Genomic DNA, 125,510 nt, shown 5'->3' with positions numbered 1-125,510 from the left:
GTGTTTAGTCATCGGAGGATAAAGAAGGTGAAAATGCATCAGAGCTCTGAAGGTGACAGGAGTCTGCGAAGTGTCTCAGAGTGCTGATATGCTGACGTGGTGTGATGTGCTGACGTGAAGAAAGATTGTGGGACGCGATGACAAGATGTATGAGAAGGAAGAAAGAAGAGATCGAGATATACTCGAAGTTATTAATAGTATATTTGATCGACTAGGATAAGGAAGGATATTTTCTTAGGGATAAGGAATATTTCCTTTTAGTTAGCATACACAGAGATCTAGGTTAGAGATCGTGTGTGAGGCTATAAAGTGACGAGGGCTAGCCGCAAAAAGAGTTAGCATTCGTGGGGATAAAGTTGTGAGTTTTGTAAATCTTCAAGCAAATACAAAAAGGCTTTGAAGGTGAGTGTGTATACTCTTTTAGATCTACACAAGGTGTTGTGTTTGATATAGAAAAGAGTGAGCTTTGTTTTTCAAGTCTTGTAAGAAACGAGGGTTTTTATAAAATTGATTAAAAGCGCGTTCCAAGTGTAATTTTGTGTGTTCTGTTGTCTCTTTACCTTAACAGAAGGTCATGGTGCTTAATACAGAGAGAAAAATGTGAGAGCTTGAGGCTGAGATGACAAAGCCAGCCATGAAGATAGGTCAAACGTAATTTGGCTGTGTGGTGGTGGAGGGTAAGATTTACATAAGAGATCCAGCGAATAACTTTGTTTAAGGTCTAAAGGTAGAAGATGTGAAATGGATGAGATTCTGAATTCTAAGAAGTGGGAGTATGCATATGTTGTTGATGATATTTTGTATAATACTACTCCATGATTCTTAAGAACAGATTAAAAGCAGATGATACACAAACTTTCACATATGGTTTTTTTGGTGATGCTAGCTGGTATTATTGTTTGATGCACAAACTTTCGCTTTTAAAACATGAGTAGATGCATCATCACATATTAACGGTTTTGTTTATGCAACAGGTTTTTTTTTCCCTCCAATTTTTGTGATGATGCAATGATTTTTTTAGAGAACAACTTTTTTTTTGTTTAGGTATTTGATTAGACAGTAATAACATTTTCAATATATTTAGTTGTTTAAAATCCAATAATTTTAAGTTAGAAAATAATTTCCCGTACGTAGTATGGGTCTATTACTAGTTACAATAATAAATAAAAAGATGTATATGAATTAGTGGGTGCATTTGAAAGTTTGTAAAAATATTGACAGGGGTCAAAACCCCAACTTTAGCAAGCTATATAACCAAATTTAATCAATTTATACTAAAAATATGTAATGTATTTTTTTATAAGAGTCATATAACCTTAATTATGTGAGGAACGTAACTTTATTAAAAAAATATGCTTCATTCAAAAACTAGGTCCCACGTGTGAAAAGTGGAAAAATAATTCTTATAAATAGTAAAAAAAATCGTGAGAAACAAAAAGAAATAGGAAATTTGTTAGAAATATACTTTTTCATATATATTTTTTCAAAAATTCTTATTTTTGGCCATTTTCATTTTTGCTCTCTTTTAATTTTAATAACCATTTTACCCTTACATGAAAATTAATTTAATCACTAAAAAGAAAAACAAAATTTCCCGCCACAAATAAAAAATCCGACATATTTTTCCGCAAAAAAAAAATTTCCTGCCCAAAAAATGTTGTCAAAATTTTTTTGCAAAGTTTTTAAAATGTTTCCAACCTTGTAAAAGCGTTTACAAGGTTTTCAAAATTCAAATTTTTGGCGGGAAAATCAAATTTTGTAGCTTTGGCGGGAAAAAAAGTTTTGGCGGGAATTTTCTTTTATTTTTTATTTTGGCGAGAATTTGTTTTATTTTTTGGCGGGAATTTTTGTCAATTTTGATGATTGTACATTTTTGCTGTCACTCAAAGAAAATGTAGTTTTGTCATTTTATATATAGTGAGGGGTAGTTTTAAAAAGAGGTATTTTTGAGAATGCCCCAAAGAAATAAAACATACTTTAGTGTTCTTTTCCATACAATAGACACTAATCCCCCTTTTAATAAAAGAGAAGTACACAACGTAGTTTTTGTAGACTTTATAATTTTAATAAATGGTTACAAATGGTTACAAATAGGTTATAGACAGGTTATATATTAATCCATATATTAATATTAATGGACACACCTAAATATTATGGATATTCCAAATTGATAATTGATATATTAATGGTAAAAAATAAAATCATGAATATTCCAAACTGTATTTTTGGAAGATTTTAGTCATATATCACGTTGTTTCCAAAGATCTTTAAACACAATATTACAAAATTCTTTTCCACAGATTTTATTGATAGACCACAACGTTAACCAAAGGTAGATTACGAAATTGATAGAATGATTGGTTACAAGTTAAATAGTGGGTTACAAGATAGATTACGAAATAAAATTTAACCAGTGTTATAGCATGGGTAATTATCAAGAATCATTAACAATATAAAACTTACAAAATAGATGTTTTTTCGAGCGTTCATGTTTAGCATATGATTTGATTGCATAATGTTTTATCCAAAAAAACTTTTAAAAACAATAACATAAAATTATATTTTACATAAAAGTACAATATAAATAAAATAAATTTCAACCCATAATCTAGTTAGAGTTATAAGCGCAAAATACTGTGAACCACTATCTTTTAATAGAAATCAACTATTAATATCGTTTGTTTGGATATATATATGATCGTTATTGGAAAAAAAAGTAGTATTCTAATATAACTTTGTGTATACATTATATATGATCGTTATTGGAAAAAGAAGTAGTATTCTAATATAACTTTGTGTATACATTACGAGACACATTTGTTTGATCTGCTACATTTTAAGTAATGAGATCTGCTACAGTGTTCATGTTTTCTTGCGTTATTATGTTATTCGTTTTTGAGTCATTTTCAAGGTAATATATCAGCTTTGTGTTTAATTTTAATTGGTTACTTACTTTTTTTTTTTTGTCAACAATAAAGGAATTAACTCAAGTGAGCCAATTTGGGGGAAAAACGTTTACAAACTTAACATGCTGCGGAGAAGAGCGCGCTCGACGAGCCAACGAATCCGCACGAACATTTGCATTTCGAGGTACCTGAACCAAATCAAAAGAAGAGAACTCCTCCCTATCAGTCTTGATGTCGTCTAGGTATGTTGCGAAGGTGGGCCAATCCTGAGGCGAAGACACCATCTTCACCAAATCGGAACAGTCCGTATAAAACACCACCTCCCGGAAATCGTGTCCAATCATGCACCGCATCGCCCAAATGAAAGCTTCGACTTCTGCATGTAACGGGGACAAACTATGCCGGAAATTGGTGGCGCCGAGAATCGGGGATGATCCTTGTGAGGAAGTACAAACCCAACCTGCACCTGCAAAAATATCAGTTTCTTTCCAAGAACCGTCCAGGAAACACCGATGGCCGGAAACAAACGGCGGGAGAAAAAAAATATGGGGCTGCGGCCTAGCAGACAAAACACTAGGGGAGGACTGAAGCTCAGCCAGATCTGTCTCCACCTGTGCCTGCTGCCAAGTCTGAGCTTCACCTATCGCCACCCGAACAACCTCAATAGGTTGTTCAACCTGGTTCTCGAAAACTCGAGCATTCCGTGCTTTCCAAATATACCACATTATCCAAGGAAACGCGGCGACCTGTGAACCCGGGTTAGTTGAACCCAAGAAATAATCCACATTAGCATAAACTGACTCCGTGGGGAAAAGTTGTGGTCCTACCGGAACATTCGCTAAAGCCCAAACCTGGCGAGCCGGTGGACACACAAAAATAGCGTGATTTATATCTTCCACATCGGCCCCACACCATACACAGTCAACATCACAATCTATCCCTCGACGTTTTAAATTCGCCGATACCGAAATATAACCCGTCAATACTTGCCACATAAAGTGCTGCAATTTGGGTGGACATGGAACCTTCCAAACCTTAGCCAAAAGAGGGGTTAACTCTGGCCCTGCCCCAGTAGGTTGAAAGGTATTCGGGGTCGCATAACGCGCCACCTCATAACCTGATTTTACCGTATACTTGCCATGCTTAGTAAAGTGTCAACCTAAATAATCTGCCCGGGAACAATTACTTAAAGGCAAAGCTTCTATCAAAGCGGCATCTACGGGATCAAAATGCTCGTAGAGCAGATCCCTGTGCCAAGAGTTTGTGTGGCGATTGATCATGTGAGTCAATCGAAGTTCTGGATCCTGACAAGGACCATTACTTAAAGCTGGTCTCGGGAATTGAGCTGGAACCCAGGGATCCTGCGATATAGAAATGGAGTCCCCTGAGCCAACCCTTTTAATAAGCCCTTTGTTTACCAGAGATCTAGCTGAAACAATACTTCTCCAACCATAAGAAGGAGAGTATGACCGTAGGGGTTCCATAGGATTTGAATTTCGGTAATACCTACTCTTAAAAACCCGAGCAAACAGAGAGTCCGTACATTCTATCAATCTCCATAACTGTTTGGCCAACATAGCCGTGTTAAAATCATCCACACTCCTAAATCCCAACCCACCCAACTGCTTGCTACAACAAAGCTTTTCCCAAGCTATCCAATGCATACTCCCAGACTGTCCATTAGAGCTCCACCAGAAGTTCGCCACTGCACTAGTTAATTTGGATGTTATTGTTTTTGGTAGGCGAAAACAAGACATCACAAATGTCGGTACCGCAGTCGCAACCGACTTAATCATCACCTCCTTTCCTCCTTTTGACAACAGTTTCGCTGACCAACCAGTTGTCCGGTTCTGCAACCGATCCCGAACAAAGGAGAAAACCTGTGTTTTCGAACCCCCCAAACTTTCCGGAAGTCCCAAATACGATCCCATGCCCCCTACATTAGTGATACCAAGAACACCCTGCATCTCCGCCTTGGCCTGGTCATCAACCTTATGTCCAAACTGAACTGAAGACTTCTCAAAATTTATCTGCTGACCCGAGGCAGCCCCGTACTGTTTTAGAATATCCAACACAATCCCACATTGAGCTCTATCAACCTTACAGAAAAAAAGACTGTCGTCCGCAAACAGCAAATGCGTAATTGGCGGACACTTATTTGCCACCTTTATACCTGTAATCTTCTTTTCCTCCTCCGCCTTCCGAATATTAGCAATCAGAACCTCCGTACACAAGATAAAAATGTAAGGAGAAAGCGGATCGCCCTGTCTCAAACCCCTTTCTGGGACTATCAGCCCATTGGGTTGACCATTAAGAAGAACCCTGTACTCAACGGAAGAGATACAAAACATAATCCACGAGATCCATTTATCCGCAAATCCCATCTTTCGTAAAAGAGCCTCAACAAAAGCCCACTCCACTCTATCATACGCCTTACTCATATCCGTCTTTATGGCTATAAACTTACTTTTACATGAATTATTAGTACGCAAACCATGAAACATCTCCTGAGCAATCAGGATATTATCCGAAATCAATCGACCTGGAACAAAGGCTGATTGAGTCTCCGAGATGAGACCATGCAACAACCGCTTAAGCCGTTGACATAAAACCTTTGAAATGATTTTATACCCCACGTTGCACAAACTAACCGGCCGCATCTCTGCCATCCGAGTCGGGTTTGTTACCTTGGGAATAAGACAGATATGCGTACGATTTAAAGCCGTATCAAAAACACCCTCAGTTAAAAACTGATTTACCATTGAGACAAGATCCGCTTTAACAATACTCTTAGCCTTTTGAAAAAACAGAGCTGTCATACCATCAGGGCCGGGTGCTTTATCCGGGTGCATCATAAACAAGGCCTTTTTAACCTCGGCCTCCGTGGCTGGGGCCGTTAACCGTAAATTTTCCGTATCCGTAATAACTGTTTCAACCTCCTTTAGAACATCCTCAAAATTACCCGGCGAGATCGTAGTAAATAACTCCTCAAAATACGCCACTGCCGTGGCACAAATATCTTGCTCCTCGGTAGACCAAATACCCTGTTTATCAAACAAACCGAAGATCCTATTCCGGGCCCGGCGTTGCTTAGTTTGTGCCTGGAAATACTTTGTATTCTTGTCCCCCAGTCGCATCCATCGATTCCTACTCTTCTGATACCAATGAATCTCCTCATCCTTACAGGCCTCGCGCAACCGGGCATTGAGATCAGAGATGACCTCCGGACCCGTGGCATCATTAGCCTGCGCTACCTCTAACTGTCTCTTAAGATCCTCAATCAAATCCCTCCCGTAGGGAGCCTGCTGTTTCCTCCATCGGGAAATCGCTCGGCGACAGTTCACAATCTTGTCGGCAAAACTAGTGGAGCCCCTATTCTGCTCCCGCAGCCAACCGGCCGAGATTGCATCCATTAAACCCTCCTTTCCCACCCATCAGCGGTCAAACATGAAACCCCGGCGACCCCTTGGTCGTTTGGCACCCAAAGTAGCAACCAAAGGCGCATGATCCGAGGCTCTCATTGGCAAATATTCTGTAACAGTATCTGGAAAAAGATCATGCCAATCCGCATTGCCCAAAGCCCTATCCAGACGACACCGAATAGGTTTCTTATCTCGCCAACCTCGCCAAGACAAACAATTTCCCAAATAGGGAAATTCCACAAAACCGCAGTCCTGGATCATTCCATTAAAAGAGAGAAAAGAGGAGGCATGTCTGAGTTTTCCCCCACGTTTCTCATGATTACCGGTTAATTCATTTAAATCCCCAATTATAAACCAAGGAGTAGAGCGAGTTGTACTAATCCGCACCAGCCTTTCCCAAACCAAATCCCTCTTTTGAGGCACAGGATCTCCATATACAAAAGATAAATGAATAATACGTCCTTTATAAACTGCTTCGACATCAATTAACTGATTAGACTCATACAAAATTGAAACATCAAAATCATCTTTATTATAAAATAAAGCCAATCCACCACTTGAACCAACAGGTTCTACAGTTTTTAAATTATTATAGCCAAAATGGCCTACAAATTTTTCCAAAAAAGAAAAGGATTTTTTTGTTTCCATAAGAAATTAAAAATCTGGCCTATGCTTATTCCAGAGATCTCTAAGATTCTCTATAGTAGCCTTATTCCCCAACCCCTAACAATTCCAACTCAAAACATTCATGGAATAAACTTTGGTTTTGGTGGCTTAGCCCCACCTATTCCTCCCTTGGGCCCTTCCTAGGCCTTTGGGCCGACACCACTCTCCCCACCAACCGCTCGCTGAGCGGGGCGCTTCCTCGGAGAAAGCAACATCTGAGCAATCCTCTTTTTTGCACTTACCCCTCGTAGCAAAGTTCCCTTACCACGCCTAGTCTTCTGCCCAGTAACTAACGTTGAAGCGACCTCCACCTCCACCCCCTGAACATCATCCGCACCCCCCATCTCCTCCTCCAGATCATCAAACAAGTCTGGGTCGTCCTCCGCATCCCCCACATCCTGCGCTTTTCCACGCGGAACCATTTCAGCATCAAAGTCACCACTCTGTGTGTCCCCATCAACCAATATCTTCTCACTCGAGTGCTCCTGTTGAGCATCTTGAAGACCTAAATCCACATGAGATATCCCATCCCCAGCAGAGTCCATAGCGAGAAGAGCAATACCCGACACCTGCTCATCAACTGTACCCCCCGGGACCTCCCCAAGATCAATTGCTGGCGCATCCACGATCTGTCCCTCTTCCATTGCACCACCATCAGCAACTACGGCCAAAGAGGACCCTATGGGAACCACCGGTGCACTCACATCTTGAAATAAGGCCTTCTTGACCACTTTCTGAACCGGATCCTGGACCAAACCCATACTCTGCACCACCTGTGGGTTTATAGACTCTGTAACCGAAGCTACCACGTTGTCTTGCCGTTGCCGTACCTAACCCCCCTCCGCATCTGGATGCCTCCGATCATGTGAACTCCGTGAAGAGGATGTCCCCTTATGTCGAGAGGTCCTACCCTGAAAAGCCTCTGCTTTAGCCCTCGGACCGCCATACGTTGACCCCTTGTGTCCCCCTTTGATGTAACTTGGACCCCTCCGTGCTTCCACCAGAACCGCTCCCTTGTAGCTCATGAACTCCCCCTGATCCTGAGTAGCCTCAGACCCCACGCGTTCACCACCCGCTGTCACCCGCTTGGTCTTGGGACAAACAGTCTCATCATGACACAAACTGAAGCAGACCTTGCACCAACCATACAAACGCTCATAATCGAGCTTGACAATCGTCACTTCACCATTATAAAACTTGATATCAGTCTCAAAACAAAGAGGCTTGAGGCCGTCGATAGTAACACGCACTCGCCCTCTATCAATATCCACTTCGTCAACAATCCCCAATGCCGAACCAATACCACGAAATGTTGGCACAGCCCAAAACTGAATGGGGACATCTGAGACACGCACCCAAAACCGGAGAGAGGACGGATAAGCTGGATCCACCACTGGTGTCCATCTTACCAACGAGACCATCCATGAATCAAAATGGAATGGTTCCATCTTCAAAACCGCCTCAATGTCCGCTTCTTCCTCAAAATCAAATTGGAATTTCCCTGATCCCAAGTCTGCTCCCGCTACACGCCCCTCCACTTGCCAGATCCTTGGCAACACAATCAACAAGGATTTCATATCCTGCACTTGCGGATTGAAACAGCGACCGATCACCGTTTTTGAGTAACCAGCAATAAGGTCTGAGTTATCAAAATATGGAATCTTTATCCTCCTTCGTGGTTGCACGGCTTCCTCCGACGAAACCACCGAACCCTTCCCCAACAAAATACTCTGTGACATGATAAAACCAAACAGCTTCGAACCAAGAGCAACAGAAACACTGAAACAAGAGCAACATAAACACTGAAACAAGAGGAAAAAGATGACTCAAAATGAAACCGTATACCTCCCGTTTGTGTCTGTGTCCCTTTATACCCCAAGCGATACCAGCTATAAACGCACCACAAATATGTGATATCAATCAGAAGAGATCCGATCCTGACCAGGTGGAAACTAAATCCCAAGGGATCCGACCCTTTCCAAACATCCCCCGATTCGACATAATCTCCATAAAGACCAGATCGCGCCTTCCCAGTATAATTAAAACCAGACATGGAAACTAAAACCCACAGAGAATCCCGTCGACATCCCGTACAGTCTCCAAGCAAACCGACCTTCCCCGAATAAAACTCCCACTCACGAAGATCCCATCCTTTCCCAGATTGGGATCGCCCAGATCCACCAAATCGTAATCCCGTGGGATCCCCTTGTTTCCAAAACCAGAGCAAAAACCCCAAAACCAAAAGAAAAACCCGCCCGTGAAACCATTGCTCTTCCCATACAGAGACCCAAATCGGACCCTTATCCAGCTAAAGAAGAAATCTTATCGGGTCAAACCCCTAGAATCACCATTGTAATCGCCGCTTGAGAGAGTTTTTTTTTTCTTGGTTAATTACTTGTAAAATTTGAATTAATTGCGAAAATTTAGTTGAATTAACGAAAAAAGGAAAGAGGTTTAAATCAACAAAAAAAGGGAAAGAGGTCTAAACCATGGTTTAGTTTCAAAGTTGCTGCGTCTCCAATTGTTTATAAAAATGTCTTTTGGTTTATATAAATTGATAGAGATGGATGCTCGGAAGCCAAAACTGTGCAGGGTGCATTATGCCTGGAAAAATCATACGTGTCCCGTTCGCAGGAACGAACGTAACGATGCATGCGTAGCAGCTTTCAAAGAGAAAAGGCAACATGTTTTTGGATGCTGGTGTAATGTAGCAAGTGAAGGTCTTTCTTGCTTATGTAATACTCATGCTTGCTAAATATTGTTATAGCTAGCTCCATATATGTACTCAAAAATATACTATTTCTTAACCCATAATTAATAGATAATAATAAAAGCTATGGAAGCTTTTGACATGAAACATGTAATGAAAAGAGATTTTATGAATAAAATTAAAATATGTTTAAAATAAAACATGAAAATTATATTCTCAAATGATACGCCATTTTTCAATGTACAAATGATTTTTAATTTCAGTCTGTTTGGCTCATTATTTATATTTATCCCTATTCAGTTTTCAGTGGCATTTCATTGTAATAATGTCTTAATCTGTGTCTACTTATTAAAAATGCTTTCTTTTTAATAGTATAGATGCACTTATGTATATTATGTATTAAGTATTATTTGAATTACCAAATGACTAATGAGTCTTCTTCTTAATTAAGTAACCATATAAATATGTGGACACATTGGTGAAGAGTTGATACAATCAATGTTATCTCCTCTTTATTAATTGGGAAGTACCTTACGAAAACAACCTTAGTAATTATTCTAGTTATGAGATATGGTTTTTTTAAGCAATCACTACAAGAAAACACCAAAAATCGGAAGGTATCGACAACATACAATAAGAGACGGCACTGAAATTAAAAAGGAAAGAAAAAGGCTTTTGGTAGAAGGATCTAAAGAGGAAGCAACGTTTAGAGGAGATATTTAAAGAAAAATGAGGATGGAGGAGTGTGATCTAATATTTATGGCTTTGGCCTAACTGATAAATAAGTGGGAGAACTGGAAGCGTTTGATCTCGAAAGAAGAATATAGAATTGATCTTTGCCATTTGCCAAGTGGCACCTAGAGGAGAGATTTTGAAGACCTTGATGATATGACTTACTCTAAGATGTTTTTAATTTTGATGAGATGGATGGCTTTAGGAGATTCAATAGACTTCTTTTATTAGTAAGTAATATTTCTTTCTTTTAAGTCAGATTCGAGGTAACATATCAATCTCTTAGTAGTTGTGATGTTACCAGCAAAAAAATATGTCAGTGATCAATGAATGCTTTATCAATAAAAAAAGAAGGAATTTTTAATTGGATAGAAAAAAACTGCAACTATAAAAAAGGAAAGCATATTCATACTATAGTTTTATTTTAATTTTGTTGTACACATTTATAGTTTTAAAAAAAAATGTATTGTGGAGATCATGAGAGGACCACCTCATAGAAATGAGGGATGGAGATGGTCTGATAAGTCTACATATATACTCGAGTGGAGTCACTGATGGCTATTGGTTAACATGGTTCTGTTTTTAATTTGCTAATTAAGAATGTTTAACATATATATAAAAAAAACATCTTCGTAACCATATTTTCAACAAACATTTAGTTTTCTTGTTTTTTTTCTTTTCTTCTGGAAACTAAGTTTGGGATATGGCCATAATGTCATATCATTTGCTTAAACAAATATGGTGCAGGGTTACTCTCACTCAAGTTCGGGGTCTTCTACTATTTCGTCTTTTAATGTGTTCTCCTCCGCATCAACAGAGTCATCAGTGGTACGAGGTCCGCTTGTGGAGGCTTCGCTCTGCCAAGTGAATTTCCTTAAAGCCTTCAGCTTCAGGTTCAGTGCTGAGAAGTTTGGGTCCGACAACAGGTTTTTCATTGCGGTCTTTTCCTCGAGGACACTCACGACCAGCGACATTTTTGGCCTTAACGCCGGGGACGTGTTAGTGCACATTAGCGCCACGTTCAAGATCACCATCGCTTCCTCTTTTGAGTAAGCTGAACCTAGCACTGGATCAACCAGGTCTAGTAAGCATCCCATGTCTTGCAAAACGTAAGCCTACACGTGAGAAGGAAGAGAGAAACCAAAGTTACTAGATCTGTGGTTTATTTTTTCACTTAATAACAGTTTTTTTTTAAAGCAGAGGAATAGATGGAAACTGTTTACCCGATCAAGAAGGCACTCCAAGTTTTCGCTTGGTTTCACGCTTGAGTTACTCTTTCCACTGACAATTTCAAGGGCAACAACGCCAAAGCTATAAACATCAGCTTTTTCAGTCAAGTAACCACGCATGGCGTATTCCGGAGCCATATATCCTCTGTAACATGCAAATGTATTAAAAGTATCAAGAAAAGTGATTTACCCATGAGAACTTTAATACTTGGAACTCATTAGTAAAAAAAAAAAAGACAAAGTTTACGGTGTTCCAGCGATACGAGTTCTGATGTGTGTGTTGTCATCATCATTTAGCTTTGCCAAACCAAAGTCAGAAATTTTTGCGTTGAGATCCTCATCGAGCAACACGTTGCTCGCCTTTATATCCCTGTGCACAATCTTGATCACAGAACCTTCATGGAGAAATTTTAGTCCTCTTGCTATGCCTAAGCAAATCTTCTTCCTTGTTGGCCATTCTAATTGCAGTCTCGATCCTGTGAAATAATTTTTTTTTTAGAAAAAAAATTATCATATGGACTTTTAGCTTTCATGCATGGTTTCTATCGAAAAGTTTTGAGGAAACTGACCAAATAGAGCACGAGATAGACAGTTGTTCTCCAGATACTCGTAGACCAATATCAGTTGCTTCTTCTCCACACAACATCCATATAGTTTCACAAGATTTGGATGTTGTAGAGATGAGATTATTCCTAATTCATTCACAAACTCTCGGCTTCCTTGCTTGGACTTTGAAGACAATTTCTTAACTGCAATCATTCTCCCTTCTGACAACTCGCCCTGCACCAAGAGAAAGAGCCACTCTAATGATCTCTTACAAAATGTAGCCATCTTTTAGGTTTTGTCAAAGTAGAAAAAACAGAGAAAGTTGAGGGATAACAACCTTGTTAACAGAGCCAAAGCCACCCTCACCAATCTTGTTGGCTGCATCAAAGTTATTAGTGGCTGCTTTTATATGTCGAAGAGTGAAATTTCCGGTCTGGAGATCTAAACCCTTCAGCTCTGTATGGTTATAGAAAATTTTAAAAAAAATTCAAATTAAAGCGTTAGTAGACACAAAGAAGCAGCCTACACAAAAGTACGTAACCTTTGACCAAAAAAAAAAACTATTAAAAGACCTAGCTAGCTAGTGTCTATCTATATATACCTCTGTCCATGGCATTTTTGTAAGACCTTCTTCTCCAGAAGCAAAACACTACGACAAGTATGATGACCAAAATGAAGATTACTGCTGCAACTACAATTCCTACAATTAGTAGGATATTCTTCTTGCCATCATGCGTCGGAGGTTTGAAATCTGCCACAAGCAAATTAAGTGCCGTACCATCTATCTATCTGCTAATAAGATTCCCCTTTAAGAAGTGAAAGCAGATTTAATTTGAAGTAAGATAACATACTAGGTTCAACTGATATAGCAGAGATCATTGGGCCATAAACTCCTCTAATTGGAAGCGTAGTTGTCCCTTTGCCAGCCCACCTCAAGCTGATCTTCAAATTGTGATTTGTTACATTTACCACAAATGTTTTTATGATTGGCTTGCCCGTACCACCAGCAGCTTCTTCAATGTTGAAGTCTTTGATCATCAACTTCTCCTGTGAGCAGTAGACAGTAGTTATATAAAAATAAAGTAAGAGTTTAGTTGTTATGATTTACATTTGTTGGATTCCACAGAGACGTACCTGAACATAAATATCGAACACTCGTCTGCCAAGACTGTAGAATGTACTGTCGCTGGTAAATATTATCTCTGCGAAGTGGAGACTCACAGTGTACTGCCCATTTCCCAGACAGAGTCCGTAGTAAGTCAACAAGAGAGGAGAAATCCGAGCCGTCTTGTAAAGAACAAAACGTGGAGACGAAGCATTGCCTGATAGTGAACTTTGTTCTTCAAAGAGAAAGGGAACAGTGAACCCACAAAATAAGTTCACCTCTGATAATTTTCTTTCTTTTGCCATGATTTTAGTCAAAGAAGATGAATCAAATTAGAAAGTGAATCAATCTCATGTTTTTTGCCAACCCAAATTTAAGAGAATCAAAAAATCAGGAATCATCCTTGAAGGTTTTTGTGTTCCCTATCTCTTGAAAATCAAAGACAATTTTAAATGTAAATGGCATTATCTGTAATAAAACACACAATTAAGTAATTTGCAAACTTTTATGTGTTATTTGAGTAAGTCGAAAATCTCAACGTGTTAGTCTAGTAATAAACCTACTTTTATGTAATATTCTAGGTAATTTCCCCTAAAACAATGGTAACAAATTTTAAAGAAATAAAAGATTTTTTTTTTTTTATAGTTAGTTATAGATTTCACTATTTTTTAATATGAGTATAAAGCATAAATAACTAATTTCGAATATATTAAGTTTTTCAAATAGTTTTCAAAATTAAATATTAAACATTTATAGTTTTCTAATTATAGTTAGTCGTGTATTATATTTGATTTAAAATATTCCAGTATTTTAGGAAATTATATTAATAATCTAAGAGATTATAATAATAAATTCATGCATTGGCTGTTGTATTATCCAGAAAAAAATCAATTAAATAGAGATAATAAGGAAGTTAAAAATAATAATTTCAATCATCTCTTTTTCCTCACAGCCAAGTAGTCACCCTAATAATTTGTCCACTAAAAACATTAAAAAAATAGCCAAAACAAAAAGTCTAAAACTATTGGATTCAAAATAGATATTATAATTCAATAAATAATCATAAGGATGCTCGCATATTTTTTGCTAAATTAGAAGTTATAATAGTGTATTATTTTTATGCTCCATGATTATATTGTTACATGTTGTCTATTAGGTGAATTGAAAGGAAAGATTTTGAAGTATGTCATACTTGAGAATCGAGTAAACCTATCAAGGAAAAGTGTACAAAGCACTAGACGGAGAAACTATAATCTATTGATTTTTTTTTTTTTTTTCATTTTCAAGAGTCTGAGACACTGTAATTAGTTGAGTTGTATAGGTTTATATTATAGATCTCTATTAATATAGTATTTACATGTTCTTAAACGGAAAAAAGTTTAGAACAAATTTCAAGCGTTAATATATATTTTCTAACAAATTGCTTGCAAACCGGAGGATGATTTCAATCTTGGTTCATGAAATTTCTTGGTATACTTTGAAAGCAAGAGATTTTAGAAGGGTGCAAAATTCTAATTTTAATATTAGAATGATCAAAACTATTTATCTTTTGTGAACTTTGTTTAAATTAGGGGTTTACATGAAAAAAAACATGAAGGACTAACATTGAAATTGGTAAGAGCCATTTGAATTTATTTTAGCTTCGGATTGACATTTCATTTTTTCTTTACTTTACTTAAAATTTGTAATGAATTTTGAGACATCAAAAATGAAATTTGACTTAAATATTCTGCCTTCTCATTATTATTCATTTTTTTCTGTTTTTATGTTATAAAGTTCTCATCTGTTTCTTAAAAACAATATTGAAATAAATTTAAGATTTCATGTCTAAAAATAATATTTGCAAAAACACAAAATTCTCATAAGAAAAACAATCTATCCTTTTTTGTGTGCATAATGTTGATGGTGATTACTGTGTTTGTAAATTAGTTTATTAATTATCTTTTAATAAACTGATCAAATAATTACATCCACTCCCAAAAATTTGTGATCAAGAATTCCCAAAAATGAAAATAACCACAAAGCAACCAAAAGAAACTTTGTGATCCTTACTATTTATAATTAAAAGCAACATAAACAATCACCTATATATATATAATGATATATCTTTAGAATGTATTATAAATAATTATTATTTCTAACCATATTATTTTATTTTTGAATTATATCGACGCTTACAATCTTATATATAACATGTTTTTTTAAAAAGCATTAAAGTGTATTTTACAATATTAAAATTTTAAAAATAAAGAAACGTAATGCAATATAGATGAACCAGACATAAAATAATAAAAATAAAAAGTCAACTAATTTATAATATTGTTTTATTATATGATATATAAATATACTATGAACTATATTTTTGTTTGTCCCAAATGGTATTTTGGTAATCTTTGTATTCGTTCCATCCCGTTTCCAATCGGGAATAATTTTATTGTCTAATATCGGAAATGTCATATATCGAGAATCTTCATTATTGAGAATGCATTCTCCATACAACTAGAATTCAGGTACAAGACGAAACATGAATTACATCCACTCCGAAATATTTGTATCAAACATGTTTTAATTATTTTTATATTTTCTACATACACTCTTATGTCTTTTTTTGTTTTAAAACAAAAGTTATAATTTAAATGCTATATCAAGTCATTATTTTTGGGTACTCGGTGTACTAATCGGTTCTCAAATTTGTAATCCGCACCGATCCGAAGCCGATAGTACCCGAACTACACTGAACCCATGTATTGAAAAATACCTAATAGGTTATATTTTTTTAAACCCGTTTAACCAAACTTGATCAGGTAATATCCCAACATGAACGGGTTAACAGAGGGTCCAACCCTACTAAAAATAGGTTTGCAAAAATAATCCGTATATACATTATATATTACAAACTTGATTACAAATTTAATTTTTGAAATTAACCCCGCACGTACGTGCGGGTCCAAACCTAATGTACATATATAGTAATCTCAAATAAAGGTGTTGACTTAGCTCCACGGCTCCACCTTTATCTTTTAATAGAGTTAACTATCTTTATCATGTGTGGATCTATTTATCATCGGTGTTAAACAATAAATGAAAACATATAGTAGAAGTTTTTAAGAGTATAGATAACCTTATAGTTATAAGATCTGCTACGTTATTCTTGTTTTCTTAAGTTATCATGTTTCTTATTTTGAGTCAGATTCGAGGTACGTTTCATATCAATCTCTTATTAGTTCTGATTGTTTACCAGCAAAAAAATTAGAATTTTGTATTGGATGAAAAAATTCTACAACTATATAAAAAAAGAATTCCTATAAATCTATAATACCATATATAGTAATGTGTTGTACGATTCTAGTTTTAAAAAAAAAATATAATTACAGTGTCTTGTGGTTCATATATTGTATTGTTATGTAACATAAATGGAAGCTCAAAAGACGAAAGTCTGTAAGATACGTGAATCATGGCTAGATCGATTTCACAGGTGTAACGGTGACAAGAAAAAGAAAGAGGCTGAATGTGTAGCAGCTTTTGCGTCTGATAAAAAAAAGCATTCAATGCAGTTGTCAAGAACATTATGAAGAACTTTACTGCACTTGTAATACTCCATGCTAATTTTTACTTTTTTTTTTGGACAAACATTTGCTTTCATTCCATTAAAAAAGAGAACAAATACAGAACAAGAAGGATTCTAAGAATCCATTGTTTAAAACAAACTTGAAATGGGCATTCCCCAATGCCAAAACAACAACGCAGCAAAGATAAACAAGGTAGTTAAGGTTAATTGGCAATTGATTCTTAGAGAGCTTCGAGCCAAAAGCTATGAAGCATATTGGTACATGTGAGGTCAAGGATTATCGATTCTTCTTCCATGGTGGATGAAGAGATTGCCACTGTCGTAATAGTATGACAAAGTAGCAATGAGTAAAGGGTCAAAGCTGTGATTCTCGCCGGCGTGAGAAGAGCTACACAGTGTAGAGCTTTGACAAGGGTTCGAGCAGAGGTAGAGATTCTCTGATGCTTATGGTGGTTTGCTAGTTTCACTGAGGCATGAGAACTGGACTTGGACAAGCCATAGCCATAAACAATGCTCGGACAAATTGGAGTTGGGAACCAAATACCATACAAACTCAAACAATAAGGTTCATAGATCAAAGCCTTAAGGGATACTTTTACCAGGGTTTTCAGAAGATGGAAGCTCTGCCATAGTAACAACGGTGAATTACTTCTACGATGGATTCCATAGGGATCGTAATCTTGACCACACCGTCGACTAGGTTTTGACTTCGACAATTGAGATATGAGACCATACCTGGGATTAAAAGGATTTGGACTTGAGGCACACCTAATGGGCTTAAGAAGTTGGAGCCTTAATGGGCTAAAAGCTAACTTAGGGTCCACCAAGGGAAACCCTAATCGAACTTTGGCTATCCACGGAGAGAGACTAAGGCGGCTGACTGGAAAGGGTTGAAAGGTTTGCCTTGAACACGGGCTCATCGGAAGTAAACGATGCATCAATAGTTTGAGATGAGGTTGGTCTGATGTTGAGGCGAAGAGGCAAGAAGACTTACTCGTTCCAGACTTTTTAGCAGTTGCTCCCAGAAGAAGATCGCCTTGCGCCGTCGACGTCTCCCCTGAGCATGGCGCATCTACTGGTCCAAGAGGGATGCCTCCTGCTAGTAACGAAGCCCATGGTGAGGGTTCTTCAGGGGTGAGGGTTCTTCAGGGGTGATGTGAAGTACATATCAAGAAAATTTCAGATCCGAAAGGAGATTCGATTTTTATAACTCGCTGACTTGCAGATGCTTCTGTTTTGGTGCTGTGGATAAAGGTTGAGAGAGGGAGTTCACCGGAAACTGCCTCTGTCCTTTGATTGATAAACAGCCGTCGGGATATAAAGGGTTTAAAAGAGCTTGAAAAAGGGGGAAAATTGGAGGAAAACTTAAACAAAAAAAGAATAAGAGCAGGATCTGGAAGCAGAAGGGAGTGACGGTTAAGTTTTTCCGACGCTAGTGAGCTGAAGCTCCACCGGCGCCGAAAAAGTTAAATGTGATAGTTTCCTCGATAACCTCGCCTGAGAGAGTTACAATTCTCTAATCTCTTTTTATTTATTTTATCTATAATCCAAAAATTGCTAAGTTTTACTATACCTTCACAATAAAATATATAAGACAATAAGAGAAAACAGTGGGTGGTTATGTTGACAAATAAGAAAAAATAATACATGAGTGAAAATAAATGTCATATCAAATTTTCATACTTTTTACTTTGTTAAAGTCAATGCAATTATGTGTATATTATGTATTAATTTGGTATTATTTGAATTATAAGTATGTGGACACATTGGTGCAGAGTTGATACAATCAATGTTATCCCCTCTTTATTAATTGGGAAGTGCCTTACAAAAACAACCTTAGTAATTATTCTAGTTATGAGATATAGTATTTTTAAACAATATGTAGAGGGATAAAACGATTTGAGTAATTATTGGTAATTTTTAGGAACTGCAACTGTTCAAAAACGCAAACGTAACCAAAAACCAAGGAAGTCCTTAGTGATTCTCTACTACCTTGTACGTACTCGACCTAGATTGCTACTATTAACCAATTGATAAAAGAAACCAAATAATTAACGGTTATACAATTTTTTACCAAAATATTGTTCCTAAGTAGTTGCGATAAAAAAAAAAAAAAAAAGTAGTTGCGATACTCCGTATAAATATTTAAAGTAAGGATTGACAAAATAATAATAAAAATATAATTCTTGTCAGTATCATTACAAATTTTATCTTTTTTACTATTACCTTACAATTCTTTTTGAAAAATGTATTTCACAGGTAACAATGATTTTCGTTAACGACAAAATTTAATCTGATTTCTTTTCTCTTGAATGGTTACTTTTTTTCTTTCTCTAAAAACTTTTCTCTTCTTTCTCTCTAAAACTCGATTTTAGATCTGAATCGGTTGCCTCTCCCGCTTGCCTTTCCGGTGTCGGAGAGCGCTTTTCGTTCCCCTTTTCTTGTTCTTTTGCTCTTTCCGATGTCGGTATCGCCTCTGTAAAGCCATTCTTCGACCTCGGATGGGTGTCTCTAGATGGTGGTTTCTGGTGAGCTGTTCGGCGCGTGAAGCGGAGTCTCGTAGGATGGTGGTCGCTAGTGAAGACTCAATGACGAAGCTTAAGGACGGCATCGTTTTTTGCAGTAAGATCTGGCAGTTCGGGGTTTCGCGACTCCGTGTGTCGATGAGTCTCCTTGGTGGGTTCGCTGGCTTTGTGGAGAAGTGAGGGGCTGGGGTTTGTTCTTTGAGTTCTTCGGTGTGGTTCGATGCTCTTGCATCAGATCTGTCTTCTCTCACTCCATTTGAGGCAGTGCTTTGCGGTTGGTTTGTTGTCGATTGTCAGGTAAGGTTGGGCTGTGCTTCAAGGAAGGACTCGGGTACAAGATGCAATTGGAGGGAGGCAAGCTTTCTTCTCCGTCGCCGGAGTGGTGTGGTTTTTCCGGCATGCGTTGCTGCTGTGGCCATATACGGGCAGTCGAAAGGCTTTGGATCTGGTTCCTCCTGGTTTGAAGACGCCGAAGGAGATGCAGAGAAGTCTTTCACGGTTAACCCGTCAGGATCTTGGCTGCGGCAGCGGCGGAAGGCGCATGCGGATAGGTGAGTTTTCCAGTGAGTGTTGTGGTGGTTAACAGTAGATCCTTTTTAGAATCTTAGATGGCTTTCATGGGATCCGGGTATTGAGAGGTTGGTTTGAACCACCTCCTCTCTCTTGCCTCCATGTTTTGCTTCCACCAAACCGGATCTGAATTCTGTTCTTGCCTCGAGAAAGATTTCCGGTTGAATAGATTCGGAGTCCAAAGGCTTGGGTCTGAGTATGTCGATTTGCTAGGTCAAGGAATCGATGTTCATTGGGTGGCGGAGAGTCGGAGTGTTGACCTATTCCGAAAGCCATGTGGCGGGTTTGAATCGCCGTTGGTGAGGGTTGTGAGACAGGATTCGAAAACTCCGATCAAAGAACCGGATCCGGCGTCGAAATCACAAAGCTGTGGGGCTTGTTTTCGTCGGAGCTAGTAGGTCTGATCCTCTGCCTCCGTTTAACCGCCCGAAACCAACTTTGTTTCTCTATTTCTGTTCACCGGAAATTTTTTTCCGTTTTGTAACTGTTGACAAATTGTAATCTCAGGCCTAAGCCCATTGGGTTGGCCATCAATAAAAATTGTTTTCAGAAAAAAAAAAGTTATTCTTAAACGGAAAGAAAAAAAAACATTTATACAAATGAAAAACCGTGCCATTATATATCATTTGGATATTTTTCTCATAATAAACAATATTATATAAAAAATATGTCATATATATTACAATAATAAATAAAAAGATGTATATGAATTATTGGGTGCATTTGAAAGTTTGTACAAATATTGACAGGGGTCGAAACCCCAATTTTAGCAAGCTATATAACCAAATTTAATCAATTTATACTGAAATTATGTAATGTATTGATTTTATAAGAGTCATATAATCCTAATTGTGTGAGGAATATTATTAAAAAAATATGCTTCATTCAAAAGCTAGGTCCCACGTGTGAAAAGTCGAAAAATAATTCTTATAAATAGTAAAAAAATTGTGAGAAACAAAAAGAAATAGGAAATTTATTAGAAATATACTTTTTCATATATTTTTTTTCAAAAATATTTATTTTTGGCCATTTTCATTTTTGCCTTCTTTTGATTTTTAATGACTATTTTACCCTTACATGAAAATTAATTTAATCACTAAAAAAAAAAAAATCCGCCACAAAAAAATCCACATATTTTCCCGTAAAAAAAATTTCCTGCTAAAAAAATTATGTCAAAAAAAATTTGCAATGCTTTTATAAGGTTTTTAAAAAGTTTCCAACCTTTTTTTTTTTTTTTTGCTAAATCTGTAAATATCATTTAAATGAAGTTAGAGGCTTTACATAGAGTAGCATCTATTACAAAAGTAACCTTGGCAAAAAAAATAAAACAAGGCTACAATAGAGTTACAAAGAAGATATGGGAGTTAACGGATCCAAAGAGGCAATATTGATCGCCACTTACGCCTCAAGTCTCTGGAGGTTAAGATGTTCCTGAGGTCTCGATCAACAAACTTGAAAATGAGCAGCGGGGAGAGCTTGATGGAATTGTGCAATACATTGTTCCTTTGTCTCCAAAGATTGTAGACGACTACCTGGGCAATCAGCTTCCTGAGGAGGGATGGGGCTTCTAAAGAGGAACGACTTGTCCACGATAGCAGCTCCGGCCAAGAGCAAAAAAGTCTCTGTCTCGGGCATAACCTGTTAAAGATTTGGAACCATACCTGGGCTGAGAAATCGCAAATAAGGAATAGGTGATCTCTGGACTCAGAAGATATGGAGCAAAAGCCGCAAGTGTCCGCTTGGATATGACCCCAAGACAACAGTCGATCCTTTGTAGGGAGACGGTTTAGATGGGTTATCCACATGTTGAACGCATATTTAGGGACAGCGCCTTTGAACCTTGTAAAAGCGTTTAGGGAGACGGTTTAGATGGGTGTCCAACCTTGTAAAAACGTTTAAAAAATTTTTAAAAGCATTTACAAAGTTTTTAAAATTCAAATTTTTTAGCGGGAAAAAAATTTTGGCGGGAATTTCTTTTTTTTCTTTTTGCGGGAATTTGTTTTGTTTTTCGGCGGAAAGATTTTTCAATTTTGATGACAGTACATTTTTGCTGTCATTCAAATAAAATGTAATTTGGTCATTTTATATATAAAGAGAGATAATTTTTAAAATGGTCAACATGAAATTAGAGTATGAAAGAAAATATATTTTTGAGAATATTCCAAAAGAATAAGACGTACTTTCACGTTCTTTTCCATACATTAGACACCAAGTGGAGTTATAAGCGCAAAATACTGTGAAACCACTATCTTTTAATAGAATCAACCATTAATATCGTTTGTTTGGATATATATATATGATCGTTATTGGAAAAAGAAGTAGTATTCTAATATAACTTTGTGTATACATTACGAGACATATTTGTTTGACCTGCTACATCCTACTATATTAATTAAGTACAAATATAAAACTAATTTTAAAATGTGTAAAAAATTACATTCAATTGCCATTAGAAAAAAAGTAATTAAGTTTAATTAACTAATTTAAATAAATATAATTAATTAAAAAAAGACTCACAAATCAAATATTAATAAATCTAAAAAAATCTTAAAAAAAATATTTTGTCTCTCTAATTAATTATGGACGAAATTACTAATTATTTTTTAAAAAGTATATAAACCAATCAGAATTTTAAAAACTAAGATTTTATATCCAAGTATAAAATACAATTATTTTTAATAGCAAGCCTCAATTTTTAAATGATGTCTTTTTTTCAATAAATATATTAAAAATTAAAAAAATTGCTAAGATTCTAAACCAAAAATTTCAATGACAAATCATTATAAATAATTTATTAATAAATTATTTTTACAAAAATTTAAAAATAAAATGTTCAGCCGCGGTTTACCGCGGGTTTGTACCTAGTAATTAATGAGATCTGCTACATTGTTCATGTTTTCTTGCGTTATTATGTTATTCGTTTTGAGTCATTTTCAAGGTAATATATCAGCTTTGTGTTTAATTTTAATTGGTTAATTACTTGTAAAATATGAATTAATTGCGAAAATTTAGTTGAATTAAAGAAAAAAGGAAAGAGGTTTAAATCAACAAAAAAAGGAAAGAGGTCTAAACCATGGTTTAGTTTCAAAGTTGTTGCGTCTCCAACTGTTTATATAAATGTCTTTTGGTTTATATAAATTGATAGAGATGGATGCTCGGAAGCAAAAACTGTGCAGGGTGGATTATGCCTCGAAAAATCATTCGTGTCCCGTTCGCAGGAACGAACGTAACGATGCATGCGTAGCAGCTTTCAAAGAGAAAGGGCAACATGTTTTTGGATGCTGGTGTAGTGCAGTAAGTGAAGGTCTAATTTGCGTATGTAATACTCATGCTTGCTAAATATTGTTATAGCTAGCTCCATATATATACTCAAAAATATACTATTTCTTAACCCATTAATAGATAATAATAAAAGCTATGGAAGCTTTTGACATGAAACATGTAATGAAAAGAGTTTTTATGAATAAAACTAAAATATGTTTAAAATAAAACATGAAAATCAAATGATGAGATAATCTGTTGTTGCCAATTAAAATTTACCTATACAACTAGATTAGGACCCGTCCAATGTGTGGGTTTAGAGTTTTTAAAATAAATTAAATTTAACAAAGAATATAAAATAAATATTTTTAGTAAGTAAAAACTATCTATAAAAATAAATTGATACACTAAGTTGTCCAATGTGATTTTGGTGTAAATGGTGCGACTATGCGGTTGACTATTAATCATGTCTTTTTTGAATGTCCTCGCTTGTGTGAAGTTTGAGATTTATCTCCGACTCTGGTCTCGTCAGAGGGTTTTCCATATGAGTCAGTGTACTCGAATTTGGATTTTGTTTTCTAGAAGGTTGCCTCTCAACAGGGTGATTCTGATCAACTTCTTCAATTATCATAGAATTTATGGGCAATCTGGAAGGCCATAACTAAAAAATAAAAATCAAATTTAGAGATCGAGGCGAATGATATAATTGCTCAGGCTTTGGGAAGTTAGCCTAGGAAGAGGCGCTTTCTTTTATGGCGGTCATGTCAGCTCCATCTCTGTCTTCGGAGGTCCAAATTTCTTCACCTGGTTGTCAGATTAATGGTTCTTGGAAAGCAACCAATGTGCATTCAGGATTGGGCTGGTGGTGTTGTGTTGGTGAGGAGCGAACCTTGTTGTTGGAGGCCAAGTGTCTAAGATGGAGCCCTCCCCCTACATTCGGAGTTAGAAGCGTTGTTGTCGGTCATGGAGCGGATACGTGCTGCAAGGATCGCTTGTCAACATTTCGAGACTAATTGTGTGAGTTACTCACTATTGTGCATTCTCTGAAGATTGGCCGTCCTTCTCCAACCTGCTCGATGAGTTTAACTTGTTGGATTTCTTCCCACTATTTTATATCTCTTGGATCCTCCGTGCGTCAAATACAAAGACAGATTGTCTTGCCCGTGCTTTGCGTTCTCTTATCTCTAAAGTTTCTTTTGTAAACCTCTTCCCTCCAGCTTAGACAACTAACCGAGGCGATTCTTTTTAATTTATTGTTTGGTTGAAAAAAAAAGTAAATAGATACACTTTTAGTTAAAGAAAATAGTTGTAGAAATGTTCAAGGTTAATCTTTTAGTTACTTTATTGTTAAATTTAACAAAAAATATATATTTAATTCTTTTCATAAGTAATAACAATGTATAAAAAGTAAAGAGATAAACTTTTAGTTATAGAAAATACTTATTTTTTTTTGTTTTCTGTAATACACTAATGTATATCCATTTACAAATCTAGTATATACATTACCACTAAAAATGTATGTGTACACACAAATATATTTTACTGTTAAAATATACTCTTTAATTTTTACTACTACTAGCCCTGGGCATATTAACCAAACCCGAAACCCGAACCCGACCCAAAGTAGGTGGCTCGGTTCGGGTTCAGGAAGTGTGTAAAACCCAATCGGGTGTAATGTTTCTTAAGTTCGGATACCCGATCGGGTTCGGGTAATACCCGAAACCCGAACTAAAACCCGAATAACCCAAAAATATAACAATTGGTGTCTCGATCCCTAAATCCCTAAATCCATTTTACTTTACTCTTTCTCTTCGCACTCGCAGACAGAAAGTACGGTTTCTCTCTTAAAAAAAAATTTATACACCAAATCCTCAAACTGTATACACCAAATCAAAGGGTTGTCGCCTCTTCTCCTCCTTCTGAAACTTCACGGAGGAAATCAAAGGTTTGTCTTCTTTCTCTTCATCTTCAAAATTGAGATTTTGTAAAACTGAAACTGAAATTGGGCTCTTCATCTTCGTGTCTTGTTGCCATGATTTCTTGTTCTTGGTTTAGAGATTTGCTTCTACAATTCATGTCTTGTTCTTGTTTGAGTCCTTAGTAGAACGATTGATTGAAATTAGGGCTGATTGGCTTCTCATTTCCTTGTTTTAGATATTAACGATTCTAGAGATTGGAATTCTTTTTTGTGCTTCTCATGTTCAAGAGATTGGAATTATTTTTTGTGCTAGAGTTCCTCGTGGGACAAGTCACTACTCTTTTTATGACAATTTCGCTTGTCTGAGATGCTCTTCTCAGTCGAGTCTGTTGATATGCATTGTAGACAATTGGTGTATTGTCTATTGTTCCCCATAGTCTATTGTTCCATTACCATCTATTGTTTTGTGTTTTGTTGATGTGTGTTTTGTCTATTGGCATTAGCCCTCTTCTCTCTTTGTCTATTGGTACTGTGTTTTGTCTATTGAAGTGGTCATTGCCTTGTTTTGTTGAATATTGTTTGTTGTTTTCCCATCATATCACAAAACATCATCAATTCATTGCAACACAACATGTCATAATATCAACGATGGTTACTGTTTGTTGTCCTAATATCAATGATGGTCATTGCAACACAACATGTCATAATATCAACACAATATTGTTTGTTGTTGTCCTATTCGTAGCCCTTACAGTTTAGCTCTCTGTTTGAGTTTTGTTTTAGTTGAACAAGCTATACAAATTAGTTCTTAACTTGTTACTTATGATTTGCAGATGGATTCATCATCTCCAAATTTTGATGATGACGAGAGAGATATACACGAAGAAGAAGAGGTTATAACACCCGAGTCTAGTCGAAGGAGCAAAAAGAAACAAACTCGTAATGACGGATCCGAGTCTGAGCAGCCTGAGTCTAAGACCCAAAAGACTCTCAACCCAAGATCAAGTGTATGGCAACATTTCACAAGAATGAAGGACAATCGTGACAAATGCAACTGCAACTATTATGGGAAGGATTTCAGCTGTCCAACAAAGTCAGGGACAAAAACCTTGTGGAATCATCTAAAAATATGCAAGGCATATTTGGCATGGGAAGACTGTCAAAATCCATCCGAAGGTCAACAGGTCATTAGTAAAGATGGGAGTTTACAATCTGGAAAAGTGCCTGAGCATATTTTTAGAGAAGCATTGAGTGAAATGGTGGTGATTGGAGAGTTACCATTGTCGTTTGTAGAATGTGCGGCAATGAAACATTTTTGCAACAAGGCGTCACTTCTATCCTACTTCTATCACTTTTTTTCTTATGTTTTTAATACATGATTCTAATCAATGTTTTTCTTATGTAATCCACTTAGGTGAACCTGTACAAGCCGCATTCAAAAAGGACAGCAGGAAGAGACATAGTAATGATTTTTGTTGAGAGGAAAGCTACTCTTAAAAAATGGTTTCTCACAGCCAAGCAAAGAGTCTCACTCACAACTGATATATGGGTTTCCTCTGTAACTGGTACGGTTTTTTAAAATCAAATTGCAATATATTATGATTAATGTTTCTACTCAATTAGTGAAGATTCTTATCAATGTTTTTTTTTTAATTCACAGGTTCAAGTTATATGGTCATAACTGCCCACTACATTGATAAGAATTGGCGTCTAAAGAAGCTAATTTTAGGATTCAAGCATGTCGAAGATCACAGAGGTAAAACAATCGCCAATACACTGCTGAAATGTCTAGCTGAATGGGGGATAGAAAGGTTGTTTACTATTACTGTTGATAATGCAACAGCTAATACTAGTGCTTTGAGTCAGTTTCAGTCTGCTTTCTCTTTAGTTAGTGAGGATTCTCTGGTTTTGGGTGGAGATTTTATGCATATGAGATGCGCTGGACATATCATTAACTTGATAGTGAAGGATGGACTGACTGAGATTGATTCAAGTGTGACTGCAATCCGCAATAGAATCTCATATGTTAGAGGAGGACCAAATAGCAGGAAGTCATTTCAGCTGAGAGTAGAGTCTGGTAAGTTTTCAAAAGGAAGTTTACAACTAGATGTCTGCACTAGATGGAATTCGACATATTTGATGTTGAATAGGGCGTTAAAGTTCAAAGGAGCATTTGATAGGATGGAGTTTGAAGATAAGCTGTATTATGATCATTTCTTAGAGATTGATAATGGAGTGAAAAGGATTGGACCTCCTCAGAGAGATGATTGGCGTAAGGTTGAAAGGTTAGTGAAGTTTCTCCAAGTTTTCTATCATGCGACATTGGTTGTATCTGCATCTACGACTATGAATGCATACAAGTGTTATGGTGAGATAGTTAACATAACATTCAAGCTTCAGTTGCTTTGTCATAGTCCTGATAACGACGTGAAAGTAAATGCAGAAAAGATGTTTGACAAATTCGACAAGTACTGGGATGGCATGCAGAACATCAACAAGATGTTGGTACTTGTTAGTGTTTTCGATCCGAGAAAGAAGATGCAATATGCAAATTTGTGTTTTGAGGAGCTATATGGGGAAAAGAGTGTAACAGCTACGGCATTGGAAGATTCAGTTTTGAGCATCCTTCGTGGAATGTATACAGAATATACTACAAGATACGATGCAGGAGCAAATGAAAAACTTTCTCATTCTCAGTCTTCAACTCAGAGTACTCAAGATAGACAAACAGATCGAGTATTTGACTCCATGGAGGATGAGTTTGATGGATACAACCCAGTGGACCATAAGTATGATACATTGCTTAGAAAGATTGGAGTTAGAAACACAAATGAGTTGGGGACTTATCTCAAGGAAGAAGTTGAGAATCCTGAATTGATGATGGGAATTGAGTATGATGTACTCTCTTGGTGGAAAGTCAACAGTGGCAAGTATCCAATTTTATCTCAAATGGCTAGGGATTTATTTGCTATGCAAGTGTCTTCAGTTGCTTCTGAAAATGCTTTTAGCACTAGTGGAAGGATTATAAACCCATATAGAAGTTGTCTCACACACTATATAGTGGAGATTTTTATGTGTACAGAACAGTGGCTCAAGCAAGACCTTAAGTTTGAAGATACTGTGCACACAAATGCACAAATACTTGCTGAGTTTGAGTTTGAGGATGGGCTTGAAAGAGGTTTGTTTCTAATCTTGTTTAATGCTTACTATCTTAAGTTTTTTGTGTTAATATAAACTTATCTCTCAATGCTTGTAATTGTTTTTTTCAGAGTTTGAAAGTGATTCAGAAGGACCTTAAGTTATTCACATGCCAAAGGGAAGATGCAAAAGAGAAGTGAACCAAAGAATAAAAGATGCAAGTTGATTTTATCTTTAACCGTTTGTAGAATGTTTTGGAAGACTTGAATTCCTTTTTCTTTTGCTTTGAACATTTGACATTGCATTTAAGACTTTAAGTCACCTTTGTATACATTTGACATTGCATTGGTTTGAACATTTGAGATTGCATTGCTTTGAACATGATCAAGTTTTGATTGGGTTTTGGACAATCCGATCTGGTTCTTCGGGTTTCGGGTATACCCGAACAAAACCTGAACCCGAAAGAACCTGATCCAAACCCGACCCGATAGTATACAAAACCCGATCGGGTACTACATGTGTAAACCTGAAAACCCGAAAACCCAAACCCGAATGCCCAGACCTAAAAACATCTATAAAAAAACTTATTTACTATGTATCGTGCCCCCGCGATATCGCGGGGGAGCTCATTTTAATAAAATAGTTATTACAAATTTTTTTAATTATTTATTTTTATTAAGATAATTAATAATAATGTCAAAAAGTACAAACTTTTGAAATTTTCTTCATAGATTAATTGAGAAATATTCTTAAAAACAATGTTACCTTCACATGTAATTAAATAAATAATAATTAATGCTATAGACATATGATTAAAAAAATCTTTACGATTAATTAAATAATGATTAATACTATAAACATATGATAGATAATTGCATTTTTAAATAAAATTTGATGTACTCAAATCCACATATCTAAAAAAGGAACATAAAGAAGAGTTGTAATGAAAATATGACATTTTATAAAAGAAAATGTTAGCCGGTTATAGTTAAATATAAACAATCAAAACAGAAATATACGATAAAAAAAAAGAAACCAAAAATTGCAGTTGTTAGACAAATAACTTTAATTTAATTAAATGACAACAAAATTTTTATTAATTATATTTTAGTATCATAGACACAACTATAAATATCAAATTTTCCAAAAGTTGCAAAGGATTCACGATAGAAATGGAAAGCTTTAATGGTTCATCAAATAAACTAAATTTATTGTGGTTTAATTAAAAAGGTTGTAATAATTCATTTAAATATATTTTTCTAATTAAAATCTAGTAAATAATAATTTATGAAGATTTTATCCAAGTGATGTGATCTTAAATATTAAATATAGCAAATGTTGCAATGATTCAATTAAATAGGTTAGAATAATTTAGTTTAATATATATTAATAAATAAAAATCATAGTTTATGAAGAATTATACTCAGATACTGAATATAATTAATAATTACTTCATCTGTCTCTAATAGATTGATGTTTTAATATTTTTCTTGTTTCTAAAAGATTGATGTTGCACACTAAGATACTAAATTATTTTTTTTACTTTTTATTTTTCTCCACATGACATGTTATCTAAGGTTTATATTTTCTCTTTCTACCAAAAAGTATTTATAAATTAACTTATACATAAAATTTAATTTTTTCTTAATATATGTGAAAAGGTCAAAACATCAATCTATTAGAGACATAGGGAGTACAATGATTCATAAAATAAATCAAAATTGCAATAGTTTTCTCACAGTGATGAGAAGTTATTTTTACATCATTGTTAAAATTATGTATGTTGATAAATAATTTATAGAGTAGAGAATAGACGTTAAAAATTGAATTTCAATTTATTTTGATTCATCATATTATGAAGAGAAGTAAATTTTTAAAGAGACGCAACCGTAGAATTTTCTGTCAAAAAATAAATAAATAAAATATTTGATGAAAAGGTATAACGAAAAGATGCAATTATTATTTGCATTTATTCAGATTTATGAAAAAATAAATCGGTGTTGAATAGAAAATTTGAAAATTTCACAAAAGAAGAACTTATATAGAGATGTTTAAAGATTTCTTAAAAAAGAACGAATATATAGATATCTAAAGATGTAAACATTTGAATAGATACAATTCTTTGTAAGAGACACACCTTTACATTTTGTAAAAAGACACAACCAAAGAAGTTTCTGTCTAAAAATAAATAAATAAAATATTTATAAAAATGTATAAAAGATGCAACTGTTCTTTGCATTTATTCAGATTTTATGAAAAATCATTATTGAATAGAGACACAACTTTTTATTCAACAGATGCAACTTTTTGAAGAGACCCAACCATAGAATTTTTTGTCAATAAATAAAATATTTTATGAAAAAGTATAACGAAATAAATAATTTATAGAGTAGAGAATGATGTTGAAAATTGAATTTCAATTTATTTTGATTCATTATATTATGAAAAGACATAAACTTTTAGCGAGACGCAACCGTAGAAGTTGCTGTCAAGAAATAAATAAATAAAATATTTGATGAAAATGTATAAGGAAAATATGCATCTGTTCTTTGCATTTATTCAGATTTATGAGAAAAAAAATATCTGTGTTGAATAGAAAGTTTAAAAATTTCACAAAAGAAGAACATATATAGATGTTTAAAGATTTCTTAAAAAAGAACGAATATATAGATATCTAAAGACGTAAACATTTGAATAGACACAATTCTTTGTAAGAGACACAACTTTACATTTAACAGATGCAAATTTTGTAAAGAGACACAACCAAAGAAGTTTCTGTCTAAAAATAAATAAATAAAATATTTATAAAAATGTAAATATCAACAGCTTTTAAATAGAAAGCATCTTTATTACCATAATGAAAAGTCAAATCCAAAAACTCACTATGTAATCCATCTAACTCTTGGAAAAACACTTTTGGTATTTTCATTAAACTTTTATATTTAAAATTAACTAAAAAATATAAATTAGATTCATCATTCCAAAAATCTTTTGTTAAATTAAGAATTAGAAGAATTTCTTGACTTTTAAAAGAATGAATGTTAGAAAATAATTTAGAATGTAAAAACCATCGAGATTGAAACTTTAGTTGATTTTGTGTCATGACCAAAAAAATGAAAACAGTTCAAATAGACAAATATATATATATAGATTTCAAAATACACGAATGTTCCAATCAACACAACTTTACAGTGAACAGTTGTACATTTTCATAAATAACTGTTTTAATGATCCATCACGACTATTCAGAAAATAGTCAAAAGGTACAATTGAAAAAACACAACTATTAATCGCATTTTTTCAATATTCAAAAGGTACGATTGAAAAGACACAACTGTTGGTCGTATTTTTTCAGATTGTTATTATTATATAGATTTTTTTTTCTTTTTCCTCAAATCAAATAAGATGATCAAATCAAATAAGATGATCACTTAGCTCAACACCACCCTTGTCTTCTACAGTTCTTCTACCCATCCTTAAAAATACGACTTATTTAAACTATATATTATTTTATTTTGTCATCAGTTTAAAATACTAGTATAATCAATCTAAAAAAAAGTGAATTCGGACAACATCCTACTATATCGGATATCCTAACATGAAAAATCGACGTTCCAAGATCCGGAAGGGAACTCCGGATATTAATTTTCGTATCGGGTCTGGTCTCGGATCCCAGGAATTTTGGTAGGCATCGACGCCGGGGTTGTAATATGAAGCGTTGGTTGTGTCGGGGTTATCCCGGAAAGATTTATTATTTCGAAGGATCTTTATATATATATATATTTTTTTTTTTTTGCAAATATACGTTCTCTCTGGCATATTTTTTTAAAAGGTCAGGAAGTTTCAAAGTGGATAAAAACTGAGACAGAACCGAATCCATCCATAAAGAGACAACAGAAGATCTAATCTCTATCGACCACATATACACTTTAATCTCTTCGCCAATGGCTTCTCTGAAGCTTACACCTTCTTCTTCTCCAATCTCCATCCCTAAGGTTGTTGGTGGTGTTCCTTGCTCTAGGAAAGGAGTTTCATTTCTTGTAAAAGCTGAGCATTCTTCGTCTTCCTCTTCTGATCTTCAAGGTTTGTTGCGATTTCTTATTAAACTTTTTAGGGTTTCGTTTCAATTCATCACAATTTCTCTCCAGATTCTGCTGCCCTGATGGCAACTATAAAAATGAATCTTTATTTTTTTTTGTTTTACCATTTACAAAGTTTGTGTGTTTTTAATTTTTTTTTTCAGGTAAATGTCAGAGACGTCTGGTTGTAACGTTTGGTATTGTTGCTCCTTGGATCTCATTGCTAAGTAGAGCTCCAGTATCATGTAAGTTTTGATTTTCTCTAATCCTATCTTAGTTTCCAGATTTTGCCTTTTGACACTAATTTTCTTTTTTATTTTTGCATATATTTGTGAAATGTGTTATCCTAAGAGGATTGATGTATATGACTCAGTTGCTGCAGAAAGCAAAAAAGGATTCCTTGCTGTCTCTGACAATAAGGATGCTTATTCTTTTATCTATCCATTTGGGTGGCAGGTATCATTGTGATCTTCTTTAGTTAAACTACCTACCGCGCCGACCCATTTACAAAATTATAACCACCTCGTTTTGAATATTGGTTCTAGGAAGTTGTGATTGAGGGTCAAGACAAGGTATACAAAGATGTTATTGAGCCGTTAGAAAGCGTTAGTGTGAATTTGATCCCAACTAGCAAACAGACTATTAAAGAGTTTGGCCCTCCTAAGCAGGTACTGTATGTTACGTTCTATTGAAATGTTACATTCTTCTCTTCTTATTTTGGTTTTAAATTCTCTCAAAATGTTTGAATTTTGTGTCTGGTCACAGATCGCTGAAACACTGGTAAAGAAAGTTTTGGCCCCTCCAAATCAGAAAACAAACCTTGTTGATGCATCAGAGGTTTGCTCCTTTGAGATATAACCTTTCAACTAATACATTGAGTATTGATGCTCTTATGTGTAATTATATAGAGAGTGGTTTTGTCTCAATTGATGCAGCATGATGTTGATGGGAAGACTTATTATCAGTTTGAGTTCACTGTTCAGGCTAGAAACTACACCCGCCATGCCCTCGGTGTAATCACTGTGTTTAATGGTACCTATCATCTCCATGACTTTACAATGATATCTGATTTTATTTTTTAGTTCGATTTTCGAAAGAGTCATTGGTGACTGGCGTGCTGCTGTGCAGGAAAATTCTACACATTGACGACGGGAGCAAACGAGAGGAGGTGGGAGAAGATGAAAGATAGGCTTCACACTGTGGTAGATTCCTTCAAGATCACTGTTTGAAAATTATCAAGTTTGGTTTGGTTATCTCTTGTTTTGAAAAGGCCCATTTCTTGTATTTTTGTGCATTCTTCTTCTCTTAACAATATTGTTTTTTCCTGTAAGTGAGATTCAATACTCTTGACTTACCTATTACGTACCCCTCTCTCTCTCTCTCTCTGCTTTTTAACCTAACTTCATTTTCACAACATATATAGTTTGGCCAATTTGATCTCCTATCACAATCTGAACCACAGTTTTGTATAGCTTTAGCTAGTAACCAAAAAGGGCTTATAAATTGTGATGTTACAGTCAGAAAACGAAACAGAGTATTGATATTTCAGATCGTTTCCAACTATGGTATATGATATTTTCTNTATTATCAAGTTTGGTTTGGTTTGGTTATCTCTTGTTTTGAAAAGGCCCATTTCTTGTATTTTTGTCCATTCTTCTTCTCTTAACGATATTGTTTTTTTCCTGTAAGTGAGATTCAATACTCTTGACTTGCCTATTACCCCTCTCTTTCTCTCTCTCTCTCTCTCTCTGCTTTTTAACCTAACTTCATTTTCACAACATATATAGTTTGGCCAATTTGAACCAAAAAGGGCTTATAAATTGTGATGTTAAGAGTCAGAAAACGAAACAGAGTATTGATATTTCACATTGTTTCCAACTATGGTATATGATATTATCTCTTCAGTTGAATCACACTCTGTTTGCACTCCAAATCCTCACTTGGCTTGAAGCTTGTGTAACTCTTCCCACTGTCATTTCTAGAGCAGCCACATGAAGGTATAATATACATCATCTCTTTCAGTCCAATGACCACGCATATCGTGTATTCGGCCGGGAGCGATATATCAGCTGCAATGCAAATACATAAGAGTGCCACTGACAAGAAAAAATTGTTTCCATTCAGAAATCTACTTGTAATTGATGCGCAAGAAAGGGCCTTACACAGTTCCTGTAGACAGATGCTCATGTTTGTGTAAGTGTGTTTTCATCATGACTTAGCTTTGCAAAACTAGAGTCGGACGTTTCTATGTTGAAATCCATATCAAGCAGCCTTTAGACCCGTCATGAAAAAAATATGTTTTCTCTCTAGCTATGCCAAAGCAAGTCCCCTTGAGTGACCATTCTATTTTTATTCTTCAAGCTTTGGTCCTTTCCTGCAAAATCAGTGCATAGAGAATTCTTAGTCTTTAGCAAAATATGGACCACACCTGACACCACATAGTGCACCAGCTAGACAGTATTACTATTTTCCCCAACTCAGACCAATAGCAATTGTTCATTTTCAACTCAGCATCCATAGAATTTTTACCATTGGCGGATCCATTATTTTCAGAACTTGAAATTAGACTGACTGTTTCATTTTTTTTTTAAATTAGCATTCGCGTTTTTCATTAATTCACCAGTAAAAATATATCTTTAAGAAAAACGTACCCAAAAAAAATCCAAAGTCGCATTGACCGTTTAGCAGAACCAGCTCTTTTGTGTTTGACGGCACAGTACAAACACATGACAAAGCACTGCAACGGCAACACAAAGATCAAAAGATCTCACCAAAATTATTGGAGGAACCAAAAAAAAAAAACTTAAAACAAAAAATTAAATTAAAAAAAAAAAGGCGGAAGAAAATTATTTTCTTCTTCTCCGCTTCTGCTACGATTCTTCTTCTTCTCCATCTTCTTCATCTAATACAAAAAAAAAAAAAAAAGCTTAGAACAGATCCAGAGCTAATTTTAGCTATTAAAACCAAATTCGAAATCCCTAAAGAAACTCTAAATCTAGGGTTTTTTTTCTCTTCTTATACACAGAAGGTGAGTCGTCGTGGTGAGCTCCTTCGGGGACTCCAAAGATGATGATCTCCAGAGGTTTATTCGGATGGTCTCCACCTCATATGCAACCGTTAACTCCAGTCTCTGAAGTCTCCGAGCCTCCCGAGTCTCCTTCTCCTTATCTCGACCCTGGTGCTGAGTCTGGTGGTGGTGGCACGGGTACGGCGGCGGCGCAAGCGCAAGCGGACGCTGATGAAGAGATTGATGAGCTAGACGAGGTTGAGCCACCTCCTGCTGCTGTTCCTTTCTCTCAGCTCTTCGCTTGCGCTGACCGTTTCGATTGGGTGCTTATGATTGTTGGCTCCGTTGCTGCTGCTGCTCATGGTACTGCGCTTATTGTTTACTTGCATTACTTCGCCAAGATTGTTGAGGTTCTTGCTTTCTCTAATGATTCGACTCACCAGAGATCTCGGGATCAGTTTGACCGGCTCGTCGAGGTTAGTTTCGCTTTTGACGATTTACCTCCGAATTGGCTTTTGGCTTAATTATTATGTGTTTCTCAGTTTGCCATTAGAATAGTTTGGAGGGAGAGAGAGACTGAGAGAAAGAGTGTTTTGAACTGTTTAGCTTCAGTTTCCATTATTGAAAGCATTGATACGAACCAGCCATCTCAAGTTACTTATGCTCATTTGTGCAGCTTTCATTGACTATCGTCTACATCGCCGGGGGTGTTTTCTTTTCTGGTTGGATTGGTAAGTTGTTTTTTGCTTAATATACATATTTAAATGTTTCTTATTTAACAGTCACTCTTACTAAATGTTTCTTATAATAGAGGTTTCTTGCTGGATTCTGACTGGAGAGAGGCAGACCGCTGTGATCAGGTCCAAGTATGTCCAAGTACTATTGAATCAGGATATGAGTTTCTTTGATACATATGGTAATAATGGGGATATTGTGAGCCAAGTGCTGAGCGATGTCTTACTCATTCAGTCAGCTTTAAGCGAAAAAGTATGTCTGTCCAGCTCCCTTTATATTGACTACTCTGAGTTTTCTCGTTCATATCTTTTCCTTTTCACTGTGAGTTATATGCTATTTCTCTAATCTTCTTCCTGTTCCTGGACTTTGCAGGTTGGAAATTATATTCATAACATGGCTACGTTTATCAGTGGACTTATTATTGGATTTGTCAACTGCTGGGAAATTGCATTGATTACATTAGCCACCGGTCCTTTCATTGTTGCTGCAGGAGGCATATCAAATATATTTCTCCACAGACTTGCTGAGAACATACAAGATGCATATGCTGAAGCAGCCGGTATTGCTGAACAGGTATTACGATTGATAGGTTTATTGAGAGATTATGAAACTAGCATCAAGATTTTCTCTTCGCCGCAATTTAAAACTTGAAGTTTTTTCCAGTATGATCGCTGAATACTTGAAGTATAAAAACTGGAAGCTAAAAACTAACTGTTAAAAGTTTGTATCACTATATTTTCTCATATACATATGTGCCTTGTTGGCATCCAACTTTCTTTTTCTGCATATTTTGACTTAGAATTATGCTTAGAGAGTTAAGCATCTTTTCTTTTTAGCTCTTATTTAATCAAACTTTTTTTGTTAAGTTCAGAAAATGGTAGGCAGAATCCAAGAGGGTTAAGGTTGCACTTAGGCACGCATTTCTAGGTTACTTCAGTAGATACAGTGAGGTTTACCGCGATCAAGAATCAGTTTAGCTTCTGCCAGTTTATGCATGATTACAAGTGGTTTTGTAATGTATACCCTACAGTTCCCATTTTATAGTGCTCCCTTCCGAGATTAGTTATTTGCCTCAGTTAGAGTCTGGTATGAATATTCTATTCTTAGAATGATTTATCTTAAATGTGCAGGCAATCTCTTACATTAGGACTTTATATGCCTTTACAAATGAAACTCTAGCAAAATATTCATATGCAACCTCCCTTCAAGCAACCCTGAGATATGGCATATTAATTAGTCTTGTGCAAGGCCTTGGACTTGGATTTACTTATGGGCTTGCTATATGCTCGTGTGCCCTGCAACTTTGGATTGGACGATTCTTCGTTAACAATGGAAGGGCAAATGGTGGAGAAATCATAGCAGCTCTTTTTGCTGTTATTTTAAGTGGCCTGTAAGCTTTTCTGCTGGTGGAGAAATCTTCCCAGTCTCTACTCTCTACTAACATCATATTTAATACATGTTCGGTTGATGTTAGCATTACATTTACATACATACACATGTTATTACATAGAATAATGTCTTGATTATGCATATTCTGTTGGGCAGGGGTTTAAACCAAGCTGCTACGAACTTCTATTCTTTTGATCAAGGAAGGATTGCTGCGTATAGACTTTTTGAGATGATAACTCGTTCTTCTTCTGTGGCTAATCAAGAAGGAGATGTGCTGGCTTCTGTTCAAGGAAATATTGAGTTCCGGAATGTGTATTTCAGTTATCTGTCACGGCCTGAAATTCCAATCTTGAGTGGATTTTACCTGACGGTTCCTGCTAAAAAAGCAGTTGCACTTGTTGGTAGAAATGGTTCTGGAAAAAGCAGCATCATTCCGTTAATGGAACGATTTTATGATCCAACATTAGGTACTTTGACTTGTCATTTAAGATGCACCACTCACCTGTCCATGGAGAAAATTATGAGCTGACTCCATCTTTGGTTTTCTCTTATGCAGGAGAAGTTCTCCTTGATGGAGAAAATATTAAAAATCTAAAACTGGAGTGGCTGAGAAGCCAAATAGGCCTGGTTACCCAGGAGCCTGCTCTGCTAAGCTTGAGCATAAGAGAGAATATTGCATATGGTCGTGATGCTACTCATGATCAGATAGAGGAGGCAGCCAAAATTGCGCATGCACACACATTTATCAGCTCACTTGAGAAAGGATATGAAACTCAGGTAGACATCATGTGAAAAAAAACTGTTATGAAATCCTGTTTTCTTTCAGTTGGTATTCAACATTGAAGTGGGAAATGCCTTGTTTGTCTTCTAGGTCGGGAGAGCCGGTTTATCAATGACAGAGGAGCAGAAAATAAAACTTTCGATTGCTAGAGCTGTGCTTTTGAACCCAACAATTCTTCTGCTAGATGAAGTAACTGGAGGACTAGACTTCGAAGCTGAAAGAATTGTTCAGGAGGCTCTCGATCTTCTGATGTTGGGACGGTCAACGATAATAATAGCCCGACGATTAAGTTTGATTAGAAATGCTGACTATATTGCCGTGATGGAGGAAGGTCAGCTCGTTGAAATGGGTACACACGATGAATTGATAAATCTTGGTGGGCTGTATGCTGAGCTTCTGAAGTGTGAAGAAGCAACAAAGCTTCCAAGAAGGTATGATAGCTTAGAACTTAATTATTAAGTCGTGTAGTAGTCATGTGGCAGACTATATGTTTGGGCATTGGTTTCTGTTGTTATAATCTCTAGGAGTGTGAATTTTCTGGTGCTTACTTGTGAAGGAATTTTTATGTTGGTCCAGGATGCCAGTTAGGAACTACAAGGAGTCTGCGGTGTTTCAGGTTGAGAGAGACTCGTCAGCTGACTGTGGCATCCAAGAACCATCATCACCCAAAATGATCAAGTCTCCATCTCTTCAGAGAGGTAATGGTGTGTTCCGTCCCCAGGACCTGTGTTTTAATACTGAAGAATCACCTAATGATCATAGCCCTGCACCTGAGAAAGTGGGGGAAAATGGCTTGCCTCTGGACGATGCTGATAAAGAGCCAACTATCAAAAGGCAAGATAGTTTCGAGATGAGGTTACCAGAACTTCCTAAAATTGATGTTCAGTGTCCCCGTCAAAAATCAAACGGTTCAGATCCTGAGTCCCCTGTTTCACCCCTTTTAACATCCGATCCTAAAAACGAGCGTTCTCATTCACAGACGTTTAGTCGTCCTCTTAGTTTTTCTGATGACACTACAGCAAATGGTAAGTGGGCTAAGGATGCTCAACACAAGAAGTCACCTTCATTTTGGAGGTTGGCACAGCTTAGTTTCCCAGAGTGGCTTTATGCTGTATTAGGGAGTCTTGGTGCTGCCATCTTTGGCTCTTTCAATCCTCTTCTGGCTTATGTCATTGCGTTGGTAGTGACAGAATATTATAAAAGCAAAGGAGGCCACCTGCGCGAGGAGGTTGACAAATGGTGTTTAATCATTGCCTGCATGGGGATTGTGACAGTTGTTGCCAATTTCTTGCAGCACTTCTATTTTGGCATAATGGGGGAGAAAATGACGGAGAGAGTTCGGAGGATGATGTTCTCAGGTATTGGAAATTTTTTACTCATTATAATTTACTTCACCAAATTTTAACTATTTTTACTTGCCTCAGTTCATTAATTTTCCTGATATTACAGCAATGCTGCGTAATGAAGTTGGATGGTTCGATGATGAAGAGAACAGTCCAGATACGTTATCCATGCGTTTAGCAAATGATGCTACTTTTGTCCGAGCTGCCTTCAGCAACAGGCTTTCAATATTTATTCAAGATAGTTTTGCCGTTATTGTTGCTCTTCTTATTGGGTTGCTGCTTGGTTGGCGTTTGGCCCTTGTTGCATTGGCAACTTTGCCAATTCTCACACTTTCTGCCATTGCTCAGGTTTGCATTGTTCCTTCTAGAATTTTTTTTGAAATTGAGTATTATATTTTAGTCAGTTTGTGTTCATTATCCCCTCTATGACATGTGTTTCTGATTTTGCAAACCTTCAAACTCAAGTAGAGATTTAGCATGTATCTCATTCTTTTTCCTCATTCTCAATGCACGTAGCTCAGAAATGTTTATTTATTCAGCAGACACAACATTCTAATCATCCCCAAAACGATTTTGCAGAAACTGTGGCTTGGCGGATTCTCAAAAGGCATACAGGAGATGCATAGAAAGGCATCTTTAGTCCTCGAGGATGCTGTTAGAAACATCTACACTGTTGTTGCTTTCTGTGCTGGTAACAAAGTGATGGAACTGTACAGGATGCAGCTCCAGCGGATACTCAGACAGAGCTTTCTCCATGGGATGGTCATTGGTTTTGCGTTTGGTTTCTCACAGTTTCTTCTTTTCGCCTGCAATGCGCTCCTCCTATGGTGCACTGCGTTATCTGTTAACCGCGGATATATGAAATTATCCACAGCTATAACAGAGTACATGGTTTTCTCATTTGCTACATTTGCCCTTGTCGAGCCATTTGGATTAGCACCGTACATCCTCAAGCGACGTAAGTCTCTCATTTCAGTTTTTGAGATCATAGATCGAGTCCCTACAATTGAACCAGATGATAACTCTGCTCTCAAACCGCCTAATGTCTACGGAAGCATTGAACTGAGGAACATCGACTTCTGCTACCCAACTCGACCCGAGGTACTTGTGCTGAGCAACTTCAGTCTGAAAATCAGTGGCGGACAGACCGTAGCTGTGGTTGGCGTTTCGGGTTCTGGAAAAAGCACAATAATCTCACTAGTAGAGAGATACTACGACCCAGTTGCTGGTCAAGTCCTACTAGATGGGAGAGACTTGAAGTTGTATAATTTGAGATGGTTGAGAAGCCACATGGGTTTGGTTCAGCAAGAACCCATAATCTTTTCCACAACAATCAGAGAGAATATCATATATGCAAGACATAATGCGAGTGAAGCTGAGATGAAGGAAGCAGCAAGAATTGCAAATGCTCACCATTTCATCAGCAGCTTACCTCACGGTTACGACACACATATCGGGATGAGAGGCGTGGAACTTACCCCGGGACAGAAACAGAGAATAGCGATAGCGCGGGTAGTGCTGAAGAATGCTCCCATCATCTTAATAGATGAAGCAAGCTCGTCTATCGAATCTGAATCGAGCCGGGTTGTGCAGGAGGCTCTTGACACATTGATTATGGGGAACAAAACAACGATTCTAATAGCACATAGAGCGGCTATGATGAGACATGTGGATAACATTGTGGTTCTCAATGGAGGGAGGATAGTAGAGGAAGGTACACATGATTCTTTAACAGCAAAGAACGGATTGTATGTCCGTTTGATGCAACCACATTTCGGTAAAGGTTTACGCCAACATCGACTAATATAGAGTTTGAGGCTCTCTCGATGATAGAAATGATTTTGGCATCTCTGATCAATAATTCCCGGGAGGGACAGCTAAATGCTAAAAATGATTTATACAACCACGGTTAGTTCTGAAGCAGATAGTGCCTGTAGATGTAGATTCCCATGGTGTTCGACCTGCTTATTCTTTTTTTTGGAGACGAAGCTTCAGAAGTAGGTCATGGTCATTGCTTCGTTCTCCAAGGTATATCGATTTTGCTCATTGAATCCGAAGATTTGAGAAGGGTGGTAAATCATTCGGGAAAGTGTTTATTTGTCTTTTCCGTAATTTTTTTTGTGCTGGTTTGATCTTGTAAAAACATGAATGATGTATGTAAAGTTTTTAAAGTGGTAGAGAATGTGTAAATGTATACACTTATTATTGCCCAAGATATGGGGTTAAAATTCAGAGAGATGAGAAAATGGGCACACCGGGCAATGTATTTCCGGAATCGACAATGTATGTGTTCCCGGACACATGTTGAGAAGCGTCATGAATGAGATAGCGAACAAGAGAGGTAAGCCCGGGATCCACAGTTTGTTGCACCTTCAACGGGACAATACGCTCGGTCACGTTCTTCATCCACTCTTTCTGCAGGAGACTTTCTGTAATCTCTGACTTGAAAAGCCCCGGTGCGATCGAGTTTACTCTGATCTTGTGAACGCCTAACTCAAGTGCCATCATCCTCGACATAGTATCAACTCCGCCTTTGGAACAAGCATATGCGAGTCCACCGGGCAACAACCCACGGTGAAGCCCTGCGATTGATGAGATGTTTATCACCGAGCCACCGCGTTTAGCGTCACGCATCATAAGGCACACGTATTTGGAGACTAACCAAGGTCCGGTTAAGTTGGTCCTGAAGACTTTCTCCCACTCATCCTCTGACACATCCAAACTCGTCTTGACCTCGCCTCTGATTCCGGCATTGTTGATCAACACATCGATCTTTCCAAAGATTTCCCAAGCTTCCTTAACCGCTTTCTGAATTGTAGCTGCATCTGATGAAACGTCAAGCTCAAGAGCTGCAGCTTGGATTCCGGTTGAATTATAGCTGTTAATTTCAGAGCAGAGAGAGTTGAGTCTGTCGACACGACGAGCTGCTGCGATAATCTTACAGCCAGCTTTAGCCAGATCAAGACAGATCTCTCTTCCTATACCAGAAGAAGCTCCTGTCACAAGAACCACTTTGTCTTTAAGTTCACACCATGGCTCCAATTGCCTCGACACCTGCTTCTCCCCAAAACAAAAACAAAAATCAAGTAATTTCAGATTACATAGACAGAAGAAACACACGATCGATAATCTCAGTGGAATCATATGATGGAAAAAGACAACACAAAATCAAAATGCTAATCTCATAATTTTGAAGATAATAGAAAGAAAGAAAGATGGGACATGAGAGAGAAGGGTATATCTTACAGTTTGATGATTGCTCATATTTGTTTATCTGTGTGTCGTCGTCTTCGATGGATAAAGAGAAGCCCATAACGTAACCTTTATATATACAAAAATAAAAGTGTCAAAGAAGTGTAATTCGTACCACATTTAACATGTTTCACCCGAACCCATATGTTAAATACCGCGGTTCAAAAGACAAGACACCAACTTGAACACGTCCATAACAAGACGGTTTGTGCCCAATCCGTAGTATCTAGGTCCCAATTAATAACAGCCTTACATTACATATTAAAGAAGCTTCGTGTACTAATCACCAGATCGACAATTTAACGTGGCAATCTTAGTCTTTAACAGATTCGTGCAACCCATCTGCAAACTTATTAGGTTTTGATATGAATACTCGACATTATCAAGACGCAATGATGTTCCCTGTCTTCTTTTGGCAACAAGCAAAAAAACAATTCATATATTATAACGTCTTTAGAGCAAGATTATTGGGGGGTTCATATAAGGGAAGTTCTTAAATTTTTTATGAATTAATTGTGTACTGTTTGGAATATAAGAATCCATAATCTTTTAGATAAAATTTTCTCTTTTATTGGTAGGTTCTTATTTTGGGAATATTATTTTTGAAAATATTGTTTTTTAAAATTTAAAAATTTTAAATAGAATAGAAGTGGTATAAATGTGTAAACATTTAAGATTTTATAAAACTAGAAAATAATGCATTTTAATTAATTTTTAAACATACAAAACATAATAAAAACATTAATACATATTACAACAGAAGTGCAATTTATAAATGGAGAGAATGATTAATTTTAATACTGATTTGCTCCAAATTTAAGATAGTTTGATCTACATCATCATGATAATATCATTTTCCCTGTTTCCTAACCATACAAAGGAAATTACCTTGGCAGCAGAAACATGAATTTGGTACCAAGAAGCCGTGTAGTGCAAAGTAGCACTTATGTTAATAATCGAACCACCACGAGTTGATGAGTCTCTCCCAGGCCCATCTTTCTTAAGATACTTAAGTGCTGCGTGACACATGTTGAATGTTCCTACTGCATCAATGTCCAAGACTGCACACACACACACACAATAAAAACGTTTCCTTTAGCTAAACGAACACACTCAAATTGACAAAACCTCAGGCACAATTCCTCTCAAATCATTAATCAAAAAGTGAACCGAACCTGTTCTGAAGCCATTAGGAGACAGATCCTCAGCAGCAGCGAGGAAATTGCCAGCAGCAGCGTTAACAAGAACATCAATTTTACCAGACTAATTACTGTAGACCTAAGAGTTATCTAACTTTGAGGTTTTGTATTCACGCAGAATCAATTAGGCAGATCCCGAGATTCTATACAACAGAAAGAAAAAAAATGATGAGCAAACAAGAGGTAGGACACACTTACATTGTCGTAAACTGGTGAATAAGAGCAGATTCGGTGTACCGTTTCTATTTTGAACACGGGCAGGAACTGGAACAGATGAATTATTGCCAGAAGCTGCTCTTCTATCTGCTAGTATCTGCAATGAAAAATAAGAAAGTTCGATGGAGAAAGTAGAGATGGAAAACAGTACCAAGTAGACCATATTCCTTGCCACTGAAGTTTATCAAGTTCTATATATGTATTCCATTTTTGCAGAAGATGATACTGTCTTCAAAATAATGCATACATACACATGGACCAACAAATAGTTTGACAAGAAAGCCTAACCATGGCATAATTATCTAACTTTCAAAAGCAATGTAATGAATACTAGAGAAAAGGGATATGAATGACAAACCTCAAGGCCGACACAAACGGGAAGCTGAGTCTTTGTATGTTGCTTAATGGCAGATGAGTCTTTTTCAGTCATGTAGACGGAATATCCCAAACACCCATAGTAAAAATCTGCTAAGGTCCTCCCTTCTTTAGAAGCTTCAGCTTCAGATTGTCCAACAACGTAATCAGGAACTACAAATTTATGAAAAGCCATGACTGAATGCAGAAACCATGAGAGCCAAAACAAAGAGTAGTAACAAAACACCATCTCAATTCAGAATTCGTGATAAAAAAATGAAAACAAGCTATAGCTATAAAGCATACAGGCTTTGTTCTGAATCAGAACCTTATCTTGGTTCTTATCCTTGCAATTAGTTTTATGAATTGGTTGAGAGATAGTTACAGAGCAAGAGCAACACAAATCTACAGGCTCAGTAACTTAAACAAAGAATATATCAGTAAATTAACAGAATTAATGATCTAATTTTCTACAGCTACTACACCAAGCTATTGACCCCACTGATTCCACATGAAAAACGATTCAAAGCAATAAAAGTTGAGAAAAAAGCAGACCCAAATCTGTCAAAATAAAACCACACACAAGCGATTAAGGATTCGCCACTAACAATATCAAAAAAAATGGATCATACCAGAACCCTTCCTCTGATTCCAAATCAATCGATTCCAAATTATTCTTTCTGATTCCAAATTCCTTTGTCGTTTCAGCATATCGCGAGAGAAAGAGAGAGAGGAAAATAAATCTGAGTTTAGAGGAATTTGGAATCAGAAGGAAGGGTTTGGAATCTGCCGATTCAAATCGCCTCCGACCCAACACTCCACTGATTCTATAACCTCCGATTAAAGTAGACCTTTCTTTGTCGGATCGAGACTTGATCGCGAGAGAAACAGAGAAAGAGAGAAGAGATTAATTGTCTCAAAAAAAAAAAAATTCGCTTTTGTATTATTCTGTCCACCAACGATATAAGGACACGTAGCGTCTCTTATAAATCATTTGAGTCTATTATATAAGAGAGCCTCTTCTGTTTTTTTTGTTTCTTTTAATTTATTTTTTTGTCACAAAAACTCTAAGAACCTTGCTATGAACTCCCGATAACCACGAGTTTCTCGCGTACAGATTGGCTTATTGTGTTCACTGTTCAGGCTCCACAATAAAGCGTTCAGTACTGTATTATTTCTAAAATATCTAAATAAACTGATAAAGAATATGAAGACTTGGAGACCAATGTGCCAATTGAATTTTGAGTTGGTTTAATACTAAACCGGGACCATAGAAGTAGAATAAAGAAATTGGAACAAGACCTAAAGAAAAGATATGGACTCATCAACAAATACCACCAAAACCATATAATTAATCTTCGAATCCAAAGATTAAAAAAAAAAAGCATATAACAAAAGATAATATCTTAATTTCTCTAGCAAAACTGGAGACTATGGAAAAAGAAAAACCAGAAGTCTGTTTTCAACCGGATAAAGTGAAATCACAGAGCTGACAGATGGATGAGATTTAGATGATCCCGATTTTGTTAGCCACGTCCAAAGCATCATAATCAGGAGTCAACCTCACATACGCTTTCTTCGTTCCATCGGGCCTGTAACAAAAAGATACATTATAACATCATCTCTTCAAGTAAAAAACGAAGACTAAGGTGATGTTTTTTTAGTTTTCCAAGTGTGTTTTTTACCTAATGAGGGTGTTGACTTTCTTGGTCTGAATGTCATACATCTTCTTGACAGCATCTTTGATCTTCTTCTTGTCAGCACGGATGTCAACAATGAAGACTAAAGTGTTGTTGTCTTCGATCTTCTTCATGGCAGATTCAGTAGTGAGAGGGTACTTGAGGATCTGGTAATGATCCAATTTGTTCCTTGGCGTTGCACTGAGTTGTGGGTACTTGGGATTCCTAGGAATGCTCAATGTCTTTGGCCTGTGGAAAGTCACCTTTGTCCTGATCTTCTTAGCAGACTTCTTAATGATCTGGCCAGATTTCACTGCTTTGGCAGCTTTCAAGGCCTTGGCCTTAGGGTCGGCCTTCTTGGTGACATCAACTGCAAAAACAATGGAGCATTATAAAAAGGATTTGGCAAAAACCTGAATTTGTATATGAGCTATTACAATGGTTACTATTAACGAAATGCAAATACATTTTAAACAATCGTCATAATCCCAAAACACTTTATGTTCAATACCATATCAACATCAGACTCGTTTCTATAAAGACAACAGCTCATAAGAAAGTTTTCATCCTTGGCAAATCACAGAGAAACAAGCACATGATCAGATGAAACCATAATAGAAAAAAGTCACATCAGCACGAGTAAGAGAAACGTAATGATCAAAACACGATATATTAACAGAGTCAGACAAGAATCATACATTTCAGAAAGCTGTTCAGTCACAGTATTGGTTATTGATAAAACAAAGTATTTACAAGCAATCGTGAATACAGCATATTAAGAAGACGATTTGGGAATCAAAATTTGTAAATCAAAGTAACAAGAAACAAATCAGATAACAATGAGAGAAAAAAAAAAAAACAAATATAAAGGCCTCACCTTTAGCTGGAGCCATTACTCAAAGATAGATCCTTTCAAAGAAACCTGCAAAACCCAGAAAATCAAATCAGTAAAGAAAATGATAGCAATTGAAGCTGAGAAGAAGGGGTTACAACGGGAGATCGAGAGAGATGAGAAGGACGAACCTGAGCGGCGAAACAGAAACCCTAAAAAAACTCAGCAGCTTCCAAGCTGCTCTGAGGTTTTTATTTATTTGTAAATGGGAAAAGGTGAAAATGAAATCAAAGAGTAAACCCTAGATTGATTTCATTTTGGGCCTTGTATACAGTAGTGGGCTTTCTTTATATAAGCCCATTAGGAACTAGGTTAATAAATTGACGAAGTGATGAAATTTACTTCAGGAAGATTTTGTGAACGTATTCATTGAACAAATAGAAAACTGTAACTAAAAAACCAAGATGGGGACATCAAATGCTTATTCTAACCAAACTCCAAATTCTAGATTACTTTTGATTTTTAGATTAATTTTTGTACCAAATATATCTACATGTACAGTAGTCAGTAGTGTCACCAAGTGAGGCCTTGAGGAGAAACAGAAATGACATTTCGTTTGGTTTTACAGTATTACTGTTTTTGAGAGAGAAAAAAAAAAGAGAACTTTGTGCAAAAACCAAAATTGGAGGGCAAGGAAAACAGTAAATCAAGTGTTTAAGATGGTAATTATTCAATTAGACTTCAAAACCTACAGAGTTCTTTACTTGATGAATAAACGAAAAGGAAAAGTTTAACAAAAGAAACTATTGTGGCTGAGCTGTATTTGTAAACATTTGTAACAAGTCCATTATCTAAAATCCTCATAAAGCCCCTACCTTACAGTTTTATATCTGATAATGCTAACAATGGCCCTTGAGGACTTAATGTGATAGAAGTTGTTTTTTTTTCCTCACTGTACAAAAGAGCTGTTTCCCTCCTTCCAACATCAACTTCCATAAGCGCAGAGAGAAAGATCTCTGCATCAGACGTTAAACAGAAAGAACAATAAGGTTTATGAGATTTTTGTAAACCAATCATTCGAGCTTTTATGTTTTTTGTTCCAACGATCCTCTAACTCAAATCAATCAGAAGACAGCAAATAAAGATAATTCAGAAGTGACAATCAAGATGGGATGCAATTGTAAGGAAAAAGTATTAGGAACTGCGTTCCGAGAAAAAATTTCTCACCTAAGCTGAATGAAATACTTGGAAAGTATTGAGGTCGAAGGAATCTGTGAAAGAAAAAGAAAAGAAAAAAACAGAGTAAATGTGTAGAACTTGCGGGCTGGTGCTATAGCACACTCAGCAGTGCAAGAAACTCTGTCTGATCCTCAGCTTCCCTAACTATCTGTGAACAAAAAAGAGAAGCAAGTTATCAGTTACACACATCAAAAGGATCATAACAAGTTGAAACCATGCAAACACTACAAAATAAATCAGTACATACAACTGCTGAATTCATATGGATTCTATATCTTCAGTAATGAAAGTGCTGGGATTGTAATTTTCATCTTCAAATTTAGTTTGGTTGGCTAAGACATGACAAAGATGACCAAGCAGACTTTAAAACTAGTAAAAAGTAACAGAGCATCTAAAGTTTTGGCGATTACCTTTATAGGGGTATCTTTAGGCAAGTCCATCTGAGACAAAATGGATTCACCAACCTGTATCCAATCAACATTCTCCCCAGTGTCCGCCGCTTTGTTGCTATCTATTAGAGAACAGTTGTTATCAAAAGAGAATGACTTTCCTATCCAAATGTACAAAATCCTACTACCCGTTTCTCCTACAGCATCACTTGGCAACGGGATTGCTATAACAGATTCTGAATCTAAGCAACCTCTGCTCAGTTCTGTAATCATCTCCATACTTGGCCACCGACATGCTAAAGGCTGGCCCAAGTTATCACCTCCAGATTTGTGTTTATCAGATGTACGACTGATTAAGGATATCATTTCCTTCTGTGGCAAATCTGACTCAGCAGTTCTCTCTTTGCAGTCATTTGGTGGATTTAGATCGCCATTTCTAATACCCTCCAAGTTGAAGACTATGTCAATACTATCATCCGGATGTAAAGTAAAAGCAGGTGTGCCTCTGTTAGAATCAACCAAACCTGGTAGTTTCAGCGATCCTTTCAGACTGCCTCTACGCTCTGCAAGAGAGGGTGAAGCCTTTCTATTTGGTGACGGTTCAATGTAAGGCTGTGGAGAATTATTGACACCACGAGATTCTTTAGGAGAAGTCTGGGATGGGAGGAGAGACAGGCTGGAAAATTTCGGCAATGTCAACGATGGTGGAATAGAAGAAGGTCTCAAGGACGAGCGCCCAGATGATTGTGAGAAACTCTTTAAGCTATTGCCTGAATTTGTTGAACATACAGAATCCGGAGAAAGAAAAGGAGGCGATGCAGATGACGATGAAGAAGTTGTTGAGGAAGGTGAGGCTGATGAATGCACGATCATCATCGAATCAGAATAGACCCTCGATAGAGGCGTTTTGGAGACATACCGAAAACCCTTCTCAAACCTTGATGCAAACTTACATTTCAATGAGCTCCAACTGTTTTCCCTAGCAGGAAGATGAGTCTCATGTTCGTTGTTGGATGAAGCTAAAGTTGGCACAAAACCTCCCTCGATGGCTTTCTGGAAAATCTCAAAATCCAGATTATATGCGTCGACCTTCCTGTCACCTGGTTGAATTTTAACCACCGAGCCCCCGATCATAGGCAAAATGCTTGCAAAAGCGTCCCAGTAATAAGCAGGCTCATCGCCTTCTCTGACCACCATAATAGGTGCTTCGACTTTCTCATATCGAGCAATCTGACAAACAGCAGCTTTTGCATCTCTTTCCATAATGGTTTCACACTGTCTACCAACCCAAATGTAAATCGCAGAAGGTAAGTGAATGATAAATGCACCTCTTGAATCCAGAGAAGACGGGCATGGATCATTCAACAGTTTTGGAACAAGATGCAAAGGATCATAAGGAGAGTGTGGAGACATTCTATACATCCTAAGTAAGGAAGTAGGGCTTAGCGGGAACGCATGAACCCTCTTTTGGCATTGTAACAATTGGCAAGCAAAGCCCATGTTAGGATCAGCAATACCTCTAGCAGACTTTACATACTGAAATGCATCGTCGAAACTTTGCCCTTCTCTCCACATCAGATATGCAATTACCAACGAGGTAGATCGTGAAACTCCTTGACAACAATGAACAAAGATCCTTCCACTTTGCTCCCTCACGTCTTCAAAGTAGTCAAACACATCGTACAGAATACTAGTTATATCCTCTGACGGACTATCCTGTAACCACAGGGATCTGTAACAAAAATCAGACTTGAAGTATTCCGGACAGATAAAACCAACGCAGTTGAGGATATGCGTGATCCCATTGTTCTTCAATATATTCTTATCTTTTGCCACAGCATCTCCTCCCACGTATATATGGTCAGCAACCTTTGAACACTCTTTATCAAAGTAAGCAATCTTCTCCCTCTTAGCTAGACCAGCGCTCTTATCTGAGACCCGCTGCTGCGTTGATGACAAATCGAGCTTCAATCTCTCCCCGGTTGTTTTGTTCCCGCTAGGTGTTGGTGGATGAGGCCACTCACCAACATCATCCGAACCCGCCTTAGGCCACTCATCTAAGCTCCTCCTAGAAATGGAAAGAGGCTGCAACGGTGGCAAACAAGCTCTAGCCTTGCTGTTGTGATGGGAACGAGGAGTTAAAGGAGGAGGTGGGCATCTACTACGACTGGAGCCAGAAGTATTAGGACAGGGAATGTTGAGACTTTGCTCCTCACCCTCGGAAACTTGTGATGCAGTCCTTGAAGCAGACCAAGAGGCAGAACGCCAATACAGTTTCTTAGAACCAGGAGGAGGAGGCTCATCATTCCCCATGGCATCCTCTCTTCCCACCATCCAATCTTTTATCTCACAAAGACTTTAAAAACTTTTATCCCCAACACACACAAAAATTCCTCACAACAACATCTACTGTAAACAAAGGATCTTTGCTTCTCCCAGTGAAGGCTTTAATAAATCCACATCTGATCTAACAATTTAACCATCAAGCTCTCTCACGAATCAAATCAGTCTTTCCCAGACTTTAAAACCCTAAAAACATAACAAAATAACATGAGAGAAGAACTCAGTATCAGATCAAACACGACAAAAAGAAGGAAACAAGTCTGACCATACGATTTCACAATTCAGGAAAGAAAAAGAAAAAGGAGAGATTATAACCGAATTCAATAAGACCAGAATTAATACCTCGAGAAAGGACGATACAGAAACCTGAATGAAAAAAAAAAACGGAAACAGAAGAAAGTGAGAATCTGAAAAGATGATGACAAAAAGGGGGATGAAGCAATTCTCCTGGGTTGGTTATATATAGATATGAGAGTAAAGGAGAGAGATTTGGAACTTACGGAGTGAGGAGGATTGATAGAGCCGTCAAAGTTTGGATCTTTTTATATTTTTTTTTCTTTAGAGAAGAGAAGAGAAGAGAAGAGAGAGAATGGGGCAAAGCAAAAGCTGAAGATTGAAGAAGAAGAAGAATAAGAAAGAACACAACAAAGAGGAAAGATGGGAAGTGGGAGAAAACAGTAAATTTTTTTTTTAATTATAAAAAATTAATAATTCGTTTTTTACTTTTTCTATTATTATTTTAATTACTTTTGCTATTATTATTTTACTGTAATTATTTTTGGGGTATATTATAAAGTAACAGTAACGATTAAATTAACTTTTGACAATTATCTCCTGATTAGAGCTACAAGAAATTGAATTCTTATAGAAACGCGTTGAAACCTTTGAAACCAATTTGTCAGTATTTTTCTTTTATTGTTTGTCAAAAAACATAATTAATTTATTTAGAGTTTTAACTCTACATTTAGTTTCTTTTAACATGAAAGTAATTATTAAGTTAACTTTGGATTTCTTTGGTCAACTATACCTTTTTTTAACATACAAATAAAACCTGCTTTAAATACTATATTCAGTCTTACTTGTTTAATCAAAGCATTAATTATTCTTTTGAACAAATATTAATTACCATCCAATTCAAAAATAATGCTAAATACAGAAATAACTGCTTCATTTTGAATCTTTTTTTTTTTTCAAAATTTATTAACAAGACTAAATAAATTTTGATGAATTAAAAGAACTTAAAAGCATGATGATACTGATCATTATTGAGTAGACAGACATTTCTTAATAACTTTCCCCCGTGATAATTGACAGTGATGATTGTTCTTTTATTTATTCTCTATTTTTGTCTTGTTTGCAATATTATTATTATTATTATTTTGTATCTTTTCACTTGGATAAGAAATATAAACTTTTCTTTCATCGAAACAAAATATTTTTTTCCGCATAGACAGTAGACTTGAAACATACTATACTCTTTGTTTGTTCTATTTTAATGTAGCATTAAACTTTAATTAGTAACCACATTTACTAATATTGACAAGTCCAAGAGGAATGAACATATTATACGATTGTGTTATCAAAATCATGTTTTGGAGCGATAAATTATTTTGATACGACTGCAATAAGACCAAATAAAAGATTGTGGTTCGTTGTGTGTGGCATTGGCCTTATTCGATCTACATTATTACATTTTTGTTGACGTTTAAAGTGTGGTATGAACATATTTTAATACAAAACTAAACACACAATTCTAGTCTCTATCGCTTTTTTATCTATCACTACTGTTTGGTTACTTTTTTTGTTATTTTTTTTACTATTTGGTTATACTTATGCCGCTTTATGACAAATATTCATTCTGCATCGTTCACATAACGTTTTCTACCAATATCACCACTCGAAGTTTCGAATCATAATGTTAGTGGTTTGAATAACAAAATAATTAGTAAGAAAAAGAGACGTCAAAAGTTTTAGTGAAAAGTAGTTTTGAAAGCAATGGCAAGTTCTTGTGTTGTTGACCAGGCCGTGTGCAGTAGTTTTATTTTGTTTCCAAAAAGATGCTCAGTACTTACTGGTCATTGGTCAATGTATGATCACATATATTTCAGGCATAAAATTTACCTTAAATGTTATAGGATTTTTAGGCATGAAATATGTATAATGTATCCTATTAGTGTTGTTTGACACTTTCATGTGAATTACATAAAAAATTGCTGATATATTTATAAGCATACTGAATCTTAAAACTTTGTTTTTTTCTTCTTAAAGAAAATTGGTAGGTGAACTACAAATAAATTATATATGTTTAAAAAAATTACACTGAAATACTGAAAAAAGTATTCATTTAAACAAATCTTCTCTATTAATGCACTCTTAATTTGTATCTTCTAGGTTTCTCTTCTGTTAGCTCCCTTTAGTAGTTTCTCTCCAATCTCCGTGTTTCCTCCTAAACAAAACGGTGTGATTTCCTCTCTTACATGCAAAGAATAAGAACCCGGCTTAGTCATGTTAATTTTACTTGCCCTTCTTGCTCAACTGTATTCACAAATTTACCGTTACTTTTTCAAGTTAAAGGCCAACATGCATGCATTTTCTATTGATTTTCTTTAGTGGATGAACCGGGCCAAAACTGAGCCTGACCTTGAACCAGATTGCAGTAATATCGCTCGTTGGAAAAAGGTGAAAATAAAGGTTGTTGAAAGAGCCAATCCTCTGAAGTTTCAATTTGCATGTCTTTGACTCTTTGAATAGTCTATTGTTCGAAGCAATACATAATCATACTCGATTAAAGAAAATTAATATTGTTGTTTGAAATATAAGAAATTGAAAAGACTGATGAAATCATGAAAGTGATGTTGATCTTCTGAATTTTTTGTTATATATTAACTTTATGAAGAAAATAGTATTTTCATGTTTTTTAACGTTGATACTCACATCATTAGTAAATTTTGATATTTTCACATTTTTGAATTTTATTTTGTTGGTGTATAATATACACATTCACTCATAACTCATAAGAAAACCAATCCGTATACGTACGTGTTCAGTTTATAAAACATAAATTTTCTTATAAGTTTTTAGAATCCTCTCTAAGCTAGAAGCCTTTAATGAACCACGCACAAGTACACAACCCTACGATACCAACGACTTAGTAAAGAAGATATACTAATGAAACTGTTTGTTAGAAAAGATAAGAGTAGAACTAGTCAAAACCATATATTTTTAATGTAAGATATAATCTAACGTTGGATTTTCTTGAGAATTTGGGGACGCAGTCGCTGTTGTTGATGTTCTTCTTTGGTCAATAATTGTAACCTACACGTCGTCGTCAATTCGATTTGATAATCTTTTTATTTTTTTCCACAATGCCAAATTTGTCACTAGGAAAATGATTTAATACTATAAGAAAAAACCGGAACGATATAACTTGCTGAACTATCATTATTTAATCAAAAACGTCATAGCTAGCTTAATGTGGACTTGACTAAGTTCGTATATATTTCAGTATTTGAGCTTATAGTTTACGTTGATATAGTTAACTAAAATGTCTTGTTTCCTTATGAACCTATATAGAATAGAGTTTTAAACTTTCATCATTTTCTAAGCTTTAGAAACGTAATAAAATTAGAACACGTACGAAAGCATACGTAAAAACACCAAAACAATTCACAGTTATCTAGCTATTTTTACTACTAGCTATTAAGAAATTACATATGCTGATATTATTAAAAATCCACTACATGTTCAATCGATCCATGTTGTTTTGCTACTTCATATTTCAAAATTATATATAAGACCGGTTAATAAACAAATATTACAATAGTGAGGAATCTTTATTTTTTTTCCTAATGTCTAACAAAGTTAATGTTTATGGTAATTACCAATCACTAATGTGGTATTTAGAGCGGCGCGTCGTGTGTGTATCATATGATCGAAGAGCTCTGATACCATAACAAACTCAATCATGCATCTTCTGTAACAACCTCGAGAGTGTGAAAGAGAGTTACTAAATTGGGTTTCTCTTTTAAGTCAACTGTACGTACGAGATAAATGTTCTTTCGGTATAGCTTCAAGTGTGGAAGTAAAACTAAACATAAGCTTAGTTCTAAACTTCTAATTAACTCTATACTAACGATAATTTGGATCGTAATTTCTGATATTTTCATGATTTATTCTTATTGCAAAGACAGAAGAAAGAAAACAAAAAGGAAAGCCAACTTTGATTTGAGTAATTAAGAGAAGCACACAGTTAAGAATAACAAATGCAACAACCATATTTCAGACAAAGAGAGACATTACATATACAATGAGAAGAAATGTTTTGGATCACTGAGCATAGCAAGAGCCAGGTCCCGAGGGCGGTCTTCGCGCGTAAAAGTTATCGACTGGAGCCGCTGGAACCCCACGGTTATTCAGTAGACATCTGAAGTAGTGTAGACGTGGCAATGCGGTTAACGTTATGTTCCCCTTTGACACAGCCTCTCTGGTGCTCCACATCCGTTCTGCTTCACCAACGATAACGATTTGGGAGCAGAGGTGAGCAATTAAACAGAACAAAATCAAATCCAAACTGAGAGAGTATATAGAGTTACCTGCAGCTGCTGCAGCACGTGGCCATATAGTCTGAAGGACAACGGATGTATCAGCTGTTTCACCCCACATGCAAACTTCTCCTCCAATTACAAGCTTTTGATGAGAAGTCTCATTGATCCCATGTAGAGGCTCGGTGTTATAAACCTCGTCCCACGGAACATCTAGATGGTCAAGGTACCAATATCCTTGGTTACTGAAAATGCATCTGAATCCTTTTGCTACAGCTTTTTGACATATATCAGACACTAGCCTGCAACGAGATTTAGAAAACAGTTTTGACATATGTATATCATACAAAACTATGACAAGATCAGAATCAGACAAAGACTTCTGTTTTCTATGGATTCTTACCAATTGTGCACCACAGTCCGAGGATCAAGATATTTTCCAAAGGAACTGAAGGTTTCTTCCCTGGGATCATTCCACAGAATTCATGTCAATCTTTTGGATTTTGAAGCCAAACACAACATACATTTTTGAAGCTAGAACTAAAGCACCTTTACCATTTATCATATGTATAAGTTTGAATCAATCATTGCAGTAAGAATAGGTTTGAAGAACTTGACAGATAATAGAGTCTTTGTCAAAGATTGTACCAGTTGACAGGTGTCCAATTTTTCGATATGGCTATCTGTTGCGCTCGGAGTACAAAGTATTTATATGCATCCTTAGTCGTGAAGTTGCGACCCTGAAGCCTGCAGTTGAGAATGATGAACATATCAAACAAAAGGAGAAGGTGAAATGTGTAAAGAAGCAACAGTTTCTATATCAATGAGCTCACGTAAATAATTATTAGCTCGTATAAATAATGATGAACGAGACAAGAGTGGGAGAGTCAAGACTGTACCATTCTTTAACATGAGTTGTGTTTTTCCAGCAATCTGCCAGACAAGAAACCGAGAAGTGAAGCTCTTAAGAGAAGCAAAAACACATGACTAGATGACACCGAAGCAGAGATTTCAGGGTGTTAAACAACTAACCCGTATTAACTTCATCACCACCTAAGTGGAATAGCTCAAATGGGAATATCTTTCTCATATCTGTTACAAACCGAAACACAAGAGAAAATATGAGAATCTAAACAGGACATACAAATAAATGTGCATATTATATAATAATACACTAATTAAGATGCAAGACGTATGATGCTGGATGGATCAAGATTACCTAATAACTTTTTGCCGGATCTCAAGATTAATTTGTTCTTTACAAGATTAAAATACTAAGTGGATTAGAGAACTAGGAAAGGAGTAACGATTCAAATGTGGACTATACATAGAAAAAGTAAGTAACTACTTGGAGTAGACCTGCCAAAATGCCAGAAATCACATCGAATGTAAAATTTTTAGTAACGTCAAGGGGCTCTCGGCAAGACAGAGAGGGCCAAAGATCAGGGTATCCAGTCCCCCTACAGTGAAAGCAACGCATATGTTACAGATATGATTTATTTTTGGTAGAAATGTTACAGATATGATATTTGTGTCATTAAAGCAAAATGAAGCTATAAATTCCTGAAAAGAAACTACAGCTTAAACCCATACTACAAAACTTATTCTTCAACATTAGGATTGTAGTAATACAAAGTACAGTATAGCCACTCTTTTGTTAACTCTTGGAAAATGAAAATCCTATGCTACTTTATGATATTACAATCTCGGGTGGGACATAAAAGACCTGTGTGACTAAACAATAGTGTGACATTAAGAGAAAAGAATATGATAACAAAGTTTAACAATTTCCAGTTATAGTCCTTACCACGATTCCGCATGGCCAGGGACATCTACTTCAGGCATGACATTAATACCTGCAATAAATATCTCCACCATGAGAAGTATCTGGTCAAATTTGAAATAAGTAATCATAGAATCCGTTTAAAATCATTCTCAACTCAAAAAGAATAGGAGTTTCATGCCATAATGATCATGCTAGGCTCCAGAGTTAGTTAGCAAGTACCTCTCATTTTGGCAAATCTTCACATGTTGAGATCACAAACCAACCATGAAACACAAAACGGAAAAATAAAAACAAAAAATATGAGTAAGTAGAAAAGATAGTTAATATTACTCACACAAGCTACTTCTTTACCATACAAAACATCAAGCCGTTACCTGACAATTTCAGAAGCATCCTCAACAGTATAACGTTCCCATCTTGAATAAGCTCCTTTCCACAAATTAGGATATGTTGGAGTTTCAAGAGGGAATGATTGCTCGTCTACAATGTGCCAATGCAGGACATTCTACCTCACATAACCGTCCATGGGGAAGAAATTAGATAACTTATAAATATTACAAGTTCAACTTTGTGGATCCGGGAAAGGGAAGAAAACAACCATGATTTCTTACAAGTTTAGCGAAGGACATTGATTCAATTATTTGCTTAATAACATCAATTGGCAAATAATGTCTTGACGTATCTGCAACAGAATAAGTAGTAAGTAATAGCCAGCCTATGATTGCATTCTCTTTACATGTGTGATGGAATGAAAGCAAGGCAGAGAAAGAGATATGGACAAATTACCTATTAGCAGGCCACGGTATTGGAATCTAGGCTTGTCTTGAATATACCAGGGTGCTTTATATATTTGCACAGATTGGGTTAAATAATCAAAGGCACACAATTGGCTAAATGTCTGCAAAATTTCCAGAGAAGAACACAAAAGAGCATAAGAATCAACGACACTCAACAAGAACTAAACTTGGAAGTTTGAGCAAACAGTTCAAGGTTCACAAGTCAAGACATAGCAAGAGGAAGACATAGCTGTGCAAATGCAAACAAAACAAAGCTCACTAGACATATAAAGATATCAGTATAGACCAGTGTTACAATCCCAAGGATCAAGATGGAGAAACTCATCTCTAATATATCAATGCACAAGTTTAAAGCAAAATAAAATGAACAAAATTTCTCAAAACGCAAAAACATTCACTCTGAAGTATTAGTTTTAAACTAGGAAACACATCTCTGCAGAAATTATATACCACAAAACCATGTGTAAGTTAATGTAACCACAGAGTCAAAATTGAGAATTTATACTTACACACCTCCAATCCTCTAAGAGCACCATAGACTGTATTAGCCTGAAACCACAAGAAAAAAGTTAGTAAACCCATAAGATTATTACAGACAGACACATATCCTCATATAAAGATAGAAGATAGCAGCAGGCAACAAAACCTCGATCGTGACTGCTCCAACAATGGATTGCTCATCCTTCTTCGAAACCATCAATGTGTAACTCTCATCCACACCCAATTGAAGCTGAAATTGACCACACCAATTTAATTTATTTGTCAATCTCAAGATTCAAAATTTACCAATCAAAAGAGTCAAAGTTTTGGTTTTTTTTAATTATTATTATTTTTGGTTTTTTTTTTTTAATTATTATTGTTACCTCCTCGGAACCAGAGTGAACAACGATCTTCAAAGAAGTGATATCATACTCAACCATTCTCAGAAACCTGATCCTGGCCAACAGAGAAGCTCTACCAGAGGCGTGTTTAAAGATCATCCCCATATACCTCTCGAACGCAGCTCTAACAATCGGAGATCCACCGCCATGCCCAGCTACGATTAGAGCCACGGCGGGATCCACCGAGAGGGTCTCGTTTCCGAACGAAAACTCCGCCGGCAACGGCCATAGATAAGGAGGAGAATCAGCCGGTGACGGAGATGACAGAGACGAAGTGATAGATAAAGAAAAGAACATCAATAAGAGAAGAAGAAGAAGAAGAAGATTCGGTGACATTTTCGAACAGAGTGAGGATTTTGTTGTCTCCTCCTACATAAGAAGAAGAAGAAGAAGAAGAACTTTTTTTTTAGTCGAAAGATTCAATTTTTATCTATTATTACAAGAACAGCAGCCAGCCACTTTGAGCTAGCTAGGATCATGTTTTTTTTTTGTGTGTTCGGTGGAAACACATTTCTCAACTCTTTTGCTTACGACAGCCAGCGAATGTCGTTTCTTAAAAAACTAAATTAAAGTACAATTTACTTATTTGAATTTGTATGGGGAGCCTTTAAAGTTAACCATCGTATATTCGTATTCGTACGTTACCTACAGCATTACTTTAGATTCAACTTTACAATTTTGTCTGTACTGTACGGTTTTAGTTAGCTAACCCTTTAAAACTGAGTTTAGGAGAACAACGTTGAAACACGTCAATATGTTTTTCCATCGATAAAGTAATTTCCTTTGGACACAATACAAAGGATCAATCTAAAAAGTAAAAGAGGATTGATGAAATTTTATTGTCGAACACCCCTCCCCTGAGATTATTAGCTCTTTAATCATTTTATAAACCTACATACTGTAATATTTTAATAATATTTCAAAGTCACAGTTACATACTCCCTGCGTTTCACAAAGAGTGTCATTTTGGAGAAAATTTTTTGTTTCACAAAGAATGTCATTTTACAATTCCAACGAGTGTTTTAATGCAAAATTCTCTTTTTTACCCCTAAACCCAAAGCTATTTTTATTAAATTTAGATCATTAATCACTTATTAAATAAGGGCAAATATGTATAATTCAAACTTTTCTTAATTTGTGTGAAATGTGTCAGAATGACACTCTTTGTGAAACAGAGGGAGTATTTAAATTTTTCTTCCACGCCCTCTGGAATATTCCCAAATAGCATTATTAAATTGACATAACTATGTTATACGTAAAATAATAAAATTAATTATAATTTTTTGGAAATTGCGTTAGTTCTCAAGTCGCCGATCCTCACGAGCTTCTCTTTGTCTCTAAAGGAACAACAACATGTGCAGAAATTATAGGTGGTTCGAGAAGCTTCAAACAGTTAAAGATAATATAAAATGCAAAATACATCACATAAGATAAATAATTCGGGTACCCACGGGTTTACCCACAAAACTAAAAACCCGTTCGGGTTTACCCACTAAAACCTAAAACCCATTTGGATTTCAAATTTGGCTTTTTTCTGGGCAGGCTTTTTTCGGGTTTGGGCTGGGTTGGGTTTTTTAACCCACGACAACATCCCTATTCAAACTCCCTGATGAGTTCTACCATATATCTGATCCATTTGGACAGCTCCATGTATAGCTTGCCAATCCCATCCATTGCTCTCTTAATTTGTCTATGCTCTTGAATAATAGTCATCGGATCTTTGTGAACTTCTCGCCGAGTCTCACGTTGAATCTCTCGAAAGCTTTTCTTTAAGCTTTCTCTCGCCTACGGTGAAAATGTCCATCCACAAATAATTGATTTGGCCGTAATCAATTTATCTCACAAAAATGAAGCTCAACATCAGGTAAACTATCAAGAATAGAAAGTAGAAGTTTTAGATGTCTCTGAAATTAATGGTTAAAGAGTGGGCAACAGAGTTCACGACCAATCATTTTGCACACCCAAGTGCTCTCGACATAATAATGCTTCTTAGAGGCCACCGTTTACATCAGCAGATGTATGTTCAAATCCTGGAAGTTCAAGATCAAAAACATGTCACAACCACAAAATTTGGTATATGAGGATTGAGGTGTTATGTGTTCAAGAGAAAAATACATTAACATATGATAATTAATATCATGTGGAGGAATCAATGACAGATGAAGATATACACACCACACTGATGGTGAGGTTAATGATGTCATGTTTTATAATCACATGCTTATATGTCTTTCTTTTTGTTTTCATTGTTCCAATTTTTTTAACTGATCTATTGATTATGAACTTCGCGATCAATTGGAAGTGACATCTCAACTTCTCAAATTTTTATGAAAGTCATCTTAAATTTTGAAAAAAGCATTTCTAAACATAACTAAACTTTTATGAATAATTTCTTTTTGCATCCAGCCTGAACTTTTTTTACCTATATTAATGTTTCTTGTATATATTATTGGCAGCATTATAAAAAAACTTCTAAACCAACAAAATATTTTACAATATTATAAAGTGAAAGTCAAAATTTTAAATATTGTAAATACTATAAGATATACTCCTAAATATATTTCTTACCAAAAAGTATGTATAGTTCTTATTTTTAAATTAATACTAGATCCAGCGCGGAGAATTTTTTTTATTTTGTTATTTGTTAATATTATGTTTATGTTGTATCATTCATTTACATGTTATATAATATAGTACTATATGATAAATTTTGATTCATATTAAACAACTAATAGGTAGGCCTGGAAACTACTACCGATACCCGTATTGGACCCGTTTTTCGGTTTGTATCAGTCCCGAAAAAGGTACCCGCAGCTTTAGGATCGAGTGAAGGGTATAATAATTATATTATCCATTAATAATGATCGAGTATTGGATATTAATTTAATTTTTGAGCGTCTCGTTACCTGTCTCATTACCCGTTTTATTACCCGACTCATAAATACACGTTAATATTTTGTAGAATAATGTTACCAGCGTGAGGAAATATTTATGTAAATTTGGATTTGTTTGTTACAAAATAATAGTAGAAAATTTATTAATTCTATACATTTTATAAAATCATATATTTAATTTACTTAAGGTCATACTCTGATTTCGACCCGTAGTTGGTACTACTATTTTGGTTTGGTGCAATATCAAATTCGTTAATTATACATTCGGTAAAGCCAAAAAAATCCAACAAAACATGTATTGACCCGTGATTTGGTATTACAAATTGATGTGATCGTGTTTAGAGATCTTAATATACCAAATTTACAAATTGAAGTTATTGGTATAACATGTTGTATATTAATTTTATAGGTGAAAATTACAATTAGGTTATGTATATTATCAATATTATACACTTAGTATTGTTTATATAGTGAATATTGTGTATAAACAATTAAGTTTTAGCCAATTAAATAGTTTGTTATTATTTCCTAAGATTTATGAAACAATAAATAGAGTTTTATTATTTTGTAAACAAATCTAAACTTTTCTTTTGTTAGTTATTAGAATAATTAAAATATAATAGCATTTTCGTAATATGTCACATCAGAACTGGTTAAATTTTTAACAACATAGCTTAAATAAGTATATAGATATATTTTAAAAATATAAACAATGTTGTATCCTAATTTTAATATATATTTGTTATTATTAAATGATTTAGATATGTAAATATTTAATCTTAGTTTTATAAATAAATTTAAGTTTTATAATTTTCTAAATAGTTTGTTATTGTTTCCTAAGATTTCTGAAACAATAAATAGAATCTGTTTAATTATTTTATTACATAATTTCGAAATAATTTTATTATTATTTTATTAAATAATTTCGAAATTATTTTATTAATGATTTCTTGTAATCTAATAAATTAATAATTACTATTTTTTTGGATAATCATTTTCAGGTTACAACAAATTAATATTAAGATTCTGTTATTATATTTTGTATTAAAATACAGTGGCATTTTGTGTAATGTTTTACATGGAGTAGGGTTATTTGTTTAAAGGGTTGCTTAAATAAGTATATAGATATTTATAAGCCCTAAGAAAATAATAAAAATTTATACATAAATTTACGTCTTTAAAATAGTAACATTGACTTGACTGGAAAATAAAATACGAACATAACTAAATACATGCATTCAACATTATATGAATTGCTCGATCGATCCCTAATGTTTCTCTCACTCTAAAGTCTCAAATATATGAACATTTTGTTACATCTATAAATATGAAATTTATAACTTGTGGCGGAGGTAGAGAAGTATTAGGGGTGTATGACACCCATGAAATTATAAATTTTGGCTTAGCTTTTAATAAAATAACTTAGGATTTAATCCGTAGTATACCGTGGGACAATATTTTTAATTTTAAAAATTTGAAATTTTACAGGTATTTGATATAAGTATTCAAAGTCTAGGATTTTTATAGTGTTTTCAAGGTTTTAACCCGTGTGCTATATGTATAGTCTAGTAATACATTTATCTCTTGGTACACATCTAAAAATATTTTTTTTTTTTAAATTCCAATTAACTCCCTATATGGGATTGATGCCAATCCGTCTCACCAAAATCAAAATAAGTTTTTGCGTAAAAAAAATAATCAGAATAAGTGTTTTTTTATCAAGTTTAATTATGTTAATTGTTTTATCAAATTAGCATATTTTATAGTTTATAATTTTTCCATGTCAATATATATAGTTTATGATAATTAATAGAATTTTAATTTTTTTGGTAGTTCCTCAAAAAATAAAAAATAAACCAAATTATATAGGGGGTTTTCAACATATTTAATGTGACATTTTATAATTGGATTTTCGGTTTAGGAAATTTATTAATGTTAATATAATTATGGAGATTGTAAACTTTTGTTATAGAAAATCTGTTGTATATCATTTAAATTTGAGAGATTCTAGCATCCATAAAAATAGTTTTGGAGATTTAATGGGTTAAAACTTTAATGGGTAGAGTTGTTTTTGGAAAAATCGGAATGGATAGATGTTGTTAAGATTTATGGCAATAAATGTAACAAATGTTGGTCAATTTAAGAAAATTTAGTATTTGAGTTTCTCTGCAATTGTTATTTATGGAATTTTTTGAGGGGTTAATGTTGTAAAAAAAAAAATTAAATAAGTAAAACTTGAAGGGCATAAACCAAAATGTACTTCAAAAATGTTAATATAGATTAAATTGTTGTTTTCTTTGTTTGCAAAGAATTTAGAGATAGAATATCCTCAAAAAACAATAGAAGGTGTCATTAATATAGTATAGCTTCTGTTTCCATAAAATATTGATTGCAGTTTGTTACATTTTTAGTAGGAATGGAATGTAAAATATTTAGAAAACAAAATCTGATGTAATTGTTATTTTAGGAAATTTTCTAGGGGTTAAGATTGTAAATAATATTTTAAATAACTACAACTAAAAAGGCATAACACAAAATGTACTTCAAAAATGTTAATATAGAAGCATATTTTTATAGTTTATAATTTTTCCATGTCAATATATATAGTTTATGATAATTAATAGAAATTTTCTTTTTGGTAATTCCTCAAAAAATAAAAAAAATAAACCAAATTATATAGGGAGTTTTCAACATATTTAATGTGACATTTTATAATTGGATTTTTGGTTTAGGAAATTTATTAATATTAATATAATTATGGAGATTGTAAACTTTTGTTATAGAAAATCTGTTGTATATCATTTAAATTTGAAAGATTCTAGCATCCATATAAATAGTTTTGGAAATTTAATGGGTTAAAACTTTAATGGGTAGAGTTGGTTTTGGAAAAATCGGAATGTATAGATGTTGTTAAGATTTATGGTAATAAATGTAACAAATGTTGGTCAATTTAAGTTAGTATTTGAGTTTCTCTGCAATTGTTATTTATGGAATTGTTTTAGGGGTTAATGTTGTAAAAAAAATAATTAAATAAATAAAACTTAAAGAGCATAAACAAATATATAATTCAAAAATGTTAATATAGATTAATTACACATATCTAATCAACCTGTTGACACTCCTCTAAAATTTTGTTGACACCCATAAATAATTTTTCTGGTTCCATATATTGTCCACTCCTACATAATTTACGTAACCATGCTTTTCACTAATAAACCTAATTTTATATTGTTGTTAATGATCTTTTTGACTGTTCTTTTTTAACGTTGGCATTAGATTTATCAAAGGGAATTTTCCGAAGAATGCCACTTCTGCTTGAAAACTTCTTTGAAATGCCACTTTCGTTAATGCCTTGTCAAAAATGCCAGTTTAATAGGTTTAGTAGGATAGTAAATGACGAAAATAAACTCTTGTTAAAGGCTGAAAATAAGTGGCAGACGAATTCAAAATGTGAGTGAGTAATGACGATGGGACATGCATTAATTGCGGGGGAGGACAGTTATTTACAAAAAATTGAGTTAATATGAGTTAATGCTGCCATTGGTTTGCACTATCGAAAACATCATGTCTATCGGAAACGTTATGTCTACCACTGTTTACTTGTGCAAGTACAAGAACAAAACGATGTCTTAGTTCATATGGTAATAGAGAAATGACAATAAGGTAAACCAACAAACACTGCATCCGTATTACATCCATGAAAAACATAGACCAAAAAAAGAGGAATTCATGTCCCTCCACTAGGTTAGAGATAGACAAAAGGGTGGACAAAAAAAGCAGGAAAACAACACACAATCGACTTGGATAGACATACGCGGAGGACTAGACCAAAAAAAAAAGTTGTGTCTATCGCACTGGATGGACATATTCGACAGATGATAGTCGCCTACTAGTATCCAATATAAGATTACTATTGTCCCCGAAGACTTCATCTAGCCTACTAAACAGACAACAACAATGTTGTCCAAACAATTAGTGTTTTTGGTCACAAAATCCACAAATAATTAGTGTGTGGACTGGTCCATCGTAGAGTAGACATCTATCTTGTCTGTCTGATCTGGTCCGCCGGATTGTCAGTTAGGCCTCCTGCAACATTACTATTGTCCCCTAGGAACGGATTAGAAGTGTCCCCGAACACTTCACCCACCCTGCTCAACGGAGAACAACAATGTTATTCAAAAGAATAGTGGTTTGGTACAAATATGGACATATTATTCTTGTGTGGATGGGAATGGTCCATCGTCGAGTAGACATCTACCTTATGTGTCTGAGCTGGTCCACCATGGCCACGTCATTGTCAGTTAGGCCTCCAACAACATTACAACAGTATCGACATAAAGATGGGGGTTAGTTAAGCAATAGACACACGGGGGATGTGAAGTCTAGTCCACCCAAAAAGCTAGACAGAAGTTACGGGTGGACATACATTGGCTGCGGTAATTGGTCCTCCTGGGATATCTCCTGGTCAGCTGACCTGCATTCCTGATGGATGTCGTCCATCGCCCCCAGATAACCTGCACATTTGTTAGTTGTGAGTTACCCAAGACGGAGTGACAAAAAAAACAAAGGTGGAGAATAAAATGTTCTAATGGTTGTCTAGCAGAGACCAAATGGTGAATCATCGCAACAGGTCTAACAAAATTTGTTATATCCTCATTTTTTCAAATCTTGGTGGACAGTTATTTAGGATCTACTAAGTTGTCTATCAGGTCGGTTAGGTCAACTATTTATTTAAAAAACTGAAAAAATGAGGGGTTAGTTAAGCGATAGACACACGGGAGGACATTAAGTCTAGTCCATCGAAAAGATAGACAGAAGTATACGGGTGGACATACATTGGCTGCAGTAACTGGTCCTCCTAGCGTATCTCCTGTGACGATGGGACAAGACCGGCGCATTCGTGGTCAGAAGATCTGGATTCCTGATGGATTGCGTCCACCGCCCCAGCTAACCTGTACAATTGTTAATTGTGAGTTCCCAATAACGGATGGACAAAAAAACAAAGGCGGAGAAGAAAATGTTCTGATTGTTGTCTACGAGAGACCAACTGTTGAATCATCATAAAAGGTCTATCAAAATTTTGTCTATCCTCATTCTTTCAAATTTTTTGTGGACAGAAATTTGGATCTACTAAGTGGTCTATCAGATCGGTTACCACAACTATTTATTTGAATAACTGACGAAAAATTCTAACAGAAAACACGAATTACGCGGCTGTGATGCGAATTCGGAAAAAAAAAAATTTACCTGGGAGAGCCGCTGAACGCGCTTGGCTTCGCCTCACTTAAAATATATGCATCTGACTCTAGACTGAAATAAGAAAGACGAAAGGGTAAGGTTTTTGGATTTGTGGACAAATCGTAAGACAAAGCAAAAATTCTCTTACATACCAAGGGTCGCGTTCTATTGTAGGTTTCCCTGTCTCGCCTACTGCGGCGGGTGGAGGCGGAATCGGCGAGGGATTCGACTGTAGAAGTGACTTCATTAAGAAATTCATCATTATACCCTAAGAAGACGACCTGGGGCTTGTCCGGCGATAAAAAAGGAACGGAGACAAACGAGAAACATTAGGGAAGACGAGAGAGACGAAGAAAGAAGATTTCTGATGAGAGAAGACGAAATGGGTTGGGTTTCCCAATGCTATGTCGTAAATAATTTTTGTAATTTATAAAAATATAATTTTTAATTAAAATTCTTTTGTTTAATTATGGAGATAGGTTGATGGAGGGTATAGAAGTCTTCTTTGCATTGTGTGTGGCAGACGGGAAAAACAAATATTGAAAGTGGCATTCGAGAGAAAGTCTGACACTGTTCATGACATTTTGGACAAAATTCTCTTTATCAAATAGTCCAGCAGAAGCATCAACTTTGGACGGTGACGGAAAACATGTTGTAATCCGCAACAAAGTAAAAAACAAAGAAATTTTGAATGTGCATTGTATATCTAGCGAAGATGACTAAGGGATGGTACATATTCCATGGAATGGTACATGAGGTTTCAAATTTCATGTTAACTTTTGGAGAACTACAAAATTTCATTGTCATTTTACATGGCAGGGAGGCGGATTTCACTATTTTTATATATTTAGATTATCAAGAGATGATAGTATGATTGGAGAATATCCTGTTTGTGAAGAATGTATATGGGAGGTGGGAAGAGATGATAAAAACCCTATGTGTCGTATTCCTCTTTCTGAGAAAGACAATCCATATTCTTTCAAATGGGAGGATGGTCCTTCAGAAAAAAAATTATTGTGATCATTTTATATCTTATCAAATAAATGTAACCATCAAAATTGATTGAATAAATAATACCATTATAATGTTTGAATGTTTAGCAGTTTTCTTTATTTGAAGTTTATATATATATATATATCTACATGAGCAAATTATTATTTTTAATGGATAATCTTTTTCTTTTAAAGAAGCTTGCATCATTTCTGATGCTCTATTACCTATAATTTTATATGTTGTTCTAATTTATTGGAGTTGTATCACAACTACCATATAACAAATACACCATCTAAGAAACTTGATGAACCAATAAATGGAACTTAATTTGTTGTGAAAGGGACTGTCAAGGTTATGCTAGTCCATTTCCTAGACATAAGTCATCTAAGATCGTATTAAATCTGACACCTTTATGGCTTTATCTCATGTTTCTTCGTGCTTAATTCCAGCGGATTCAAATTCTTATATGTTTTAATTATTTGTATCAAAAAGCAATGATTGATACATTACCACCATAAGCTTCATTCGCAAAAGTTGATTTGGTCTTCTCATGAATCGAATCAAGTCAATGACTATGAGGGATCGAGCAATTCACCGTATCACAAAACACTCTTGTTTCAACCGTTGCGAGGTTTTTACAAATCGGATAAGATAAAAAGTTTACCAAACGGAAGACATGGAAGAGACAAAGAGAAATCTTACAGCAGAATTCATTAATAAATAAATAAAAAGCTTTTTAAACCTACAAAATATTGATATTGATAACTTTACAAAGTCAAGTCACTATCAAAAATATATTTTTACAGTCAAAAAGATTAAATTGTTTCCAAATATTTTAAATGCTATGTAATTCTATTTCCAAAGATATTTATATATATTCTTATTTTAAAGTTAATTAATTTATAACCCCAAAAAAAAACAATAAAAATTTATAAATATATTTACATCTTTGAATACCAACATAGACTTGACAGGAAAAAAAAAGAAAAAAAATAATACTATCATAGACTAAATACATGCTTTCAATGTTCCATTAATGTTTACATTTTGTTACAGCTATAAATAGGAAATTTTTAAGTTGTATTGTATCAAACCAATCCTACATAATTTACCTAATAAAATGGCTTTCACTGATAAACCTCATCTTATATTATTTTTTATGATGTCTTCTACTCTTATTCTTTTTGTTTCAGTTATAGATTTATCAAATGCTTCAGCGGAAACCCCATCTTCGGGCGGCGATGGCTTTTTACCTCTAGCCAAAAAGCATGTTCTAATCCGTAATAAAGTAAGAAACAAACAAATTTTGAATGTTCATTGCAAATCTAGTGAAGATGATTTTGGGATGGTCCATATTCCTTGGAATGGTACATGGGGTTTTAGATTTCATGTTAACTTTTGGAAAACTACGAAGTATCATTGTCATTTTACGTGGTATAAAGGAGGTTCTCACTATTTTTATATATTTAAAGCATCGAGAGATGATAAACCATTTGGAGATCCTCCAGTTTGCAAAGAATGTATTTGGGATGTGGGAAGAAGCGATGAAAACCCTATTTGTCGCATTCCTCATGAGATGGGATACCTCCCATACTGTTTCAAATGGGAGGATGGTCCTTAAGAAAAGAAAAAAGTTTATTGTTATCACTATATCTCTTATCAAATACATGTAATCATCAAAGCTGATTGAATAAAATAAAACCATTTTGTAGTTTTCGAGTGCTTGAATGTTTTGACTCTTTCTTAAATCTTTATTCAAAGTTTTCATACATCAATCCATGGGGGAAAAAAATCAGTTTATTTTAACATGGAATATATTAATTTTCTCTTAAATAACCATCCTTTTGAAAACTAATTAAGCTTATACTTATAAGTTATAGAATCAAATTTTGTCTGTACTTTCAATTTATTAGAGCTGGTTTATAGCTATCATATGATAGGATTCATGGGAAACAACCACATCTGAAGCCTATACAGTAACAACTATTTGTTGATGACTCTACCTGTCCTATAGAGCTTCAAGGAAGAGGAGAAATCTGATCCATCCCAATTTCTCCACCAATTGGCCTTACTCGATCCATCTAAGGTTGCAGCTCACGATGGTGAGATTGGTTCGCTTCCACTAGTTTTTTTCAATATCATTTGACCCTATATAGTACTCATTAGTCGTTATATAGTACTCGTTTGTTAGATTGTGTCCCATCCAAGCATCAAATGACTTTCTTAACCATATTTCGTAGAGACTGTGGACTATTTGATTTATGAACAAAGAATTAAAACATGAATATACTTAAAAAAGTTATTGCATTTTTTTCTATATATAGAATTCGCTGTAGAAAAAAAAAAACATGTTTGGTCGGATCATCTCAACCTCTATTGTTAAGAATCTATGTTTTGTTGTTGAATGAACTGAAGATCCTTCATATGCGTTTCAAAGCTTTTTTGGGCAATTGTTTCGCCATAACATTATCTTCTCCTCCTCCTTCCGCAACCCTTGTGGCTTTCTCTTTGATGATTCTCTCTATCTCAGACTTGTCAACCGAAGGGAAAACAGAGATTAGCATCACTTGAAGTAGCTTCTCATCTTCTTCTTCGATAAGTCATCTACGGAAGCAACAAGCATAAATACCTTCAAGAGTTTTTTCAAGTTTTAGTTCCATCCGTATAATCGGCGCATCAATGTCTTCAACTTTGCTCTTCTTTGCATAACCTAACAAAGTAACAACCTTTTTGTATGGAAAGTATCAAACTCACTAGTTTCGAACTAAGTTTGCTCTCAAGATTCAACTCTTAAAACAAAGAAACCAATTTGGGAAGTGTAATAGTATGGACAAGAAACAATCTGATTATTTCTAAAATCAAATCATTATGATGCCAAACAAAAAAAAAATTTGAAACTAAAATCAAATCAAGTCATTGGGCTTTCTTGTAGGCCTCTCACTATTTATAACATAGTTAAGAAATAATGATTTGATTTTTTGGCAACTACATCATTTTTGATTGTTTGAAAAGTCGAATGCAACACAAAAGTATATGTTAACCAACCATTTTAACGCAAAAGAATGCACGAAATTAAATGGGGAAGATACATTAAATGGATCGCATTCTATAGCACACAGGCAAAATATTTTGATGACTTGAATGATAATCCTATCGTTAAATAGAAACATGTGAATACTTTCAAATCCGTTGAATGTAGGAAGACTTGAAACGTCCAAATATTTTGTCCACAGTCATTAAGAGAGAGCAAACCAAAAAAAGTTTCACAATTTGCTTATATCATGATCTTCTTCTACAATTTCACATCTTTAAAAACAAACTATCTTTTAAAGCAAAAGAAGAAAAACAAACCTCGCGGGTGTTAGCAAGACGACGAGTCTCTTGCTCAACACGACCAAGCTGAGCCTTAACCCTATCATGAACTACCACTTTTCTCTTCTTAATATCATCTTTGTAACAACCCGTCCCGTTGACCCCACTAGCCCACCGCTACCTTGTCCCCATAGGCCCGAAGCTGGCCCTGCAGGGCATCGATCCTAACCCCTCACTGGGCAAATGGAACTATTCATCCAAATCCACAGTAGGTTATTGGTGCGCCAGGCGTTCCTCGAACCCTGGTCCCCACCCTTTAACAACCTTCCCACAGGACAAGCTGTCACCAATTGAGCTGCAGATTAGAAAGGGTGGGAAGGTTGTTAAAGGGTGGGGACCAGGGTTCGAGGAACGCCTGGCACACCAATAACCTACTGTGGATTTGGATGAATAGTTCCATTTGCCCAGTGAGGGGTTAGGATCGATGCCCTGCAGGGCCAGCTTCGAGCCTATGGGGGCAAGCTAGCGGTGGGCTAGTGGGGTCAACGGGACGGGTTGTTACAATCCTCTTTAGCCCTAAAAGCAGAGAGAGCAGAATGAGGCAACGAGCCATCTCCTCATCTTCTTTAGACATCTGACTACTAAAACTCAAGCTCATCATTTGTTGATTCTGAGGCTGAGGCTGTGTAGGGGGTTCCGTAGTCGTAATCTGTATCTTCGATTTTGACTTCCTCCTCTTTGTTCTTGTTTTGGTTGTTACTACTAGAGTACTAGTATTCTTCTTCCTCAAGCCCCAATAAGAACGAGACTGACACAATTCCTCAGTGGAACTCTAATGGGGTTCCTCGATTAAACCTATTTTAGTATTTTTACTGATTTGGGAATGAAACTTTGGTTTTTAAATGGAGTTTTTTCTTGAGAGCAAACAAAAAAATGTAGGTTTTGAATCAAGATCTTCAATACAATTATAATAAGTAAAGTTGGTGACTACTTTGAACATATCTAATTGAAAGAAATGCTTGTTCAAGGTCTTCTTATAGATGTTATGAATTTGAAATGATACATCACAGGAAAGTTTAGTAATTTACTCGTTTTTTGATAAATATTCTCAGATTGGCCAGTATATAACTTCCAGGGGAGGTGTTGTATTTTGAAGCAATGATATATTTAGGAGTATACCTTATTTATTGGCAGCATTATAAAAAAAAATTCTAAACCTAGAAAATATTTTAACAGTATTATAAATTCAAAATTTTAAATATTGTAAATACTATAAGGTATACTCCAAAATATATTTCTTACCAAAAGTATGTATATACAATTCTTATTTTAAAATTAATATATTTATACCCAAAATGAAACAATAAAATAATAACATTAACTTGACTGAAAAAAGAAAATACATAAGTTATTAAAATAATAACATTGACTTGACTGAAAAAGAAAATACTAACATAAACCACTAAATTAAATACATGCATTCAATTCAACATTACATGAATGTTTTTTAGTCACCCTATAAATAAGAAATTTATAAGTTGTATCTAACCACTCCTACATAATTTACATAATCATGTCTTTCACTAATAAACCTAATTTTATATTGTTGTTTATGATATTTTCGACTCTTATTTTTTTAGCCTTTTCGTTAGATTTGTCAAATGTTCCAGCAGAATCACCAACTTTGGACAGGGAAGAGCCGTTAAGTAAAGGTCGAAAAGTTGTTGTAATCCGCAACAAAGTCAAAAACAAAGAAGTTTTGAATGTACATTGCAAATCTACCAAAGATGATTTAGGGTTGGTCCATATTCCATGGAATGATACATGGAGTTTCAAATTTCATGTTAACCTTTGGAGAACTACAGAATATCATTGTCATTTTACGTGGTATAAAGGTGGTTCTCACTATTTTTCTATATTTAAAGTATCAAGAGATGCTACTGTAATTGGAAAATATCCTATTTGTACAATATGTATATGGGAGGTGGGAAGTGATGATAACAATCCTATGTGTCGTATTTCTCTTTTTGAGGAAGAAAAACCATTATGTTTCAAATGGGAGGATGGTCCTTGAAAAAAAATCATTGTGATCATTATATCTTAGCAAATAAATGTAACCATCAAAATTGATTGAATAAATAATATCATTATTATGTTTGAATGTTTAGCAGCTCTTTTGTTTGAAATTTTTATATATATCCACATGAGCAAATTATTATTTTTTAATAGATAATATTTTTCCCTTATAAAAACGTGCATATCGTTTCTCATACTCTATTACCTATAGTGTTCTATGTTGCTCCAATTTATTGGAGTTGTATACACCATCTAAGAAACTTGATGAGCCAATAAATGGAACTTAATTATTCGTGAAGTAACTGTCATGGTTTATGCTAGTCCATTTCCTAGACATAACTCCCTCTAAGATCATAGTATTAAGTCTGAAACATTTATCTCATGTTTGTACGAGCTTGATTCCAACGGGTTCAAATTCTTATATGTTTTAGTTATTTGTATAAGGAAGCAATGATTGATACATTACCTCAATAAGCTTCATTCAAGAATTTTCTCTGAAAAAACGTAATTTAATAAAATTCATGGTTATACATTATAAAATAATCTTTTGGTGTCAAAATGGTAATAATAATAATAATCTTTCATCTTTATAAATCGTTGTAATATTGCAGGAATGTGAATGTAATATATACTTTAGATAATTAGGTTTAGTCAAACTTTCTTTGTTTAGATACTGAAATAGTATAAGAATGAGTAAATCGGTGAGAGTGACATCAAATGTTGGGATACAATCCAAGTCCCACATCTGAAGTTTAAAGGGACTATCATTAATATATAAAGGGTTAGGGTCAATTTACTAATTGCCAATTGGCTTTTAGTTAGAAGACCAAAATAAACCCAAATTTAACATGGTATCAGAGCCCAAATTTAACATGGTATCATGTCCAATGTTAAAATTCTAGTGGACCTAGAAAAGTGGATACGAACATACCTCTTGTTAACCCGAGTAATGGGGACCAAAGAAGGGGTTTATTATCGGTCCAAGTGGGATCGGTTCGAGATGAAGTTATCATCTCGATGAGGCGTGTCCTTGGTTTGAAGGGGAGATTGTTGGGATACAATCCAAGTCCCACATCTGAAGTTTAAAGGGATTATCATTAATATATAAAGGGTTAGGGTCAATCTACTAATTGTCAATTTGTTTTTAGTTAGAAACCCAAGATAAACCCAAATTTAATATCAAAATATTTCCTTATTGGTTGCAAAATATTTTCTTTTAAACCTATAAAATATTGATATTGATAACTTTACAAAGTCAAAGTTACTATCAAAAATATTCTTTTTACATTCAAAAAGATCAATTTGTTTCCAAATATTTTAGAATGCTATGTAAGTCTATTTCCAAAAATATATGTATTCTTGTTTTAAAATTAATTTATAATCCCAAAGAAAAACAATAAAAATTTATACATATATTTACATCTTTGAATACTAACATAGACTTGACAGGAAAACAAAAAAGAAAAAAAAAAATAATATTATCATAAACTAAATACATGCATTCAACATTACATTAATGTTTACATTTTGTTACATCTATAAATAGGGAGCTTATAAGTTGTATCTAACCAATCCTATATAATTTACCTAACAATGGCTTTCACTGATAAACCTCATCTTATATTATTGTTTATGATGTCTTCTACTCTTATTCTTTTTGTTTCGGTTTTAGATTTATCAAATGCTTCGGCGGAAACCCCATCTTCGGGCGCTGATGGCTTTTTACCTCTAGCCGAAAAGCATGTTGTAATCCGTAATAAAGTAAGAAACAAGCAAATTTTGAATGTTCATTGCAAGTCTAAGAGCGATGATTTTGGGATGATCCATATTCCTTGGAATGGTACATGGGGTTTTAGATTTCATGTTAACCTTTGGAAAACTACGAAGTATCATTGTCATTTTACATGGTATAAAGGTGGTTCTCACTATTTTTATATATTTAAAGCATCGAGAGATGATAAAGAATTTGGAGATCCTCCAGTTTGCAAAGAATGTATTTGGGATGTGGGGAGAAGCGTTGAAAACCCTGTTTGTCGCGTTCCTCGTGATCCCAAAGATGATCCATATTGTTTCAAATGGGAGGATGGTCCTTAAATAAAAAAAACTGTTATCCCTATATCTTATGAAATACATGTAATCCTTAAAAATTATTGAACAAAATAAAATCATTTATAATGTTTGAATGTTTAGAAGCTTTCTTTGTTCAAAGTTTTCATACATCTTCAAAAACAAATCTGTTTATATTAACATGGAGTATATTAATTTTCGCTAAAACCCATCCTTTTGAAAACTAATCTTATATACTTATAAGTTATAGATTAGTATTTCGACTATAGTTTCAATTTATTGGAGCTAATTTACAGCTTAGCATATGACAACAAATATATGATAGGATTCATGGGAAACAACCACATCCAAAGCGTATACAGTAACAAATATTTGTTCATGGCTTTGCCTGTCTATACAGCTTCAAGGAAGAGGAGAAGTCCGATCCATATCCAATTGGCCTTCCTCTTTCTCAGGTTGCAGCTCACGATGGTGAGATTGGTTCACGATGGTGAGACATCAACAAACCTCTACGCAGAGACTTTAACTCGAAGTCTATTTTGTGTGGTCTATTTTTGCAATTACAATTTAAAAAAGCAGACACCGGACGAAGTCTACTGGGATAGTTGACTTCTTTTGTTGTCTTCCTTTGTTAATTTATTGGTCAGTTTTGCAATTAAAAACATAGAACAGAGTAGACTTCTTAGGGAGTTTCAACAAGTTAACTTCAATTACAGTCAACTCTGGTTATTTTTGCAATTGACCAAACCATTGACTTGGTAATAGACTTCTAGCTGACAAGTAGACTTCATCTATCCGTCAACTAGAAAAAGTAAACTTCGTTGTGGTTAGCTTTGCAATTGACCAAGTTTGACTTTCGCCAAGTAGACTACATACGAAGTCTCCAGGAATGTTGACTTCGTTTGCAGTCTGTCGTGGTCATTTTTGGAGTTGACCAATATTTAAATTTATTTATTTAGTAGACTTATTTTGCAGTCAACTGATTAATTTTATTTCAATAATATTACGATCAACGCTTTTATATTTTGGTCAAACCCAAAAATAGCCACTATAGAAGTCTACTCTTTTATTATCGGAAGAAGACTTCGTCCAGCAGTCATAACTAAAAAGTCAAGAATTTAGTCAATTGCAATAATACACCTTAGTAGACTGCAAACAGAGTATCCATTGGAAATATTCTAATGCGGTCTAAACCATATTTTTTTGTTTTCAAACAAAATTAAGGAGACTCAAATTTAGTATATGGACTCGAAACTCGATAAATTTTTAATTGCAAAATTGACCACATAGTAGACTTTACATGATATTATGACAGTTAGACTAACAAATGAAGTCTAATTTCGCAAAAAAAAAAATCAAAGAAAATCACGAAATCTACCGGAAAATAACCTTATCGGTGGTTGTTTCGTAATGTCAAGCACCGAAGACGTCGTCTTTAGTCACCACGAAAGAAACCAACACCAATTTAATCACTATCCAAGATCATGACATATAACAGATGAATGCAATTGTAAATTTTCTTTGATTAAAATGGAGAGGAGGAAGAAAATGAAGTTCTCATAGCATTGGTGTTATTTAAGCTTACAAATTCAGGTTGTTGAAGCTTTAAGTTCTTCAAATTTGGTTGTTCATGGTGTTGGAAAATTGATTGTGGTGGCACAACCGTAAATAAAAGAAGAAGATGGAGATATGGATGTAATAAACATTTTCGCAAGAAATTCAAATAAATCAGAAATAATGGTATTTTTGTGAATACAATGAATGGACAAGAATTTAATAAGGAAAAAGTGGCAAATGTTGGAGAGAGAAAAAGAAGGGTCTAACATTGGAATTGACTCAAGTTAGGAGTCTACTTCTGCAAGCATCCCATATTGTAAACCAGTAAAATCAGAGTTACGTTGTTTACGTAATTTAATAAAATTCATGGTTATACATTATAAAATAATCTTTTATTGTCAAAATGGTAATAATAATAATCTTTCATCTTTATAAATCATTGTAATATTGCAGGAATGTAAATATAACTAGATTAGGACTCGCAGTACACCGGGGCAAATTATTTATAACTAAAATATTTAAATTATAATTTATATTTGTTAGTTAAATATGTTATAATTATATAATAATTGTTAATTTTATGGTTTAAACCATATAATGATGGGGCATTCTCAAAAATGCCCTTTTTCCATACTCCTTTTTAAAAATACCCCTTCATGTTGACCATTTTTAAAACTACCCCTCTTTATATACAAAATGACCAAATTACCCTTTTTTGAGTGACAGCAAGAATGTACAGTCATCAAAATCGAAAATATTTTCCCGCCAAAAAAATTTCCCGCCAAATTTTTTTTTCCACCAAAATCGAAAAAATTTTCCGAAAAAATTATTTTTTCCCGCCAAAAATATTGAAACTTATACCTTTTAAAAACATTGTAAACGCTTTTAAAAAACTTTTAAAAGCGTTTACAAGGTTTTTGAAAGGTTTTTAAACACATTGTAAACACTTTTAAAAACCTTGTAAATGCTTTTAAAAAGCTTGTAAATGCTTTTAAAAACCTTTTAAAACTCTTTTAAAAATCTTATAAAAACTTTTACAAGGTTTTTAAAAACATTGTAAAAGCGTTTACAAAGTGTTTAAAAACCTTTTAAAAATCTTATTAAAAACCATTTGAAAACCTTTTAAAAACCTTTTAAAACCTTTTAAAAACCTTTTAAAACCTTTTAAAAACCTTTTAAAACCTTTTAAAACCATTTTTAAAAATCTTGTAAAAGCGTTTACAAGTTGTTTTAAAAACCTTTTAAAACTCTTTAAAAAATCTTGTAAAGGTCTTTACAAGGTGTTTATAAGGCTTTTATAAGGTAGAAACCTTATAAAATCTTTTAAAAACCTTGTGAATTTTTTTTGGCGGGAAATTTTTTATCAAAATTTTTTTGACAAAAAAATTTTTGGCGGGAAAATTTTTTTGAAAAATTTTTGGCGGGAAAATATGTCAGAAATTTTTTGGCGGGAAAATTTTGTTTTTCTTTTTATTGAATAAAATAATTTTCATCTAAGGGTAAAATGATCATTAAAAATTAAAAGAGGGCAAAAATAAAAATGGTCAGAAAAGAGGGTATTTTTGAAAAGGGGTATATCAAAAGGGGCATTTTTAACAAATTCTCTATAATGATATAATACCGCAATATAATTTTTTTTTACATAATATTTATTTAATCAATTTAATTAGATATGTCTATTCTCCGACACCAACAGTGTTAACAAATAATGAAATAATGTTTTACCCGTATAACACTAGATTAATGATATTTTTAATTTATATAAATATCGGTAAAACCCGTCCCGAGATATTTTAACTCGCACTATATCATCTTAATATTTAATATTTATTGTGCATACGCAGTATAATATTTATTATATTTAAAATTTTAAAGTTTTAAATATTTATTATATTTAACTTTTTAAAAATCTTTAAAATAAAGAACCGGAATAAACTAAATAAAAGATTTTAAAGTTTGAATGCCTGATAAATCAAGTTTTCTACTCATTTGTATTATGAATTATTTCGGTCTATTTTATAGTATGACTTTGAACCACTGCCCAATTTTTTTAGGCGATGTGGGATATTGTACCTGTATTTTTTTATTCATCTATTGAGTAATATATGTCTATTTTAAAAATTTTGTATTACATTTTTTGGTAAGGAAAAATTTTTTTGTATTACATCATATGCAGGAAAAAAATCACAATTTTTATTAACTAAATGTATTATAGAATAATTCATGATAATTTAAATATAAATTTAAATAAAAATGAAGAGAATCATATATTTATGTTTGAATGAGATAGAAAGATTTTCTTATTTTTAAAAAACTTACCTATAATTAATTTTGAAATTTTTGGTAATTAATATAAATATTAATGCATTGAATGCTAATTGTTTCGAAAATGAATTTTTGTCAAAAGTTGCTGCAAAAATACTAGTTAGATATATACGTTAGATAATTAGGTTTAGTCAAACTTTCTTTGTTTAGATACTAAAATAGTATAAGAATGAGTAAATCGGTCAGAGTGACATCAAGATATTTCCTTATTGGTTGCAAAATAAGTTTTTTTAAACCTATAAAATATTGATAATGATAAATTTACAAAGTCAAAGTTACTATCAAAAATATTCTTTTTACATTCAAAAAGATCAATTTGTTTCCAAATATTTTTAAATGCTATGTAAGTATATTTCCAAAAAAATAAGCATTCTTGTTTTAAAATTAATTTATAATCCCAAAGGAAAACAATAAAAAATTATACATATATTTACATATTTGAATACTAACACAGACTTGACAGGAAAATATATATATATATATATATATATATATATAATATTATCATAGACTAAATACATGCATTCAACGTTACCATTAATGCTTAAATTTTGTTACATCTATAAATAGGGAGCTTATAAGTTGTATCTAACCAATCCTATATAATTTACCTAACAATGGCTTTCACTGATAAACCTCATCTTATATTGTTGTTTATGATGTCTTCTACTCTTATTCTTTTTGTTTCAGCTTTAGATTTATCAAATGCTTCAGCGGAAACCCCATCTTCGGGCGGCGATGGCTTTTTACCTCTAGCCGAAAAGCATGTTATAATCCGTAATAAAATAAGCAACAAACAAATTTTGAATGTTCATTGCAAGTCTAGTAGCGATGATTTTGGGATGATCCATATTCCTTGGAATGGTTCGTGGAGTTTTAGATTTCATGTTAACCTTTGGAAAACTACGAAGTATCATTGTCATTTTACGTGGTATAAAGGTGGTTCTCACTATTTCACTATATTTAAAACATCGAGAGATGATAAAGAATTTGGAGATCCTCCAGTTTGCAAAGAATGTATTTGGGATGTGGGGAGAAGCGTTGAAAACCCTGTTTGTCGCGTTCCTCGTGATCCCAAAGATAATCCATATTGTTTCAAATGGGAAGATGGTCCTTAAAAAAAAAAAAAATTGTTGTTATCATTATATCTTATGAAATACATGTAATCATTAAAAATTATTGAATAAAATAAAATCATTTATAATGTTCGAATGTTTGAATGTTTAGAAGCTTTCTTTGTTCGAAGTTTTCATACATCTTCAAAAAAAAAAAAAAAATCTGTTGATATTAACCTGGAGTATATTAATTTTCGCTTAAAACCCATCCTTTCTTATATACTTACAAGTTATAAATTAGTATTTCAACTGTAGTTTCAATTTATTGGAGCTGATTTACAGCTTAGCATATGACAACAAATATATGATAATATTCATGGAAAACAACCACATCCGAAGCCTATACAGTAACAACTATTTGTTCATGGCTTTGCCTGCCTATAGAGCTTCAAGGAAGAGGAGAAGTCCGATCCATATCCAATTGGCCTTCCTCCATCTAAAGTTGCAGCTCACGATGGTGAGATTGATTCACTTCCACTAGGTTTTTTCAATATCATTTGAACCCTATATAGTACTGCCTTCTTAGATTATGTCCCATCCAAGCATCAAAGGACTTTCTTGAGCATATTTTGTTGAGACTGGACTATTTGATTTATGAACATAGAATCAACACATGAATATACTTAAAAAGTTATTGCAATTTTTTTTAATAATTCGCACTGGAAAGAAAAAAAACATGTTTGGTCGGGTCATCTCAACCTCTATTGTTAAGAATCTATGTTTTGTTGTTGAAGGAACTCAAGATCCTTCATCTGCATTTGAATAGCTTCTTTGGGCAACCGTTTCGCCATGACATTATCTTCTTCTCCTCCTTCCGCAACCCTTGTGGCTTTCTCTTTAATGATTCTCTCTATCTCAGACTTGTCAACCGAAGGAAAAACAGAAACTAGCATCACTTGAAGTAGCTTCTCATCTTCCTCTTCGATAAGTCCTCTACGGAAGCAACAAGCATAAATACCTTCAAGAGCTTTTTCAACTCTTAGTTCCATCGGTATAATCGGCGCATCAATGTTCAACTTTGCTCTTCTCTGCATATAAACCAACAAAGTATCAACCTTTCTATATGGAAAGTATCAAACTCACTAAGTTTGCTCTCAAGATTCAACTCTTAAGTAAAAACCCAATTGGAGAAGAGTAATAGCAGATACAAGAAACAGAACAAACCTGTCTTGCTTCAGTCATCAAAGCAATAAAGTTCTGTTCTTCAAACTCGAGATCATTGGAAATGCTAACTCTAGTAACACCTTCAAGAATCTCTTCAGATTTCAAAAGACCTGCACCTACTGCAGCAACCCAACAACACAGAAGCACATACAAAGGCTCCCCTGCCTAACACCAAACAAAACAACAAGCCACTTAAACCCAAACAAAAGGCAATGAAACTCTTATGTACACAACAACAATCCTAAGCTCAATCTCTTTAAGAAAAAAAACAGAAATTTACTTTGCCTCTTCGTTGTTGGAACTCGTAGAAAGCTCTAGAATCATCAGGAGTACATTTATTCCCAACTCGTTTCCTAAACTCAGCGAAATCGACTAAATCTCTTCCGACGCCACCTTCATCGCTGAGAATCCGAGCGAGGAGTCCAACAACCGGAAGCGAACCGATGACTCTGTTAGCGAAAGTGGAGAATGAGTTTGGTTTCTCTATGTAAGCTCGGATTGACAAAGCGAAACCACCTCCTCCTCCTCCGCCGCCACCGCGTTTGGGAAGGGACGAGGAGGGGTGGTTGCGAAGACGGAGATGGAAGAAGGAAGGAGAGATTTGGTGGAAGGAAGTTGGAATGTGAGTGACAACCACCATGGCTTTGATGAAGAAACCAAAATAAAAATCGAAGCTTTTTGGATAAATCTTAACCTCATCTTTATATACGTTATCTTCTCTCTGTACAATCTGATTTGTTTTTGTATAGTAATCTGTTTATTTTGGTCGATTTAATTATTTCAAAATTAAAGTCATTATGAATTATGATGCCGAAAAGAAAAAATTCTGAATCTAAAATCAAACTAAGTCATTGGGCTTCCCCGCAGGCCTATGACTATTAGGTAAAAGCCCATGTTTTAATATTTTTAGGGGAAAGAATAGGGGAAATAACATTAAGGAGCGTAAAATTATTTAGCAATCAAAGGGATTGTTATGATGACGACGACGTTTTATTCATATGATGATGATGATGATGATGATGATGATGATGATGACGATGACGACGACGCCTTATTCATATGAGTTAAGAAATAATGGTTTAGTTTTTAGGCAACTACTATACATCTATTTGATTGTTTGAAAAATCGAATGCAACACAAAAGTATATGTTAACCAACCGTGTATGTATGCCATTCTTATAAGCACTAAAATTTGGAAGATATACACATGGCAAAATATATAACTTGAAAGATAATCTCATCGTTAAAGAACAACGTGTGAATACTTATAATTCCGTTGAATTTAGGAAGTGTTGAAACATCCAAATATTTTGTCCATGGTCATTAAGATGCATTATTATTCACTGTATCTAATAGTGTTTTTTTTTTTTTCTTTCATTTGACTTTCTATCAAATAAAAAATGTTTAGATCCTCTTGTAAAACAAATATGAACGTCGCAATAATTTTGCATCGGGGAGTCTATCTTGACTTGGCACAATGTGAACGAAATAACAAAATTTGTCTTTGGAACTTCATGAAATTTTCTTACTCTTCAGAGACCGATATATGTTCGATAGATAGAGTGTTTTTTTTTTTTTTTTTTTTTTTTTNAAAGCCGATAGATGGAGTGTTAATTATACCCAACGTAGACATATATGACATGATACGATCGGTAATTAGTTGAAAGTTACTCTTTTTCAGAGTGTCTCGCAAATCTTGCAGTAGATCTTATAGGTTAGATGAATAAGGAATCCTAAGTTGACGCAACCAAGATAATGAGATATTCAAAATAGTATAAGGGTTTCCTAAAATATCCAAACATCGAATTGTAGCCTAAAGTTTGGATCCACTATATGAGTGGACCCGGATAAAGTTGTAGGTTTTGATTCGTAGCTTGAACAACTTTTTTGTGTATAGTACACATGGTGAAATTTTGTTTATTTGGTACTTTTAACCAAGCTTGAGCGTTGTACATAGTACATGCTTATTCAAACCAAAAATGTCATTAATTGGGTTAATAAGCGTACCGCATCTTTCTTCTCCAGTCGTGATCTATATATAATTAGGCCAACCAAGTTGTAGTAGCACAAATTTATTAGACAAACAAAACAAAGAACAACAAGACACCTTAAAAGCTAAAATTTCATAATACAATAGCTAGATGCCCCCTATAATATCATTAGGACGTCTCTGATCACTTGGTTTTGGCTCAAAGGAAAAGATACAACAAACATATTCCGTTATGCTGACACGGCAAGATCTCATTGGACAACAGAATTCAATCACATCGTACACTTTAACCCCTCGACTTTAAAGAATATAAATCGAGCAATTTTGGCTTTAGAGAAAAGGAAAAAAATCAAGTGGATGGGTGTGGTCAATAGAATCTCCACTTGTCCCTGTGACAAAATTTGGGTTTTGCTTTTTGAAGAGCTTTTTGGTTTGAAAGTTTTTTGAGTTAAGGCAATAATAATATGAGTCTACTGCACCACCTTTGTCTCTTTTTGCACTGTCGCGTCTTTCGGCTGTCTCGTCCTCCAGTGATATTTCGTAGTTCTTAAATAGTTTTAATCAGAAACCCCACCAAAATTACGTACATTCTCTTGAGAACAATCGAACGATAGAGATTCAAAATGGGTAGTGGGATCAATTATTCTTGATGGCTTATCAATTTGGACAAAATGTGATCCAAAACGTGGAATAATCAGATTTAGCTCTCTTTGGTGAACTATGATAGTAGCTTGATATTAACCAGATTTAACAAAGAAACAATAACATGGAGATAAAGATGCCAAGCATAAACACGGAAAGAAGTTAACAATAACATGGTTATGATTTGCTTTAATTATTTGGTATAGAAAAGTTACAAACACAGAAAGTTCATATTTTAGTGGATGCCCTAATTAATTTAGAAGTAAAAGCTCTATTGAAAAAACAAAAAAAAAAGTGAAATCCGATATACATTAGTTAGTTCTTTTCTATGCATCACTAGTGTTCAAAGTCGGACCGGACTTAATGTCTAGATGATTGATATATACACCGATTGAGCTATCCAGTTTTTTCACTTTTTCTTTGTGAACTACTACTTATTTCTCTTGTTTTAATCATATTTTTGGTTTGTCCGAGAGTTTGGGACCGAACTAGACGCTTAACTTCTATTTTATGTACATTTTTTTTGGATCCAGAATGAACGTAACACCACTACTGGCCTATTTGACACGGTTGTGTATACGTTATAATACATCAACTATTTTCTTGTAACACGCAAAACATTTTCAAAATCGTTAGAAGTTAAATACACTCGTAACTACGGATCTAAATGATAACGTGATCTTAAGAGGTTGGATAAGGAAGGTATCTTAGGGTATATGAATAAGTGGATGAGAAAGAATAGGCGTCTTTGCTTGTAATCTTGTTGACGAGGAGAGGGGAATGAGAGAGAAAGTGGTCATGAATAGGGTTTTAATTTGATTCGAGGGAATAGTTGCTGTTTCAGGACTCAAATTGAGAGAGCTAGCTAGGTCCACATTGATGAGGAATATGTATAGTTTTATTAAATGTCTGAATTTGACGGATCCTTGTGCTTCAGAAACCTTTGATTTCGACAAAACACCCCTCCTCCTCAATGTGTTTGTCTCTCAGTTCTTTACGTAACCTTTGTAGATTCTCTCTCTCTCTCTCTCTCTCTCTCTCTCTCTCTCTCTCTCTCTCTCTCTCTCTCATGTCCATTTACGCCACGTCACTCTGCTGGTTCTACCATTTGCGATTATTTGATCTTATTGTAGATTGTTATGCGTGACGTGGCATCTTCCCATTGGTTTAGAATCAAAAACTTTAATCTCCCGCGTCCCCTTCTTACCCAACCCAAAAAACTTAATGATCGCATTTGCTCTTTTTCTTTCTTTTTTTTTTCTTTTTCTTTTTTCTGTAACGTTTACTACACATGTCATGGTGATAATATTTTTAGGAGTCAATTATTTAAATGATTAAACTTTTGAATAGTAATTATGAAAGATTGACAACTTGTGTTGAAGGTTTCTGATTCAATTTCAGGTTTGGTCTTGGTTTGTCTTAACCGAAATCAAGAAGGATTGGATTGGGTGGTTATCTCCGGTTTTGGAGGCATGTGACTAAACCAGAAAAATGGAGTCAAAACGCAAAATTTCTAACTGCAGTGGAGGATTTGCTGTTATATCGAAATGTTGCGTTTCTTATTTCTCTAAGCTTCTTCATTCTTGTATCTTCATGAGTTTGTTTCGAGAGAGAGACTCAGAGAGAGAAAACACCATTGTTGTAAGCTCAAGTTTGAGCTGTGTTCATCTTGCTCTGATAGTGAATAGTGAATTTGCTGGATTGATTCGGCTCCGGATGTAGGCTTGATCACATCGATCTTGCTGAACCGGGTTAACAAACTTGCGTCTTGTGTTCTTTGTTCATTATTCGTTTAGATTTTGATCCAGGTTGAGAGAAAGTGATTCGTGAGATTCACATACTCAAATCGAATCTTTCTTGCTTCAAATCGTAACAAATTGGTATCAAAGCTTGGTTTGCTCGTCAATCTCAATCGATCGATGGCAACGACTGCGAGAGTTGAGATCAAGGTGTTCAATGGAGATAGCGATTTCTCGCTATGGAAGATCAGAGTATTAACACAGCTTGGGGTTCTTGGTTTAAAAGGTATCCTCACCGATTTCCCTCTTGACGAAGATTGTTCCGGTAACAAAGGATGAAGAGAAGAAGGTTTCTCCAGAGGAATCATCAGATTCATCATTGTCATAGACCAAGGAGGTACCAGATCCAGTCAAGATCGATCAATCTCAGCAAGCCTTGACTATTATCATTAATCATGTTGGTGACAAGGTACTTAGAAAGATTAATCATTGTGAGACGACAGCTGAGATGTGGGCGTTGTTGAATAAACTGTATATGGAAACTTCTTTACCAAATCGAATCTATGTACAGTTGAACTTCTATTCGTTTAGAAAGGTTGATGCTCAGACGATAGATCAAAACGTTGATGATTTCTTAAAGATTGTTGCTGAACTTGGGAGCTTGGAGATACAGGTTTTAGAGGAAGTACAGGCCATATTGTTGTTGAATTCTTTGCCAGCAAGCTACGGTCAGCTTAAGCACACACTCAAGTACGACAACAAGAGTCTGTCAGTCCAAGATGTTGTATCATCGGCTAAATCTCTGGAACAAGATCTGGCGGAGTCAAAGGAGTCAATAAGATCTACATATGCTGCACTGTATACCACCGAAAGAGGGAGACCTCAGCAGAGAAGTCAGCAGAATGGTTCAGCGGGTAAGAGTAGAAGTCGATCAAGTTTAAGATCGAAGGTCACCTGTTGGTTCTGTAAGAAGGCTGGACACGTGAAGAAGGATTGTTATGCTAGGAAAAGAAAAATGGAGAATGAAGGTCAAAATGAAGCAGGAGTGATTACGGAGAAGTTGGTTTTCTCAGAAACTTTGAGTGTTAACAATCAGCTGATTAAGGATTTGTGGATTCTTGATTCTGGATGCACGTCTCATATGACATCTAGAAGAGATTGGTTCATTAGCTTTGATGAGAATGGTGGAACAACTATATTGCTTGGTGATAATCATTCAGTGGAGTCACAGGGTCATGGTTCTATTCGCATTAACTCACATGGTGGCTCAATCAAAGTCATGAACAATGTTAAATATGTTCTGAATCTAAGAAGAAATCCCATCTCTACTGGTACTCTTGACAAGCTAGGATACAAGCATGAAGGTGGAGATGGAAAGGTGAGATACTATAAGAATAACACAACGGCTTTGTCTGGTAAATTGTAATGGTTTATACATTCTTGAATGAGAAACAGTTATCAGTGAGAACTGCAATGCAGAAGGCAGGACAGACAGTACAGTGTTGTGGCACAGTAGGCTTGGTCATATGAGCCTCAGCAACATGAAGAGATTGACTGGTAAAGGGTTACTACAGAAGAAGGATATCAAGGATTTGGCATTTTGTGAACATTGTGTTATGGGGAAATCAAAGAAGCTAAGTTTTAATGTTGGAAAACACACTACATAAGATATGTTGGGATATGTTCACGCAGATCTATGGGGTTCACCAAATGTCACTCCATCACTTTCTGGAAAACAATACTTCTTGTCGATTATAGATGATAAAACCAGAAAGGTATGGCTTATGTTTCTTAAGACTAAGGATGAGACCTTTGATCGGTTTTGTGAGTGGAAGGAGCTAGTCAAGAATCAAGTTGGGAAGAAGGTGAAAGTTCTTAGAACAGATAATGGTTTAGAGTTCTGCAACTCTAAGTTTGATGAGTTTTGTAAGAAGAACGGTATTGAAAGGCATAGGACTTGCACTTACACCCCAGAACAGAATGGAGTAGCTGAAAGAATGAACAGGACCCTCATGGAAAATGTTAGATGTTTGCTGAATGAATCTGGTCTAGAAGAGATTTTTTGGGCTGAAGCAGCATCTACTGCTGTATATCTTATCACCCGATCACCAGCATCAGCAGTAGATCACAATGTACCTGAGGAATTGTGGTTGAATAGGAAACCTGGTTACAAGCATCTTAGGAGGTTTGGGTCAGTCGCTTATGTGCATCAAGATCAAGGGAAGCTGAAACCGAGAGCTTTAAAAGGAATATTTCTAGGTTATCCTCAGGGTACAAAGGGTTATAAAGTTTGGTTACTTGAGGAGAAGAAATGTGTGGTCAGTTGGAATGTACTATTTCACGAAGAATTGATGTACAAGGAGTTAGCAGGTAAAGTCCAAGATGATAAGTCAACTGAGGTTAAAGGTGATAAGGTGTTACTTGAGTTTGGTAAACTAGGGTTGGAATGAGGAGAAAGTTCAAATTCAGGTGGAGCTAATATAGATGAAGTGAGTGACTCAGAAACAGAGTACTTCGAGCCTGAGGAAGAAGCACCTGCATCTGTTGCAAGCTTAAAGCATTATCAGTTGGCAAGATACAGAGTACGAAGAGAGATTAAAGCTCCTGCCAAGTTCTCAGATTATTCACAGTTTGCTTTTGCATTAATGACTGCAGAAGAGGTGGTTTGTGAAGATCCTCAATGTTATCATGAGGCTATCACAGATAAGTTCAGTAAGGAGTGGGATGCTGGAATGTCTAATGAGATGAGTTCCTTGAAGAAAAATGGGACTTGGGAAGTTGTGGATAGACCTGAAAATGAAAAGGTTATTGATTGTAGATGGCTTTACAAGAAGAAGCCTGGCATTCCTGGTGTAGAACCTGAGAGATATAAAGCTAGCTTAGTAGCAAGAGGCTTTACACAAAAAGAAGGAATAGACTATCAGGAAGTGTTTGCACCAGTGGTGAAACACATATCCATCAGAACCCTAATGTCATTGGTTGTTAAAGACGACCTTGAGCTCGAACAGATGGACGTTAAAATGGCTTTCCTTCATGGAGAGCCTGATAAACCGTTGTATATGGAACAACCTGAGGGTTATGAGGAGAATCCAGGTAAAGACCTGTTTGTTGAAGAAATCGTTATACGGACTTAAGCAGGCACCTCGACAGTCGAAAAAAAAGTTTAATGCCTTTATGATCAAGCAAGAGTTCAACAGGAGTGAACATGATCAGTGTGTCTATGTTAAAGAGGTATGTCCTGAAGAACTTGTCTACTTGTTGTTATATGTGGACGACATGTTGCTTGCTGCTAAGAGTATAACTGAGATAAATAAACTCAAGGAAGGTTTAAGTAGGGAGTTTGAGATGAAGGATATGGGTGCAACAAGTAGAATTCTGGGGATTGATATTGCTCGAAACAGGAAAGAAGGCACTCTGACTTTATCTCAGTCTGGTTATTTGGAGAAGGTGTTAGAAATGTTTAATATGAGTAAAGCTCATGTTGTGGAGACTCCGATTGGGACACATCTCAAATTGAAAGCTGTTAAGAATGAAAGTGAGTGTGTCAATCTTGATAAAACTCCATATGCTAGTGCGGTTGGAAATGTAATGTATGCAATGGTAGGCACTAGACCTGATATAGCGCATGTTGTTGGTTTGGTGAGTAGGTTTATGAGTAAACCTGGTTATGTGCACTGGGAGGCTGTGAAGTGGTTACTGAGATATCTAAGAGGAGCTAGTGATTTGAATTTGACATTTACTAAAGGAAATGGTCTAAAGATAGAAGGTTTCAGTGATTCAGATTACGCAGCAGACCTTGTTAGAAGAAGGTCGACCAGTGGTTACGTGTTTACAGTTGGAGGAAATACTGTAAGTTGGAAGTCATGTTTGCAGCCTGTTGTTGCATTTTCAACAACTGAAGCTGAGTATATGGCATTAACAGAGGCTGTGAAAGAAGCTCTGTAGCTTAGAGGATTGCTTAAAGATATGAGTTATAGCCAAGAGAATGTCACAGTTTGGAGTGATTCACAGTCTGCGATATGTTTGTCGTAGAATACTACTTTTCACGAGAGGACCAAGCATATTGCGATAAAGTACAACTTCATCAGGGACGTCATTGAATCTGGAGAGGTTGTTGTTCAGAAGATTCACACTTCAGTGAATCCTGCGGACATGCTTACAAAAGGCATTCCTGTGCAGAAGTTCAAGGTAGCTTTAGATTTTCTAAAGTTGCTCAGGTGAGATGTAATATCGTCTCGGCCGAAGGTTAAATCCAAGTAAGTGCAAATTTCACTGAGCAAGAGAGAAATCGAATCAAGGTGGAGTGTTGAAGGTTTCTGATTCAATTCCAGGTTTGGTCTTGGTTTGTCTTAACCGAAATCAAGAAGGGTTGGATTGGGTGGTTATCTCCGGTTTTGGAGGCATGTGACTAAAACAGAAAGAATGAGCCAAAACGCAAAACTTCTAACTGCAGTGGAGGGTTTGCTGTTATATCGAAACGTTGTGTTTATTATTTTTCTAAGCTTCTTCATTCTTGTATCTTCCTGAGTTTGTTTCAAGAAAGAGAGACTTAGAGAGAGAAAACACCATTGTTGTAAGCTCAAGTTTTTGCTGTGTTCATCTTGCTCTGATAGTGAATTGCTGAACTGGGTTAACAAACTCGCGTCTTGTGTTCTTTGTTCGTTATTCGTTTAGATTTTGATCCAGGTTGAGAGAGAGTGATTCGCATACTCAAATCGAATCTTTCTTGCTTCAAATCATAACAACTTTGTTGGTGTTATTAAAAAGTAATCAAATTCCAAAAGAAAAATGATCGAATTACCAAAGAGCAACTTAAGTTAATCATAGTGTATTGTAGCTAACGCCTGATGTAATGTTTTTGTTGATGTTATAACTTATATGTGATGTTTTCCGCTTATATGTACCAATAATTGATATCTTACAACAGTTATTTTTATTTTTCTTTGTTCTTGATGAAAACCTTAAACATTTTAAAGTTTTATATTCCACAATACATTCTAGGAAGAAGTCGGTTAATTACAAATTTACAATTGCTCTCGAAACGTCATTTGTTTATTTTGCACTAGCTCCTTTATGATTTCGTATTCTTTAATTACTTATTTTCATGTAATCATGCTAAGACTTTCTCCAGCGGTGAAAAACGTTGATGATTGCTAAAAAATAATTATTAAAGATTTTTTATAAACTTTTTTAAAATAAATTCATTAACAAATTAGTGACACATGTAGTTTGTTGTCTCAGAATCGTTTCTCCCATTACTCAACAGGGAAACGCATCTCCACTTTTCTTCTTCTCTCTTCATTTTATTATTTTTTTAATAAAAACGTTTCATATAGGTACGTCCGCCGGAGAAGTTCTAAAGCTCATTTTCTTATATAAAATTAATTATTAACACCAGAAACGTATATATTTCTAGAAGATTATGGAAATTAAAAACACGACTAAGTGTTTTTTTGCAGAAAATGTAGAGAGAGGGGGGCCATGGATCACGTGGATGATGCGTGGGATGGAAATGAAAAAAACGAAGGGAGAAGAGAGAAAGAGTGATTTTACAAATCTCCTCTAATCCTTTCTCAGCCAATTAAGATCAATCTCCCACGTGGGGCTTCTGGCCCCATGCATGCACATCATCTTTCAACTATTCACTCCTTTTGTCTCCTTCTTCATCCTTTTTGCGTGATCTTCTTCTATATATGGCTGTCTTTATCTCCACAAGTGGCTTTTAGAGAAGGCTCTTTTGAGTTTTGGTGTTAATTCTAGCTAGGGTTTCCATTAACAATGGCTAATTCTTCTTCTGCTTCTTACATTCACATGGTAATATTATATGTGATTCAAGAACCTTTTGTAGTAGTACTACTCCCTTGTTTCGATGAGTGATTATATATATTTGTCTCTATAACGTATGTGTATACCTCAATTTGTTTTGGATGTGTGTATGTATATATGTATAGGTGCAGCACATGATAGAGAAATGTTTGATCTTCCATATGAGCAAAGAAGAATGTGTGGAAGCTCTCTCTAAGCATGCAAACATCACTCCTGTCATCACCTCTACGGGTTTTCCTTTCTCTCTCCACTTTTTTATATTTATCTTTCTATAATCCTTATGTACACAGATGATACACCTATGTACTCTCTAACAGGATTATAAACTGTGGACATATCATTGTATTATTATACCATAATTAGGAATTTGATCTTGCGACATGTAGGTACCTACACATGATCTTCCGTGATCGATGGATCTTGGATTTTTTTTCTATTCATATAAGTGTTCATGCATGATCTAACGATCATGTGCACTGCTTTGAATACACGGAGGCTATAATACTTTTTTTTTTCTTTAAAAAAAATCTAAATCTTCCTTGTTACATAATAGGATAAATTTTATGTACTAATCGAACTCTAGATCTGTTTTCATTTTTGTTATCATAATTAATTGGATACCAAAAAAAATTACAGTGTGGAAGGAGCTGGAGAAAGAGAACAAGGAGTTCTTCAAGGCGTATGAAGAGAGGCAAAGCAAACAAGAGCAAATGTCGGAGGAAGAGACAAACCAGATGATCCAGAAGATTATCTCGGATTCATCTAAAGAATCCGACGACTGATCGCGATGTTCAATCGTTAGATTTCAAAAAAACCTTATAGTTTATATATGAATCTCATGAAAACGATTTATCCCTGACGCATGCATGTTTATGTGTAAAATTAAATCGTTTTTTCCTCTCTTCGCATCGGTCCAACAAGAAAGACAGCAAAAAAAATGGAGTGATGACACTCCTTTTGGTACGTTATACGTACGTGGTCCATATAATATTGCCTTTGTATAATTATTAAATATAATAAAACTGACGCTCATACATCGATAGATCGTGTGGCGATTTAATTGAATGTATCATGTGTGTGTGTATATATATATAGTCACATAAACTATTTCTTGATGGTCTTGGACCTCTTGGTCACCTTAAAAGTCTATAACACTTGGAAAATAATTATCATCATGGTTCCCATCCCAATATGCTTGCAAGTTTAGGCATCTACGTGACCAAAACCACCATAAGTTCAGAGTTAGGTGAGAAACCCAATCGAATATTTTTTTCCTTCTGTTTTTGAATAGAAATTGAAAAGGTCTCAAGTAGTTTTCATTAACACAAAGAAAAAACTCAAAAACGTCTTGAGTAATTTCCAATTAATCTCCGAATACACCTGGCGTCAAAACTTGTTAGAACGCCTGATCAACCCCTCACTTGGACAATGTTACCTTGTGCACAATTTTTTTTTGGGGGGGTCAAAGTTACAGAAACTTAACATAAGAAAACTGTCACTAAACATGACACGAATAAGGAAACTGAAACTCAAATCAGAAGACTATAACACGTGTTACTTGCTAGCCCAAAAGCCACATGTCTAAAAGACTAAAACTCCTTTGAAATTTGTTTTATTTTTTTGGTAAGTAATTAATCCACCACATATTTGTAAATGAAAACTTCTTAAAAGGATAACTCTTGCGTTAATTGATATGATGTATAGGCTTACAAAACCCAAATTGAATACTCGTTAAGGAAATGGAGTTTTGACACGTCTATTTGTATTCTGTTACAATATTCGTATATGATTTATTATAAATTTTAAGATAATAACTTATTAAAATAATATATATCATTATAGATTTTTAGAGCTTTTCCAGCGGCGAGAAACGTTGATGTTTGTTTAAAATTTTTGTTTTTCTTCCAATTAATTCACCAATAAATTAGTAACGCTTGTCATTTTTTGTCTTAGAAACGTTTCTCCCGTTGTTCAACAGAAAAAAGTATCTTCTCTTTTCCTCTTCTCTCTCTTCATTTTATTATTTTTTTAATAAAAACATATCATATAGAAACGTTTGTTGGACATGCTGTCCGACGTTAAAAATGAGATAAGTTGTTCAATATATATTATTTTAATAATTTTAATGTAATATAATTATTTATTTAAAGATTAAATCAGAAAAATCAACTATTAGCTATGTGACAATCTGTCGAGAAACGGTTCTATAGATCCTCAATTAAGAATTCTTTCTCACCTCTTTTTTTATTTTTCTCACTTTCTCTTTTCTTTTATTATTACTAGATGAGTACTCGCATACTGCGCGGGTTATCTTTTGGCGATATGAATAATTACATTTTCATTATCAATATCAGATCGTGTATTGAGTAGTCAAAAACGAAAGTACAAACCATGGTGATCAATATCATGTGACTGAAAATTTGGAGTAGACACCACACATGATTGAATCTTCTTTTTCTCTGACATTGTAGCAGTAAGGAAAAAACTGTAGAAAATTTGGCCAATTCTCAAATCTCTTAATCTATTATACCTCTTAAGAATTAAACACAAAATGACCAGTTTCTTCTATTCTATAGTAATATTACATTTAATAACACACATACCAGTCCTAGATACATAAAATAAAAATTTAGAAACAACACCACTCGAAGATAAAATCCTTAAGGTTCACCATATTGAGAATGAACTTGCAATCATGTGTATAGTTTAGCAGATAGAGTGATATAAAAGAGGTTTACAGAGAAGGAAAACAACACAACAATGTAAACTTAAGAGAGAATTTTAATTTTTCTTGTTTGTTATCGAATGAGAATGATATAATCACTTACAAACTATTATTAGAAGAACTAATTAAACATTTTTCTCTATATATTCACGACTCCTGCCATATAAGGATTTGTTTTTTTTTTTCGAACCTGCTACACCGTCCCAAAGCAAGAAATATATGAATAATTAAAGAAAATAGTAAGCAAAACATAGCATGCAATTCCCATAATGAAGAAACTAACTTGTAATCTATTTTAAGCAAAAGAAATAAACCATTAATAATGCATTAACATAGTATAGGTAACCTACAAAAAATAACCAGTTACAACCAATATAAATTTGTTCATGCATAGATATAGATTATTGAGAAGCCTAAAAAGCCACAAGCTGTACCCGTCAGCTATTTGGAACAATAAGCATACTATCATTTCCAATTAGATAATTTCTAGATGATGTTAAGATTGTCTTAACATCATTATAAGATAATTTTCTTTCTTTAGGAAGTTCAGTCCTCTGTTATCTTCAGCATTCTAATCTATATTCTAAAGCCAAGTCTCGTTGGTGATTACTTCAAAGGAGTACTCTCTGAATATTCTTGATCTTCAGACCTTCATCTTCCACATCCTATTAGTTCATTACAAAAAAAAACAACAGGATGTGAGAGATATTATAAAAGATCAGTTACTACAAAAATCAAAGTAAGGGAAGACGAAAAGGGTCAAAGTAGCAGTTACTATGAAATCAATCAAGGGAAAACGAAGATAATCAGTCAAGTAACATAAATAATTCAAAATGATTTGTTGATTTTAGTCATGGACTGTGGCACTCTCTCTATTGCTGATGTGGCAGAAGTTTGGAGAGAGTTGACCAACTTTCATAGTATAGATTTATTTCTTTTTATTGAATGAACAACTGTGTGATAATCGACGGTGCAAATGATCTTACGATTACCAACAATAACGAAGGAATGGCAATGTTTTCAACACATTTGTAATTAACCTCAAAAATATCTAAGAAGTCATGCTCCAAATTTCATCAACAAGGCTATATGTGGATTTGTTAACGACATCCAAAACTCTTAACTAAATTTGATCATCTAACTTGAGCTCTTGATTTTGGGATTTAAGTCAGAAGATAATAGTGTTTACACAAGCGTTTTGTGTGTTTAGAGACAGACAACTATTTTTAAGAATTAATGCACAAATTTAAGTATTTACCAAAAAAAAACTAAAGAGTTTTGCATGTAAAAAGACATATTAAAGATTCTCATTCAACCATTTTTTATACATTAAGCGTGCACAACACAATAAAAGCCACACATGAAACTAGTAAACAAGAACATACAAATAAAACAGAGATATTTTTACAACAAATGCCATTACTCTTCAAGCTTTGTAATATGTAAGATAGACGCTGAAATGTAGAATGGTATCATGACCATCAGTGACATGTTGGTCTTCCTGGTTGTGCAGAGTCTCCACGACAGCGTACCCTTTAGCATGCTCGAATCTTCCAGTCCCACCCACAACAGCAATATGCGAGGCATGAGAAGCAGTTCGGTGAACCCCGAAGAAGCTGATGGCATCATCAAGGGTGTCATGATGATCATGCTCTTCGTGGAGCAACACGGTTAAGGAAAGTGTCTGGCTAGTTCCGTCCAAAGAGGTAGCCAGGTAAAACCCTTGAGCTCTGCCAATGATTGCAGAGCCTAGTTCATGGCCCTCAGTGAGCTCATCGTCAACCACGGTAATAGTGCCAAACATGAGCTGTTGGAGGGCAGCTGCTGGAGGGAGCTGACCCGTGGTTACAAAGGGAAGGTTGTTGGAGCTAAGTGCTCCTTGGGAGTTACCGTTACTGTTTTGGATGACGGTGTTGGCTTGCGAGCCACTAAGTCCTGTGAGGAGTGGAGCTGTGTTTGGGTTGATTAAATTGTTGATGTTGTTTGCGTTCACAAGCGGCACTGCGTTATCTACTGGGAAAATGTTGTTGCTGGATTTAGAAAACGGTATACCATTCACCTCTGTTTGTGCTACTATTCCCGTAACCACACGTGCTGATGGGTGTGACCCGCCTAGCACGTCATGCATAAAGAACTCGAGGATTGGCTCGTGTCCTCCAGTGACAGGTCCTGGTAGAGGAATTGGTATTGGATTTTGTGTTGTTGTTGTTGTTGGAGTTGTTGTTACGGCTGGTGAACTATCATCCTCCTCCTCTTCCGGTACCGGGGGGATTTGGGTGCCGGGGACTAGTTGTGGCTGAGTTTGAAACTCATCGAGAAGTCGAGCGGATTGGACAATGGAAGCTATCAAGAGAAAGAGAAAGATTGTTAGGCTAAGAGCTTTGGCCATCGTTCTTTCTCTTATGCTTTGGTTTTAGGTTTTGTGTTTATTTTCTGAGGCCTAATGGTTTTGTTTATATAGGAAGCTTGGAGGATGATAACTTGATAAGAGTGGAGTTGTTGTTGTTTTTGTCATTGCTTTCTTAAACTCTAGCTGAGTAATGGATTTAACTAAACCTTATAGGTTTTATCAATATTAATATATGCTACTTACTCCTCTTGTTTGATCTGGCCTTGTTGATTTCTTTGACCTATTTTGCTTCTTTCTATTTCCCTCTAGAAATTAAAAGAGATCGTTTTAAAAGAAAAAAAAAATGAATTGTAAGAGATCGTATTCATATCTTCCTATACATAAAGACAATTTATGCATTGTTTGTTCTAAAATTATGTTATCTTGCTAAACTATATCATTGTTCATTTGGAATTTTTTTTTTTTGTTGCAGTCTGACTTTTATAGTTTTGGATTTTGGTTCAGTTCATACACTTTTTAGTTTTTTGGTGCCTTGTTAAAACGATTAATGCAGTTCTTTATGATTTTACCGGTCACATAATTATCCTAAATCACAACTTATAATAGAATATTGGGCCAATATTGGGCCAATGTTGTTACATCCTGAATTAAGGCCCATGGCTGAACCTCCGCCGAGCAGGAACCACCACTCCCCTCGTCGAGCTTGGAGCTATGGCGGTAATTCATAATTAGCTGAGCTCTAGGGTTTATTGTTTCCTTTCTTCACCATAATTTGCCAAATCCAAAGTCGTAAACGGTCTAGGAGTTCATCTGAACTCGGAAGCAAAACCATCCTGAAGTTGTTACAGTTTCCTGGATTCTACTAAACCCTAGCAGGTTCGGTGGTGGTTGTATTGTAGGGTTGGTCGAGGTTGAGAGAGAATGTATCTGTACAGTCTTACACTGCAGCAGGCGACGGGAATCACCTGCGCAATCAACGGGAACTTCTCCGGTGGGAAGACGCAGGAGATTGCGGTAGCGCGTGGCAAGATTCTGGATCTTCTCCGCCCAGACGAGAACGGTAAGATCCAAACGATACACTCTGTGGAAGTATTCGGTGCAATTAGATCCTTAGCTCAGTTTAGGTTGACCGGTGCGCAGAAGGATTATCTAGTGGTTGGGTCAGATTCGGGTAGGATAGTGATACTTGAGTACAACAAGGAGAAGAATGTGTTCGATAAAGTTCATCAGGAGACCTTTGGCAAGTCGGGTTGCAGAAGAATTGTGCCTGGCCAGTACTTGGCTGTTGATCCCAAAGGAAGAGCTGTTATGATTGGAGCTTGTGAGAAGCAGAAACTGGTTTATGTTTTGAACAGAGATACTACTGCTAGGTTAACCATTTCTTCTCCTTTGGAAGCTCACAAGTCTCATACTATTTGCTATTCTGTCTGCGGTGTGGACTGTGGCTTCGATAACCCCATTTTTGCAGCCATTGAGCTTGATTACTCCGAGGCAGATCAGGATCCTACTGGCCAAGCCGCTAGTGAGGCTCAGAAGCATTTGACTTTCTATGAGCTCGATTTGGGGCTCAACCATGTCTCTAGAAAGTGGTCTGAACCAGTTGACAATGGTGCCAATATGCTTGTTACTGTTCCTGGAGGAGCTGATGGGCCGAGTGGAGTTCTGGTTTGCGCCGAGAATTTTGTTATTTACAAGAATCAGGGTCATCCAGAGGTGAGAGCCTTGATACCTAGACGAGCTGATTTGCCTGCTGAACGAGGAGTTTTGGTTGTTTCTGCAGCCGTGCACAAGCAGAAGACAATGTTCTTCTTTTTAATTCAGACCGAGTATGGCGACGTTTTTAAGGTTACTCTGGATCACAATGGGGATAATGTCTCCGAGTTGAAGATAAAATATTTCGACACCATTCCTGTCGCTGCTTCGATTTGTGTTTTGAAGCTGGGTTTCCTTTTCTCTGCTTCGGAATTTGGAAACCATGGTTTGTATCAGTTTCAGGCCATAGGGGAGGAACCTGATGTAGAGTCTTCATCCTCTAATCTGATGGAGATTGAAGATGGTTTTCAGCCCGTCTTTTTTCAACCTAGACGACTTAAGAACCTTGTTAGCATTGACCAAGTCCAGAGTCTGATGCCACTCATGGACATGAAAGTCCTAAATCTTTTTGAAGAAGAAACGCCTCAGATCTTTTCACTTTGTGGGAGAGGTCCACGCTCCACTCTAAGGATACTGAGACCTGGTTTGGCCATCACTGAGATGGCTGTCTCTCAGCTTCCAGGTCAGCCAAGTGCTGTGTGGACGGTGAAAAAGAATGTGAGCGATGAGTTTGATGCATATATCGTTGTCTCTTTTACCAATGCTACTCTTGTTCTTTCGATTGGTGAAACAGTTGAAGAAGTTAACGACAGTGGGTTTCTTGATACTACCCCGTCCCTGGCTGTCTCCCTGATCGGCGATGATTCTCTCATGCAAGTCCATCCCAATGGTATCCGCCACATAAGGGAAGATGGACGTATTAACGAATGGAGAACTCCTGGCAAGAGGTCAATTGTTAAAGTTGGGTATAATCGGCTTCAAGTGGTCATTGCATTGAGTGGGGGAGAGCTTATCTACTTTGAGGCAGATATGACGGGTCAGCTGATGGAGGTGGAGAAACATGAGATGTCTGGTGATGTGGCTTGCCTGGACATTGCGCCTGTTCCTGAAGGAAGACAAAGGTCTCGCTTTCTTGCGGTGGGATCCTATGATAATACTGTGCGCATTCTATCTTTGGATCCTGACGACTGTCTGCAGATTCTCAGCGTGCAAAGTGTCTCTTCAGCTCCGGAGTCTCTGCTATTCCTCGAAGTTCAGGCATCGATTGGTGGAGATGATGGTGCTGATCACCCGGCAAATCTCTTCCTTAATTCTGGTCTGCAGAATGGTGTTCTATTCAGAACGGTGGTGGATATGGTGACTGGTCAGCTTTCGGATTCTCGATCCCGCTTCTTGGGACTGAAGCCTCCCAAGTTATTCTCCATTTCTGTGAGAGGTCGGTCTGCAATGCTGTGTTTGTCTAGCCGACCTTGGCTTGGTTATATTCATCGGGGACACTTCCACTTGACGCCTCTTTCTTACGAGACTTTGGAATTTGCTGCCCCTTTTTCATCTGATCAGTGCGCTGAAGGTGTAGTCTCTGTCGCTGGAGATGCTCTGAGAATTTTTATGATCGATCGTCTTGGTGAAACGTTCAACGAAACAGTGGTCCCTCTGAGGTACACGCCTAGAAAATTTGTTGTCCAACCCAAGCGGAAGTTGTTGGTTATTATCGAGAGTGACCAGGGAGCATTCACCGCAGAAGAGCGTGAAGCTGCAAGAAAGGAGTGCTTCGAGGCTGGTGGAGTGGGAGAAAATGGCAATGCAGATCAGATGGAGAATGGTGCGGATGATGAAGATAAGGAGGACCCGCTTTCAGATGAGCAGTATGGTTATCCAAAAGCAGTTTCTGAAAAGTGGGTTTCTTGCATCAGAGTTCTTGATCCTAAGACAGCTACGACAACTTGCCTCCTGGAACTTCAGGACAACGAAGCTGCATACAGTGTCTGTACGGTGAATTTCCATGATAAAGAGTATGGCACTTTGTTGGCTGTTGGTACGGTCAAAGGGATGCAGTTCTGGCCCAAAAAGAATCTAGTGGCTGGGTTCATACATATTTATAGGTTTGTGGAGGATGGGAAATCTCTTGAGCTTCTTCATAAGACGCAAGTAGAAGGTGTTCCTCTTGCTCTGTGCCAGTTCCAAGGAAGACTGCTGGCAGGGATCGGACCTGTCCTCAGATTGTATGATTTGGGGAAAAAGAGACTGCTTAGGAAATGTGAAAACAAGCTCTTTCCAAACACCATTATCTCTATCCAAACTTACCGTGATCGTATATACGTTGGTGACATTCAGGAGGTGAGTGCTAGATCCTATTTATATGTTTACTTATTATTGTTGTTGTGCGCTTCTTATTGGTAAATAAATATCTCATCTGACCTATCAATTTTTTGTTTTGTTTTTGCAGTCTTTCCATTACTGCAAGTACAGGCGCGATGAGAATCAGCTATACATATTTGCAGATGACTGCGTCCCGAGGTGGCTGACAGCATCGCACCATGTGGATTTCGATACCATGGCAGGGGCAGATAAGTTTGGGAATGTGTATTTTGTGAGGTTGCCGCAGGATGTGTCGGAGGAGATAGAAGAAGACCCGACAGGCGGGAAGATCAAGTGGGAGCAAGGAAAGCTGAACGGAGCACCGAACAAAGTGGACGAGATAGTACAGTTCCATGTTGGGGACGTTGTGACGTGCTTGCAGAAAGCTTCGATGATCCCAGGTGGATCGGAATCCATAATGTATGGAACAGTGATGGGTGGCATAGGGGCATTACATGCATTCACATCCCGTGATGATGTCGATTTCTTCTCTCATCTAGAGATGCACATGAGGCAGGAGTATCCTCCTCTCTGCGGGAGAGACCACATGGCTTACAGATCTGCGTATTTTCCGGTCAAGGTATGAACCAAAAAAACCATTGCTCTTTTTCTCCTCTCCAAATAAAAAGCCTTGTTTTTGAATTGACACTTTTTGCATCTTTTATGTTTAACAGGACGTGATAGATGGAGATCTCTGTGAGCAGTTCCCGACACTTCCAATGGACTTGCAGAGGAAAATAGCAGACGAGTTGGATAGAACACCTGCGGAGATTCTCAAGAAGCTCGAAGACGCTAGGAATAAGATCATTTGAAAACACACACAAAAGAGGAGTCGTTGTTTTGTTGAAGAGGACAATGTAGAGTAGAGAAAGAGGTTATAATAGTTTTTTGTAAAGCTCTGTCTTCAATGGTTTGTAAAACAAAAACTCTTGTGAGAACTGATGAGTGAAGTCCAAATTTACTTTTGAATTCTACCATTTGGATCTCGTATATTTTAGTTGTTATTCTTAATGTTGATCCTTGTAGTAGTTGTGTGATGGCATATGGATGCTAAATGTTAATAGACTCCCGAACGTAGGCATTCCCATTCATAAAGTATGGATTAGTGATCCTAATTTTCACCTATTACTGTCTCCTGAATTATACTCCTTTTGTTTCATAATTTCACCTATAAGCAAAGAGGAGTCATTGTTTTGGATCGCGTATATTTTGTTGATTTTAGTTGTGCGATTGCATATTGATGCTAAATCTATACTATGAAAGTTGGCTAACTCTCTCCATCTTTGTGCCACATCAGCAATGGAGAGAGTGGCACATGTACATGACTAAAATCAACCAATCATTTTGAATTTTTTATGTTACTTGACTGATTCTCTTTGTCTTTCCCTGCTTGATTTTCGTCGTAACTGCTGCTTCGATCTTTTTCGTTTTCTCTTGCTTTAAATTTTGTAGTAACTGCTCATTTATAATATCTCTTACATCCTCCTGTTTTTTTTTGTAGTGAACGAAGATGTGGAAGATAAAATTCAACTACAGAGAAAGGATAACTTGAAGATCAAACATATTTAGAGAGTACTCTTTTGAAATAATCACCAACGAGACTAGGCTTTAGAATATAGATTAGACTTCTGAAGATAACAGAGAACTGAACTTCCTAAAGAAATAAAATTGTCTTATACTGATGTTAAGAAAATCTTAACATCATCTAGAAATTTTCTAATTGTAACTGATTATTATGCTTATTTTTCCAAATTGCTGATGGGTACAGCTTGTGCCTTCTTCTCAAGAGTCTATATCCACGCATGAACGAATTTACATTGGTTGTAACAGATTAGTTTTTATAGCTTACCTATACTATGTTAATGCATTAGTAATGGTTTATTTCTTTTGCTCAAAATAGGTTACAAGTTAGTTTCTTCATTATGGGAATTGCATGCTATACTTTGCTTACTGTTTTCTTTAATTATTCATATATTTTTTGCTTTGGTATGGTGTGGCAGGTTCGAAAAAAACAAATCCTTATATAGCAGGATTCATGAATAAATAGAGAAAGATGTTTAATTAGTTCTTCTAATTATAGTTTGTAAGTGATTATATTCATTCGCATTCGATGATAAACAAGAAAAATCAAAGTTCTTATGTGTTGTTTTTCTTCTCTGCAAACCTTTTTTCTATAACTCTATGTGCTCAACCATACATAGAATTGCAAGTTCATTCTCACTATGGTAATTTTATGTATCTAGGGCCAGAATGTTTGTTGTTAAATGTGATCTTACTATAGAATAAGAAGAAACTGGTCATTTTGTGTTTGATTCTGAAGAGGTAGAATAGATTATGAGTCTACAGTTTTTTTCCATACTGTTACACTAAGATTCAATTATGTGTGGTGGCTACTCCAAAATTTCAGTCACATGATATTGATCACCATGGTTTGTGCTTCCGTTTTTGGCTATTCAATACACGATCTGATATTGACAGTGAAAATGTAATTGTTCATATCGTCAAAAGATAATGCGCGCTGTGCGCGGGTACTCATCTAGTGTTAATTAATAAGGTCAATGTGGACCTCTTCCAACCAACAAAAAAAATTGATTTTAATATTCCTCTAGTCTTATCCCAAATTATAGATTTTTTTAGCTTTTTTTAATTTTAAATCTAATATAATAAAGTAGGCTTACTTACACTCTCTAAGGAAGCTCTATCATCTGCCACGTGGCACCTTTGAATCTTTTGTTTTTTTTGTTTCTCTTATGTTTAAGCTATTTATTAATAGTCTGTGTAAATAATTAATCTGTCACAAAAATATCTTTACTTCCCAAAGCAAAACCGAAGGAATCTCACAGTTCCGTCTTCTCCTCTTTCTCGCCTCACTCTCTTCTCCACCCCTACCTTCTTATATGTTCAATTACCGCTAGAAACCCTAATTAATCTCATCTCCGTTTTCATGGTGTTTCGTTGACCAACAACGGAGATCTTAAATCAATATACCGACGTTAACGTCGCTAAAAATCATAACAATGATATGTGAGAAAATGGAAAATCGTGATAGTTCATATATTTTTTTATCACCTATAAAATAGTTTAAGTATTTTCTGGCAATGAAAGTAGTTCATGTTTTTTTTCAAGCAAATATTAAATAAGTCATGTATTTTTTTGGTATTTTTCCCTTTTTTAGTTTCATCTTTCTAATTTAAAAATATGAGAGACACACTCTTCTATTTTTGATTATTATCATCTAATTTAAAAATATATAAGTTATTTTCATAATTAATTTGTTTGTAACATGTGACATATTTTCATGTAATTTTCTTTTAAATTTATTTTGTGGTCTCTTTTTAATATTTTCTTACCTAATTATTTTTATATTTTATATTATATAATATTTTCTAATTTCAGTTACTCTCTCCTTACTGGTCTATTTGGTATTTATTTTCTTAAACAATTAATATTTATTTTTAATTAAACCTAAAATGTAACATATTTAATCATATACATTAATTCATACTTTAAATATACACTTTAGTACTAAATTGTAACTAAAATTACATAAACTGTGAATTGCCTATTTGTTTTCTCCATTCACTTTCAGTTAAATACCCTAGCAATTATAATTATAACTCCTCTAATTTAATTTTTGAGAAATGTAACTTCCATCACTTCCTATCCTATAAATAATCATTCTCACATCCTCCTCCATCATATCTCAAATCCTAAATATTTTTGTTTTTGTTTTTTATGTTTTTAATGTTCTTGCATTGGTTGAAAACTGAATGAAAATAATATTTTAAGAGTTCAATAATATATTTTACATTGTTCTCCATTTTATTTCTTCTTGCTTTTATGTACTTCTTTCTTTACTTTAGATGTTAGATTATTTCTTACATATTATATATATTTATCTGATTCTTAAAAATATGTAATGTTCTAACTTCTAAGGAAAGAAATTTTGTATTATAATTATGAAATATCAAATCAATTTTTCTTAACTCTCTCTTACCTTTAACAAAATTGTAATACATTTCTTAAGAATACTCATCATTATATTTAGTTTCTGATTAAACATATAATTACATAAAGATCATTAAGCTATATTTATTTAATTCAAATATGTACTTCAAAAGGATTTATCTATATAAAAAACATTATAATATTCTAATTTCTATCTAGCTTTTACTACAAAGATGAAACAATTATAACTATTAGCAATATATATTTAAAATGAGGGCAATATAAAAAATAGACTTAAAGATAAAATTAATCTTTGGGAATTGTACTTTAAAGTTTTGCTTGCACTTCATATGATTTTATAGAAAATAATTTCGTTTCTCTCATTTAATACTTTAGGTTTTGTATTAGCTTATATGAGCAACTTAAATTAATATTTGAATATCATAGTTAATTTTCATTTAATCATTTTTTTAACCTCAAATCCTCAGAGAAACTAATGAAAATTATTATTGAAGTTAAATAATAATAAAACAAAGAAAATAAATAGATATGTATGTGTGATTATATTTAAATTAGTTATAAATTATGAAATTGTATGTTTTTTTTAAATGTAAATTTTCTAAAAAGATTTAGATTTAGAATTTTTTGCTTTTTTAATTATTAAATAAAATTAAATTAATTAACATAATTAATTATATGTATAACAATCCGCGCATGCGCAGGATATAACGTAGTAACCTATATTTTAATTGATACTTTTAAAAGTCAAATTGATATATTTCTCTTTTAATATTAATATTAAGATGCCCTCCTAAAACATACTTAATTAAGATCATGATATTTACTTCATGGAGCAACAATATATAGCATATCATGATTCATATAAACTTGTCATTGTGTATGTTTCAAAAGTAATTTAAATTTGATTAATGTTAAAATGAATAATTGACTCATGAATTCAATCACTTTATTTGATGATTCACATCCATCATAACATATATTGAAAGAAATAAAGGTTCACAGTTTGTGCAAATTGGTCAAATGACTAATTCTAAGGTAAATATATTACCAAGTACCCAAATGTTTAGACACAACCACAATCCATAACATATATTGCTTTCAGTTTTAGTAATTAAAAATTATTACTTTTGTATTAAATGTAAAACAACACTTTTAGATAATTTTTTGGAAGGAAGAACTTAGATTAATAACTTGATTAAGACTATGAAGTTATTAATCCACAAAGTTTGTTTAAATCATAGGAAAATCGTGGCAAGCTGCTGAGATGCATAATAAGCATTAAATCATGGATAAACATAAAATCAGAATCCCACCATGGGTTGTGTGTATTGTTGGATTCTTCCTTTGTTTCTTTAAGAACATATGTTCTTCCACACATAACAATAAAAACACCTTCCTCGGGAAATCTTTCAGCCATCGTTCTTCTTCGTACAAGCTACCGATAACAACGACATCAGACGATAACTACAAGATTGTCTTTACGAGTCTGAGGATTCATGCTGAGAAAGGTACCAAGCTTATGAGTCTGAAGAATCATGCTGAGGAAGGTACCAAACATGATGAGAACACTGTTAAAGCAAGCCTTAAAGAACTTGTAATAAGACTCAAGGATAACCATTCCTTAGGTTTCAACTTCTAATATAGTTACTTCTATTTTACTTTTAGTAGTCATATTGAAGTGTATGATATTTTGCTAAACAAATCTCCCAATAAAACATCCTGTCACAAAAACTATATTATAACCTCTTTCTCTAGTCTACATTGTCCACTTCAACAAAACAATGACTCCTCTTTTGTGTTTTTTTATTAAATGATCTTATCCCTAGCGCCTTCGAGCTTACAGGTGAAAATATGAAACAAAAGGAGTATAATTCAGGAGATAGTAATAGGTGAAAATTAGGATCACTAATCCATACTTTATGAATGGGAATGCCTACGTTCGGGAGTCTATTAACATTTACCATCCATATGCCATCACACAACTACTACAAGGATCAACATTAAGAATAACAACTAAAATATACGAGATCCAAATGGTAGAATTCAAAAGTAAATTTGGACTTCACTCATCAGTTCTCACAAGAGTTTTTGTTTTACAAACCATTGAAGACAGAGCTTTACAAAAAACTATTATAACCTCTTTCTCTACTCTACATTGTCCTCTTCAACAAAACAACGACTCCTCTTTTGTGTGTGTTTTCAAATGATCTTATTCCTAGCGTCTTCGAGCTTCTTGAGAATCTCCGCAGGTGTTCTATCCAACTCGTCTGCTATTTTCCTCTGCAAGTCCATTGGAAGTGTCGGGAACTGCTCACAGAGATCTCCATCTATCACGTCCTGTTAAACATAAAAGATGCAAAAAGTGTCAATTCAAAAACAAGGCTTTTTATTTGGAGAGGAGAAAAAGAGCAATGGTTTTTTTGGTTCATACCTTGACCGGAAAATACGCAGATCTGTAAGCCATGTGGTCTCTCCCGCAGAGAGGAGGATACTCCTGCCTCATGTGCATCTCTAGATGAGAGAAGAAATCGACATCATCACGGGATGTGAATGCATGTAATGCCCCTATGCCACCCATCACTGTTCCATACATTATGGATTCCGATCCACCTGGGATCATCGAAGCTTTCTGCAAGCACGTCACAACGTCCCCAACATGGAACTGTACTATCTCGTCCACTTTGTTCGGTGCTCCGTTCAGCTTTCCTTGCTCCCACTTGATCTTCCCGCCTGTCGGGTCTTCTTCTATCTCCTCCGACACATCCTGCGGCAACCTCACAAAATACACATTCCCAAACTTATCTGCCCCTGCCATGGTATCGAAATCCACATGGTGCGATGCTGTCAGCCACCTCGGGACGCAGTCATCTGCAAATATGTATAGCTGATTCTCATCGCGCCTGTACTTGCAGTAATGGAAAGACTGCAAAAACAAAACAAAAAATTGATAGGTCAGATGAGATATTTATTTACCAATAAGAAGCGCACAACAACAATAATAAGTAAACATATAAATAGGATCTAGCACTCACCTCCTGAATGTCACCAACGTATATACGATCACGGTAAGTTTGGATAGAGATAATGGTGTTTGGAAAGAGCTTGTTTTCACATTTCCTAAGCAGTCTCTTTTTCCCCAAATCATACAATCTGAGGACAGGTCCGATCCCTGCCAGCAGTCTTCCTTGGAACTGGCACAGAGCAAGAGGAACACCTTCTACTTGCGTCTTATGAAGAAGCTCAAGAGATTTCCCATCCTCCACAAACCTATAAATATGTATGAACCCAGCCACTAGATTCTTTTTGGGCCAGAACTGCATCCCTTTGACCGTACCAACAGCCAACAAAGTGCCATACTCTTTATCATGGAAATTCACCGTACAGACACTGTATGCAGCTTCGTTGTCCTGAAGTTCCAGGAGGCAAGTTGTCGTAGCTGTCTTAGGATCAAGAACTCTGATGCAAGAAACCCACTTTTCAGAAACTGCTTTTGGATAACCATACTGCTCATCTGAAAGCGGGTCCTCCTTATCTTCATCATCCGCACCATTCTCCATCTGATCTGCATTGCCATTTTCTCCCACTCCACCAGCCTCGAAGCACTCCTTTCTTGCAGCTTCACGCTCTTCTGCGGTGAATGCTCCCTGGTCACTCTCGATAATAACCAACAACTTCCGCTTGGGTTGGACAACAAATTTTCTAGGCGTGTACCTCAGAGGGACCACTGTTTCGTTGAACGTTTCACCAAGACGATCGATCATAAAAATTCTCAGAGCATCTCCAGCGACAGAGACTACACCTTCAGCGCACTGATCAGATGAAAAAGGGGCAGCAAATTCCAAAGTCTCGTAAGAAAGAGGCGTCAAGTGGAAGTGTCCCCGATGAATATAACCAAGCCAAGGTCGGCTAGACAAACACAGCATTGCAGACCGACCTCTCACAGAAATGGAGAATAACTTGGGAGGCTTCAGTCCCAAGAAGCGGGATCGAGAATCCGAAAGCTGACCAGTCACCATATCCACCACCGTTCTGAATAGAACACCATTCTGCAGACCAGAATTAAGGAAGAGATTTGCCGGGTGATCAGCACCATCATCTCCACCAATCGATGCCTGAACTTCGAGGAATAGCAGAGACTCCGGAGCTGAAGAGACACTTTGCACGCTGAGAATCTGCAGACAGTCGTCAGGATCCAAAGATAGAATGCGCACAGTATTATCATAGGATCCCACCGCAAGAAAGCGAGACCTTTGTCTTCCTTCAGGAACAGGCGCAATGTCCAGGCAAGCCACATCACCAGACATCTCATGTTTCTCCACCTCCATCAGCTGACCCGTCATATCTGCCTCAAAGTAGATAAGCTCTCCCCCACTCAATGCAATGACCACTTGAAGCCGATTATACCCAACTTTAACAATTGACCTCTTGCCAGGAGTTCTCCATTCGTTAATACGTCCATCTTCCCTTATGTGGCGGATACCATTGGGATGGACTTGCATGAGAGAATCATCGCCGATCAGGGAGACAGCCAGGGACGGGGTAGTATCAAGAAACCCACTGTCGTTAACTTCTTCAACTGTTTCACCAATCGAAAGAACAAGAGTAGCATTGGTAAAAGAGACAACGATATATGCATCAAACTCATCGCTCACATTCTTTTTCACCGTCCACACAGCACTTGGCTGACCTGGAAGCTGAGAGACAGCCATCTCAGTGATGGCCAAACCAGGTCTCAGTATCCTTAGAGTGGAGCGTGGACCTCTCCCACAAAGTGAAAAGATCTGAGGGGTTTCTTCTTCAAAAAGATTTAGGACTTTCATGTCCATGAGTGGCATCAGACTCCCGACTTGGTCAATACTAACAAGGTTCTTAAGTCGTCTAGGTTGAAAAAAGACGGGCTGAAAACCATCTTCAATCTCCATCAGATTAGAGGATGAAGACTCTACATCAGGTTCCTCCCCTATGGCCTGAAACTGATACAAACCATGGTTTCCAAATTCCGAAGCAGAGAAAAGAAACCCCAGCTTCAGAACACAAATCGAAGCAGCGACCGGAATGGTGTCGAAATATTTTATCTTCAACTCGGAGACATTATCTCCATTGTGATCCAGAGTAACCTTAAAAATGTCACCATACTCGGTCTGAATTAAAAAGAAGAACATTGTCTTCTGCTTGTGCACGGCTGCAGAAACAACCAAAACTCCTCGTTCAGCAGGCAAATCAGCTCGTCTAGGTATCAAGGCTCTCACCTCAGGATGACCCTGATTCTTGTAAATAACAAAATTCTCGGCGCAAACCAAAACACCACTCGGCCCATCAGCTCCTCCAGGAACAGTAACAAGCATATTGGCACCATTGTCAACTGGTTCAGACCACTTTCTAGAGACATGGTTGAGCCCCAAATCGAGCTCATAGAAAGTCAAATGCTTCTGAGCCTCACTAGCGGCTTGGCCAGTAGGATCCTGATCTGCCTCGGAGTAATCAAGCTCAATGGCTGCAAAAATGGGGTTATCGAAGCCACAGTCCACACCGCAGACAGAATAGCAAATAGTATGAGACTTGTGAGCTTCCAAAGGAGAAGAAATGGTTAACCTAGCAGTAGTATCTCTGTTCAAAACATAAACCAGTTTCTGCTTCTCACAAGCTCCAATCATAACAGCTCTTCCTTTGGGATCAACAGCCAAGTACTGGCCAGGCACAATTCTTCTGCAACCCGACTTGCCAAAGGTCTCCTGATGAACTTTATCGAACACATTCTTCTCCTTGTTGTACTCAAGTATCACTATCCTACCCGAATCTGACCCAACCACTAGATAATCCTTCTGCGCACCGGTCAACCTAAACTGAGCTAAGGATCTAATTGCACCGAATACTTCCACAGAGTGTATCGTTTGGATCTTACCGTTCTCGTCTGGGCGGAGAAGATCCAGAATCTTGCCACGCGCTACCGCAATCTCCTGCGTCTTCCCACCGGAGAAGTTCCCGTTGATTGCGCAGGTGATTCCCGTCGCCTGCTGCAGTGTAAGACTGTACAGATACATCTCTCTCAAACGACCCAACCCTACAATACAACCACCACCGAACCTGCTAGGGTTTTAGACTTCAACTTAAGATTTTCGCTGGCCTTTCGAGTTTATGCGAACTCCTATCGCATTATCAACTTTAGATTTGGTAAGATTATGATGAAGAAGGAGATGAATAAACCCTAAATATTACCGCCATAGCTCGAAGCTCGGAGAGAGGTGTTCTAACCGCAAAGATCCAATCATGGGCTTGTTTTCTGAAACCAAACCGGCCCATATAGTATTTACTAAAAAATTCAAAATCAAGGGTAATACAATCAAGGAATTTACATTTACTTTGGATGCTTGTGTTTAGTTAAACCAGTAGTACTTAGTACTTACTGTATCTACATGATATTAAATAGACAAATACAAAAACAACCCAGAAGGTTAGAAAACAAAATCTTACTTATTTGATAAAATCATCTAATCTCTTAAGCTATGATCCAACCTTTTTTTTTTAATTTCAAACCTTAAAAAATGAAGTTGCACACTAGGAGAAAATAACAAGACGTGGTTGTACGTAGTAGTCTAGACCGAGTCTGAGTTAATCAGATTTGAGATTTTGCTTCATCATTATTAGCCTTGACATTAAGTGTAGTGATTCTTGTCTGCATCCATTGGACAATGTCATTGAACACAACTGTTGAATTCTCTGGAGGCTCCCCGAAAAGAAGGCTATGCCACATTTCTGGATACAACTTCAAGGTCTTGTCATTAGATGAAGCCACCTCATAAAGCAATTTGCTCACTCCTTTATCCGTCACTTTGTCATCTTCTCCATGCAAAACTATGAACGGCATTGTCACCTATTCTCACATGCACATATACCCCAAATTAACATTTTTACATTTTAAGATGTTAGATTGTTTTTTTTTTTGTTTTTTTGGTGACTTTTTGGGTTTGTTTTGAACATTTACATATATATGTATATTAGTATATTTTTTTACCAAAAAAATGTATATGTTAGTAGATTACCTCGTTCAACCGATTCTCTAGATCGAGACTGACTCTATAAAGCTCGCTCATTGTCTTCATACGAGGTCTCCCTTGGTAGCAATTTGGATTCGCTCTTATCTGTATGTTTAAAGGGTCATGACTCATGAGTGTGATAGCGATTCTGGTCCGAAGATTTTTCAACGTTTATAATTTATTGGTTACCAAAAAACAAAATCATATCTTATAAATGATGTACGTATCGAAAAAAAAAAAGTAAGAGTACCTCTTGTCTCTTTTCAGGCAGTTTAAACGCGTTATTGATGATATCGGGTCCCGGAACTATCGATTTCCATGATGGGATCAGATTCGTAACCATAGTAATCATAGATATAACCATTCGTGATGGTTTCATCTCCTCAGCAATCTGACTCTCATCATATTAGTACGTAATTATACATAATTCTTTTAGGATATGAAACGATGTACGAATGTGAATGTATATGTTCACCTTACACATGGGCGCAATAAGGATTCCTCCATCCCATAACTCGGGTTTCTTGCGGTGCAACAGAAGAACTACAGCTCCTCCCATCGACTCTCCCATTATAAACTTCTTCTTCTTTGTGTTATCTCCCATCTCTGCCTCGCACAACAAACAAAATCAAAGTCGTACATGGCTTAGTATCGCGGATAACTAGAGCATTTGCATGGGACAGTGGTTTAGTTCTAAATTCTTTTTGCATAAGATTTATTTACCACATAAAAATATGTATTTACTATAGATTTGCAATGAAACTCCATATAATATAATTTGAGTTCGCATTTACATTTAGCCTATACTTTTAGATGAAACCATTTTAACTTTTCTAAGAATACCTTTTGTTTTCAAAAATAAACTGTAAAATGTTACACATTTTTCTCATGTAGAAATGTAAACGCAGAAAAATGCTTTTGAAACAGTCTAGCTGGTTTATGGCTAACGTTATGATAAATTCAACAATGTACAGTGTCTAATGAGGTCAAGAAAGAAGAGATGGACCAGATATTTTGGAGAAATGTGAAGAGACATCGTCGATGAGAAGATCGAAGTTATCAATGTAGACAGAGAGGCCGCCTGATCTTCCATGTCCTTCATATTCAATTCCATACACAGCAAACCCTTCTTTTGCAAAATTAGATGCAATATCTGCAAGCAAGAATAATTCACATTTAATTCACCTCTTTGTTCCTCAATCTCCAATGGATGCATATATATTATGTAAATAGATACCTTTAAAGGTGGTGCTGCAATCAATTGCATAGCCATGGCAAAAAAAGATGAGAGCTCTTGGTTCTTGGTTCACTGGAAACCATTTGCATGTTAAGAGTTGCATCCCCCTTGAATTCTCTATGAATTCCTGAATCATTGAACTTATAAGACTTGTTCATTTGATATATAATAAAAACATAAGAGTATTGAATTTTACCTCGCTATATCCGACTTGGCCGTCAACATGAGCCTGTACATTACAAAAGTCAAGTCAAATATACATAAATTTATAAGCCAGATAATTAAGAAGAACAAAACTAACCATGTTTGATCACAGAAAATGTAATGTGAGAGTAGCAATTAAAACATAACAGAGAATATATGGCTTAGGTTGTTGTTTCTTGTGGAAGAAGAAATGTTTGAAAAGGGTTGAATCAGACAATAGTGATGTCCTTCTTCTTCGCTCGCAAGACCTATTACTAAAATTTTAGGGGTGGCCTAAATTTAGCAATTTCATAACACCAAAAGTAAAGCACTAATGGCGGAATGAGTTTTTTTTTTTTTTTTCTTTTTCTTTAACGTCATTTAGTGAAGTTGTAACTTCATAAATTATAAATGATGCCCAATTAAATCCATACTAACAAGAAACTGGTTACTTTTCCTTCTCATCATATTCTAGTTTCTCACTTAGATTTAGGTTGATTTCATGTTCAGTGTTCTGTGAAGTCGTAACCTGCTCTCTGACATTTCCATTCAATCCTAGTCGAAGAACGTTGTAAGTCCGGTCGTGAGCTTTAACTAGAAGAAAGCAAGTTATCGATTGTTTTATAATGTTTTAAGAATCAAATGCAATTTGCAGTTGTTAAACGCATATAACAACACCAAACGCAAATATTGAATGGTAAGTCAAATAAATATCACATTTCATGTACTGTTTTCCAAATATATGACAAATTAAAACATATATTCAAAAATACCACAAACAAATTTGGGTTTGCCAAAGGTTGTCTAAATGTTAATATGAGGTCATAACTGATTTAGTAACTCTTTATGAACTTTAACTATCCACAATATTTTGGGATCTAGAATTTGTTCTAAATGAAATTTCGACATGTAATGCAAACCATAATAGTACACATGTAGGTTCTGATATGGTCAAATTTTTTTTGTTTGGATAAAGAAACAACATCAAATTTTGTAGTCTAGCTAGAGTGAGTAACTAATTTTCATTTATGGTAATCTCAGTGTGGTGGTATATAACAATTTTCGTGAGTTTTTTTTCTAAATCTCATAAATTTTGTTTTGTTTTGTTTTGTTTTGTGAGGACTGAGGAGATTCATTAAAGGTTTACATGTTTTCCAACCAAGTCAAACTCAAGTAACTACGGGATATTATTCTTAAATACGGATTTATATTGGATCACGCAGAGAGTAGATTTGGGGAATCATCTTGATGAGTATTAGAGAAGCAATATTTTCTTTTTATTATTCTTGCGAAGTTACATTTTCAAACATGAACTTGGGTGTTTGTATAACTTTTTATTTGATCCTTCAAAATTACGCTAGATCAACTAAAAAAATTGGGTCAGCCTTTTACTTATTGTAAAATTGGAGGCGTTGAATTATAACAGGTTGTAAGAATTTAGAACTCAAATCTACTATACAAAGCGAGGATTGGAAAATTTCTGACATTTTGTCATGAACCTTACGATACACACCATTCATTATTAATTCGACTCACCGCCAATGCACATAAACAGATCAGACAACACAAATTAACATTAAGAGTAAGTAAAAACACAGAAACATCACTTGTATGAACAAGAAATTGCATCACTTTGTTTTCTGAGGTCCAAGATGGGTTTCAAATTGATGACCTTTATTTCATTTTGAATGATATCATAACAGAGAAAGATCTACGAAACTCTATCATGACTTGCACGGTTCGGTGTACATAAAAAAGTTACAACATTCTTATACTAACAAATGATACATAAAAGTATAAAACTAAGGGTTTTAGTTACAACACTTATTTATGCATAGAAAAACCATCATTCATATGCTTTAACTCAGTCTCTAACCTTTGGTTTTTGACAGAAGCTCTCTCGTTTAGCCAATTTATGATATCACTAAACACAATCGTCAAATTCTCCGGAGATTCCCCGTATAAAAGCCCATGCCACATGTTCGGGTATAGCTTAAAAGTCTTGTCCGAACTTGAAGCCACCTCGTATAGTAGTTTGCTTACGTTTTGGTCTGTAACTTTATCATCTTCACCGTGAAGGACAATAAATGGCATCGATACCTGTTTTTTAATTCAATTATATTTTTAAAATGTCGATCCACAAATTCTGTTTAACAAATAAAATCAAATCTTGGACATAACAGAGGAGGTCGATAAAAAGATGAGAAACCTGATGAAGATTCTTTTCAAGATCCAAGCTAACCATTAAGAGTTGGTGAGCGGTTTTCAAGCGAGGTCGGCCCTTGTAGCAATACTCGTTTTCTCTTACCTTTGAAACAAAATTTCACTTTTAAGTAATGAAAACGTCTAGCTAAAATTATTACTACTACTATATGATATGTTACCTGTTTTCTTATGTGGGATTCTTTAAATGCCACGTCAATAATATCGTTGCTAGGAACTATCTTCCAAGTTGGAATAAACCGAGTTAGCTTTGTGAGAAATGAGATCACCATAGGATGTGGCTTTATGTCTTCTGCCAACTGTATGGAAAAAAAACTCAATCTTAAAGTTTAAAAGTCAACACTTTATAAATAGTAAGGATATAATATGCAAAGGGCTAACTTAAAAACACGAAGATCACGCTGATCAGATCAATACATACCTTACACATGGGAGCGACTAAAACTGCACCGTCCCAAAAATCGGGCTTCTTTCTCGCTAACAGTAACACGACTGCTCCTCCCATGGATTCTCCCATTAGAAACCTCATCTTTCCCTTATTCTCTTCCATCTCTTCACATTCATCATTTCCAAAATATATTAGTGCTAACATTTTACAAAAAGAAGAAGAAGAATTTTAGGTCTTTATGATTAATCTTCCTAGAATTTTAATTACTTAGGTCTATAGCTTTAGCTATGCTAAACTTATCTTTTGGTATTTATAGAATTTTTTTTTAAAATAGTGGCATATTTGGAGGTAAAACATTCTTGTTATATGGAATATATCGTAATGAATAATTACCGCAAATCGAAGAGTAATGAGAAGAGACGTCAAGAACAAGATCATCAAATTTTTTGACATAACCATTTAATCCCCCGGATTTACCATGCCCTTCATAGTCCATTCCGTAGACCGCGAATCCCGCATTGGCCAATCTCATTGCAGTGCCTGATGTATATGAATTAATATTGAGGATAAGCATTAGTTTTGCTATGAATATATATATATATATATATTGACAATTAATCATCAGAATAATCTCAAAATACGGAACTGCTCATGGTGATGCTTGATTCCATGGCGTAGCCATGACAGAGAAAGATTAAAGCCTTTGGTTCTTGGTGCAGCTCGGCCTCTGGTTTCCATGAACACGTGAAAAGTTGTATCCCTCGTGAGTTCAACACATAATCCTAACAAAAACGAAACCCCATTTTAATATCAGTTTTAAACTACATAATTTCATAACGAATCTTGATTTCTTACACAGAGCAAAAGCTTGCATGATTTATGATAAAATAGCTAATTCATAATTAAAAAAGAGAGAAAGATTAAGAGACATACCTCTTTGTACGTAACCATGATGTTCTGTTTTGAGTTTTGTTATAAATTATAAGAAAGGAAAACTGGATTTTGTTTCAATATATATAGAAGAAGAGGGTCACGTCACGTACCAGACACAGAGATTTATTGACCCAAAAGCAAAAAAAAAAAATTCGAAAGAGGAGAGAAGAAGAGAGTCAAAATCAGATTTGAGATTTTAACGAAGAGCCGCTTAATGCGTTTACATACGGGACCAGTTTACTAAAATATTTGTTTTTTTGTCGGATTTAAGATTTATTTCATTGACCTCAAAGCCACGAAGATAGATGTTGAATCAACATATTATATTACGATACTAGGTAACAACCCGCACATAGTGCGAAATAAATCGATTTAAAGAAAATTATCATAAGTAAAATTATTATCCTAGAACCAATATCTATTTGTATCAAACATAATATGTAACTTAAGTTTTTATTTATTTATTCAAAGCTGCACTTTTCGTGTAAAAAATATGTTTCACCCGTGAAATCTTTGAGTGTGTAAGAGGTTTTCTGGTAGAGAAAATATCGATAAAATGTTACTATTTATTGCAACATGTCTTTTGTGTGGTTTAAAAATCAAATTCATATCTTCTTATATTTTATTTTTTAATCATAATAATTTTGCATGTTTCTTATGTAACCATAACAATATATACTAAATTACTCGGTAGTTTAATTAATTAATTTTATTATATATTAGCAACAATCGGATTCTAAACTAAATTTTCTGTAGGAATCTAATTTATTGATTTAATATTTTTGATTCTATTTAAATCTTTTGAGTTAGTCGATTTACTAATATTTTCTATAAATGACGAATTATTACCAAAAAAGTCATTATGAAAAAATTAATGAAATTATAAAATCAATGTATTCGTGTAAGAATACATTTCACCTGTAAAATATGTGAACGTGGTAAAGAAAATATTTATAAAATGTTACAATTTAAGGCAATATATATTTTTGTGTGTTTTAAAAATCAAATTTATATTTATGGTTTGTCGAGTAACTATAACAATTTTGTATAATCTAATAATCACTCATTTTAAATATATTATAATTTTTTTGGGGTACTAAGTTTATTTATAATGATAAAGGTTATTGTCTCATTCATTTTTGATATAAAATTATAACGTATATTCCTATTCGGTTATCAATATTTTTATTTTTTAATAAATAATCACACTAAATGTTGAGATTAATTAGTTTACATACTTAGATATATATAAATAATCACACATCATGATATCCCCTAATTTGTTGTTATTTTTATATTTATTTATGAATATATATAAAGCTATTTTTATTGGGAATTAAGTTTTTTTTAATGAGTTAGAGATATTTCAGGGGTAATATACTTCTTTTTATAATCCATTTTAATAACTATTGAAATATTGTTATTTAAATTATTATGGTAATAATACTAACATATAACATTTGTTTTTATATGATTATGTTAATAAGTTATATGTTTAATAAGTTATATGTTCTTTATTTTTATTAACTTTATATTAATTGATATATTTTTATAGCCTTTTTAGAACATTATACTTATATTGATTTCAAGAAATCAGTATTTATATTAATTTTAAGAAATCAATATAATTTTGACTTGTATATTTGTAAGTCAATTTTAGTGAAATTTTGCTTTACTATTAAATTTGTGTGAGAAATGATGACATATCTAATTATTATTCAGTTAATTGTTTTTAAAATAAATACAACGGCATACAGTTGTAATTAATTAGAAAGTTTAAGGATATTTTGTTAAAAAGTGTCATGAGTTGTCTGACGGTGACACATCAGTTTTTTCTCAAATATTTGTATGAGAAATGATGATATATCTAATTATTCAGTTAATCTATATTAACATTTTTGAAGTACATTTTGGTTTATGTCTTTTAAGTTTTACTTATTTAATTTTTTTTTACAACATTAACCCCTAAAACAATTCCATAAATAACATTGTAGAGAANATTTTATTTTTTAATCATAATAATTTTGCATGTTTCTTATGTAACCATAACAATATATACTAAATTACTCGGTAGTTTAATTAATTAATTTTATTATATATTAGCAACAATCGGATTCTAAACTAAATTTTCTGTAGGAATCTAATTTATTGATTTAATATTTTTGATTCTATTTAAATCTTTTGAGTTAGTCGATTTACTAATATTTTCTATAAATGACGAATTATTACCAAAAAAGTCATTATGAAAAAATTAATGAAATTATAAAATCAATGTATTCGTGTAAGAATACATTTCACCTGTAAAATATGTGAACGTGGTAAAGAAAATATTTATAAAATGTTACAATTTAAGGCAATATATATTTTTGTGTGTTTTAAAAATCAAATTTATATTTATGGTTTGTCGAGTAACTATAACAATTTTGTATAATCTAATAATCACTCATTTTAAATATATTATAATTTTTTTGGGGTACTAAGTTTATTTATAATGATAAAGGTTATTGTCTCATTCATTTTTGATATAAAATTATAACGTATATTCCTATTCGGTTATCAATATTTTTATTTTTTAATAAATAATCACACTAAATGTTGAGATTAATTAGTTTACANATTTTTTTGAGAAAGTACCAAAAAAATTAAAATTCTATTAATTATCATAAACTATATATATTGACATGGAAAAATTATAAACTATAAAAATATGCTAATTTAGTAAAACAATTAACACAATTAAACTTGATAAAAAAAATTATTTTGATTACATTTTTTTACGCAAAAACTTATTTTGATTTTGGTGAGACAAGTTGGCATTAATTTCATATAGGGAATTAAGTGCAATTGTTTTTTTTTAAACACTTTTAGATGTGTACCAGGAGATAAATGTATTACTAGACTATACATATACGACACGGTTAAAACCTTGAAAACACTACAAAAATCCTATACTTTTAATACTTATATCATATACCTGTAAAATTTTATATTTTTAAAATTAATAAAATAATAATAAAATAACAAATAAATACTTAAAATTAAAAATATTGTACCGCGGTGTACCGCATGTTAAATCCTAATTGTTTTTAAAATAAATACAATGGCATAGAACTGTAATTAATTAGAAAGTTTAATGGTATTTTGCTAAAAAGTGTCCTGAGCTCTCTGATGGCAACAAATCAGTTTTTTCTCAAATGTTTCTCAAATGTTTCTCTAGGGGATTACAATCTGATTAATTATTAATTACCGTGGCTAATCTCAAAATCTCAATACGTCGAAAATAAACTAAAACTTACGGCCCATTTATATATTAAGGCCCATTATCACGCTTCATCTTCTTCAATTTAGGGTTTCTGGTCTCACTATTGCACACCACAAGAGACTGTGAGTGAGCCTGAGAGAGTTCGAAGACGCCATGGGTAAGACTCGTGAATCAATTCCACTATTATACTTTTGCATTTCTTAAACTTTTTATTTCTTTTGTTTGTCTCCTCTGATTTTTTTCTTAATGGGGTTTTATTTCTTGTGAACAGCGAGAATCAAGGTTCATGAGTTGAGGGAGAAATCAAAATCGGATCTTTCTGCTCAATTGAAAGATCTCAAGGCGGAACTTGCTCTCCTCCGTGTCGCTAAGGTCACTGGTGGTGCTCCTAACAAGCTCTCTAAGATGTGACTGTTCTCTTCTCTTACCTATCTCTTTTAAAAGAAACAAATTGTTCCAGTTTGTAGCTTTCTTTGATAGTATTGCATTTTGGTTACTGTAGATTGATTTAACATTTTAAGTTTCTTGAATCTAGCTTAGTGAGAACAGTAGATTGTGGATTTAATATTATTGTTAGTTGCATATCTATTGAATTGTTTATGGTGCCAATATTTACAAGATTAGGCACTTGATACATTCATGTGACTAATGGTACATGGCTTATGGAATTATGGGGTTTTAGTCGTGAGGCCTCAATTGTTTTGTTTGCCTTTTTGTTTAGTGTTATCCAGAATCTTTAGCAACTTAAACAAGATTCCTTTGTTGATTGTGTACTCAGAGGCTGAACTTGGTATTTAGAAACAGTCGAGGCTTAGATTAGTATTCGGCTTGTGTTAATGTGTCGTAGGTTTTGGGATTTGTAGTATCTTGTCTATCAGTTTTCTCATATGGCTAAAGAAAGATAATTATGCAATCTATTTGAATCTCTAAACAAGCAAGAACCTTGTTGATTAGGATTTTCTTAGCCATCTTGCTAAAGCCTCAAATCTCAAGTTGTTATGGATCTGAATGGGGGTCTTTTTTTTTTGGGTGGTTGTTTCAGCAAAGTGGTGAGGAAGTCCATTGCGCAAGTGTTGACTGTGGCCTCACAGAAACAAAAGTCTGCTCTTAGAGAAGCATACAAGAACAAGAAGTTGTTGCCACTCGATCTCCGTCCAAAGAAGACTAGAGCCATCAGAAGGAGACTAACTAAACACCAGGTATTTTGATGCGATGGATTTCCCTATTATAATCCAGTGACATGCTTTGTTTTGGTCCATACTTAATGACTGATTCTCTACATTCTATAGGCGTCACTGAAGACAGAACGAGAGAAGAAGAAAGAAATGTACTTTCCAATTAGAAAGTATGCCATCAAGGTTTAATATCTTCGTGTCCTCTGATATATCTGAAATTCTGAATTATCTTTGAATTAAAGGATTTGATTCTTCAAACATATCATTGTATGATTCTTCACATTTCACATTGTATGGTTTGGGAATTTAGTTTTTTTTTTTTGTTTGTTTCTTAACTATGCAAGCCAGCTTATATTGAGAAAACTTTTAAAGAACACATAAGCCATAGAGAGAGTACTCTTCACCATAAAATCTGCCTAAACATTAGGTTTATACTAACAGAAAAGACCTGTAAATATATGATGAGCGTACTGTGAGCCGTATAAAGTTTAAGTAATCTGAGACACAGAGACAGCATAAACCGAACAAATTCTTGGAGAGCTATGCAACTGAAATCACCACTCAATCATACGTCTCAGTCGACTGAAAACTTGGCTTCGAGAAACCAGACGTGATCACAGCTAAAATTCTAGTTGTAATAACTAGACGTGATGATTGTAAAAAAAAAAAAAAAAAAAAAAAATAACTAGACGTGATGAATAACAACAACTAAGGAGAGTCTCTAGACTCTAGACGACCAAAATAATTCCCCAGTTGTATAAATCAGGCCCATTAAAACTTAAGTGAGGCCCAATTCTTTTCAGTTGAAAGATTTGATTTGTTTTTGAAGGTGGTCGTCTCCGCCGCGTCGCCTCTTAGGTCAGTCACTGATATTGCTCCGGGCTCCCTAATAAGCTCCCTCGTTCACTTAGCCGCTTTTCCCGGTATGATCTTTATTTTGTTTTACCATGTTTTCTGATTCCTACTTGTAGTTTGGAAAAAAAAAGTTTCAATTTTTATTGTTTCTCTGTTTTTTTTTCCTCAGCTCACTGAAACATGTCTGCAAAGTGGCGAGCTTTGCAGCATCGCCATCGTTACACATACAGTGCTGTCTTGTTCCCGAGCTCGTTCACTGCTTCTTTGAGCCAATCTAGTTTGTTTCAGTCTTGTCCCAAGTTTTACTCCAACATTGAAGAATTGGTTTCGTTGAATTCAATCTACGCGCAAGTTAATCACGCCAAGAAAATTGTTGCTTCGTTCGGAGAGGTACTCGCAAAGACCAATGAGAATGAAGGAGGCGAGAGAGAGGCAGTTTCTGTACGGGAAGCTATTAGGTTTTACTTGGAGGTTCTGTTCATGGAGAACTCTTTGCCTCTACATAAGACCCTTGTTTCAGCCTTGGCTAAGACCAGTAAGTTTCATTCAGTGATTAGTTCATGTTTTAAGGAGCTTTGTGATGAATATGGCGGTTTGGAAGATGGTGGGAATCGATTCTGTGTGTCTAGAGTTGCTTTGTCAGTGATGGGTATGCCAAAGTTGGGATATTTGGTTGATATAATTGAAGATTGCGCGCTTTTGGTGGGTTATGATATCGTTTCAGGGCTGAATGGTATAATCTTAGACACTGAAGCTTGTGACAGGCCTCCTCCCACTGTTATGGAGCAGTGCCAAGAGGCTTTGTCTTGCTCGTATTACTTGTTTCAGCGGTTTCCTTTGAAGTTTAAGGGTTTAGCTGGGGAGGATGCAAGTTTTATGGAGAGTGTTTTGGCCGTTCAACTTAGCATTTTGAAGTCGTCGGCGTTTTCTAGGGACTGTTATGTGGCTGCTGGTGTGAGTTTTTGCGCTGCTCTACAGGTCTGTCTCAAAGACGAAGAGCTCGGGTTGTTTATAGCGCAAGGTATATTTTGCTGGAGTAGTGTCGTTGGATTGACTGATATTGTTAGCAAAATTCCATTTGCCGGGGACATTTGTTCTGAGATCTGCAGTTTTTCATCTTTGAGTAGACTCTGTTTGATCCGGGGCATTCTTACTACATTTTCTAGGGGTATTCTTGTTTCATCTTTTTCTTGGTTGAGTAACACTGAGTGTGATCACAAAACTATTCTGTATGACGGAATTTTGCTGGAACTTTGTGATTTATGCGAGAACCCCATTGACAGCCATTTAAATTTTCACGCGCTAACTGTGATGCAGATTTGCTTGCAACAGATCAAGACATCTATGTTAACTGATTTATCAGAAGATTATGATCTAATGCCAGACAGCATGACAGCTCGAGTACTCAGAATTATATGGAACAACTTGGAGGACCCTTTGAGCCAGACAGTCAAACAAGTCCATCTCATGTTTGACCTCTTACTAGACATCCAAACCACGGTTCACCAGACAGATGATAAAGTGGGAATAAGGGGGTCTTTGCTTAAAATTGTCAACTATCTTCTTCGGTTAGGATCACGCTGTAAGGGAAGGTATGTTCCATTGGCATCCTTGACAAGAAGATTAGGTGCTAAGACGTTGATGGATATGAGCCCTAACCTGTTGTTCGAGATGGCAAATGCATATATTGATGATGATGTCTGCTATGCTGTAACATCATTTTTGAAATGTTTCCTTGAAATGCTGCGTGATGAAAGCTGGGGGAGCGAAGGTGTTGACCAGGGTTATGCACGTTATCGAGAACATTGTTTGCCTCCTTTCCTTTACGGGCTTGCTTCTGGCATGTCGAAACTTAGGTCCAATCTAAATACTTATGCAGTACAAGTTTTGCTAGAATTGGATGTAGACAGTATATTTCTTTTGCTTGCGTATATATCTATTGGGCCGAGTGAGGAGGAGACCAAGCTAAACTATACTGAGTTGAGTAACATGAGTATGGAACTGACAGTCGAACAGAAAGTGGTTGTTTTAGTATCATTGCTGAAAGTTTGTCGTACACTTGCATTCCTTGAAGGGGATATTGAACAAAAAAGAAGTACTGATGCATTTGCAATTGTCCAAATTAAGGGTGTTGAATTAAAAGTACCCATTGAGTGGCTGAAAATGGCCTTAACCCATGTTGATGAGTCTGTTCGCGTGGATGCTGCAGAGACACTCTTCTTAAACCCCAAGAATGCTAGACTTCCATCCCCCTTAGAGCTTTATCTCATGAAGGAGGCTGTTCCCTTGAACATGAGGTCATCTTCTACAGGTTTTCAAATGAAGTGGACCAGTTTGTTCAGGAAATTTTTTTCCCGGGTCCGTACGTCGCTGGAAAAGCAGTATAAGCATGGGAGCTTGCAACCACTTAAAAGCGACGAGAATGCAGTTCTACGAGCAGAGAGTTTGTTCAAGTTTATGAGGTGGTTGAGTTCCTTTTTGTTTCTATCTTGCTACCCTTCTGCCCCTTACAGGAGAAAAATAATGGCAACGGAACTTCTACAAATCATGATTGAAGTCTGGCCTGTTGTGGCTTCTAAGGATCCCACTTCTCATCAAGGCCATCTTTACCCATACTGTGATATTGTCACTTCACATGATTCAACGTTATTGCTGGTTGGATCGATTGTTGATAGTTGGGACAGGCTTAGGGAAAATTCTTTCCGTATTTTGCTTCATTATCCAACTCCATTTACTGGCGTTTCAAGTGAAGACATGGTTCAGAACATTATTCCTTGGGCCAAACACCTAGTCTGCAGTCCAAGGGTTAGAGAGAGTGATGCAGGTGCGTTGACTCTGAGGCTCATCTTTAGAAAGTACGTATTGGACCTTGGATGGATAGTCAAGGTTTCCACAAATGTTTTTTGTTGTGAAAGAGAGTGTGAAAGCATAAATGGTCTTTATCAGAACTCTAAACCCAAGTATCCTGTGATTGAGTATATCAAATCACTTATTCATTGGCTTGATGTTTCTGTGATGGAGGGAGAGCGTGATCTCTCTGAAGCATGTAAGAACAGTTTTGTTCATGGGGTATTACTGGCTTTGCGTTATACATTTGAGGAATTGGACTGGAACTCTAACGCAGGGTTAAGTATGTCAGAGATGAGAAA

The 125,510-nt window shown here is 35.2% G+C and overlaps 20 protein-coding genes and 2 pseudogenes across 26 annotated transcripts in view; 11 read left to right on the top strand and 11 right to left on the bottom strand.

Annotated features, from left to right (window-relative positions):
- LOC104715679 (probable LRR receptor-like serine/threonine-protein kinase At1g07650) lies at positions 11,054 to 13,621 on the bottom strand. The gene is made up of 8 exons (XM_010433070.1): positions 13,346 to 13,621; positions 13,063 to 13,258; positions 12,813 to 12,962; positions 12,549 to 12,667; positions 12,235 to 12,445; positions 11,913 to 12,141; positions 11,660 to 11,810; positions 11,054 to 11,551 (listed from the first exon to the last, which is right to left on the bottom strand). The coding sequence occupies exons 1-8, from the start codon at positions 13,619 to 13,621 to the stop codon at positions 11,192 to 11,194; spliced, it is 1,692 nt and encodes a 563-aa protein (XP_010431372.1). The 3' UTR covers positions 11,054 to 11,191.
- LOC104712163 (psbP-like protein 1, chloroplastic) lies at positions 32,110 to 34,110 on the top strand. 2 transcript variants are annotated; one of them, XM_019229792.1, is made up of 8 exons: positions 32,110 to 32,379; positions 32,540 to 32,620; positions 32,749 to 32,831; positions 32,921 to 33,043; positions 33,141 to 33,212; positions 33,311 to 33,407; positions 33,504 to 33,605; positions 33,958 to 34,110. In XM_019229792.1, exons 1-7 carry the CDS (start codon positions 32,241 to 32,243, stop codon positions 33,602 to 33,604), a joined length of 696 nt encoding a protein of 231 aa, XP_019085337.1. In that variant the 5' UTR covers positions 32,110 to 32,240; the 3' UTR covers position 33,605; positions 33,958 to 34,110. The 2 variants fall into 2 exon arrangements, with proteins under 2 accessions (XP_019085337.1, XP_010427300.1); XM_010428998.2 differs by lacking the exon at positions 33,958 to 34,110 and having other exon boundaries at positions 33,504 to 33,742.
- LOC104712159 (ABC transporter B family member 20) lies at positions 35,442 to 41,840 on the top strand. Its single transcript, XM_010428991.2, has 11 exons — positions 35,442 to 35,858; positions 36,059 to 36,113; positions 36,194 to 36,369; positions 36,490 to 36,690; positions 37,248 to 37,507; positions 37,663 to 37,973; positions 38,063 to 38,283; positions 38,378 to 38,718; positions 38,864 to 39,645; positions 39,737 to 39,978; positions 40,210 to 41,840. The coding sequence occupies exons 1-11, from the start codon at positions 35,442 to 35,444 to the stop codon at positions 41,437 to 41,439; spliced, it is 4,236 nt and encodes a 1,411-aa protein (XP_010427293.1). The 3' UTR covers positions 41,440 to 41,840.
- Positions 41,768 to 45,597, bottom strand: LOC104712162 (3-oxoacyl-[acyl-carrier-protein] reductase FabG-like). 3 transcript variants are annotated; one of them, XM_019229342.1, is made up of 7 exons: positions 45,284 to 45,597; positions 44,656 to 44,825; positions 44,319 to 44,394; positions 44,058 to 44,224; positions 43,771 to 43,943; positions 42,877 to 42,951; positions 41,768 to 42,687 (listed from the first exon to the last, which is right to left on the bottom strand). In XM_019229342.1, exons 6-7 carry the CDS (start codon positions 42,892 to 42,894, stop codon positions 41,860 to 41,862), a joined length of 846 nt encoding a protein of 281 aa, XP_019084887.1. In that variant the 5' UTR covers positions 42,895 to 42,951; positions 43,771 to 43,943; positions 44,058 to 44,224; positions 44,319 to 44,394; positions 44,656 to 44,825; positions 45,284 to 45,597; the 3' UTR covers positions 41,768 to 41,859. The 3 variants fall into 3 exon arrangements, with proteins under 3 accessions (XP_019084887.1, XP_010427299.2, XP_010427295.1); XM_010428997.2 differs by having other exon boundaries at positions 41,768 to 42,684; positions 45,284 to 45,594; XM_010428993.2 differs by having other exon boundaries at positions 44,058 to 44,394.
- On the bottom strand, positions 43,714 to 44,847 carry LOC109124982. Its single transcript, XM_019230049.1, has 3 exons — positions 44,656 to 44,847; positions 44,280 to 44,394; positions 43,714 to 43,943 (listed from the first exon to the last, which is right to left on the bottom strand). Exons 1-3 carry the CDS (start codon positions 44,845 to 44,847, stop codon positions 43,714 to 43,716), a joined length of 537 nt encoding a protein of 178 aa, XP_019085594.1.
- Positions 45,955 to 47,457, bottom strand: LOC104712158 (60S ribosomal protein L23a-2). Its single transcript, XM_010428990.2, has 4 exons — positions 47,354 to 47,457; positions 47,208 to 47,252; positions 46,337 to 46,700; positions 45,955 to 46,243 (listed from the first exon to the last, which is right to left on the bottom strand). The coding sequence occupies exons 2-4, from the start codon at positions 47,221 to 47,223 to the stop codon at positions 46,159 to 46,161; spliced, it is 465 nt and encodes a 154-aa protein (XP_010427292.1). The 5' UTR covers positions 47,224 to 47,252; positions 47,354 to 47,457; the 3' UTR covers positions 45,955 to 46,158.
- Positions 47,858 to 51,738, bottom strand: LOC104712157 (protein-tyrosine-phosphatase MKP1). Its single transcript, XM_010428989.2, has 5 exons — positions 51,634 to 51,738; positions 51,476 to 51,499; positions 48,812 to 51,319; positions 48,390 to 48,549; positions 47,858 to 48,178 (listed from the first exon to the last, which is right to left on the bottom strand). Exons 3-4 carry the CDS (start codon positions 51,122 to 51,124, stop codon positions 48,493 to 48,495), a joined length of 2,370 nt encoding a protein of 789 aa, XP_010427291.1. The 5' UTR covers positions 51,125 to 51,319; positions 51,476 to 51,499; positions 51,634 to 51,738; the 3' UTR covers positions 47,858 to 48,178; positions 48,390 to 48,492.
- Positions 55,330 to 59,676, bottom strand: LOC104712156 (beta-hexosaminidase 1). 2 transcript variants are annotated; one of them, XM_019229341.1, is made up of 16 exons: positions 59,121 to 59,676; positions 58,904 to 58,987; positions 58,771 to 58,806; positions 58,247 to 58,358; positions 58,072 to 58,142; positions 57,835 to 57,965; positions 57,680 to 57,696; positions 57,482 to 57,530; positions 57,023 to 57,134; positions 56,894 to 56,930; positions 56,707 to 56,766; positions 56,574 to 56,607; positions 56,323 to 56,421; positions 56,078 to 56,137; positions 55,726 to 55,976; positions 55,330 to 55,635 (listed from the first exon to the last, which is right to left on the bottom strand). In XM_019229341.1, the coding sequence occupies exons 1-16, from the start codon at positions 59,472 to 59,474 to the stop codon at positions 55,460 to 55,462; spliced, it is 1,683 nt and encodes a 560-aa protein (XP_019084886.1). In that variant the 5' UTR covers positions 59,475 to 59,676; the 3' UTR covers positions 55,330 to 55,459. The 2 variants fall into 2 exon arrangements, with proteins under 2 accessions (XP_019084886.1, XP_010427290.1); XM_010428988.2 differs by lacking the exon at positions 56,894 to 56,930 and having other exon boundaries at positions 57,034 to 57,134; positions 59,121 to 59,675.
- Positions 65,231 to 68,290, top strand: LOC109126477 (annotated as a pseudogene).
- On the top strand, positions 69,384 to 69,954 carry LOC104712154. The gene has a single exon (XM_010428987.1). The coding sequence runs from the start codon at positions 69,384 to 69,386 to the stop codon at positions 69,882 to 69,884; it is 501 nt and encodes a 166-aa protein (XP_010427289.1). The 3' UTR covers positions 69,885 to 69,954.
- LOC109126601 lies at positions 73,144 to 73,683 on the top strand (annotated as a pseudogene).
- LOC104712153 lies at positions 75,245 to 75,770 on the top strand. The gene has a single exon (XM_010428986.1). It carries the CDS (start codon positions 75,245 to 75,247, stop codon positions 75,743 to 75,745), a length of 501 nt encoding a protein of 166 aa, XP_010427288.1. The 3' UTR covers positions 75,746 to 75,770.
- Positions 80,212 to 80,734, top strand: LOC104712152. Its single transcript, XM_010428985.2, has one exon. It carries the CDS (start codon positions 80,218 to 80,220, stop codon positions 80,716 to 80,718), a length of 501 nt encoding a protein of 166 aa, XP_010427287.1. The 5' UTR covers positions 80,212 to 80,217; the 3' UTR covers positions 80,719 to 80,734.
- LOC104712151 lies at positions 81,313 to 82,572 on the bottom strand. Its single transcript, XM_010428984.2, has 3 exons — positions 82,160 to 82,572; positions 81,880 to 82,044; positions 81,313 to 81,743 (listed from the first exon to the last, which is right to left on the bottom strand). Exons 1-3 carry the CDS (start codon positions 82,517 to 82,519, stop codon positions 81,423 to 81,425), a joined length of 846 nt encoding a protein of 281 aa, XP_010427286.1. The 5' UTR covers positions 82,520 to 82,572; the 3' UTR covers positions 81,313 to 81,422.
- On the top strand, positions 92,011 to 93,141 carry LOC104712150. The gene is made up of 3 exons (XM_010428983.2): positions 92,011 to 92,064; positions 92,202 to 92,307; positions 92,713 to 93,141. Exons 1-3 carry the CDS (start codon positions 92,029 to 92,031, stop codon positions 92,856 to 92,858), a joined length of 288 nt encoding a protein of 95 aa, XP_010427285.1. The 5' UTR covers positions 92,011 to 92,028; the 3' UTR covers positions 92,859 to 93,141.
- LOC104712149 (dirigent protein 24-like) lies at positions 96,087 to 97,219 on the bottom strand. The gene has a single exon (XM_010428982.2). It carries the CDS (start codon positions 97,188 to 97,190, stop codon positions 96,228 to 96,230), a length of 963 nt encoding a protein of 320 aa, XP_010427284.1. The 5' UTR covers positions 97,191 to 97,219; the 3' UTR covers positions 96,087 to 96,227.
- Positions 97,874 to 102,105, top strand: LOC104712148 (splicing factor 3B subunit 3-like). The gene is made up of 3 exons (XM_010428981.2): positions 97,874 to 101,081; positions 101,191 to 101,682; positions 101,777 to 102,105. The coding sequence occupies exons 1-3, from the start codon at positions 98,073 to 98,075 to the stop codon at positions 101,912 to 101,914; spliced, it is 3,639 nt and encodes a 1,212-aa protein (XP_010427283.1). The 5' UTR covers positions 97,874 to 98,072; the 3' UTR covers positions 101,915 to 102,105.
- LOC104712147 (splicing factor 3B subunit 3) lies at positions 107,080 to 111,286 on the bottom strand. Its single transcript, XM_010428979.2, has 3 exons — positions 108,104 to 111,286; positions 107,503 to 107,994; positions 107,080 to 107,408 (listed from the first exon to the last, which is right to left on the bottom strand). Exons 1-3 carry the CDS (start codon positions 111,110 to 111,112, stop codon positions 107,271 to 107,273), a joined length of 3,639 nt encoding a protein of 1,212 aa, XP_010427281.1. The 5' UTR covers positions 111,113 to 111,286; the 3' UTR covers positions 107,080 to 107,270.
- On the bottom strand, positions 111,445 to 113,478 carry LOC104712146 (caffeoylshikimate esterase-like). Its single transcript, XM_019230048.1, has 6 exons — positions 113,343 to 113,478; positions 113,112 to 113,258; positions 112,581 to 112,711; positions 112,356 to 112,496; positions 112,112 to 112,210; positions 111,445 to 111,942 (listed from the first exon to the last, which is right to left on the bottom strand). The coding sequence occupies exons 1-6, from the start codon at positions 113,476 to 113,478 to the stop codon at positions 111,685 to 111,687; spliced, it is 912 nt and encodes a 303-aa protein (XP_019085593.1). The 3' UTR covers positions 111,445 to 111,684.
- Positions 115,193 to 117,272, bottom strand: LOC104712145 (caffeoylshikimate esterase-like). The gene is made up of 7 exons (XM_010428977.2): positions 117,070 to 117,272; positions 116,783 to 116,918; positions 116,530 to 116,676; positions 116,170 to 116,300; positions 115,910 to 116,047; positions 115,735 to 115,833; positions 115,193 to 115,625 (listed from the first exon to the last, which is right to left on the bottom strand). The coding sequence occupies exons 1-7, from the start codon at positions 117,085 to 117,087 to the stop codon at positions 115,350 to 115,352; spliced, it is 945 nt and encodes a 314-aa protein (XP_010427279.1). The 5' UTR covers positions 117,088 to 117,272; the 3' UTR covers positions 115,193 to 115,349.
- Positions 120,409 to 121,841, top strand: LOC104712143 (60S ribosomal protein L35-1). Its single transcript, XM_010428976.1, has 4 exons — positions 120,409 to 120,488; positions 120,603 to 120,738; positions 121,374 to 121,530; positions 121,621 to 121,841. The coding sequence occupies exons 1-4, from the start codon at positions 120,485 to 120,487 to the stop codon at positions 121,693 to 121,695; spliced, it is 372 nt and encodes a 123-aa protein (XP_010427278.1). The 5' UTR covers positions 120,409 to 120,484; the 3' UTR covers positions 121,696 to 121,841.
- LOC104712142 (thyroid adenoma-associated protein homolog) overlaps positions 122,334 to 125,510 on the top strand; it is a 10,749-nt gene continuing 7,572 nt past the window's right edge. For all 3 annotated transcript variants that reach the window (XR_002033235.1, XR_002033236.1, XM_010428975.1), the window contains exons 1-2: positions 122,334 to 122,429; positions 122,531 to 125,296. Coding sequence is in view for 1 of the 3 variants with exons in the window: in XM_010428975.1 (XP_010427277.1) it covers positions 122,542 to 125,296 (2,755 nt within the window). In the remaining 2 variants the exon portion in view is untranslated. The remainder of the gene's footprint in view (positions 122,430 to 122,530; positions 125,297 to 125,510) is intronic.

Source organism: Camelina sativa, chromosome 9 (genome assembly GCF_000633955.1).
Source record: "Camelina sativa cultivar DH55 chromosome 9, Cs, whole genome shotgun sequence".
NCBI classification, from domain to species: Eukaryota; Viridiplantae; Streptophyta; class Magnoliopsida; order Brassicales; family Brassicaceae; genus Camelina; species Camelina sativa.
Note: the sequence above shows the minus strand (reverse complement) of the source record. Positions and strands in the feature narration are given on the sequence as shown.

Coding starts and splice junctions, on each gene's coding strand:
- LOC104712149 (XM_010428982.2), bottom strand. CDS start 97,190: ATGGCCAAAGCTCTTAGCCTAACAATCTTTCTCTTTCTCTTGATAGCT.
- LOC104712146 (XM_019230048.1), bottom strand. CDS start 113,478: ATGATTCAGGAATTCATAGAGAATTCAAGGGGGATGCAACTCTTAACA. Junction 112,712..113,111: donor ACATTTCTCCAAAATATCTG/GTCCATCTCTTC, acceptor TGTGCGAGGCAG/AGATGGGAGATAACACAAAG. Junction 111,943..112,111: donor TAGAGAATCGGTTGAACGAG/GTAATCTACTAA, acceptor ATGTGAGAATAG/GTGACAATGCCGTTCATAGT.
- LOC104712154 (XM_010428987.1), top strand. CDS start 69,384: ATGGCTTTCACTGATAAACCTCATCTTATATTATTTTTTATGATGTCT.
- LOC104712143 (XM_010428976.1), top strand. Junction 120,739..121,373: donor CCTAACAAGCTCTCTAAGAT/GTGACTGTTCTC, acceptor TGGTTGTTTCAG/CAAAGTGGTGAGGAAGTCCA. Junction 121,531..121,620: donor GGAGACTAACTAAACACCAG/GTATTTTGATGC, acceptor TACATTCTATAG/GCGTCACTGAAGACAGAACG.
- LOC104715679 (XM_010433070.1), bottom strand. CDS start 13,621: ATGGCAAAAGAAAGAAAATTATCAGAGGTGAACTTATTTTGTGGGTTC. Junction 12,963..13,062: donor TGCTATATCAGTTGAACCTA/GTATGTTATCTT, acceptor TGCTTGTGGCAG/ATTTCAAACCTCCGACGCAT. Junction 12,142..12,234: donor TCTATCTCGTGCTCTATTTG/GTCAGTTTCCTC, acceptor ATTATTTCACAG/GATCGAGACTGCAATTAGAA.
- LOC104712147 (XM_010428979.2), bottom strand. CDS start 111,112: ATGTATCTGTACAGTCTTACACTGCAGCAGGCGACGGGAATCACCTGC. Junction 107,995..108,103: donor ACGTTGGTGACATTCAGGAG/GTGAGTGCTAGA, acceptor TTGTTTTTGCAG/TCTTTCCATTACTGCAAGTA. Junction 107,409..107,502: donor CTGCGTATTTTCCGGTCAAG/GTATGAACCAAA, acceptor TATGTTTAACAG/GACGTGATAGATGGAGATCT.
- LOC104712157 (XM_010428989.2), bottom strand. CDS start 51,124: ATGGTGGGAAGAGAGGATGCCATGGGGAATGATGAGCCTCCTCCTCCT. Junction 48,550..48,811: donor CTAAAGATACCCCTATAAAG/GTAATCGCCAAA, acceptor TTTTGTTCACAG/ATAGTTAGGGAAGCTGAGGA.
- LOC104712156 (XM_019229341.1), bottom strand. CDS start 59,474: ATGTCACCGAATCTTCTTCTTCTTCTTCTTCTCTTATTGATGTTCTTT. Junction 58,143..58,246: donor ATACCGTGGCCTGCTAATAG/GTAATTTGTCCA, acceptor ATTCTGTTGCAG/ATACGTCAAGACATTATTTG. Junction 56,767..56,893: donor ATCCGGCAAAAAGTTATTAG/GTAATCTTGATC, acceptor GGTTTGTAACAG/ATATGAGAAAGATATTCCCA.
- LOC104712159 (XM_010428991.2), top strand. CDS start 35,442: ATGATGATCTCCAGAGGTTTATTCGGATGGTCTCCACCTCATATGCAA. Junction 36,691..37,247: donor CAGCCGGTATTGCTGAACAG/GTATTACGATTG, acceptor TTAAATGTGCAG/GCAATCTCTTACATTAGGAC. Junction 39,646..39,736: donor TCGGAGGATGATGTTCTCAG/GTATTGGAAATT, acceptor CTGATATTACAG/CAATGCTGCGTAATGAAGTT.
- LOC104712151 (XM_010428984.2), bottom strand. CDS start 82,519: ATGGTGGTTGTCACTCACATTCCAACTTCCTTCCACCAAATCTCTCCT. Junction 82,045..82,159: donor TCCAACAACGAAGAGGCAAA/GTAAATTTCTGT, acceptor GTTTGGTGTTAG/GCAGGGGAGCCTTTGTATGT. Junction 81,744..81,879: donor TGATGACTGAAGCAAGACAG/GTTTGTTCTGTT, acceptor GTTTATATGCAG/AGAAGAGCAAAGTTGAACAT.
- LOC104712150 (XM_010428983.2), top strand. CDS start 92,029: ATGGCTAATTCTTCTTCTGCTTCTTACATTCACATG. Junction 92,065..92,201: donor CTGCTTCTTACATTCACATG/GTAATATTATAT, acceptor ATATATGTATAG/GTGCAGCACATGATAGAGAA. Junction 92,308..92,712: donor TCCTGTCATCACCTCTACGG/GTTTTCCTTTCT, acceptor AAAAAATTACAG/TGTGGAAGGAGCTGGAGAAA.
- LOC104712148 (XM_010428981.2), top strand. CDS start 98,073: ATGTATCTGTACAGTCTTACACTGCAGCAGGCGACGGGAATCACCTGC. Junction 101,082..101,190: donor ACGTTGGTGACATTCAGGAG/GTGAGTGCTAGA, acceptor TTGTTTTTGCAG/TCTTTCCATTACTGCAAGTA. Junction 101,683..101,776: donor CTGCGTATTTTCCGGTCAAG/GTATGAACCAAA, acceptor TATGTTTAACAG/GACGTGATAGATGGAGATCT.
- LOC104712152 (XM_010428985.2), top strand. CDS start 80,218: ATGGCTTTCACTGATAAACCTCATCTTATATTGTTGTTTATGATGTCT.
- LOC104712153 (XM_010428986.1), top strand. CDS start 75,245: ATGGCTTTCACTGATAAACCTCATCTTATATTATTGTTTATGATGTCT.
- LOC109124982 (XM_019230049.1), bottom strand. CDS start 44,847: ATGGCTTTTCATAAATTTGTAGTTCCTGATTACGTTGTTGGACAATCT. Junction 44,395..44,655: donor CCGTTTGTGTCGGCCTTGAG/GTTTGTCATTCA, acceptor TTTTCATTGCAG/ATACTAGCAGATAGAAGAGC. Junction 43,944..44,279: donor ATTCACCAGTTTACGACAAT/GTAAGTGTGTCC, acceptor GTGTGTGTGCAG/TCTTGGACATTGATGCAGTA.
- LOC104712158 (XM_010428990.2), bottom strand. Junction 46,244..46,336: donor AAAGTCAACACCCTCATTAG/GTAAAAAACACA, acceptor TTTTTGTTACAG/GCCCGATGGAACGAAGAAAG.
- LOC104712145 (XM_010428977.2), bottom strand. Junction 116,301..116,529: donor TCATTACTCTTCGATTTGCG/GTAATTATTCAT, acceptor ATGAATGTGAAG/AGATGGAAGAGAATAAGGGA. Junction 115,834..115,909: donor AATCCCACATAAGAAAACAG/GTAACATATCAT, acceptor TTTGTTTCAAAG/GTAAGAGAAAACGAGTATTG.
- LOC104712163 (XM_019229792.1), top strand. CDS start 32,241: ATGGCTTCTCTGAAGCTTACACCTTCTTCTTCTCCAATCTCCATCCCT. Junction 32,380..32,539: donor TTCCTCTTCTGATCTTCAAG/GTTTGTTGCGAT, acceptor TTTTTTTTTCAG/GTAAATGTCAGAGACGTCTG. Junction 32,621..32,748: donor AAGTAGAGCTCCAGTATCAT/GTAAGTTTTGAT, acceptor TATATGACTCAG/TTGCTGCAGAAAGCAAAAAA.